The sequence below is a fragment of the Schistocerca cancellata genome, chromosome 2, assembly GCF_023864275.1.
Source record: "Schistocerca cancellata isolate TAMUIC-IGC-003103 chromosome 2, iqSchCanc2.1, whole genome shotgun sequence".
NCBI classification, from domain to species: Eukaryota; Metazoa; Arthropoda; class Insecta; order Orthoptera; family Acrididae; genus Schistocerca; species Schistocerca cancellata.
In genome coordinates, this window is record NC_064627.1 from 303708572 (window position 1) to 303852750 (window position 144179).

General features: G+C 39.3%; 2 protein-coding genes across 2 annotated transcripts in view; one reads left to right on the top strand and one right to left on the bottom strand.

The window, feature by feature from the left end:
- The first annotated feature begins 313 nt into the window (after nt 1-313).
- LOC126161684 (replication factor C subunit 4) lies at nt 314-61714 on the top strand. Its single transcript, XM_049917697.1, has 8 exons — nt 314-645; nt 9388-9564; nt 20852-20950; nt 33476-33672; nt 34570-34766; nt 45402-45515; nt 61297-61380; nt 61520-61714. The coding sequence occupies exons 1-8, from the start codon at nt 527-529 to the stop codon at nt 61607-61609; spliced, it is 1077 nt and encodes a 358-aa protein (XP_049773654.1). The 5' UTR covers nt 314-526; the 3' UTR covers nt 61610-61714.
- Nucleotides 61715-102547: 40833 nt separating this feature from the next.
- Nucleotides 102548-144179, bottom strand: part of LOC126161685 (mediator of RNA polymerase II transcription subunit 12) — a 415184-nt gene continuing 373552 nt past the window's right edge. The window contains exons 37-40 of the mRNA XM_049917698.1: nt 141371-141474; nt 129260-129555; nt 117875-118045; nt 102548-105815 (exon numbers count right to left, since the gene is read on the bottom strand). Of these exons, the coding sequence (XP_049773655.1) occupies nt 105633-105815; nt 117875-118045; nt 129260-129555; nt 141371-141474 (754 nt within the window). The 3' untranslated portion in view covers nt 102548-105632. The remainder of the gene's footprint in view (nt 105816-117874; nt 118046-129259; nt 129556-141370; nt 141475-144179) is intronic.

Below are 144179 nucleotides of genomic sequence, written 5' to 3' on the forward strand. Positions count from 1 at the left end.
GACTCGTGTTTTGTTTGTGGCGCGTTTTTCAGTCGTTTCGAAGCTACTGCAGGTCCCGCTTTCGGCTATTTCACGTTTACACTTCATTGTTAATAGTAAGGTAAGCAAGTTGGATGTTTATCCACCACTTTGCGCGGAATCTAACTAGAAATGGGACGAGAAGCGTTGAAGCAGTGCAAAGACGAAAGGCGGATTTCTGTTACCGTAACTTCGCGTGCGCATTAAAGCTGGATTTTTTAGCTAGACTGTGGTAGCAATCTGGCAGCTGCTTAAACGAACCTATTGTGATATCTGTGACTTTTCAATCACTGTGATTTGTAACAGATACACGATTTCTTGCTCAGTGCTCACCTCTACGCCGCAGCATGTGTGTTGTTCATGTAACGCAAAGATGTCATTTATGTTTACAACTGCGAGTTGGCGGGAGTTTTCGGCTTTTGGTGTGTAGTAGATGCAGTGTTCGAATGTGGTTTAATTTATTGTTTTCGGATTTGGAAAGCCATTGTAATTAGCGTGAACACGAACTATGCAGTCGTTTTTAAAAACCGGGAAGTTGGGGCAGGCTGGATCTACGAGCAAGGATGCCAAACAGAGTTCTTCACAAATTGCGAAGAAGGCGGAACTTACACCTTGGGTTGAGAAGTAGTAAGTTTCTGTGGATATTGTAACTCAGTACTGTTGTTTTTTTAATACGATAAAACAGTCAACCTCGTAGAGATGTTTATTTACTGATGATTGGGCCCGACCACTGTTCTAATGATCAGACCACCTACTCCATGTGAGTCTGCTGAAGCTGGCGAGGAGCAGACCCCACTCTAGGAGGCATATAACCGCTGCATTGACATAACAACTGACTTCCCAATAGAAACAAGATAAAATGTTCCAAAAAATTTAATTTCTTCCTTATTTTCTTGTACATAACAGTTCTATAAAGTGATGCTCGAAAAATTGAAATACTGTATCTTGCCATGCAAACCATAAGTGTTCACCCTTGATATCAATAAAATGATTAGAAGAGACGTGTTTCCTGGATCACAAGCCTTTTTTAATATAAATGCTCGAAGTGTGACAGTTGACAAGTAAGGAACAGCAAATAATGTATAAATTTGTCTGGTTCCAGACAATATAGTTCTAATGCTCCTGAAAAATGTTTAGATGTTTTTCACATTATCATTATTGTACTGATTATTTTGAAAGAACTTCAGAAAAGACAGCATGTCCCTTTTTTTACAAAAGGAGAGTTGTTTAAGCATATACTATATCTGGGAGAACAGAAAGTCCTGTAGAAACAGAATATGTCTGTAATGTTATTTTTATTAGAAATTTGATTTTATGTGCTTACACCATTTTGTTAAATTAATGTAAACAAATACTTATGTGTTTGAATATTTCAGTGACTAAATATTGAGAGATTTGAAATATTTAAATCCGTAGTTTCTACATAACGCGAACTACAGATAAATATTAGTTCTGGTGTGCGAAAGTAGCATTTTATGTAAATTTCATGTTTGCATGTTCTGAGAGGCTGTTTTATTGAGCTGTTGTCTTGCAAAATAGTTTTTCTCTGTTTATACTGTGTTCAACATTTTATCAGGAAACCATTAAATATCACCCTGTTTTTTGGTTCGCACCTTGTAAACACTGTTTCTGTATTCTTGCCTTAAGTTTTGAATTATGGGTCATATCAAGTCAACCAGAGGTTGATCTGAACATACCTATTTTTTTTTTTTAAAGTATAAGTATAATGTGGACCAGGTCAATGAGGTAGCACATATTCCACAGTTGCTGTTATAATGGGGGGGATTACTACATGCATTTCACTTCAGGGTCGACCATTTGATATCTCTGCCTAAAACATAAGAAAGAACATTTTTTTTCTCTAAAGTGCTTGTTAAGATTTTTTTTTTTTTTTTTTTTTTTTTTTTGCCCCAGCAACTTCATCACAGTGAACGCGTATTTGATGTTTATGGGTGGATGAGAACCAATTTATTTTTAAGATTATATAAAGTTTTGAACTGGAATTTGTGTAAATTCCAGTTTATATGGCCCTAAAAAGAAATTCATTCTACATCACTACATCATGAAGCAATAAAGCCATCATTAGAACATGATCAGAGACAATTTGAAAATTGAAGAAACTGAAGCTTTCTCTCAGTTTGAAACTGTGTGCCAGACTGAGACTCAGTCAGGACCTTTGCTTTTTGCGGACAAGTGCTGTGGCAACTGAGCTTCCCAAGCACGACTCGTGGCCTGTCCTCATGGCTGTATGTCTACCAACACCTCATCTCCTACCTGCCAAACATCATGAAAGGTCTCTTGAGAAATTTGGATGACTAGTGCTCCAAGAAAACAATATTATGGGGATATTGTTTAGACACAGCCTGGTAGGTGTCAGTAATTATTGTTTTTAAAAAAATGCATAAAATTATTTATTTGTGATGCAATATGTTATGCAGTCCTCCACTGGGAAAATAGCCAGGCCACTTCACAGCCATTCGTGGTTTATTACAGAGTTACCAAAAATATCCAATATTTGCATAATCAGTAATTTTGTTAGGCATGCCATTGTTGCTGTGCATGTTTATTTGACAAGGTTGAGCGAGCACTTGAATACAGTTCAGGAAATCAACTACTTCTGTTATTTCATTGGGAGTTCTGCTACTGAGTACAAAAATTTCAAGAACTTCATCACCTTATGTAATCATGAAAATGATTTTGGAATTAAAGGTTGAATGGAACTTCTTGACAAGCCATGATAAGTCACTGTGTGATGGAATTGGTAAAACACCAAAATGACTTTGAGCTCATGCAGGTCTTTTGCGACCTGAGAAAAGCCTAATTTTGACCTGGTTTTACTTGTTCATGTTTTGTAATTAGAATGTGCATAGAATCAGCTTCTTCATTGAAAAGGCTAAAGTTGATACTGCAAGATTGATTCAAGAAGAAAGGTTTGAAAATGGCCAAATCATTTCGAGAACAAGAGATGGTTACCAGTTTGTATCAACTGATGAAAAATGAATTCATATTAACAAAGTTTCAAGTGATACAGTGTCTTTTATAGATAACATTGACCAGTCCATCACAACCTGCTTTGGAGAAAAGATTTTGAATTTCCAACCAGGACAATACATTTCCTGTATTTATGTCAGTAAGTGGTGAATTGGGAATATTTACCATGTATCATCTAAATAAATAGATGTACTTATAGACTTCATGTATCCCAAGGATCATGCACATTAATTCTGTTGGCCAAATAGGAAACGCTATTACTGGATTCCAGAGCAGTGTATTATCGCCATCATTCCTGCTCCATCCAGAACATTGACAGGGCACCAATACAAGTTGTGTGAGCAATCTTTATCCAGTACTGTAAAAAAAAAATTCAGGTTCAGTCAGAGCAGCTCGGGCTTGAGAACCTGGCAGGCACACAGTTATTCTTGGGAATCTGATTGGAAACTGTGTAACAGGCTTGGGAATCTGGTAGTACAACCCAGTTCAGGTGTGGAAACCTTTACAAAGAGACACCTCATGGCTATTCTTGCAAGGCTATCAGGCATGGTTCCTTAGCAAAGGGTTACCACTTTTTTTTTTAACCATTAGTAGCAGAGCTACTACAATTTTTTATAAATTTATAGGTGCTAAGCTACCATGGACCAATGCAAGTTTCCTCTTTATATGGCCTTAAAAATAAACTGAGTCATGCATCCATTTACATAAAATTCGCATTTACTGCACCATAGTTGCTTGCTTTTGAAACTAAAAATTATTCCTTAAGCAATCATACCAACAAACATCTAGGGGATAAAAATCTGCTCTTTTTAATGGAACTAGTTAAAAACCATTTTGAGATGTTTGACCCTGAACATTGGTCAAAAATGATGATTAAATTTAAGAAGCCCAATCTAGGTCCAAATATCGCTATAACTAAACAAGCATGAGGGTTCATATTTATCTTGTGGTGTATCACAACTTTTTCAGTGAAAAATAGTTGTTACATAAAAATGTTTCAGGCTGAACTTGGTACAAATGGTTGAAATTGGGGGGGGGGGGGGGGGGGAGGAGGACGCACCTGCGTAAGAATTTTTTTTCCTCTGTTTTCTTATTTTTTTTTCCACAATTTGAATAGCAGTTGTGGAAAATGTGGTGTCTCACTGGTTTTGTCCATGTTATATTGGAACTTTACACCAAAGGCTGAGTAAAACACCAGTTTGTAGCTGAATTGGAATTCATTAGATCCCTGTGTACACAACTATTGTAGAGAAATTCAACATTAAGAAGGGGACAGCAATCGGTTGCAATATCCTTCAGTTATTGGAGTGTTCTAAATTTTGATTATTACACAGTCATCAGTACTAAAAAAATACAAAGACAGATACAAAATATATCAAATAACACAGGTGCAAGAATCCATAAGTAAGCTCATAGCAACAATATACCAGTTGCCAACAGGTGACGTAACTCCCAACGTGTCAGAATAAAAACACCAATACATGAGGTGGGCATGCATGTGACTGACAGAGAACTGCAGCCTTTGTTTACATCAATGCAAATGCCATGAACATAAATCGTTAAGGGCCTTTGGCGCCCTCTGATGGAGTATACGTAGAATTTTGTTTTACATACGTTATTTTATAAAAAATATTTTGTCCCATATGGACTCTACATTAGAGGCATGAATATGATAGGGCATAACGTATATTTATTCAAAGATTTGACTGTATAGTTAATTTTGTTCAGAATACACTTTATTCCCCCCCATGAACCATGGACCTTGCGTTGGTGGGGAGGCTTGCGTGCCTCAGCGATACAGATAGCCGTACCGTAGGTACAACCACAACGGAGGGGTATCTGTTGAGAGGCCAGACAAACGTGTGGTTCCTGAAGAGGGGCAGCAGCCTTTTCAGTAGTTGCAAGGGCAACAGTCTGGATGATTGACTGATCTGGCCTTGTAACAATAACCAAAACGGCCTTGCTGTTGTGGTACTGTGAACGGCTGAAAGCAAGGGGAAACTACGGCTGTAATTTTTCCCGAGGGCATGCAGCTTTACTGTATGATTAAATGATGATGGCGTCCTCTTGAGTCAAATATTCCGGAGGTAAAATAGTCCCCCATTCGGATTTCCGGGCGGGGACTACTCAAGAGGATGTCGTTATCAGGAGAAAGAAAACTGGCGTTCTACGGATCGGAGTGTGGAATGTCAGATCCCTTAATCGGGCAGGTAGGTTAGAAAATTTAAAAAGGGAAATGGATAGGTTAAAGTTAGATATAGTGGGAATTAGTGAAGTTTGGTGGCAGGAGGAACAAGACTTCTGGTCAGGTGACTACAGGATCGTGTTATAAACACAAAATCAAATAGGGGTAATGCAGGAGTAGGTTTAATACTGAATAGGAAAATAGGAATGCGGGTAAGTTACTACAAACAGCATGGTGAACGCATTATTGTGGCCAAGATAGATACGAAGCCCACACCTATTACAGTAGTACAAGTTTATATGCCAACTAGCTCTGCAGATGACGAAGAAATTGAAGAAATGTATGATGAAATAAAAGAAATTATTCAGATAATGAAGGGAGACGAAAATTTAATAGTCATGGGTGACTGGAATTCGAGTGTAGGAAAAGGGAGAGAAGGAAACGTAGTAGGTGAATATGGATTGGGGGGAAGAAATGAAAGAGGAAGTCGCCTGGTAGAATTTTGCACAGAGCACAACTTAATCATAGCTAACACTTGGTTTAAGAATCGTGAAAGAAGGTTGTATACATGGAAGAACCCTGGAGATACTAAAAGGTATCAGATAGATTATATATAATGGTAAGACAGAGATTTAGGAAACAGATTTTAAATTGTAAGACATTTCCAGGTGCAGATGTGCACTCTGACCACAATCTATTGGTTATGACCTGTAGATTAAAACTGAAGGAACTGCAAAAAGGTGGGAATTTAAGGAGATGGGACCTGGATAAACTGAAAGAACCAGAGGTTGTACGGAGTTTCAGGGAGAGCATAAGGGAACAATTGACAGGAATGGGGGAAAGAAATACAGTAGAAGAAGAATGGGTAGCTTTGAGGGATGAAGTAGTGAAGGCAGCAGAGGATCAAGTAGGTAAAAAGACGAGGGCTAGTAGAAATCCTTGGGTAACAGAAGATATACTGAATTTAATTGATGAAAGGAGAAAATATAAAAATGCAGTAAATGAAGCAGGCAAAAAGGAATACAAACGTCTCAAAAATGAGATTGACAGGAAGTGCAAAATGGCTAAGCAGGGATGGCTAGAGCACAAATGTAAGGATGTAGAGGCTTATCTCACTAGGGGTAAGATAGATACTGCCTACAGGAAAATTAAAGAGGCCTTTGGAGATAAGGGAACCACTTGTATGAACATCAAGAGCTCAGATGGAATCCCAGTTCTAAGCAAGGAAGGGAAAGCAGAAAGGTGGAAGGAGTATATAGAGGGTCTATAAAAGGGCGATGTACTTGAGGACAATATTATGGAAATGGAAGAGGATGTAGATGAAGATGAAATGGGAGATACGATACTGCGTGAAGAGTTTGACAGAGCATTGAAAGAGCTGAGTCGAAACAAGGCCCCCGGAATAGACAACATTCCATTGGAACTACTGACGGCCTTGGGAGATCCAGTCCTGACTAAACTCTATCATCTGATGAGTAAGATGTATGAAACAGGCGAAATACCCTCAGACTTCAAGAAGAATATATAATAATTCCAATCCTAAAGAAAGCAGGTGTTGACAGATGTGAAAATTACTGAACAATCAGTTTAATAAGCCACAGCTGCAAATTCTTTAGAGACGAATGGAAAAACTAATAGAAGCCGATCTCGGGGAAGATCAGTTTGGATTCCGTAGAAATACTGGAACACGTGAGGCAATACTGACCTTACGACTTACCTTACAAGAAAGATTAAGGAAAGACAAAGGTACGTTTCTAGCATTTGTAGACTTAGAGAAAGCTTTTGACAATGTTGACTGGAATACTCTCTTTCAAATTCTAAAGGTGGCAGGGGTAAAATACAGGGAGCGGAAGGCTATTTACAATTTGTACAGAAACCAGATGGCAGTTATAGGAGTCGAGGAGCATGAAAGGGAAGCAGTGGTTGGGAAGGGGGTAAGACAGGGTTGTAGCCTCTCCCCGATGTTATTCAATCTGTATATTGAGCAAGCAGTAAAGGAAACAAAAGAAAAATTCGGAGTAGGTATTAAAATCCATGGAGAAGAAATAAAAACTTTGAGGTTCGCCGATGACATTGTAATTCTGTCAGAGACAGCAAAGGACTTGGAAGAGCAGTTGAATGGAATGGACAGTGTCTTGAAAGGAGGATATAAGATGAACATCAACAAAAGCAAAACAAGGATAATGGAATGTAGTCGAATTAAGTCGGGTGATGCTGAAGGAATTAGATTAGGAAATGAGACACTTAAAGTAGTAAAAGAATTTTGCTATTTGGGGAGCAAAATAACTGATGATGGTCGAAGTAGAGAGGATATAAAATGTAGACTGGCAATGGCAAGGAAAGCGTTTCTGAAGAAGAGAAATTTGTTAACATAGAGTATGGATTTAAGTGTCAGGAAGTCGTTTCTGAAAGTATTTGTATGGAATGTAGCCATGTATGGAAGTGAAACATGGACGATAAATAGTTTGGACAAGAAGAGAATAGAAGCTTTCGAAATGTGGTGCTACAGAAGAATGCTGAAGATTAGATGGGTAGATCACATAACTAATGAGGAAGTATTGAATAGGATTGGGGAGAAGAGAAGTTTGTGGCACAACTTGACCAGAAGAAGAGATCGGTTGGTAGGACATGTTCTGAGGCATCAAGGGATCACCAATTTAGTATTGGAGGGCAGCGTGGAGGGTAAAAATCGTAGAGGGAGACCAAGAGATGAATACACTAAGCAGATTCAGAAGGATGTAGGTTGCAGTAGGTACTGGGAGATGAAGAAGCTTGCACAGGATAGAGTAGCATGGAGAGCTGCATCAAACCAGTCTCAGGACTGAAGACAACAACAACAACAACACACTTTATTCGCAGCTAAGACCACAAGGGCGGCTTAAGACTTTTATGATGCTGCTTCATGTACCTTAATATTTTATATATGCCAGATTTTACTCACTATTTGTGTGCTTACCTTCTGTTACATAGCAAGTTAAGTATATTTTTTATGATGTGGTTGTAAATTGCGCACCCAGTATTTGTTTTGTTACACAATGATTCTTTGATTAGTACCCCACTGTATTGCAAGACCAGAGAGGACACCCCAAGTTCCATATGGCACAGCTTTATGTTATCTTATCTGACTGTATACATTCCTGAGTTTTAAATTGTGTGAAGCATCTTCACATATTTTAAAACTATTATTGTGTGAAATTTTGCGAATGGATTCTAATCCATTAATTTTAATATGAAATGCACCGCATATTTGTTGTAAACCAATTGAGAGCATGCTACATGTCATCCTGTCCTTGCTCACATGTAAAATGGCTGTTTGTTTTTATGGATCATATATTTTCTGTGAATTTGTAAACCCTATACATATACTTCTGTTAAGATCCGCTTACCAGCTATGGTTGTATTTAAAAAAAAAAATCAATATATACTCCAATAGAGGCTCTTGATGTATGTACATGTCGCTTGCGATGATGTAAGCAAAGGCCACAGTTCTATCAGTCCCATGCATGCCCACATCATGTATAAGTGTTTATACTCTGACACACTGGGATCTACATCCCCTGTTGCAACTAGTATGTTACTACCATGTACTTACTTGTGGATTCCTGTACCTTTGATACTTGATATATTTTGTATCTTGTTGATTCCACCTATCCTATTCTTTTTTTTTTAAAGCACTGATGATGACTGTGTAATATTTGAAGTCAAGATCTTTTCCAGTAAATGACTTATTTTGCAGCTGGTTGCTGTCCTTTTCTTAATACTGAAACCAATTTACATGTTTCTCACTGCAATAGTCAACTTATAAAGAGTTGTCAAACACGTCAATTTATTCATGATGATACGCCCATCGGCTGATTGGCTTCCGAGCTGATGGCCCTGTTGCAGAAAGTATAGCACATATTAAGTTAAAACTTTACAGAACTTCCTTTGAGATGTGCCTGCAGCTACAGTAATAGTTAACAAAGTCGGAGATGATTAGTGGAGACCATTGCTAAAACTGGCTGAATTGACATGGACTGACCCTTAGTGTAAATACACATGGTGCCTTTTTTTTTTTTTTTTTGCCTCAGCATACAAGAAGTGATTGGATGTCGTATCCACTTCCACATTTTTGAGTCATGTGAAAATCTATGAACCTATTGTAGACTTATTGTTTATTTTAGTGAAAAGTGTAAAGATTCTTCTTTCTGCAGCAGGCCAAGAACAGTGGATGATGTTGTAGAGCAAGGGGAAGTAGTTGCTGTGCTTAGAAAATGCATCAGTGGCTCAGATCTACCACATTTGCTTTTTTATGGACCTCCAGGTACTGGTAAGACAAGCACAATTCTTGCAGCAGCCAAACAACTTTTTGGAGACATTTACAGGGAAAGGTACTTATTAAAAGTACTTTTATTTTAGTCATCTGTTAGCAGTAAGTGTACTTCATAAAAATTAAAAGTATGATTCCATTGAGGCTGTAGATTTTTGTCAAAAATTAAGATTAGTTGCTCCATCACCACTATTAATTTTCACCTTGGAAGCCAATTTCAAGTGGCAACAAAAAGCTGTCAAATGTGTCAGAAAATAGGGCTCAACTGTATATCTAATACATTTATGCCCATAGGTCTGATAAGAAAGGGGTACTAGGGGAGACAACTGGGGTTATAACCCTGTGAAGACTGCAGTACTGCTGCCTGTGGTGAGGACATAATGCAAGGGGCCAGTCTGATACACTGTTCAAATATCTTTTTAAGTGTGCCTGTATTAAAAAGGAGCCTACCATATTCTCTTTTAGAAAGTATTAAAAAACATTAATACTAGGTATTTGATTATGGATCTAGTGTTTCCTTTGTTGGCAAGTCATTCACCCTTCCACAGTACTGAGTTTCTACGGTACTGCGAAACAAATAAAGATGAAAAAAGTCACTCTTTTTTTGCCACTGCATCTTCCCTATGCCTTATTTGAAATATTGTTGGTAGTGAGACATATCACTGGTATCTGGTAGCCGGAATTCATTGTCAGTCTTCCATCATGATCAACAATCATTAAAAAAATTTAAGTTTCCAGAACAAAATTTTCATTCTGCAGTGGAGTGTGCACTGATTTGAAACTTCCTGATGAATTAAAACTGTGTGTCAGACTGTGACTTGAACTCAGGACCTTCACCTTTTGTGGGCAAGTGCTCTACCAACTGAGCTACCCAAATGTGACTCATGATGCTTCCTCACAGCTTTAGTTCCACCAGTACCTCATCTCCTACTGTCTAAACTTCACAGAAGCTCTCCTCCCCATGAAGAAGGGTCCAGCACATAGTTTCAGTATGCCCTTGAACCTAAATTGTTTGTGATGTTACTCCACACACTCCTTGGATGATTGACAGAAGTGGGGAGGTTTTGGCTTGATACAGTAATGTGAGCACAAAAATTTTTATGGTGTTTGATAGAATTTCAAGAAGATGGTAGTATTCATGGATTAGCCGATGAGCAGATTATCAGCTCTTGTACCATTAGTCACGGGGTGTTTGAGGCAACACATCATTATGGCTGGAGGAAGTATTAAAGGATTTCATGTTAAGGTATGTTACGAATTTAGACCTGCTCACACATTGCAAGAGTTGATTAATGCGCACTGTACATGAGTGCAAGGTGAGCAAGAACTTAAGGCTGAGTATGTTTGGAGCATTGTGTTAAAAGAAAGAAGGGGAGTGGACAAATGATCAGCTAAGGCAACATCATAATTACAAGCTTTATAATAAATATCAGAAAGGACTTGAACAAGACCACCAACAGAATATTAAAGCCAGGAACCACTACTTAGGGCTGAGATGTAACTGGTGACATAGTAGAAATGATTGAGGCACTCAGATTACTTCGAATAACTGACCCAAAATACATGTAACTCCTGCAGAATGGTCTCAACAATATTCTGTGGCCACATCTTGGACACATCAAAGACCACAGCTCCAAATCGGTCAGTGTCACTCACACCAACACAGTCACACCCACTGTTGATGTGTTGGTCTGCTGGTCGCTGTTCAGTGCCTTTCTTGCCAAAGACTCCTCACAGGTTCATTGTTATCTGACCACATCAGGTGATGACAACAGTGCCCTCTATATCACACATTGACCATACGTGGCAGTGCTGCTAGGATATTCAAATTTAATATAATGGTGCCATGGAAATCAAAGCACAGTTGCCCTCGTCATGAGTTTATTATCATTGTGCAGAAGCCATCAAAGAATGCCATTTTATAGATCGAGGATAAAGTGTAATGTTCTTACATAAGATATGTTGGGTTATTTTATGTTTATTTAACAAGAAGAGAACGTTCCTCCAAGGACTATATATTCAGACTAGAACTGAGACTCTGTCTGCTGAATCCAGAAACAATGATCATGCATATTTTTAGGGTTGACCTGGCTTGGCTTGAGTCACTGCATTGTGTGATAAATACTAAAAAATTCATCACAAGCCACGGGAAAACTTTTTCATTACCAGTTTCAGCTTTTGTATTGAATCATCTTCAGATGTTTATTCTTTACACGTATTGACACTTCACTCCATGCAGTAATGTAAAATCTCAGGCATATGCATCATTGTAATGCCTTCCAGTTGAATTCTCTTGATGTTCATTAAATATAGCAACTAAAACTCTGATATTATGAAAATGATGGATTGCTACTCCTCTGTATGGTGAATCTATCATTATCATAATATTGTTATTCCATCCTAGATTTTCCATTGCTTGGAAAAGAATCTAAAAGTGATTCTGTTTAAGAATGGAAACATAATGAATCAAGATTTTCATCTGTATCTACGAGGGCGAGTCAAATGAAAACCTTAAATTTGTAATAACAAATTGAAATTTCGCGCCGTTATCCATCCTAGATTTTCCATTGCTTGGAAAAGAATCTAAAAGTGATTCTGTTTAAGAATGGAAACATAATGAATCAAGATTTTCATCTGTATCTACGAGGGCGAGTCAAATGAAAACCTTAAATTTGTAATAACAAATCGAAATTTCGCGCCGTTATCCTGAAAGTTGATAAGTAGGCTACAAATAGCCTGCGGAATGGCCTGTAGGTGGCAGCATAGTGCAGATGCACACATACCATCACAGTATCAGTATAAAGATGGCACCACTGAAATGAGAGAACGACGTGTTGATGCTTGTGAAGAACAGCATTCTGTTGTTCGGTTTTTGTGTAGTGAAGGTGTGAAACATATTGAAACTCATTGACGAATGAAGGTTCAGTACAGTGATGCATGTTTGTCATGGGAGCAAGTCTACGAATGGAGTAGGAAGTTCGCAAATGGTGTGACTTCAGTGGAAGATGCTCCTCGTCCAGGTCAGACACAACGAGTTGTGACTCCACAGAACATTGCTGCAGTTGAAGCCATAGTGAAGGAAAACCGCCAAGTGACACTGAATGACATTGCAGCATGTTTACAGATAAGTCATGTCAGCACACCGCATTGTGCATATTTGCTCCAGTTTCACAAATTGTCTGCAAGATGGGTGCTACGGCAGCCGATTCCTGAAATGAGAGAATGACGTGCTTTGAACGAGAAGGTGATGGCTTCCTTGCAAGAATCATTACTGGGGACAAAACCTGGGTTCACTTCCACCAATAGGAAATGAAGAGAGCGAGCAAGGAATGGTGCCGTTCCTCATCACCAAAACCAAAGAAGTTTTGAACAGAACCATCAGCAGAGGTTATCCCGACTCTTTTTTGGGACGAAAAAGGCATCATTTTGGAGCATTACATGCCTAGAGGGACCACTGCCACCAGTGCATCATACACAGATCTCCTAAAAAATCATCTGCAGCCTGCAATCAAATCAAAGCGACCTGGATTGCTGTCAACAGGTGTCCTTTTGCAACATAAGAATAAAAGGCCCCACACAGCCCGTACAACAGTTGCAACAATCACAGACCTGCCCCAAGTGATTTCCATATGTTTGGACCACTCAAATGCAATGGGAGGAAAGAAGTTATGTTCTGATGAAGAGGTAACGCCATGCGGTGCATGAGTGGTTGTGCAGACTACCAAAAGAACTTTTTTCTAAAGGAATTTATGCACTTTGAAAGTTCTGGAGGACTTGCATTGAGCATGGGGGAGATTATGTTGAAAAGTGATACAGCTTTGTACCGCTTCTGCACAATAAATAATATTTAAAAAAATATTTAAGATTTTCATTTGACTCTCCCTTGTACATCCGTACTCGGCAAATCACTGTGAAGTACATTACAAAGAGTACTTACTGTTGTTCCAGTTATTAGGGCTTCTTCCAGCTCTATTCATGTATGGAGCACAAGAAGAATGACTGTTTAACACTATTTCTTGAAGCTTTGTAAGTAGGATTTCATGGGTGCATCTGTCTTGACATGTCTGCCAATTCAGTTTCATCAGCATCTCCCTATCTAGTCCTATGCATGGTCAAGTATTCATAAATCTGAGCTACAATTCTTCTACATACTCCTCTCCAAAGCTGAATGTTTTGAATTCCTTATTGAGGGGCAACACTATTGTCTCTTTATCTGGTTTGCTGAATTTGTAAATCTTCTACATATTTTAGTTGCCATTTTTACTTTGGTAATCATTATTGGTACAACTGTTTCATGGTCACTAATACTAATTTCAATGTGGCCTTACTCAAAGAGGTCAGGTCTTTGGTATCAGATCCAGTATATTTCCATAATGAGTGGGCTTCTGGACAATCTGTTTAAGTTGGTTATCAAAGGAGGTAATCAGTAATTTTTCACAGGCCATCTTGTCCCACCTTCCACTTAAAAGACTGTATATTTTCAGATTGATTGTTGGATGATTTAAAGTCAGCTCCAATGATGACAGTGTGGTTTGAGAATTTATATACTAGTGAACTTAAGTTTTCTCTAAAGATTTTGGTTACGTCTGGTGGTGAGTCTGTTGGTTGATGGGAGAACCCTATTATAATTTTATGTACATCTGTGGTACTGGGTCTTGCCCAGGTAATTTCACATTCAATTTCAGTTTCCATCTTGGTGGATATGAGTTTCTTGTCTATTGCAACAAATACGCCTCTGTTTACCATTAGGCTATCGTTTTGATATCCACCTAAGATTTTCCCAAGTATCTCATTGTTATCAATTTTGGGTTTTAACTAGATTTCTGTACACAGTATAATATTAGGCTCTACAGGTTCTTCGGAGTGTTTCAAACTCTGGCACTAAGTTGTCAATGCTTTGATAGTTAAGCACTAGGATTTTAATACTCTCACCTGTAGGTGGCATTTCTATGGATATTAAACTGACACTTCCTGGTTCCCTATTGTTATCGTAATCAGGATGGGATGGCGAATGACCTTAAAAAACCTGTGGCCTAAGTTCAGGAAGTTGCAGACTACTACATCACACAATCTTTGAAGTCTCTGGTTCAATCCTCACACTCATCTCAGAACCAGGGGCCATGGTCAGTTTGGGGGGACAATGCTACAAACTGTGAACTTCATTGAAAGTGTTGGTGCAAGATTGCTCTTCTCAACCTTTTGTGCCAGCCGCTGGAATGATCCACTGATCCAAGTATGACCTCAGAACCAGAGGAGAAGCGTCATTTGTTCCTAAATGTTTCGTTAATGGATGCCACTGGTATAGAGTCTTCAACATATTGAATGAGACCGTCAGGCATACACACTGAGTGCATGTAGTGTTTCTTTGCATTCCTAGCTGACATTTCCCTAAAAGGTACCATATGCATCATATGATGATTAACAATCCCTACCATTCTGCATTTGCCGTCTCTTGCCCTCTTGCCTCCAACAGATGAAGTGTCACTGACTCAATTCTGAGTTCTTCCTAGTCCCTGTCTCCCCTGTATAGTGCACCTAACTGTACCACTGACATGCCACTCACAGTCAAGTGAATGAGTAATGACAGATCTTCTGATACTTCCTGTAGAGGAGGCAGGATCTGCAGGAGAGAATAGTATTTGAAGCACCTGGTATCTGGTACACGGCTCTCAGTAGTTCTCCTAACACATTCATTTGCGGCAGCTTTCAATTGTTTGACAGTGGAAGGGTAATATCCAGCTGCCTGCGAATGTCATCTAACTCATCCCGTGTTGGAGAACAGCATTCACATCAGGCTGCAATGTGGCTTGTGCAGTGGTTTACAAAACAATAAACAAATAACTTTAAAATAAACCTGCTGATTCTCTTTCAATTTCTGGATCTGTTAAGGTAAAAGAAGAACTGAAGAATTGGTAGGTAGAATGAGATTTTTGTTAAGGCAACAGAAAAACATGGGGGTAGAAGTTAATATCCTGAAATGTTTTTGAGGTTATAGGTATTAACAAACTCAAGAATATTGCTAACACTAGGATGACAGGACGACTCGAAATGAAGTGTCATATGTTTTTCTTGAATGACTTATCCAATTTTGTTACTTGGAACTTAATTTTTTTTCTCCTCTAATGATGAAGTATTAGAATTTACAAAATATTTATATTTTCACACACATTTCCTTCAAAATACCTAGAACAGTGGAAGGGGTCAGTTTGATGCCACTGTTATTTCTCTTCTGAACATATGTAAATAGTCCAACAACAAAGCAGCAACATACAGCAATCGTGCAGAATTGTTACTGCTTGCTGTTGCATCATACCACCCCATCTGCCATAGTTTATACTGTAGTGAAAGCGATCAGTTTTTGATAAAATAATTTAATTGGATAAATAATCTATGCACCAAGCAGTGGCAAAACACACACATAAAAGAAACAAGCTTTTGGACCTAGTGGCTGCTTCTACAGGCAGAAGGGTTGAAGGGGAAAGAAAAGGGGTGAAGGTAAAGAACTGGAGAGGTCTAGGAAAAGGGGTAGATTTTGGGAAAGTCGCCCAGAACTGTGGGTTAAGGGAGACGTATCAGACGGGATGAGAAGGAAAGACTACTTGTTGGGGACTGCATCAGTGGAGATTTGAAAACCTGAGAGCTTGAAGGTGGAAGACAGGGTAATATGCAAGACAGAGATTACTGATTAAACATCGTGCATGAGTTAATAAGAGTGAAATTCTAAGTGCATTGTATGTAACAGAGCTGGGAGGGTGATGCTGAAAAACAGATGGATAAGACAATGAAAGATGGAGAAAACTAAATGTGAGTGAAGAAAAGAGTAGTTATTGTGAAGAAATGCAGAGATGGAAAGAAATTAACATAAATTGTGGTCAGGTGGATGGTGACACCCAAGGACATCTTGTAGAGCTAGTTCCCATGTGCAGAGTTCTGATAGACTGATGTCTGGGGGAAGAATCCAGATGGCATGTGTGGTGAAACAGGTACCAAGGTCACACTTGTCATGTTGTAGAGCATGCTCTGCAACAGGATATTGTGTGTTGCCAGTATACACCCTTTGCCTATGCCCATTCATCCTAATTGATAATTTGGTGGTAGTCATTGCGATGTAAAAGGCTGAACAGTGTTTACATAAGGGCTGGTACATGATGTGTCGTTTCACAGGTGGCTCTCCCTTTTGCCAGTTACAGGGCTGGTGTAGGTGGTGGTAGGAGGGTGTATAGGGCAAGTCTTGCAGTGGGGATGGTCACAGGGGTAGGAGCCATGCGGTAGGGTGATGGGTGCAGAAGGAGCATAGGATATGACAAGAATATTGGGGAGATTGGGAGGGGCGACAAAAAGCTATTCTAGGTGTGGTGGGCAAAATCTCAGACAGAATGGATTTCATTTCAGGGCTTTATTGTAAAAATCATGGCTTTGTCAAAGTAGCTGATTAATACATTCCATACCAGGATAATACTGAGTGACCAGTGGTGTGCTCTGAAGTTGTCTTTGGCAGAACCAGGGTTAGATGTGATGGTCCGGGAAATATGCTTTTGAACTAGGCTGGTGGGGTAGTTACATACAGTGAAGGCGAGATGAGAATTGTGGTACACTGCTGTAATGAATCTGCATCGGAACAAATACATTTGCCTCTAATGCCAAGGCTGTATTGCAGGGAATGTTTGACATGGAAAGGATGGCAGCTGTCAAAATGTAAGTACTGTTGTTTGTTAGTAGGTTTAATGTGGACAGAAGTGTGTAACTGGCCATAAGTGAGAATGAGATCTACATCAAGGAAAGTAGCACAGGATTTGGAATAGGACCATGTGAAATTTAATTGGGAGAAGGTATTAAGAGATTTCAGAAATTTAGCAGTCAGCCTTACCATGAGTCCATATAGTAAAGATGTCGTCAGCCCCTGGTTTGGTTTAGATACATTGATGGCATCTTTACCATATGGACTCGTGGTGAGGCTGGCCTATTAAAATTCACATTCAGAATGCTCATTAACATGAATTATTTTCCAAAAAATGTCACATTACGAACTTTACCAAACTTTTCACATGTAACAAAGGCGTAAAACTTGAAGGCGGTTTATAGAATGTGTGTTGCAGCTGTTCTAAAACAGTTTTACTGCTGTGACCTCCTGTGCGTTAGTAATGCACAGTCAAATTTGTAGTTTACAACTAGTTTGATTCTGTAGTAACACAGCAGAAGAACTGGATGAAGTATATCATGATGAGTCGCGACAAAAGACACTTTTTTTGTGCTTTCTTGAGTTTTTCTGACTTGGGTGCACTTCCTATTCACCAGGATTTTTGATATTATGTTCCCCACAGAGTATCAGTAAAATAACAAAAAATATCAGGTTTAATTTGAGTACCTTCATAATACCTCACTGCTTCTTTGTCTTGTCATTATTTTTTAGGGCCTTATATACTCGCATTGCAAAAATCAAATCTAGTTTCAGGTAGTTTACAACATGGTCTTCCCAAAGAAAATCGTTGAAATGAGCTTGCAGAAAGTACTTTTTTTTTGTAAAAGTGGGCTGAAAATACCACTACTACAGGTATGTAGATGATACTAAAGATGACATCAGTGAGTTGAGCAAGTTATTCAACAACTCCCATGAAAACATAAAATTCACAGTTGTACACCAAACAGATGACAGTGCAGGTTTCTTAGACCTTAGCATTAGAATAAAGGATAACAGAAATTCATCGGAAGCCTACCACAAAACATACTACAATCCACAACTACTCTTGTCACCCCACAGCACACACAATGGCAGCATTCCAGTACAAGATCAATAGAGCTGTCCAACTACCACTCTCTGAAGACAAATGTGATCAAGAAATTAAAATAATAAAACAAACAACTATTGCAAATGGTTATAACAGCTCCATAGTAGACACCCTAAAACACTCAGTAATGGCAAAGCAATCAAAACACAAAAAGAGAAAAGCATCTTCCATACAATCCCCTTTCTAGGTAACATATCAGAGTGCCAATGTCTTCAAACGAACAGGCATAAGCATATCCTTTACTACAGACAACAAGATTGGACAGAAGTTACCCCACATCATCAGCACACAAAGCCTACTTCATCACACAGGTGTTTACAGAATTGAATGTTTGGACTGTGACTGCTTCTACATAGGCCAGACAGGCAGATCATTTGGAATTAGATTCAAAGAACACATGGCAGCACTAAAAAACAAAAATTACCACACATCAGCAATAGCCACCCACCTGCATGAAACAAAACACCATATTAACATCAAGTGTATCAGCATCTCACACATCAAACCAAAAGGCAAAAAACTAGGATATCATTGAAACACTCCAAATACACAAAAACCAAACAAAACAACCTGAATCCATCTTAAATGACAAAAATGACAATATTTACAATAGTATCATCTCTGTTTTCATCAACTGCTTACACCATTAAAATTACAATGCGTGCGCGCACACACACACACACACCTTAATATTTGCCAACAATATTTAGTAATGTTACCATAACAGCTGTCAAGTGTACAAGTTTGTAAAGTTCTCTCTCTCTCTCTCTCTCTCTCTCTCTCTCTCTCTCTCTCTCTCTCTCTCTCTCTCTCTCTCTCTCCCCCCCCCCCTCTCCCTCTCACATTCTTTTTCTATCCTTCTCCCTCTGATTCCAGCCTTTCATTTCTATCTGTGAATCATAACCAAAATTGTTATTTGTGTGTCATTTTACCACTGTAGACAATATGATTATAGTACTTAAAGTTTGTAACATTTCACCTGATTGTATAAACGAGTATCAAATGTAAGCTATTTTAACTTGTCAAAATCGGATTTATATACCACCTGAAGTATTTATTCCAACACATTTATTCGACATCTCAAAACAAATGCCTCCAAATCCTTTAAAATGTATTCTCTAGTAATGTTGTTATGTTGTAGATTCTTTGTACTTTGTGATAATGTTTTTTCTTCTGCTATACAATCCTTGTGCCAATAGTTTCCAGACGCCATATTTGTTTATGAAATATGGCAGTATACATGTGATGTGTTACGACAGTGAAAGGATCTTGTGACCACTGGATGTACTCTATTTCACTTATTTTATGTTTACCGTTAGAGATATGTTAAAAAAACTTTTTGTCAAAAGAAACCCAAAACCGTGTTCTGAAATAGTGTTTTGTTTCTCCACTAGACAGTGCCCCAAGTTCCTTCAAAATATCGTCGCGCGCGCGCGTACACACACACACACACACACACACACACACACACACACACACACACACACACACACACACACGTCGTACTAACAAATGTAAATTCACCTACCGATGGAAGTTTAAACCTTTGAAACATGTAGTAGAGATAAACAGTGACTGGTAACTTGTTGTTTCATCTAATGAAAATACCCATTTTTGACATTTTTACAAAACTCATCAGCTTTGCTCTTAATTTGTAAACCATTGGAAAACAATAGGAGAATTAAATTTTGTATTTTAAGACCTTGTGATGATAAGTTATTACAAGCAAAGTTTCAGGCTTATAACATACTTTCTTCATGGTTTTTCAAGCACTTGGTTCTTTGGCCGAATTTGCTTCACATTAGTTGTATGAAAATTGAAATAACAAGTACACTGTTGAAAGTGCACTATAGGGTCAAACTAATGACTATATTTCCACAAGCATTAAACTGTTGATAGTGAAACTCCAACAGTGGTTATTGGGAGCATCTGCCAGTGTTCACACAAAATTTCATTAAAATACATGGTGATCATGCAGGAACCTTTAGACACTTGGCGTGGAATGACCCATTTTCCTGTATACGTTAACAACTGTAAAAACAAATTGTACATCGTTTACTGAATGACCTTTGAATAGTTGTACTTAAATGACATACTCTGTAATAAAACAGAGCTTCTGTTGTCAAAATAGTGTCATAGCTTACTTACAGGTCTTTAAAAAAAATTAAGGACGACATGGAGTGCTTTATTATAAAAGTTAGAGAGCCTAACCTGAGGCCTGCCAAGGGTCTCCATGGGGCCACTGATGCACACAGACTCATTACACTCTGATAGGATATTTATGGCAACATGACAAAATTTTAAGACACATACTGGGTCCTGCTTACCTAGATAATGACAGCAGTAGTGTTTGGCAGCTTTCTGGTGCCCCTTAAATGTGACTTCAAGGGTGAAATTAGTAAGTTATTGTATACCAGTAAATTTGAAAACCACTTTGGAAGCATAGTTAAAACTGTTAAAAGTTCATAGTGACTACGGAACCTAATGTGAGGAATGTGATTTTTGGAAATTATTTTGTCATGCATGTTCAACACCATTTTCTGATATTTTTGTTCTGCATAGGATTCTGGAGCTGAATGCATCCGACGAACGAGGTATTCAAGTCATTAGAGATAAAGTGAAAACTTTTGCTCAACTAACAGCAAGTGGCACTCGTCCTGAGTAAGTACTGTCATTCAGATCTAGATAAGACATTTGGATACTGTAGTAGGAGTCAAATAAAAACAAGACAGGTGGAAAAATTAAGTGGACTTATTATTTCAAAAGTGATTGTCATAATTATTTTATGTTTATCCCACTGTGATGCAAGATGGTCAGTGCCTTTATAGAAAAATGTTTGTGTTTGCCTATGGAACCATGATTGTACTCGTGTGTGCACCTCTTCGTCCGAAGGAAATCTAAGGCCACAAATGTCTTGCTTCTGGGCTCCAAAATAATGAGAATTGCATGGGAAGAGATCAGGGCTGTATAGCGAATGTGTGACGGCATCCCAGCGAAACTTGGGCAGTGTAGTCGAAACGACCTTGGCTTTACACACTTCTGATATTAATTGCTTTTAAATATTTTATAGTAATATTGTGCGGAAATACAGTGTTCATGTTTTAACAGGCACGTTTTATGTGATTGGGTGCACCTGTTGCTAATGTTTGTGTGTAAAATTGAATCATCTTGAAGCTTCTCCATTTTAACGATAGTAGTGCTTTCAGTTTGTGTGAAAAGGTGCTGTATTCTTTTCTTAGTCTCTTACAGTGATGAGAATCTGTGTTCAAAAATACTTTTGTAATGTGTAATTATGAATTTTTACCTCATGAATCACTTGATATTGTACATGCTACTAAAAATGAGGCCACTAATGTACGCTTGTCAGGTGGTGCTCGATTTAGTTGTTGCTGTGATGGATTTGATTTGCTGGCTGGATTGACAGTTGAAACTTTTGAAGCATAGAGGGGAGCAGTTTCTTCAACACTCAAGGACTGTCCACTGTCTAACAAAGAAATACCAGACATTAGATGTTCCGTTTCAGGTTCTATTTTCAAATCAAAAAGTACATTATGGGTGCGCATTTCTGCTAGAAACTGGATACATGTGCTGCTAAAGTTTCTAATTTTTTTTTAGAAATATAGTCTCCATAGGAAATTCGTGTTCTGATTTTGTCAAAAACATTTAAATAATTTTTTTGTTTCTTATTTATCTTCAGCCTTCAAACTCTAACAAGAAATGATTGGATGTCAGATGAGATTTTTAAGTGATCTGGAATTTCCCAGGGCTGTTTGAGGCCTTTGTATAGTGAAAATTTGGTTCTGGAGTACTCATATAATGGTGGAAGCAGCCTTTTGAATTATAAGTATGATTTCAGTGTTCATTTATTTGCTCTCCATGACACAAATTATTTATGAATCAAATTGGTTAGTAAAAGAATTGAGACAACTTCGGCAGACCAAGATCTCCAGAATCACTCTTCTTTTTAAATGTGTATTTGTCAGAAGTACTAATGAAGCCTTTTTATTTTGTTCAGACCTACCTTTGTTATTTCTAACTTGTTTCTGTTTGTGAGGAACTGTAGACAGTCATTTCATTCTGTCCTTATAATCTGATGAATTAACCAGATTAAGGGGGGGGGGGATGCATGATAACTCTCTTCAAATTTCTTGTGTTCTTGCTAGATCATTTGGCCAAAGTGCTAACACAAAGGTAAATTTGAATATGTGTGAAAAACTGAATCTTTTAACAGTGAGAAATAGTAAATCGGAGCACCAAACAGAGAGAACTCGAGGCAGTTGCAGGTCTGTTGCATGTGTCTCCCCATCTGAGATTGGGAGACTCCTGCACCTATTAATGATGCTGTGTGTGCACTTGTCAGAAGTATGAGTAACTTTATACAGGTGCATGCGTCTTCTTGCCTCTTTGTGCAGTGACCATATGCACTTGGTCACCATGGAAAGTTGCTCAGGTATAAATGCACCTTAACAAAGAGGGAGAAACTCAGATGATATCCACTTGCAACATTAGTGGTGAAGCCCATCACATTTGTTTATAAACTTGAATCCGCTTGGAATCAAATTCGTGCATCCCATGTGACAGGTGAGCAAACTAACTCGGAACTATGCTGCTTGTTAATAAATCAACCTTACTCTTGTGTATTGAAGATGGTCTGAAAGCGTCAAAGTCGATTTTCTCAATATTTTTTGAGAGTTGCATCAAACTACTTGGAAAGATTGATATTTAAGTTTTGAACTTCACATACCATAAATATAAGAAATTACAAAAATCCAATTGGTATGTGATCTCCTTGTTACGAGTCATATGGAAGGGAATGTAAGATTAAAAATCAGTGGTGGGGAAAGTGAAAGGAACACCTAAATTTGTTGCAGGAGTTGTGGGAAACAGTGGTGTCTGTGATGAGAAATTTACAGACAAGATGGTACTGTGATAAATACAGGCTTACTGCTCTCATTATCATGAACCCTGTTGTGTAAATAACATTAGGGTAGAGCATGTTATAATTCTGCTGCCACCATCAATACCTCATGTAGGAACCATTAGACTAAGGTAGATTAGGGCGCATATAGAGGCATATAGATAGTCATTTTTTCCTAGCTCAATATGTAAAGGAATAGGACAGAAATTTGCCAAAATTGTATGAAGTACGCTCAGCAAGGTTCTTTACTGTGGCTTATAGGGTATTTTTTTTTTTTAGATGTAGAACTCTCACACTTCACAAAGGAAAGGTGTCATTGTGTATGAAGAAGGAAACTCTTTTTACCTAGCCCTTTGAGTCTGCTTGTTAACAATGCTGTACCATGTTACTTTTTTCTGACATTTGCTTTTTTTCTTGCAATTATTTCAGGAAATTAACAGATACTAGTATGTCATATTGTTGTGTATCAATTTTCTCCCTGTCTTTGCACTGTTTACAGTGCTGAAACTTAACAATCTTCTGTTCCTCCCACATAAGTAATCTGTTCTTAAGTAATCTGTCATTTTCTGTGTGCACTCCTCTCTGCATTTTTTTTAATCTGTGTTGATTTGTTATATACTTGCTGAAAGGGCCTGTAACTCCTACAGGGCTTATCCCTCACTTTACAGGGATTTTATCCCAGATGTATTTGGTAGGACGGAAATGAAATACATCCTGCAGGTCAAAACATAACTAGAGCTTCTGTGCTTATGTTGGACAGCTTCAAACTGCATTTGTCAAATGTTGTGAAGTCATACAGTTACTAAATGGGGGACAAACTTTCAAGCAATTTTATATGTGACTGTTAAGGGATCGTCACCAGCTTGATCATTGCTACAAACAGCATAACTTCATTGAGAGGACGTTATCGTGTAACTGACTCTGTATCAGTTTACTGTGTAAATGCAAAGGTGCACTCAACTGCAGCATTTTGTTATTGTTTGTTATGTTTCTCTGTATGATGGAAAGCAGGTCTTAAATCAAGGCTTCAGTTGATGAAAGTGTTCATGTTTCGCACTGCACCAATCTTCAATCCTTTGCAAGTTTTCCCGCATTTAGTTATAATTTTCTGGTACTGCAGCCTCCTTATAGGCAACAGCATCATCCATACAAATAACCTCATGGAGCTTTCAACACTTCATTTACTCTGTTTCATTGTTTTGCAGTTATGCAAAATTTACAGTTTTTTTATGTTTTTGATTGCTTTCAGCTTCATGTTCATCCCAAGAATTGAATATTTGCCTTTACTGCTCTAACAGCAGGTGTGCTGAGTGAAGAATACAGAAGACTTCTTTGTTTGTTCTTGACTTTATGATTTACTCCTCCTCCTCCTCCTCTTCTTCTTATCTTGCATCAAAATCTTGCCAATTACAGTTGATCCTTCAGACAGAATGAATGTGCACAATATACAGTTTCTGAATTTGATATGGATGAAACAATGTGTGTTCATTTTAATGGTATCCACCAAATTTTAAGTGAACCAGAACTATGGTTTAATGACACCAGCCTCAGTTTTAATCTGTCGGGCAGGCTCATGGGTCTCATGTGATCAAAGGCTCATTTGGTTACCATACTTGTGGGACTTAAGTAAGGGCACTTAAAGCTTTAGGCAGCTTAATGCATCTCAATAGAAAGGTCCAGACTGTAGGCAGTTCTAGTCTACAACAGTTTGTAAAGCATTTATCTGATCTCGTGTAGATCATGCTTGTACTGTTTGTTACTTATCTAGAACTACATATCAAAAGATGCTGGATGTAGTACACAATGAAAGAACAAGACTGGTAACGGGAACTAGCCTCTGTGCGGGAGCTAGTGAACCACCACTTTCTATCTGATGACGGCTCAAACTGTGCTACAACCTTTTAAAGCTATATAAACCAAAGGATCTCCAGCATTCACCACAAGTCATCTGGGTTGGCCTGACAAATATGCACATTTCCACTGCTGCCAAAAATGATTTATTGCATGATACTCCACTTCATAAATGGGCAGTGCCATTTTGGTTTGGCTGCTCCAGCAGGATACTGTATGCTGTGGTGAGTGGTTTTCAGAGTACCACGACTGCAGACATAGGCTTACAAACGTAGGATTACTTTTTCTTTTTTGAGGTGGTAATAAAAACTTCATAACTAAACCTTGTGGGCAACTGTTCCATTGTTTTCCCAGACAGTATCCTAAGATTTAGCAGCTACCGGTATAATTATGTTTTTTGATGCTGAGCTGTACATGATCCTGATGCTGAGCTGTACATGATCCTGATGACTTTCATCTGGTCATACTTGTAGAGTGCACTGCAAACCAGCCGGAGAATGTAACCAGCAGCAGAGAATATTGTCAAGAACATCCAAGATACCCTGCTTTCTCTGCAGAAGCAGAGAAAGAATTTGTCATTCTATTATATATCAGAGCATGCTGGAATTTGTGGAAATGAGCAGCCAAGCATGCCTGTGATGATAATTCAGTAACATCCTGCCTTATCCCTTGAGGTCAGATATGTCTCTGGATAGAATAATTGCTGTGGGCATGTGGGGAGAGTGGTCAGAAACAAGTGAAAATGAAGTTCATACACTGAAATTGACCACCCGACTGTGGCATACCTTAGTCCGATTTGTCAGACAACATGAGATCATTTTAGCTCATTTCATATAGAGCATTGCCCTTAAACTCACAGTTCCATCATGGATTGTGGCAGGGCCTTGAGAATATGATGCAGTGGAACCATTACAACAGTGTATTATATTTTAACTGAAAATTGATTGTATACGGATCAGAGAGCATTAAAAGGTTTGGCTGGAGAGATGCCCTCTGTTTTAAATGATGACTGGATGGGTGTAATGTGGATATTTAAAAAAAAATTGAGGGGTCAGAACACACCCTCAAATTGTTAAGGAGCAGATTTTAACATTTGAGTGTCTGGATACATTCTGTGCTTGAGTATGCTTGGTGACACACACACACACACACACACACACACACACACACACACACTTATACTTTGTTTTAATATAATTATTATTGTGCCATTTCATACCAACTGCAGACTGAATGAAACTTTGTACAAATGTCCTGTGCAAAACTTTACCTCAAGATGAATAAAATTAACGGTTTTATAATGCTTTCCATAGAGAGATGCAAAATGTTGGATGAACTCTGACAGTTATTACCAATTTTAGAAAGGCTTAATATTGAAACTAGTAGTAATACCAAGTGGTTATTTGGATAAGAAGCACAACTTTGAGTGCTCAGCACACTGTTAAAATTTGAAGACTAAGTCATTCACAATTTTTGCATCGTATGAGGTCAAAGTTGGGGAAAAAACTACTACAATTTTTAATAATTTTGTGACTAATTTTTGACATATTATATTGAGTGTCCATTAGTAGTGCCACAGATAAATTAATTATTATCAGTTCTAACAATCTGCAGCAGTTATTCATGAGTATTCTTGAAGGTATTTATGTGAAACAATGTCATAAAAATTTTTTTATCGTACTTGTGCATGATTTGATGTCATAGTGCTATATTATCTGTAATTTTGTGGCATTAGAAAGAGCAGGAGTGTTGTTTGTTTTGGAGACCCTCTAAGTTAGGTTAAATACGAGCTTGAAAATACTACAGTTGTACATTCATGAACCAATACTCTAACAATCACATTATGTATAAGAAACTTAATAATATTTGAGCAATAGTTAGAAATACGGCAATGCAAAGTCCTGGTAGAATGTAAATAATTTAAACTCTAACTTGAAAAAGGATTCATTAGAAAGCCTGCAAAGTTTTCAGTCTTGTTCATGTGCCAAGCAATGACTCAACATCTTTACTAATCGATTAGCTATTACACTTGCTCCTAAATTATTTATGTATAGTAGTTACATGCATTAACTGGACAATAGAGTAAAACTTATAGCAAAAGTTCTTGTAAAAAAAAAATGCTCAACACCCTACAGACATTTTCATTCCAGCTAAATTTGTTGCTCTCCTGGAAAGCCTTAACATTGCTTTTTAGATTATCAAAAAGGACTTTTGTCTTCTTATTGCTAGGCAGTGCCACCTAATGCTTACACTTCCTAGTCTTGTAGCATTCTGTTTGGAACTGTAAATTTGGTGACACATGGTATTCACCAACTTTTTGGGGTGAGTGTTAACATTTACAAATATCAGCACTTGAAGGTACTCAGTTTTTCTTCCACTCACTAAATAGGTCATCATAATCTGCGTAACATAGGCATTACTGATCATTAGAATTGTGCCATACAAATGTATCTGGCTTAAACCCACAAGAAACTGCAGTCTGAATACAAATTTCACTTTGCATGTGTGAAACTTTATGCTTTTATGAAACTTTTTGATCTTATTTCGAGGATGACATTTTAGAGGAGAATGACACAGATTTGGTAAGCTTGAACTGACAATTTATGCCGTTACGGTTTGTTCATCACCATGAGCATGAGGCCTTTTGGAAAGACAAGAGTGCAGCAAGTTTCTTGTGAACTCACTCTGACATAACCTGTACATTTGTGAGCTTTTTTAATTCAGCTGCTCTTTATAAAACAAGAACCCATTTTAATAAATGGTTTGTTTTTGCAAAAGGCTTATAGCATTACTTTTGAATGAAATGAAACAAGTAAAACAAGGCTTTACGCTAGAAGCAGGTCATTTAATCTATTTGTAGGTTATAACCTGAGTGTAATTTTGGTAGTCTTTGTTGATAAAGGTGGAATTCATTTAGGGGTGCCAGTCGTTTTTTACAACTACTGCAACAGGACTAATGATCCTCTGAATTGACCAAAGAGACAATTAAACAAGCTAGGAAGTCAGCAACATCTGGATCGTTTGTCATTCACAGTATAAAATTAGACCTCTTGTGCTACGACATCTCAAAGCTGCTTACTAAATGAAACAAGAGGGTATCTTTTTTGCAGGCATTGTGCCATTGGACTCAAAAATTACCAATTTCTTGGTTATAATTCGAAAATGAGAGCATGCTACCACTCACTTTCAGATGATCTGTACAAATATACTTTAAGAGCTGGATTCTTCCATACTTGTCATTTTCCCGACCCACACTCAACATGTGATATGATTTAATCATCAGTGGCAACCAACATAACAAACAGGCTGAATAAAAAACAAAAATACAGTACACTTTAACATGTTAGTCAGTGATTGTCTGTTAATAGTTATTGGGGATATGTCTTATAAATATTTTACAAATTGTCTATAGGATAGTGGTAGCATGTTTTCCTTTTTTTAATTATTTCTATTGTTGTATTAATTTCCTGGTTATGATTAAATATTGATAAAAAGTAAAAATATTAATAAATAAACAAAATTACACCACGTAAAGATACAAAAATCTATATAATGCTAAATATAACAATAGTCTGTGAATGATTGATAGTGGTACTTTCCAGCTCATTTTTTTAAATTTTTCTAGAGGATCTAGAAAACAAACAAAAGCTACTACAATACAAAAGCACCTGATCTTTCTAATGGAATAAAAAAAATGTGAGGTGATACCATTTAGCAATATCAAAATGACATCAAAGTATGCCAAAATTGGTTTCAAAATATTTTGCTGGCATGTTTACATACTAATAACTCCTTGAATACTCACAAATAACTGTTGTAATTCACTAGCGCTGATAACAAGTAACTTCTCTGCAGAACTGCTATGGGGCATTCAATATGTTGGAGTCACAAAATAGGTGAAAAATTGTAGCAATAGATTTTTCTGGAACTCAGACCTCCTGTAGTATGAATATAATGAGCATCATAACCTTGAAATTTTAGCAGTATGAGGGACACAAAAAGTTTTGCATCTATTCCAGATATTTAAAGAATATAATTTCCTGCACTTAGTTGTAGAAGTTTTTATTGTGCAAAACATTTACAGCCAAAAGCTGTAAATGATGTCCTTTGAACAATTCATACAGGCTGCAGACCTGTATTACAAGAAGTTATTTCAAATATCTCACCGACATTACTGCAGCTTTAATTGCGTCAAAACTGTTCAGGGCTCACAAGACGTTTCTTAGCTCCCTACTGAAGGTCTCCTAAAACCATTAACTTTTTGTGTCAAGAGCATAAAGTTTACACAGCTTAGTTTTATTCTGTATGAAACAGCTGTGAAAATTTCATTTAAACTGGACGGCTTCTGGTGGGGATGATTCCCAAAATTGTTTATTTTGACGTGTAATAACCGTGTTTTAAATTATTTAACTAGTAATCATGTATATGTTGTAGCCTCACTGGTCCAGTATAATTTTTAACTTCTGACAAAATTGAATGGGGCAGTGTTGGCTTTGGTGGGGTATTGGCTCTCTTTGGATGTCTGTCCAGGAGAGACGGCCCTTCACTGCCTCCCATAAATAGATATTACCACGCTTTGTCAAAAAATTACTAATTTATTTCCGTGGTACACTTCCGCAGTAACATGGCTTTTAAGGAAAGATTTACTTGGGCTGTTTGTAAAAGAATTAATGTTCAGCAAGAATGCTGCCCTAAAACTAGCTTTATTATTATCATCAACCTTTTTCACAGTAAGCGAAGCATGCACATGTGCTTACTATTTATTTACATATTTGTTTTTTGCAAGTTGTGTACTTTTTCTTGTTGGCATTTATTTCTGCAACTGGGAAACTCACAATGTACTCTCATTTCTCTATTGTGTTCTTCTATGTAGGCAGAGGTCTTTAAAGTAAAACTGTTCCCACTTTCCAAACAACTTATTCACTTCTGTTTAGCATTTGCATTGATGTATGTGAATACGAGGTCCTCAGTTATACAAGGGTAGAGGTTTCATAATTTTAAGTTCAATGTCATAATCCATACATCATAAAATAGATGGGTTGAGATTGTACAGTCTTGGATCTGAAGCATGTTATTGGTGGGTAAAGATGCAAAAAAGTTCAAAAGTACAGTCTTTATCAAATCTGTTGTGAATTTTTTCATTTGATGCAGAAACTGTGGGCATAAGGTCCAAATGAGAGTGAACTAGTGTTTGGTATTTTAACATTGCGAGTTTCCCATGATTGATTTGGAGGAATATATGGTAGGTTAGTTGGGAGACACATTTAAAGAGCAAAGAGAGTGCCAGTAATCAAAAAAAGCCCATAATATGTTAAAGAAGAATATGTCATTCATGCATATTTAAAGAAGTCTTTTATACTGCTACAAGTAGTGTGTTAGCACATTCTGGGATTCATGTAAAGTTCGTCTTGAATTTGATCCTTGTTGTCTGTTCTGATTTATTAGAGCATTTCTTGTGAATACTGGCATGATTTCTTCAAAGCCTTGAATATTGAGGTCAGGGTGGCTTGAATGTTAATGACTTCTCTATAGGTCACAATTTGACAGAGTAGCAGATACAATGAACCAAGTGGTCGATTGTCTTAGAATCATAGAAGCAGTGAGAAAACTACTATGCATTTAATAATTAATATATCAGTTGATGGCATTGGCTTGCTGTGGTCAGCACCCAGTGGCACAAGCTGGTCCAGACAACAGCACTGATAGCAGCAAAGCCAGTTGATGGCACTGCTCTCAGCAGGATACTGGGCTTGTGTTGTAACTGGGTCCCCTGCAGCACACTGTCTTATGCTGCGTCAGTACAGCCAACCCACCCAAGCGGCAGCAAAGAGCAGAGATGCGCCATGCTCTGGAACTGATGATCCCGCCATAGGATGCAGTGACAGCAGTCTATGTATGCAAGTCTGCAGTAGCAGAGTGTGGGCTTGCAGGCAGGTGGCAGCAACTCACATGCAGGTGTGGCCCTGTATCTCTGAGTGAGATGCATAGCAAACCCAAGTGGCAGACTCTGCAACAGAGGCGCTCTGCATCGTGGTGTAGCTTGCTGTCCAGGTTTCGAGAGGGTGCGTTTCTGGAATGAGGTATCGAATATATTGCTTCCTCCTACTTATACCTCCCGAGGAGATCACGAATGTAAAATTAGAGAGATTCTAGCGCGCACGGAGGCTTTCCGGCAGTCGTTCTTCCCGCAAACCATACCCGACTGGAACAGGAAAGGGAGGTAATGACAGTGGCACGTAAAGTGCCCTCTGCCACATACCATTAGGTGGCTTGCGGAGTGTAAATGTAGATGTAGATGTAGAACCTGAAGGCGGGTGAAGTCAGCCAGCAGATGGCCTCCAGCTGGAAGGCACGAGTTCAGCTCCCAGCAGCATCAGGATTTGGTGCAGCCCAAAGATCCACAAGCAGCAGAAGCGGAGTCTGTTACCCGAAGGATGACTGACCCACATCATGTCTACAACTGCCACAGAGTAGCTGTCAGCTGGTTGTGGATGATGACAGAAACTGCATTGCTGGAATGAGTGATTTTTATGGTTTCACAACCCACTCCTGTTGTGACAAGGCACGATTTCTAATTACGTAGGCCCGAGAAGTGGCACAGAGCCAATGTCAACTGTGACGCAATCCTTCTCACCCTTGTGGTTACCTGGCCTTCATGCTATGCTGTACAAACAGTGTTCCAGTCCCAGCAACAGCAGTGGGGGTTGGTCATGTGTTAATCATTCTCGCTTTAGTGCCAGGCTGGAGCTTTGTCATTTTGTCCACTATACAGCCTCTTATGTCAGAATGGGACAGTTTTCTGTTTTGCTGGCCTAGGGGTTACAGATGCCGATTTAAAAGGCAGTGGCACAACTCCTTATTCAGGTGTTAAGCACAAACAAAAGAAGTAACTGTTTATTCTCATCAGCAGTTAGCTGTTCAAATAATGCTTTAACTTTTGGAGAATAGGATATGATTGCGTCTCATTTCATCCATTGTTCATGCACAAGAAGTTAGGGACAGTCAGTCAATGTTAATTTTCTGAGTGCAGTTGGGAATTACACTGAATCAATTCCGGTAAATATCAAGACATAATAATCTATAACTGTGGGAGAACCCAATAGCTACATTTTATTTATTTTATAATCCAACTCTGTGTATATATTTACAGCTGAATAAGACTCCTCAGTTATTTATAACATATGAAATCTACTCCATGTTTTCACATTGATTGCTGTCTTCACTGGGTAATTATTGTTGTACTTTGAAGTTGGAAATTACTCACTCACTGTCAGACCATTAATCCTTCAATTCTTTCATTTAGGCATGTGTTCAATAGCAAGTAAACTGCTGAAAGTCACTTGTAGAAGCTGTTGCTGCAAGTTCTTTGACATGGGAACATCACCAGCAAATTGACTTTTGTAAATTTTGTCAACCTTGAGAAGTATCTTTCGTAGGTGAGAGGAAACAGTTTGTTGCATCTTGCTACAATTACTTGCTGAAACTGCCAGTTGCTGGAAGTTCTTCTCACACTAAAACTTGCAAAAAATTTGTGCGTTCAATACCAGTATGAACATCTCAATATCAAAAAGTGAGAAATATATGTGGAGGAGGTAGTGACCAGTTTGGGCATCAAGCTGAGAGGGGCACGGCACCCAACTGCAAGATTTGTATATAGTGCGTATCACAATTAGTAGTGAAAATTGACAGGGTGCGTGGGAAAGAAGGGGAGGCGAATGACAAATGACAAGTTGCTTGTGTGGGAAAAATGTTCATGAGCCAGCCCTGCTAACATGAGCGCGCATGTGCCGATGCCTCCCCCTCACCCTCTCCTCCTCCCCCCCCCCCACCTCCCCACCCCCCCCCACCTCCCCACCCCCCCAACACACAATATTATGAATGTTTGATTGTAAATAGGGGAGTTGCTGTATAGATGGCACCTGAACTTGTTATAGCCGATCTCACAGGTGTAGTTCAGATTTATAGTTCATTAAATATTGGTGTTAATTTCGTTCTTTGAATATTTTGATTTTTGTGCGAGTTAAGATTTGTTGTAGTTGATAATTTATGACTGGACATGTTTTCATAGCATAATCTTACGGACATGCATCCTAAAGAGTGTAATTTCTTCCAACGTTTTGGCTGATAACCTTACAGCCATCTTCCGAGTTGAGTCACTGACAGAATTTAAGCCAATTGACACAGAGCTGTGGAGCAAAGGTGCACACATACATTTATTCCACAGCATTGTGTCAAGGGTTTTAAATTGTCAGTGACTCACCTCAAAGATGGCTGTAAGGTTATCAGCTGAAATATTGTAGGAAGAAATAACACTATCCTGGCTGCATGCCTGAAAGACGATGGAATATTCTATTCACTACAGAAATTTCAGTATCCTGTTTCAAGATATTTTGAAGATAACGTTCATTTCATTTCAGTGGTCGACCATGTCCTGCATTCAAAATCATCATTTTAGATGAGGCAGATTCAATGACAAGTGCAGCACAAGCAGCACTTCGCCGAACAATGGAGAAAGAAACTAGATCAACACGGTTTTGTCTTATCTGCAATTATGTTAGCCGTATTATTGAGCCACTTACGTCAAGATGCACAAAATTTAGATTTAAGCCACTAGGTAAGAAGTGCATATTGCATTTGGTTGCTTTTTAAAATGCGTAAAATTGTTAATAGCTTCTACATTTCAAATATTTCTGTATTAAATTAAATTATAGGTGGTTGTGCCATTTTATTGCTTGCAACAATGCACAGTGTGTCTGGACAAGAAATTTGCATTTTTGTGGTATAAATAATTATTTTATTATTAGAATAGTAGTATGTTCATAATAAACATTCCACAACAGAAAGTAAATTAAAACTCAGGACAGTGAATCACTCATCTGCCTTGCATACAAATATCAGCAACTGCACTAGCTTTCAAGCATTCCATTCTTCCAGCATCAGTTCAAAAACATACACTGATTGTTTCAATGGTTGCCTGGGCAGATGGATGATATGGGACTGTAAAAGATGATGGCAGCAGAGATGGGTTTAAAACAAAAACAAGATGTTGTTTCTGCAGTATGCACACACAGTTTGTGATAGTTACTTTTCTGCTGTTTATTGTCATGACTCATTCCTCAGTCTTCTCCTGCCGTCTGTGTTACCACAGGAGAGTGTGTAAGAGAGAAAGTGGATCAAAAATGGGAAATGTAGTTATTAAGAACTCATTAAGATTGCTGTATTCACAAAGAGTGGCTTCTTATGGAAATGGTTAGAATTTTTAGGTAATACAACACTAATTACAGTTTCCAATAACTAGAGAGAGGCAAAGATAGTTTGGAATTCTTGGTTTCAAAGATGCTGGTACTCAGATTATGGTTTTTACACTTGCCAACAACCACAGGATTAAGAATTTAAAATATTCATTTACATGTTGTGATTGGACTTTAGTATTATTGTCCTGTGTTTCAACAGCACTATTATATTATTTCCCAGTGTAATTAATGCATGTGAATGAATTATTGTGTTGCAGATCGGTCTATGATTCTGGAACGGTTACAATATATTTGCACAGAAGAGAAAGTGACATACAACAATGATGCTTTGGAATGTCTCGTGGATATGTCTGGCGGTGACATGCGCCGTGCAATTACATGCCTGCAATCATGTGTTAGATTAAGTGGGAAGGAAAGAACGGTCCACAAGAGTGATGTCCTAGAAGTCACAGGGGTATGGAAAATGTTAGTGATAAAAAGGTTGGCAGAGGAATAATAGGGCAATAATGTTCAGTATTTTTGAGCAATTTTGAGAAGGTTAGCAGAAGACAGCAATTATGTTAGACAAGACAGCATGGAATAAGTGTTATGTAAGTGCTCTGATGAGCTGGAAGAAAGTGCTAGATGCTTTGCTGTTGATAAAGAAATTTCCCAAACATACAAAATATTTTAATAATTAGATCATTCTGGGCTCTTCAAAGGGTGTACAATGACAGACTGGTGTATTTCATAGGTTTTCACATGTTTCTCCAGGATCAGCCAGGAACCAAAAAAGTAACTCTTCTAAATTGATTGATTTTACTTCATGTTTTGTGAAGTTACTTATGTTTATAGGTCACTTATGTTTATAGGTCATAATAACCTATTTCTTTGGGGCTTGGAAAAATGATGAATATTGGAGGGAAAACCAAGACTATTTATCATTAGAGTGTAGTCTGCAGCCACAGATTTTTGGGTAATTTGTTTTGTTTTTATTGCTGTTAGTATGCAAACTGGCCAAGTGTAATCCCTTAAATGACAAGTGTTTGTGCAGATACGGTGTGTCCACTGTATTGCTGATCAGGTATTCTTGCCCTCTGGATGTCTGACTAATGAATCAATTTTCTCAATTTTTGTAATAGAACTGTTCATTTTTTATGCTTTGCCCTGGTAACTATAAAGAAATTTGTGGTGGAAATCAAGTAAAGATTTATACTCAAGGCAGGAGTAAAATTCAAGTGAATCATTCTTTCAATGTTTACTATATTTTAATCTGTGGGTATTATTTTGTGAATATGATACATGTGTCTATTAAAATTAAAAATATGCACATTTCTCAGTCTGAGTAACATCTCATTGATAGTAAGCATTAACAGCATGTGCAATTACTACAATTCAGTAGTCCGTTCAGTAGACGTGACTTTGAGAGCTAACATATTGTGCATGATTTATGAACTTATCATTCATTAAGGTAAAACTTCCCTACACACAAGAGCTGTTTAAACATCATGGTACATGACATTTGAACTGAATTAGTAGTCAATCACTTATAGTGTGACTTTCAGCTTAACATGGATTCCAAACCACAGTGCAGCTTGGCATTTTTCGTGAGCTTAAACCTTTGCCAAAGGTGAAAGAAGTGCTGATGTTTGATAGCATCTGGGGATTGGATCCAGATATTTGGATTTATAGTCTCGCACTTAACCCACTAGGCACTGAGCTTCACTTTTTCATCCAATACCATGCACAAAACTTTCTTCGTATATGATCTTGAGGTAATGAATTGTACACTTCTCGTGTATCGAGAATAAGTGAACCTTACCAATATTATCACCCCCAGGATTTTTCTTTCCAGTATGTTTTTATAAAGTTGTTGTGTCAAATTAGATGCTCAGTTACTTTTGTTGGGTTAGGTAATTTTTTTTACTTTTTGTTAATTAGCTTACTAGCCTTCCATCCTCAAAGCAGACACACAAATTTCTAGTCACTCTTTCACCTAAACTCCAGCATTCTTTAAAAACTCACCATGGATATTGTTTGTTCCAGTCACTACGTTGTTGTTCATGGAGTTTAAAGCGATGTTGAATACTGACCTGGTAATTGGTGGTCCTATGAATTCATTTTCCATTTCTTCCATTGTGCTTGTGTAATGCAAGAACACCACACGACTTCTCTTAGAAGATAGGTTAAGGAAAGGAATACCTTTGATTGTGGGATTTGTAGGCTTAGATGAAGCTGTTGACTGGAACACTATCTTTGAAGTTCTGAAGGTAGGAGAGGTAAAATACAGCGTACAAAAGGATATTTACAACTTGTACTGAAACCAAACAGCAGTTATGAGGGTCGAAGGACATATGTAGTCTGTCGCCAAATTGTAGCTGTACCTTATCATTTTATGACTTTACTTCATCTTAAACCAGGTGTTGTTGACTGCTAGTCCATTCTTTTATGAAAGACTAAAATTTTTCCTCTTTCTTCATTTCTCTTTTCCCACACTTCCATTCCCAATACTTGCCCATGTTTACATTTATACCTGTGATCATCATTGTCTTTTATCCAGTTAGTTGTCTCCACATTTCCTCTTCAAAGCCCTACTCCTCTTCAGCTGAACATCCAACTTGTGGTGCATATACTTGCAGAATTTTCATATTCCTCTGTTTCACTTTCACTCTGACCAGCACCATCCTTTCTCTTATTGCCATCAGCTCCATTTTCAATCCTCCTCCTTCTAATTACAGCCACTCCACATCTCCCTTCTTCCTCATTCCCACTCCAGCACAGCCTGTATTCACTACTCCAATGTGCATGCCCACCTGTTGTCTGACAATCCTAGAATATCCTATCTGCTCCTGTTCACAAATTCCACCACCTTCACCTACCCTGTCAGTGCCCATCTGTTCGATGTATGAAATCTTAGTTGTTGAGAGTAGCTGACTCATCTTCCATTATATGCATTCTTTCCGAGGTTTGCTACATGCTTGTAAGCATGTATTTCATCCACTACTGGCTTGCTGGGCCTATTCTAATTGGATTTGCTATCAGAATTTTCTCTCTGGCATTTTTGGTCTGTGGGAGATATTTTATTTCCCTTCCGCTCTTCAACAGTCAGGAGCTGCTGATGAGTATTCCATGGTATGCCACCTAGAGATGTGCTCTCTAGGTTTAAGGGTCCCTTGAGAGTGTTGGAAACAAATACTGCCATGTGGAAAAACAGTGTTCACACAAATGTTTATTTTTATTCACGGTTACATTTATTTTAACAGAGGCTTAGAGGGATACATGGTGACATGAGAAAATGAAGACTTAAATTTTGCGGGCACATTAAAAGAATGGCACCCACTAGGTTGACAAAACAAATAGTATAATGCTATGAAAACAGAAGTAAGGTGAAAATGGAGCCAGTCAAATTGATCTCTGTGATTGAGGAGGATATTGAAGTAGATGGAATAACTCAGGTAGCCATTACACATAGAAAAACATTCAGACAAAAGATAGATGATTGGAAAGTTGTTCAGAGGGAAATTAGAAAACAGACTGGAACACTACGGTCTGATGACAGAAAGATACTTTGTTCTGAAAGGATGAAACAAATTTGGACACAAATGAAGGTCAACCATCAAAAGCAACATTGATTGTTTTTACCTCGCGTGGTCCTATTTGACCCATACGTTAATAATAATAATAATAATAATAATAATAATAATAATAATAATAATAATAATAAAAGAATAGGCCTCCGGTATGTTCTGCCAGTCGTAAAAGGCGACGAAAAGAACAAACCACTAATAGGGCTAACCTCCCTTTCAGTGTGATTACTTGGTTCAGGACAGAACTAAAGAAGCCTCGGACAAGCGCCGTTATGGTCGGGGACGACGCTTGAACCCTGTGCCCGCCCACAATGGTAACGACACTGCTAGCCAACTGGAAAATGATTTAAATCCAAATAGAGGTGTTTTGCAGGATATGCAACCACCCTAGAAGGAAAACAAAGACAGAGGATGAGATGGTCAGGTGAAGTTAATCGACACTTCATGTTCTGTTATTACCAAGCATTAAACCTAGGAACCAACACAACTGGATACAGATCACAAGTACACACAACATTTATTACCAGATACCTAGAATTAAAATTTTTAACAGAACGACGACCAGCTGATCAAAATACAGTAATGGATTCAAACACTCGGAGCAAACAAAGACCAACACACATCAATTAAACAATCAGAGGAAAACGAAATCTTAAGACAGCCACCAGAACAAGCACAAATAGAACATGAAGTGACACACATGTTAGATATAGAAGAGAAATTTCAGCTGACATATATAGAATACAAAGACACAAATACAGACATTAGACCATTCTTGAATAGACCGCCAAATAACCCACAAGTCGAAACAACAATAAAAACTATCAACACAATCATACACAACAAAATAAATGAAAACATAACTATGGAAGAGTTACAACTACTGGTTTATATAGGAGCACTCACTACACTAAATATACACACTAGGCAGAGATCAGAACCAACCAACACACAGAAGAAACCCACAAAACCAGCATGGCAACACAGGCTACAGATCAGAATAGAAAAACTGAGAAAAAGACATCGGACAGCTAACACAATGTATAAGAAATTAAATGTCAGAAAAAAAAACGAAAAAGGTTAGGTAAAATCTCACAACAAGTAGCGATAGAGCAATTAGATGAAAAGAAGCAGAAATTACAAGCATTGGTCAAACGACTTAGAAGATACAAAAAAAGTGAAAATAGAAGGAAACAAAACCAAACATTCAACACAAACCAAAAGAAATTTTACCAGACAATAGATAACACACACATTAAAATAGACAATCCACCAAGCATAACAGACATGGAACACTTCTGGAGCAACATATGGTCAAACCCGGTACAACATAACAGGCATGCACGGTGGATACAAGCAGAAACAGACACATACAAGATGATACCGCGGATGCCTGAAGTGATAATTTTGCAACATGAAGTCACCCAAGCAATTAATTCTACTCACAATTGGAAAGCCCCTGGAAAAGATAAAATACCAAATTTCTGGCTAAAGAAGTTCACCTCAACACATTCACATCTAACTAAATTATTTAACATATCTAATCTAAAAAGAAAGATGATGAGACTTACCAAACAAAAGCGCTGGCAGGTCGATAGACACACAAACATACACGCAAAATTCAAGCTTTCGCAACAAACAGTTGCTTCGTCAGGAAAGGGGGAAGGAGAGGGAAAGACGAAAGGATGTGGGTTTTAAGGGAGAGGGTAAGGATTCATTCCAATCCCGGGAGCGGAAAGACTTACCTTGGGGGAAAAAAGGACAGGTATACACTTGCACACACACACACATATCCCATTATTTAACAGTTACATTGCAGACCCATACACATTCCCTGATACACTTGCACATAGAATAACTTATCTGAAACCTAAAGATCAAGCAGACACAGCAAACCCAGCTAAATATCGCCCCATAACATGCCTACCAACAATATACAAAATATTAACTTCAGTCATTACACAGAAATTAATAACACATACAACACAGAACAAAATTATAAATGAAGAACAAAAAAGCTGTTGCAAAGGAGCACGAGGATGTAAAGAGCAACTGATAATAGATGCAGAGGTGACATATCAAGCAAAAACTAAACAAAGGTCGCTACACTACGCATACATTGATTACCAAAAAGCTTTTGATAGTGTACCCCACTCATGGTTACTACAGATATTGGAAATATACAAAGTAGATCCTAAATTGATACAGTTCCTAAACATAGTAAGGAAAAACTGGAAAACCACACTTAATATCCAAACAAATTCAGATAATATCACATCACAGCCAATATAGATGAAGCGTGGAATATACCAAGGAGACTCATTAAGTCCTTTCTGGTTCTGCCTTGCTCTGAACCCACTATCCAACATGCTAAATAATACAAATTATGGATACAATATTACTGGAACATACCCACACAAAATCACACATTTGCTATACATGGATGATCTAAAACTACTGGCAGCAACAAATCAACAACTCAACCAACTACTAAGGATAACAGAAGTATTCAGCAATAATAAAAATATGGCTTTTGGAACAGACAAATGTAAGAAAAATAGCATAGTCAAGGGAAAACACACTAAACAAAAAGATTACATATTGGATAACCACAGCGACTGCATAGAAGCGATGGAAAAAACAGTTGCCTATAAATATCTAGGATACAGACAAAAAATAGTAGTAGATAATACAAATATTAAAGAAGAACTAAAAGAAAAATATAGACAAATACTAACAAAAATACTGAAAACAGAATTGACAGCAAGAAACAAGACAAAAGCTATAAATACTTATGCTATACCAATATTGACCTACTCATTTGGAGTAGTGAAATGGAGTAACACAGACCTAGAAGCACTCAATACACTTACACGATCACAATGCCACAAATATAGAATACGTCACATACATTCAGCAACAGAAAGATTCACATTAAGCAGAAAGGAAGGAGGAAGGGAATTTATCGACATAAAAAACCTACATTATGGACAGGTGGACAATATAAGAAAATTCTTTCTAGAACGAGCAGAAACTAGCAAAATATACAAAGCAGTCACTCATATAAATATATCGGCTACACCACTGCAATTTCATAACCACTTCTACAACCCTCTAGATCACATAACATCAACAGATATGAAGAAAGTAAATTGTAAAAAGAAAACACTACATGGCAAGCACCCGTATCATCTAACACAGCATACATCGATCAAGACGCAGCCAACACATGGCTAAGAAAAGGCAATATATACAGTGAGACAGAAGGATTCATGATTGCAATACAGGATCAAACAATAAACACCAGATATTACAGCAAGCATATTATTAAACATCCCAATACCACAACAGATAAATGCAGACTTTGCAAACAACAAATAGAAATAGTAGATCACATCACAAGCGGATGTACAATACTAGCAAATACAGAATACCCCAGAAGACATGACAATGTAGCAAAAATAATACATCAACAGCTTGCCTTACAACATAAACTTATAAAACAGCACGTTCCCACATACAAGTATGCACCACAAAATGTACTGGAGAACGATGAATACAAATTATACTGGAACAGAACCATTATAACAGATAAAACAACACCACATAACAAACCTGACATCATACTCACCAATAAAAAGAAGAAATTAACACAACTAATCGAAATATCCATACCCAATACAACAAATATACAAAAGAAAACAGGATAAAAATTGAAAAATACATCCAACTGGCTGAGGAAGTCAAGGACATGTGGCATCAGGATAAAGTTGACATTATACCAATTATACTATTAACTACAGGAGTCATACTACACAATATCCACCAGTACATCACTGCAATACAGCTACATCCAAACTTATATATACAACTACAAAAATCCGTAATTATTGATACATGTTCAATCACCCGAAAGTTCCTAAGTGCAATATAACATATACCGTACAGTTAAAAGAAAGTCACGCTTGATCAAGGTCCACGTCACTTTCCGTTTTTGACCAGACATAATGTCTGAGAAAAGAAAGAAAGAAATAATAATAAGTATTTAACAAGCCTGACTGTGTGAACTGTGATATGCACTTATGGTCTTGTCATTCCATTCTTTTCCCAGAGTATAGTGTCCTTTTGACAATAAGGAGTGTTTGGTGAGCAGCTTCTGCAGATGTGTGTCACAAGAAATTAGATTACATTTTCTTTGTATTTTGATTATGTCATGGGAAAATACTGACAGTTCATCAAGTGTTCGAGAATTGTTATTTAATATTTTATTTGAAAATGAGAATGGAAACAGAAGATTTGTAGTAAGGGTTCAAAATAACCATGAAGTTAAGACAGAAAACCTCAACTGTAGAACATATACAGTGAGAGAAAAATACACATAACAAGCAACTGTATTTTACATAGAAAATTTACACTGACTTGCTGATGTATTTTACAATATATGCACTGCTGATCATTACAATTGCAACAACATGAAGATGGAACATAAAAATCATCACATTGCATGCAGTGTACTATATGCTTGAATATTCAAATGATTAGATTGTCATCCCTGCCTGATAAAGTAGATAGTAATGGCATCTACTTCTGTATATAAATTAAGATGCCACAGTGGATTTCTCATTCAGAAATCATATTTGAGTGTTTGTTGTATGCCAGAGGATTGTGTTATGCCATGTGCAAGAAGAAGAAGAAACATCTACTAGCATTTATCAGAATTAGACAGCAACAGGATTGTCGACTATTGAGACTGCAGTTCATTGTCCAGACGTATTGTTCACTCAGCCATGCAGTACCATACAGCCAATGTCACATGCCTTGTGTCAGAAAATAGGCTTGTTTGCAGCAAAACAGATATCAGCACAGACAATGAGATGACACCCGAAGCAAAGTGCACTGCTATCACAGGGACCACTGTTATGTCTTCCCTGGACATGGTAGCTGGGAGAACCACATTGACATTGGTGCTCCCAATGATAACACTAGATACAGGGGTGGCACCACATTTCTTTTTAAAATAGTCATACAGCACCATGATATCCATATTTGTCTGTGGATGTCCTGAGAAGAACAAACAATGTCAGACTGCAGTCATCATCATCTTACAGGCCCAGCACATTATGTAATAATGTGGGGTGCCATTCAGTATACAACATGATCACCTGTGGTTTGCTTAGCTGATAATTCGGACAGTAGCCACTTCGAGGCAGATGATTGTGTCCTGTCTTCGAGGTCTCTGTGACATTGTATTTCTACAAGAAAATGCAGGATCACATGTTGGCTGTTCTGTCCTGACCCACATCAATGCACTGTTGCTCTTTCCGGTACGCTTTCCAGATCTCTCACCTGTTGAAAGCATGTGATCATGGGTTTCCGAGAGACTTGGAGGTCACCGGTCAGCAGCCACTACGATTCTTGAACTCTTTCGAAGAGTTGAAACAGTTCATAGCAACATACCAGTATGTGTTATCCCAGCTCTGTTTGACTTAGCACCCAGCTTGGTTAGCTCCATTGTTGCCACCAGAGGTGGCACCACGGCATACATAATTTTGCACCCTTTATACCCCCAAATCATCTACAGATTGAATCATATATTATTTCTACTATGTTATACACAATGAGTAAAAATTTTGTTATTTACTACCCTTCCTAGTTTGCAGTTTTGATAGCTAGCGGCGTTCTTTTCATAATGGGTATGTAAATGTTAGGTATACCCAGTCACTATTATGCACCTATTATTTCTTTGCCAACCTGTTAATGTCTACTATAAAACCATTTTACTGGTGTGTGATGTATACAGTTGCTAAGTTGTTTAGTCATTTGTGTTTTAAATATGGCAGTTTATCATGTGGACTAAATCTGTGCAGCAAGTTGTCAACTCCTGTGTAAAACTGCCTGGAAGAGTTTACATTCTGGGGACTAGATGATGACAAACCATCCCACCCCCCTCTTCCAATGGTAATTAAGCTGCTTGAAGAAACAGTGTGGATATAGTTTCAGAACCATAGGAAAGAGGATAAAATGTAAAGCTAAAGATATTAGCCATAAGAAAGAGGATTTAGCACTCAACTTACCAGTCACATGCAAGGTGTTGTAAATGCCTTACATCTTTCAATAAAAAGGTGAATGAAACATTTCCAGTATGTAAAGTACCAGATGATAGAAAGAGTGAAGGTAACTATTTACAAAAAAAATTGAGCGAAGAGTTGCTGACATGCAGATAAACAAGGTAGAAATAGATGCCAACTTTTGTAAAAATGTTCACACACACACACACACACACACACACACACACACACACACACACACACACACACTCTGTCCATACATAAGGGAGAAAGGAGGCAACACATTTTAAACAAGGCTAAAGGGGAATGGTATGTTCTTGAAACTGAGAAACTGGCATGTCTGCTACACAGAGGATGAGTGTCTGATGCGCAGTTTTTGACTGGAATATTCCCACAGAACTATATGAAGGCGACTGAGGAACTGTGTCAAAGATATGTGTTTTTTTTTTTTTTCTCCAACAATTCATCCAGTTAACTATGTAATAACGTGAACATGAATGTGTACCAGTATAGGACTTCGTCGGACAAATTCACTTTTACTGAGGAAAGTTCTGTAATTCATGGAGATAGCATTGCTATATAGTAACTTAATGGGGTAAAGATGGCTTGAAGCTACTTACTGCATGTTTCTCAAATCAAGTGCACACAAGGCATCCCTTGTTGGCCATTTTCAACTAGTGAACAAGGTGATGGCAAAAATCTCAGTCATTAGTCAGCTGTCAATGTACAATATCAGACAAGAAGAAAATTTGTAGATAACCATTTTCATACAAAGAAAAGCTTTCCAGAAGCAGCACACTGACTGTTACCAGACAAATGTCATTCTAGTGCTTTCTCCTTGAGGAGCTCCCAGCACAGGTATCAGCCCTTAAGATGATGTGATGACATTTCTTGAAGAAGACATGAGCAATAATGATAAAACAGCATAGAATGTTTATATTAAAATGCACAATTCGACATGCCAAGGAACTTTTTAACATGTGTTGGATTAGCTCTTCATGTTGATTATCTGGGTTAAGTATAAGAATATATTCATGTCTCTGGTACAAAACAAAAGGCATTCCCAGCCTGCCATACCTACTTAAGTGGCAAAGGTTGTTGCCTTATCAGAAAGTATTTCTTAAAAACAAACACACACACACACACACACACACACACACACACACACACGCATATTCACTGCTGTAATAGCTTCATTGCTGCCGGTGGCTGGGGTCCTGTATGGAACTGTAAGCCCAAGTGCTATGGATAAAAGGGCATCTTTCATCAATGACATTACCATTTAATGTATTTTTAAAGTGACAACAGTAGTTAAGAAAGTTAAGTGTAATGCAGATCCCAGTGTAAATCGTTAAGAAATATGTCAGCTGATTGAATCAGAGGTTGTATCTTTACAGAACACGTCCATAGGTGATGAAGTGATTATTTATTGTATGTTCTATGGCATATGTGTAGGTGGTGCCAGAAAAACTTGTAAATGGGCTGATAGAAGTCTGCAGGAAGAATGATTTCAAACAGTGCAAAGTATTTGTGGATGACTATCTTAAGGATGCATATTCAGCAGCACAGGTAAGAACTTAGCTATTTAAATAGTGTGCATTCTGCAGTATAGTTTGATAACCATAAGATGTTTTAATGTTTTACAACTGAGTAAACCCTACCTGAGGTACTGAAATGTGGATAAGTTATCTATTAAGAAAGTGGTGTTCTTTTTTCTTTTTAGTAGCTTTTTATGAAGTTTGGTGCCATAGCTCACTTTAACTATTATTAAAAGTGTTGCTCAGTGTTTGCCTAGAAAGTGTGTAATATTTTATTGTTTTCAAGTTTCTGTAGAGAAAAATGTCCACGCAAGAAAATTGCATAAGGAGGAGTAGCCCACTGGCATTTGGACTTTTTAAATGTATGAAGCAGTAACACATTATTTAAAACTTTACACAGTAGGGGCAGAAATCCATTCCAGTACGATTATGCCATAGGTGGTAAATCATTGGAAGCGGTAACGACCGTAAAATACTTAGGAGTTACTATCCGGAGCGATCTGAAGTGGAATGATCACATAAAACAAATAGTGGGAAAAGCAGGCGCCAGGTTGAGATTCATAGGAAGAATTCTAAGAAAATGTGACTCATCGACGAAAGAAGTAGCTTACAAAACGCTTGTTCGTCCGATTCTTGAGTATTGCTCATCAGTATGGGACCCTTACCAGGTTGGATTAATAGAAGAGATAGACATGATCCAGCGAAAAGCAGCGCGATTCGTCATGGGGACATTTAGTCAGCGCGAGAGCGTTACGGAGATGCTGAACAAGCTCCAGTGGCGGACACTTCAAGAAAGGCGTTACGCAATACGGAGAGGTTTATTATCGAAATTACAAGAGAGCACATTCCGGGAAGAGATGGGCAACATATTACTACCGCCCACATATATCTCGCGTAATGATCACAACGAAAAGATCCGAGAAATTAGAGCAAATACGGAGACTTACAAGCAGTCGTTCTTCCCACGCACAATTCGTGAATGGAACAGGGAAGGGGGGATCAGATAGTGGTACAATAAGTACCCTCCGCCACACACCGTAAGGTGGCTCGCGGAGTATAGATGTAGATGTAGATGTAGATGTAAGGTAATACAGTGTATTTTCATGAATATGTTATTAACTTTTAAAAAGAAGAGATGCTGTAATTCATTCAGTAACATGACTTATACTGTCATTGTATGAGAAGAGACAGAAACATCTTATATTAATCTGTTTAGTGGCAGGCAGTGCAGTGTAATTGTCTTAAAAAGCATTGTAACACAGGATAGTGCAATGGACTCACTTTTGGGAGGAGGAGTTAAACACATCTATCTTATCATCCAAATTCAGATTTTCTGTGGTTTTCCAAATGTAATAAGTCACATCAGGATGGGTTCTGTACAAAGTACAAGGTCATCTCAAATGACACTGATGGTAGCAAGCATTAAAGCCTTACCTTTACATGATGTTTTTTGTAATAATGATCAAACAGAAAATGTTATTGTTTTGGAGCGTAATAGAATAACATTAAATACGGCAGTTTTAATGTTATATAAAATTAGGAAACAAGCAACTGGATAAATTAAACAAATACGACAGTCCTTCACTTAAGTTGTAACTCTTTAGACATCTTCCATGTTCAACAACTAGTTTTGGATTTTTAGCTATTGTTAGGTGTTTAACTATACAAAGAAGCATACTATATTGTTTCCATTTTTGTCATGACAATAGTGTGAATTTAATTTAACAGAAAAATAGTTACAAAGAAAAAGGCTCCATACATGTGAAAATGGCAATATATTCACAGGATGTGCTTCTGTTCATTTTAGTGTATAAACTGTGCTGTTCTTGATGGTTTGACACATAGCTGGTGCACGTAAGGTGGGAAAATGTCCAAAAATACAGGGTGTCCCACTCAAACCTCCATGATTTCAAAGACCCAGGAAAAAAACCACAGTAGATAAGACAATGAAAAATGCACCACATTGTAGAGCATCTCAAAGAATTTATTTATTTATCATCAATACACCTCTACATGTGAACCATTTGTCGCATGAATAATATAGAGTCTGTATTCTATTTCTTGCCAAGTTCTTTGTAACATTTTCTCTGTTAGTGTTGCAATCACATTAGTGATACGATGTCGCAACGTAGGAATATTGTCCACTTTGGTCGCATACACGCGGTCCTTCATGAATCCCCACATGAGAAAACAAGCGGCATAATGTCGGGTGCACATGGTGACCAGGCAATGGGTCCTCTGCGTCCGATCCAACGATTGGGAAATTTCCTACCCAGGAGCTTGCGAACAGCCGTTGACCAATGCAGTGGAGCCCCGTCTTGTTGAAAAATAATATTGGGTTGCAAGTCTTGTGTCTGAGGGTACACAAACTGCTCCAACATGTCCAGATACACTGACCCATTCACTGTTTGTTCTGCAAAGAAGAACGGTCCAACAATCATGTCTTGCATTAACCTGTACCAGACGTTTGGTTTAGGGCTATCATGAATATGTTCAGTGACAACATGTGGATTTTGCGAAACCCAAATCCGAACATTATGCCTGTTAACCCTTCCTGATAGATGAAAGGTTGGCTCCTCTAGAATAAACATCTTTCCAGGAAGCTGGCATCCATGTCAATACGCTGCAGCATATCCCAGCAAATTGTTGTCAGCATGGTTTGTCGTTCGGCATCAGCAGGCTCAAACATGGTAATTGGATGTGTCTATAGGCCCCCTGGCTCAGCAGCTGTTGTGGTAGAGCACCTGAAGGAAAATTTGAAAAATAGTTAGAGTAGCTTTCCCGACCATGTTATAGATCTGGGTGGAGATTTTAATTTACCAGATATAGACTGAGAGACTCAAACGTTTATAACGGGTGGCAGGGAAAAAGAATCCAGTGAAATTTTTTTAAGTGCATTATATGAAAACTACCTTGAGCAGTTAAGCAGAGAACCGACTCGTGGTGATAACATATTAGACCTTCTGGTGACAAAAAGAGACCTTCTGGTGACAAAAAGACCCGAACTATTTGAAACAGTTAATGCAGAACAGGGAATCAGCGATCATAAAGTGGTTACTGCATCGATGATTTCAGCCGTAAATAGAAATCTTAAAAAAGATAGGAAGATTTTTCTGTTTAGCAAAAGTGACAAAAAGCAGATTTCAGAGTACTTGACGGCTCAACACAAAAGTTTTGTCTCAAGTACAGATAGTGTTGAGGATCAGTGGACAGAGTTCAAAACCGTCGTACAATATGCATTAGATGAGTATGTGCCAAGCAAGATCGTAAGAGATGGAAAAGAGCCACCGTGGTACAACAACTGAGTTAGAAAACTGCTATGGAAGCAAAGGGAACTTCACAGCAAACATAAACATAGCCAAAGCCTTGCAGACAAACAAAAATTACAAGAAGCAAAATTTAGTGTGAGGATGGCTATGCGAGAGGCGTTCAATGAATTCGAAAGTAAAGTTCTGTGTACTGACTTGGCAGAAAATCCTAAGAAATTTTGGTCTTATGTCAAAGCGGTAGGTGGATCAAAACAAAATGTCCAGACATTGTGACCAAAATGGTACTGAAACAGAGGATGACAGACTAAAGGCCGAAATACTAAATGTCTTTTTCCAAAGCTGTTTCACAGAGGAAGACTGCACTGTAGTTCCTTCTCTAGATTGTCACACAGATGACAAAATGGTAGTGGCAATATCAAAATAGACGACAGAGGAATATAGAAACAATTAAAATCGCTCAAAAGAGGAAAGGCCGCTGGACCTGATGAGATACCAGTTCGATTTTACACAGAGTATGCGAAGGAACTTGCCCCCTTTCTTGCAGCAGTGTACCGTAGGTCTCTAGAAGAGCGTAGCATTCCAAAAGATTTGAAAATGGCACAGGTCATCTCCATTTTCTAGAAGGGATGTCGAACAGATGTGCAGAACTATAGACCTATATCTCTAACGTCGATCAGTTGTAGAATTTTGGAAATCATATTATGTTAGAGTATAATGACTTTTCTGGAGACTAGAAATCTACTCTGTAGGAATCAGCATGGGTTTCAGAACAGACTATCGTGTGAAACCCAGCTCGCGATATTCATCCACGAGACTCAGAGGGCCATAGACACGGGTTCCTAGGTGGATGCCGTGTTTCTTGACTTCCTCAAAGCATTTGATACTGTTTCCCACAGTTTAATGAACAAAGTAAGAGCACATGGACTATCAGACCAATTGTGTGATTGAATTGAAGAGTTCGTAGATAACAGGATGCAGCATGTCATTCTCAATGGAGAGAAGTCTTCCGAAGTAAGAGTGATTTCAGGTGTGCCGCAGGGGAGTGTCGTAGGACCGTTGCTATTCACAGTATATATAAATGACCTTGTGGATAACATCGGAAGTTCACTGAGGCTTTTTGTGGATGATGATGCTGTAGTATATCGAGAGGTTGTAACAATGGAAAATTGTACTGAAATGCAGGAGGATGTGCAACGAATTGACGCATGGTGCAGGGAATGGCAATTGAATCTCAGTGTAGACAAGTGTAATGTGCTGCGAATACATAGAAAGAAAGATCCTTTATCTTTTAGCTACAATATAGCAGGTTAGCAGCTGGAAGCAGTTAATTCCATAAATTATCTGGGAGTAGGCATTAGGTGGAAGAGGATATAGATGAATATGAAGTGGGAGATACGATACTGCGTGAAGAGTTTGACAGAGCACTGAAAGACCTGAGTCGAATAAGGCCCCGGGAGTAGACAACATTCCATTGGAACTACTGACGGCCTTGGGAGAGCCAGTCCTGACAAAACTCTACCATCTGGTGAGCAAGATGTATGAGACAGGCGAAATACCCTCAGACTTCAAGAAGAATATAATAATTCCAATTCCAAAGAAAGCAGGTGTTGACAGTTGTGAAAATTACCGAACTATCAGTTTAATAAGTCACAGCTGCAAAATACTAACGCGAATTCTTTACAGATGAAGGGAAAAACTGGTAGAAGCCGACCTCGGTGAAGATCAGTTTGGATTCCGCAGAAATGTTGGAACACGTGAGGCAATACTGACCCTACGAATTATCTTAGAAAATAGGTTAAGGAAAGGCAAACCTACATTTCTAGCATTTGTAGACTTGCTTTTGACAATGTTGACTGGAATACTCTCTTTCAAATTCTAAAGGTGGCAGGGGTAAAATACAGGGAGTGAAAGGCTATTTACAATTTGTACAGAAACCAGATGGCAGTTATAAGAGTCGAGGGGCATGAAAGGGAAGCAGTGGTTGGGAAGGGAGTGAGACAGGGTTGTAGCCTGTCCCCGATGTTATTCAATCTGTATTCTGAGCAAGCAGTAAAGGAAACAAAAGAAAAGGTTGGAGTTGGTATTAATATCCATGGAGAAGAAATAAAAACGTTGAGGTTTGCTGATGACATTGTAATTCTGTCAGAGACAGCAAAGGACTTGGAAGAGCAGTTGAACGGAATGGACAGGGTCTTGAAAGGAGGATATAAGATGGACATCAACGAAAGCAAAACGAGGATAATGGAATGTAGTTGAATTAAGTCGGGTGATGCTGAGGGAATTAGATTAGGAAATGAGACACTTAAAGTAGTAAAGGAGTTTTGCTATTTGGGGAGCAAAATAACTGATGATGGTCGAAGTAGAGAGGATATAAAATGTAGACTGGCAATGGCAAAGAAAGTGTTTCTGAAGAAGAGAAATTTGTTAACATTGAGTATAGATTTAAGTGTCAAGAAGTCGTTTCTGGAAGTATTTGTATGGAGTGAGCCATGTATGGAAGTGAAACATGGACGATAAATAGTTTAGACAAGAAGAGAATAGAAGCTTTCGAAATGTGGTGCTACAGAAGAATGCTGAAGATTAGATGGGTAGATCACATAACTAATGAGGAGGTATTGAATAGAATTGGGGAGAAGAGGAGTTTGTGGCACAACTTGACAAGAAGAAGGGACCAGTTGGTAGGACATGTTCTGAGGCATCAAGGGATCACCAATTTAGCATTGGAGGGCAACGTGGAGGGTAAAAATCGTAGAGGGTGACCAAGAGATGAATACACTAAGCTGATTCAGAAGGATGTAGGTTGCAGTAAGTACTGGGAGATGAAGAAGCTTGCACAGGATAGGTTAGCATGGAGAGCTGCATCAAACCAGTCTCAGGACTGAAGACCACAGCAACAAAAACAGCTAAACCCTTGATAATGCCTTAAAAAGCCAAAACTAGTTTTGGAACAAAGTAGTAGTCTATGTAAATGCATCCCCAATGGAAAAATTGTGCATTCTGTTAACAAATATATAGTTGTGTTGACCACTGCAGAGAAGAACTGGCTGAAAATGTGAACAATATAGGCAGAACTCAATGTGTTGACTATGAAACATAAATACAGCACTAAAATCTGTCACTCTTCCAGAGAATAAGTACATATTAGTTAGGTGAAGAATATGGAGTCAATATGCATGATGAAGTAGGGTAATAGAATAAGTTCCTCGTCCAGGCCCTTGGAGACCAAACAGATGTCAACAGACCACCATGTCATCCTCTGCCTTGCAGTGTCAGTCAGGTGCAGTATGGAGGGGCATGAGTCAGCACTCAACATGCCCAACTATTTTGCAGATATTTGAGCTACTACTTCTTAATCAAGTAATCATGAGGCTGAGTGCACTTCATACCAACCCAAGGAAAAATACTTGGTAGTACCAGGAATCGAATCCATGTCCTTCACATGACAGCATCTACACTGAACACTCAGCTATGGAGCTGGGCAAAGGGGGATAATAGCTGTGAAAAAGTAGGAGGTGATGTACCATGACTTAAAATGTTGACCAATCTGTCTTTGATGGTTTAATCTGCTCATTTTAGTTAGCACAAAACTGTGCTGACTGAGTCGTCTTGTATGGTTCCACCTTTACTATGCCTAGTGGGTGCATAATTACTTAACATAGCACCAGTTATTATGTAATCATCTAATGATACCTCAACAGAGCTAAGCCTAGCTGATTCTTTCCACCAAACATTTGTGTAGGTATTTGCTTTGTATACTTCGATCAAAATAACTGTGATTGACAGCGGAGCACTGTTGACCATGGAAGGGCGCGATGCTGATAGTTCATCATCACATGCACACTATATGGGTTTAGTGGCAACAGCAGTGTTGTTCCATACTTACTACCTCCTCATGCTGCCTTTTAATGTGCAATATTGAGTTTGCTTTACAGAATTGTGATATCCTTGTTGCTTAATGAACATACGTCTGTGTATAAAATGATACCTTATTCTTATTATTTGTGTACTGTATCTCAGCAAAACAATGGGAATCACAGTGTCTTTTAGAATAAGCAGAATGATTCATGTTTAGTTGATGTATTCATTATGAAATGGGTGCTGAAATAGCTCTGAATCATTCATTTACGTAAAATAACCAACAACATTAAAATGTTGTAAACTGTGTAAGTACTTACCAATCACAGGGGTACTTATGCAGGGGGGTACTCCTTAATACTAAATGAGATTTACTGTGGAAATGTGGTAGACATTTTTCAGTCCAAAATATGGAACACAAACACAAAAATAAAGCCAAATTATATCTACTATCTACTTGTTGTTGATTCAGAGTCACTTTCTTTCTCAACACTGTCGCTATCTTGTCTGTGGTCCATGGAAGTGTCACTGGAATTGCACAAAGATATAATTATATTTTTGATATCACTTTCTACCCTAATTCCAGTTTTCCATGCTTCCTTGACAACCATTTCTGTTGACATACAACATCACTCCACTTCCCTGACATTATTTATGGCACTGCTTCCTCTTAACAATTTTTAAATTTATGTCACAGTGAAGCTGTTATTTGTTGCCACATAATGCTTGATCTGTGCCCAAATCATTTCAATGGCATTGAAATGGCAGTCATATGGTGGAATCCTAAAAACCCTGTTGCCACGTTCTTCAGCCACCTCATCCAAAATATACCCCTTCTTTTTCATGTAAATTGCCCAGAACTTTCACCTGTGTGGAAATATTATTTATTCTCTTTTCCTCCTGCGCCCCTCCCCCACCCTACCCTGTCCAATAGTTGGATATTCTCTTCTGTCACATTATCCATATATGTGGCAACGTACAGCATCTTGTTGGGATGAGCCCAAGTTTGTTACTCGTGGTTCTGTTCTCTCTTTATCGATCATCCGTAGCTTAGATGAACCAGCCTCTTCCTCTTCTGTGCAATATTTTCCCTTACAAACTTCGATGACAGTGTTTTTATGTATCTAAAAAGCATCTGCAGTTCTATCAACTACCTTCGTTAGAAGCAGTAGAGTTGCACCATCCTCTCTATCCTTCTTAAAATATTCATGCACACAGACTCGCATGTCTGGCCATGCAAAACGTGAGCAGATCACTGTACTTTTCATTTATCAACTATACTTTTCTACTTATTTCTGCTGAAAGCTTCAGACATCAGTAGCACAAAATAAACTCACCACACACTGGAATAAACCACACCAAACAGATCACAACAGTCAAGGTTACAGCTGCAAGCATTGTCTGCGACTGAATAGGAGCTGTAGTAGAGAGAATTGACAACAATGAATGGAACAGAAGGTACTACCAAGTGCGTTATATGGCTGGCTGTTGATATGATAACAGCCCTGTAAACAACTAGACATCAATTATTTTCTTATTCTGATCCAGATATAGTATTTGTGAGGGTGAATTCTTGTGACTTGCATTCTTGTGACTTGTCCTCTGTATACAATAACCAATGCTTCCCTAAGAAGTCCATCAGAGATCACATACTTGGCACATCAATGTAATTGCTGCCATTCACCTGATACCACAGTAACCTTTTCACAGTTGTTCTCTATTCTCAGTTTACAACCACAGCAAAATTTGCTGTATTTACATCCAAAATTATGCTTGTAAGAATGATGCACTAAATATTGAAGTGTGCAGTTCATTACATTAAAATTTTGCCTTCTTTGTTTTGTGAATCAACATACTTCCTTGAAATGGTGTTTTACCCTTCTCAGATATTAACACCGCCAATACTTTTGTGTAGAGTTCAGACATTTTCTTCTTGACGTATAACAGTGGGGCGACTCAGCAAAACTGCAAGTTCATCTCTCACATGCCACAGAAAACAGCACGAAACTCTAAATAAGATATGCTTACATCATGGTGTATATAATATTTTGCATTAATTTTTTTTTGTGACGTATCTACTCTGATCCCACTAGTGCCCACTCTGTGTCACCCTAGTTGCACAATGTCGTTCTCATTCATCTGTGCTCCAGTTGCTTTAGTCTTGGCATGCAACATATTGTATATTTGATACTGGTTTCAGTTCCAGTTAGTGCTAGCAAATATCAGGGAATGTTCCACCTTATAATTATAGCACTATTTTTAACACTTTGCTCTTTGGACGTCAGCTACAATTGGCATTCATGTAATGGCAAATGCATCAAGTTGCTGCACTCAGGATAAGAATAATTGTTGTCAGAAACTGTCAAAAATTAATTGTTGAGGAAGCACACTGAAGGCAATAGTTGAAAAAGTGCTAATGGTATCAGGAATTGTGTTTTCACATATTCTTGGGTGGTTCTGTGAATTAGGGCACAGAGAAAGTGCATAGAACATTGTTGTTTTCAAATAGACTCCATCTGCTACATGGCACCACGTAATACCATAATTTGTAATGTTTGTTTTTGTTGAAAAATTATCTGTGACTGCCAGAAAGAGTCCCAAAGAACATTATATTACACACGTAAAACTCACAGTATACAATAGCAATATGAGAGGACTATTATGTTTGACACGGTGCTTTTTGCCACCCTCTCACACGAAATATATTGTTCATACAATTCTAACACCCCCTTTGAACATATATTTTGTGGTTTGCCTTCACAAGCTAAACCAAATAGCCCCACAATCTTTTCAAACTTCTCTTTGTCCAAGGGTATTGTCAGAAGGTCAGCCAACATGTCTCCTTTGCGCAAGTAGTCCACGATGATGCTATGTCGCTCTATGTGGTCCCGAATAAAATGGTGCCTTATATCAATATGTTTTGTCCTAGCACTAGTGACAACATTTCTAGTTAGATTAATGGCTCCTTTATTGTCTCAGAAGATCGTTATAGGTTCCACGATGAAATTGGGTTCTGTTTCACATATTAATGTTCTGAATCACAATGCTTCTTGTGTGGTGTAAGATAGCGCCATATACTTGGCCCCTACGGTACTCAATGCAACAGTTTTAATTTAAAGCAGCAGCCAGTAGTGGAGTGCCTATCTCCCAATTCACTCCCCCAGTCCACATCATATTCTTGCTTTGCATTACCTGCTCTATGGTATCTTAATTTGTGGTTTGAAGTTTCTCTTTGATATCGCAATATCCTTTTCACAGCTTTCCAGTGCTTTTCCTTTGGGTCTCTGCAATATCTGCTCACTGCGTTGGTGGCAAAAGCAGTGTCAGGTTATAACATTTGAGACAAATATAACAGACTCCCTACTGCTTCTAGATGTGGAACATTCTTATCACATTCCATCTGTCTCATTTGTGTTTAACTTCACTCTTACTTCCATTGGAGTAGTTATGGCTTTACAATCACTCATGCCAAATTTCTTTAAGATTTTTTCTGTATATGATGATTGATTTATGCTCAATTCTTGTCACTCTTCATCATTAGTGATCTGCATACCTAAATAACATTTAACTTCTCCCAAACCATGTACCTTAAACTTGATTTGCAGTTGTTTCTTAAAAACTCTCATTTGTCTTTAATTTTCAGTCAGGATAAAGAAGTCATCTACCAATATTGCCATTATTATTATCATCATCATCCCTTCTCTTCCCCTTTTACAATATATACTGGGATCTGCCTTAGATTGCTTCATAATCATATTTATTAGAGTTTTAAATTAATGATATGGTTATAATAGAAGGAAACATTCCACGAAGGAAAAATATATCTAAAAACAAAGATGATGTGACTTACCAAATGAAAGTGCTGGCAGGTCGACAGACACACAGACGAACACAAACATACACACAAAATTCAAGCTTTCGCAACAAACTGTTGCCTCATCAGGAAAGAGGGAAGGAGAGGGAAAGACGAAAGGATGTGGGTTTTAAGGGATAGGGTAAGGAGTCATTCCAGTCCCGGGAGCGGAAAGACTTACCTTAGGGGGAAAAAAGGACGGGTACACACTCGCACACACACACATATCCATCCATGTGGATATCCATCCATGTGGATGGATATGTGTGCGTGTGCGAGTGTGTACCCGTCCTTTTTTCCCCCTAAGGTAAGTCTTTCCGCTCCCGGGACTGGAATGACTCCTTACCCTCTCCCTTAAAACCCACATCCTTTCGTCTTTCCCTCTCCTTCCCTCTTTCCTGATGAGGCAACAGTTTGTTGCGAAAGCTTGAATTTTGTGTGTATGTTTGTGTTCGTCTGTGTGTCTGTCGCCCTGCCAGCACTTTCATTTGGTAAGTCACATCATCTTTGTTTTTAGATATATTTATTAGAGTTTTATGTAGACATAGATTCCAGCAATGTCCACTCTGTTTAAATCCATAAATACTTTTTTGCAAACACCAAATCTTTTCCCTTTCTGATCTGGTGGAATGACATATATCTCCTCCACATATTTTCCATTTAAATATGCTTTTTACACCCGTTTGATGAATTGTTAAATTTAGTTTTGCTGCCAAGGCTAAAAGATATCTAAGTGAGGCATACTTGACTACATGTGAAAAATTTTCTTTGTAATCTACCCCTTTTTTTGTGAATATCCTTTTATTACAAGTCGTGCTTCATATCTTGCTGATGAATTTTTGGGGCTCTTTAAAGTGAATACCCATCTTGCCTGTAAGGTTTCTTATCTGCTGGCGTATTTACACATTCAAAGGTTTTGTTCTGAGATAAAGATTCCAATTCCCTCTCCATTGCTTCTTTCCATTCTAGAGAGTTCAGGCTGCTCGTTGCTTCTTCTGATGTTGCTGGGTCATCATTGAAAGACTGGGCTGCATACATCTCAAAATCCAGATATTTTTTCAGTTTTGGTATGCAAGAAGAATGCCTTACATTGTTCTCTTCGTTTTGTTCGTCCTCAAACTCATTGTCATCATAAATAATCTCCATTTGCCTTTGACTGTCCTCTTCCTGTTCTTAGCTTTCTCTTCCTTCACATAGGGTTTCACTCTCGGAACTAAGTGCAGTTAACTTAGTAGTCTTGCCCTCTTCAGAGTTCATTCTATTTTCAAAGAATACTACATCTCTGCTTGTAACTATCCTTTTAGTCAATAGATCCATTAATCGATAGCTCTTTGAATTCTCACAATAAGTGTCTGCAATATGTGGCCTATCTATCATAATTATTGTTTACATATAAATCAGTTTTGTTATCTTTCTGATTTATTTTTTCTTCGTAACTTTTTACTATTATATTTCAGTTGGCCGTTATCATTTGTTGTGAGTGGGGAGTCACCCTGCCTCCATACAAAATTCCTAATACCATTTTTTCATCACGATTTTTAGAACTGATCAAGAGAAATGCACATACATTTGAACATTGGTATTGTCGTATTTAAATAACATGCATTATTAAAATTACTCAAATTATTATCTTTATTTACATGAAATTGCTCTCTTTCATTGCAGTTATTTTCCTTTGCAAAACCGACTCCAGAGGTCGCTAGCCACTAGGGTGACCAACATGTGATAACAAATAAATTTCAACTACACAAAAACATAATATGTTCTTGGAATGGGTAGCAATGGAGATATAAAGGAAACCACATACTTTGCATACTTTTATTCTGTTACGTCATACAGTACCACATTGTGGGGTAACTCCACAAACCAAGAGAAAGTCTTAGAGTGCAAAAGCATGTAATAAGACTCATTTATGTCGTAAATTCAAGAACAGCATGCCAAAACATATTCAAAGAATTGCATATGCTAACTATTGCTCCCCAGTATATATATTCCTCAATGAAGTTTGCTAAGTAATATGTCTCTTTCTTCCAACCAATAGCTCAATACACACTATCAGTACTAGGAATAAAAACATTCTGCATAGAGACTTGCATGTGTTATTTTACACCATTGCTGCTGATCGGTACAAGAACAGAGCATTCGTGGGTCGCCAGTACTGGTGGAGAAACAAGTAAGTATTTCTCGTCTTGTGACTCCTCTAGGTGCGTAGACTTTATCATTCTTTCTCTGCTCCTTGCATTCCTGTGAGCAAAACCGTCTTCTTTCCATAGAAGAACAAACAGAAAAATGACTATATGTCAACAGCAGTATCAAATACTACACAAAAAGTATAACAGTTATCGCTGACAATGTATACAGGTCAGTAATGGATCTAGGGTGATTAACAATAAATTGCTCTAATATGGAAGATCAGAGAAATATTGGAGAGTTCATCACTCCAGTATCTACCAGGCTGCTTCCAATCAATGCTAACCCATTGCCTGCTTCTGCCAGTAGGTGGCTTACGTTCTGTAATTGGCAGACTTTGCTTTGATTGACAATGTGATTCTTATCTGCTCATACGATAGTCAATTACTTTGTCAAAAGAACATATCCCTCAGAATCAGACTTGCGATCAGGACGTCTGGGGTTCATGTCCCCATATGTCATATAGATTTATGTTTCCCACAGTTTTCCTACAGGGTGTTTCAAAAATGACCGGTATATTTGAAACGGCAATAAAAACTAAACGAGCAGCGATAGACATACACCGTTTGTTGCAATATGCTTGGGACAACAGTACATTTTCAGGCGGACAAACTTTAGAAATTACAGTAGTTACAATTTTCAACAACAGATGGCGCTGCAAGTGATGTGAACGATATAGAAGACAACGCAGTCTGTGGGTGCGCCATTCTGTACGTCGTCTTTCTGCTGTAAGCGTGTGCTGTTCACAAAGTGCAAGTGTGCTGTAGACAACGTGGTTTATTCCTTAGAACAGAGGATTTTTCTGGTGTTGGAATTCCACCGCCTAGAACACAGTGTTGTTGCAACAAGACGAAGTTTTCAACGGAGGTTTAATGTAACCAAAGGACCGAAAAGCGATACAATAAAGGATCTGTTTGAAAAATTTCAACGGACTGGGAACGTGATGGATGAACGTGCTGGAAAGGTAGGGCGACCGCGTACGGCAACCACAGAGGGCAACGCGCAGCTAGTGCAGCAGGTGATCCAACAGCGGCCTCGGGTTTCCGTTCGCCGTGTTGCAGCTGCGGTCCAGATGACGCCAACGTCCACGTATCGTCTCATGCGTCAGAGTTTACACCTCTATCCATACAAAATTCAAACGTGGCAACCCCTCAGCGCCACTACCATTGCTGCACGAGAGACATTCGCTAACGATATAGTGCACAGGATTGATGACGGCGATATGCATGTGGGCAGCATTTGGTTTACTGACGAAGCTTATTTTTACCTGGACGGCTTCGTCAATAAACAGAACTGGCGCATATGGGGAACCGAAAAGCCCCATGTTGCAGTCCCATCGTCCCTGCATCCTCAAAAAGTACTGGTCTGGGCCGCCATTTCTTCCAAAGGAATCATTGGCCCATTTTTCAGATCCGAAACGATTACTGCATCACGCTATCTGGACATTCTTCGTGAATTTGTGGCGGTACAAACTGCCTTAGACGACACTGTGAACACCTCATGGTTTATGCAAGATGGTGCCCGGCCACATCGCACGGCCGACGTCTTTAATTTCCTGAATGAATATTTCGATGATCGTGTGATTGCTTTGGGCTATCCGATACATACAGGAGGCGGCGTGGATTGGCCTCCCTATTCGCCAGACATGAACCCCTGTGACTTCTTTCTGTGGGGACACTTGAAAGACCAGGTGTACCGCCAGAATCCAGAAACAATTGAACAGCTGAAGCAGTACATCTCATCTGCATGTGAAGCCATTCCGCCAGACACGTTGTCAAAGGTTTCGGGTAATTTCATTCAGAGACTACGCCATATTATTGCTACGCATGGTGGATATGTGGAAAATATCGTACTATAGTGTTTCCCAGACCGCAGCGCCATCTGTTGTGGAAAATTGTAACTACTGTAAATTTGAAAGTTTGTCTGCCTGAAAATGTACTGTTGTCCCAAGCATATTGCAACAAACGGTGTATTTCTATCGCTGCTCATTTAGTTTTTATTGCCGTTTCAAATATACCGGTCATTTTTGAAACACCCTGTATATTAAATAAGGCATGATTTGCAGGCTGTCATTCATCTAAAAAGGTCAGATGCTTTAATTTTATTTATGCTCTGTTTTAGCTTGATGCCATAAATGTACTTCAAACTTCTTTTATTTTCATTGTAAATTTCTAGCTTAAATTTTTTTCAGTTTTACTAATATGTTTTAATTGATGATGTATTAAATTTGAATTTACCCTAAAGAAGCCCCACCTTAGGGTCATAGTGTGATCGGAAATAACATGAACTCAGACCCCCCCCCCCACTGCTGCCCCCTCCCATGCCTCCCTTTAAAGATTGTTCAGTTTCAAGGTAAATGCTGTATCGAAGAGAAGTGTGCGTGTATATTTTTGAATAAAATGTGTAGTACATCCTGTAATCATGTTTGTTTGTATCCAAAGGTGGCATAATGTTGATTTTCAAACATAATGTGTACAATTACATAAAACACAATTTGTACAGGAAGTTTTGTGCTTTCAGTTGCCATTACTCTCTCTCTCTCTCTCTCTCTCTCTCTCTCTCTCTCTCTCTCTTTGCAGGAAGGCAGGGGTTCTATGCAAAATATTCACAGAATATCTAATTTATTTTCTTTTTTACCTTCATAGCTCCTCGAACAGCTGAATGAGGTGGTAATATCACATATGGAGATGACAGATAAACAAAAGGCTTTAACTTGTGATAAAATTGCTGTGAGTATCTCAAATAAAAAAATTATTATTATTATTATTATTATTTTTTTTTTTTTTTTTCCAAACAAATTAGATTTTTCGCTACTTGTATTTCATGCTGATTTACATTTGTTGATGGTAATGAACTTTTCCTTTATAGCTATGCACCTGGCGCTTGCAGGATGGAGCCAGTGAATATCTGCAACTGCTGGATCTTGGCTGTGCCCTCATAAATACTCTTCAAATGTGAACTGTTTTTGCTGTTATTAATTTTATTTACTAAAACTTGTTTAGGTACTTCAATGTGAAATTGTCTTATACAATAAATGCCATGTTTTTATCTTTTACTATAAAACGCCTTGATTATTTCATATTGCACTATGTGTTACTGCTGTGAATACAAGCCATAACTGTTTGTATTTGTTGCTGAATGCACAAATGTGCACAAGAGGGCTGTGAACTTGTGTTGCAATACATTAGTCATAACGCATTCATTTTCTGATTGTCAGGTAGCATTAACTGATGCTATGGACAGGAAGGAACACACACAGCTACTTTAGAGAGTAAGTGGTCACAGCAGCCTTTAATGATTACAGTTCTTCTTAAATTAGATAATATTATGTAACCTATTTGTTAAAAAATTAAAACCAACCATAAAAAACGAAACTAGTATATTATTTGATTTTTTCGGGTTTATTTCCATATTAGGACACTGTGAAGACTGTAATAAGGCAAACGTATCATTAAGGTAAGTAGGATAAAGTTCTTTATGGGTACTACTAGCTAGTCAAGCAACTCATTTATCAGTGTAGTGCTGGAAATTGGAGACAGTTCTGTACATATGTTCTCCACATGTCTAAGAGCCACAGTCAATATTTGCTACTACAGATAATGTAATTGTGAAATGTAAACAGTTTAACAAAAAATTAGAATCAACATTTACCTCACTTTAAAACAATGATTCCTGTAATTTGGTGTAGTGTATTCAGTCTTTGATACATTACCAGAGACACTTTATGTAACACAGGCTATCAGCAAAGCTAAACATTTTAAATTCATACTGACGTGCAGGCAAATCATTGTCACAAGTAGCACATTCAGTCTGTAGAATGGAACTAGATTTCTGTCTACATAATTCATCACAGCATTACTGGAACTGATGCACACAAAATTTCTGTAGTGTGCTTAGTTTCATTTTCTTAAGTCATCTGGTCAGAATTATTCCAGAATATAATGCAAATCATATGTAAGACTTTTTTTTAACTTCAAAACAAATTGCAGGAATGTTAACAATGTGTTAATTCTGACACTTCACACTGTCTGGCATTTGAATCAAAGACTACTGCTGACAACATATGTGGGAGGTGTGCTCTGATATCACTTTGTTTTTCAGAGATATGAAGAGTAATTATGACAAAAATTTTTGTATTTGGATTTTACTTCCTTAACCAAGCAAAAACAAGTGTACTCTTCTGGAGAATCCATGTGCTTACAATGTAAATGTTAGTAGGCTGAGCATTTCCAAAGCCAAAAATACTACCCATCTGACTCATCAAAGCTAACTGCAAGTGCAGTTGATAGTAAATGTCCGAACAGACTAAACTATGTTGGGAACTAAGACTTGAATCTGGACACACACTTGCTTTTTGTGGGAAATGGCTGTGGTGACAGATATCTAGACATACCGCACAGATTGCCAAACAGCTCCAATCATTCAATACCTCTCCTGTTTTCCTGTACCTCTAGATGTTCTTGTGCATACCTTACAGTGCTAGTAATGCTAGGAGGAACAATGTAAGGTGAGCTTTTAACAAAAATTAAGGACAAAAATCTCTTGAAATCATCTGCATTTAAAACACTATCCTTCATTTTTAGTTAAATCAGTATAAACAACACACAGAGATGTTAGAGAGAACAGCCAAAAGTTTCTCAAAAGAAAATTTAAAAATCTGTTTGGTCTGCCAGTTGCTAGTGAACCAATTCTCTCTTGCAAACGACATGTTGTCACTATGACACGGCATTTATTGGGACCAAGGGAGGGCGAATCAAATTTCATTTGGTTTTTTTAAACAAAAATGGGTCATGGTACAATGTAGTAATATATACATGATCCAGTCACATTAACGTGACCACCACCTATGTTCAACGTCAACGTGCAATAACCACTCGCAGATGACAGGTGGTAGCACTAGCAGTGAAGGATATAAAGTGTGTCTGGGGTGTAATCGTCGTATTGTGGAAACAAAGTGATTTGTCTGATGTCCAAAAGAGCATGATCATTGGCTTTCAGACCGAGGGTGGAAACATTTCCGAAATGGCCAAGTTTGTGAACTGTTTATGTGCTGCTGTGGTTAAAGTATACCACACATGGTGAAATGGCAATTTCCAAAACCAGCACCAAGGCAACTGTGGTGCATCACAGGCCATAGCCAACTAGGATTAATGACAGCTGTGAAGGTATGTATAGGTAAATAGACATGCAACTGTTGAGCAATTGACTGCCCAGGTGAGCAAAGAGGGTACATACAGTGTCTCCACAACAAACATGTGCCCCTGGCCACCAAACTTGCCAGATTTAAACCTAATCAAGACTCTGTGAGACCACCTCAACCGAGCTGTTCAAACCATGTATCCTCAACCAAGAAATCTAGCACAGCCAGCCACAGCACTGGAATCAGCATGGCCCCATATCCCTGTTGGCACTTTCTAGAATCTCTTTGACTCTCTTCCTGCACATGTTGCAGCATTCCGAATTGCAAAAGGTGGTTATTCAGGCTTTTGACAGGTGGTCACATTAATTTGATTATGTATTGTAATAATATTGATAATAACAAAAATAAACAATAATATATTTGTCTGATGTGGCTTCAGGTCAATAATGGTGTTTACAGTGATGGCGACAAAGCCAATGAGGCCTAATGGTAGTGTAGCCATGGGATAACAACACTGTGTGGAGTGATGGAGGATTGGCGCCAAGCTGCTGAGTGGGGGTGTGGGGTGGCAGTGCCGTGGCCAGTCTTTGAGTGTAACTGGCCGCAGGGCTGTAACACTTAAAGAAGTGGGCACTTTAGAGGGGATCAGGAGGCAAATTTCAGAGGAGGAGGGAGCTGACCAGTTAGACAAGAGCTTTTCTTTATATTTAACAATGAAAATTAAAGTTAATGAAACATGAAAAGTTGATGGTTCAATTTCTAAGCTCCTATAGAAGAATGATCTAATTGGCCATCAGACCAGGTGGTTTAATAGTACAATAATCCCATCTACAGTTGATGTAAGTCTGTAGCATGTTTGCCCGGAAATACACCATATTTAACCTCATCGTAGTATCTCATCCCAGTTACATATCACAGTATCAATTAAAAGAATATACTGTTATTACAGAATCAGTCTTTTACCATTAACACATCAGGATCAAAGTACAGTAAAAAAAAAGAAGAAAAAAAAACATTACTGTGAATTATTGTTCCCAAATACACAATGGAAGCAATACCGATGTACCAGCACCTGAATTCTATGGCCTAACATTATTTGGAGGGGCATCCCTTCATGACAGTCCTCCCTCTGGCTAGTGTTACACATTTAAGTGTGGTAGTTGCCCAGAGGTTGCTGTTCGGGGATGACAGGTTTTGGCAATCGTAGTCATTTACAATATCCCCTTTTTATAAATGGTCCATACAGCCAGTAGTAAGTCGGCTAGAGTGAGAGGAACAGATACAGTGCTTGATACGATCACTATTTATGCATTCATTCATATACCTTTCCGCAATGGATTCAGTGGCATAATCAACTGTAATTTGTCACTGTTTGTGGGCTAAAAGCTTATGGATTGACTGAAGTAGGAGGTCATTTGAATGATTAGGTAGCATAGGTCAGCTGTCAGGCTGTGGCAGGACAACAGGTAAATGCAATAGAAAAGACTACACAGGCATTTTACACATAATTTAAATGAGCTGATAATCTAGCAGAAGGCCCTCCAGTATCTCCACCATATGATGGGTAGCAACTGTCCTTTTCATAGTACAGAAGTACAGGTTGTGCAGGGAAGGTTGCGTAGTACAGTGTATATTCTACCGTTAATGCCTTTCCCTCTTTGCAGCCTTCTTTCTTGCAGTGATGCTATGCCCAAAACCCCGCGCGGTAGTCATTCCGTTGTGGGAGGGGCGGTCAAGTATCTGGACATTGCTAGCCACCCTGACCATTCAGGGGTTGCACTGTTGGTGATTGAGCTGGAAACTCCCCACACATGCCAAGGAGTATTTGCCTGTCATGGCTGGGGCAGGGACTACGGGCAATAGTTTATTAGCCAGGTAAACATTGCTGTGGCTAGATGATACCCATGGGGAGAACACCTGTTCAGAGTGGGTGATTCCATGGCAGAAGATTCACACATGAAGTGAATTAAACTTTTTCACTGGTGGCTGAACAGCCCCAGCAGTCTCTTCCGAAGCTAAGACATATTCCAATGCAGAGAGAGATGTTCCTTTCCCTGGACAGAGACAAGGTGAGAAATCCTCCCCACAATACTGGGGTTTTTCTAGACTGGATGGGTATTCCTTATTGAGTACAAAGCAATTGTTCTTCGTTGAACACCTAGAGGACAGATTTGCTGAAATGGCATCAATTTCAAAACTGAAAAGTGACTCAGTTCTGCTTAAAATGGCCTCCCCTGCTCAATCATGGGCACTGCACACCTATCACAAACTGGATTACATTCCTGTCACTGTAACTCCCCCATAAAAGCCTGAGGGTAAAAGCCTAGGGTATCATTTTCGACCGAGATCTTGTTTTACAGACTGATGATAAGTTGTGTGCTAATTTGGAGTGATAAGGTGTGCATTTTGTCTGCCGTGTCCAGTGGGGACCAAAAGATAACAGAGTGGATTCTAGAACTTTCATGTTGGCCATTGAAGGTGACTCGTTGCTCGAGAATGTCAAGATGATGATGTATTGCTGTGATATCAAGCTGTATATTCATCCTCCCTTATGGTGCTAAAAATGTATGTGATTTGGGCATAAGTCTTTGCTTTGCAACACCAGCCCCATCTGTAGGGATTTTTGCTGTCAGTTGCACACACACTCCTTATGCTCCACCACCCCCACCCTCCCATTTGTGTCCACTGTGGGAAGCACCATTCTTGCTGTTCACCAGACTGCACTGTTTTAAAAAGAGGAAAGAAAATCCATGAATACAAGACCCATGACTGCCTCACATATCAAGAGGCCAAGGTGAAATATGATCACCTACATCCTACATGTATGATGATGACATATGCAACTGCTATGATGACATCATCATCTGTAGTGACTGTACCATTGCCCTCTGTGTCTTCTACATGTGACCCTAAGGGGCTGCTCGACTACATCTGCTCCCCTGATGGTTGGAGGTTCTCCTCCTACTGCTTCCCCCCTCACACATTTGGGAGTGTTGATTCACTATCCACCAGGGATGTCAGTCTGGAGGAGCAATGCTCTCCTTCAGCAGTTCTTATCAGGAGTAGTCCCACAAGACACTCCCTTCCCAGAACTCGGCTGACCTGCAACTGGAGTCAGCCAGTGGCTGAAGGAGCCACAGACTGCAGGTCAAAAGACTTTGTGTTCCTCGTCCGTCTCAGAATCTAGTGAAAAAAAGCCCTTGTGGAAGTCTCAATGGTCTAACAACAAAAAGGACTAGAAGTAGTCATCTGAAAAGACTGTGACTGTTGTGGCTTCCATGCTGCCAGACACCATATTTCACCTGTATATGCGAGGCAGCATTCCTGATGGCCCCAGAATCCCCACACATACCCTGATTAGGAACAAATGTGTGTAGATGGTGACTTGCAATGAGTGGCAGCAGGTGGCCCTGAGGCATGACCTACCTCCTTGGTCCCTTCACACCCCCGCAGGGTAGTGATAGCCTGATCCCCCAATGGAACTGTTTGCGGTTTTCTCCACCATTTGGCTTTTCTGTGTTTCTCGTTTTTTTGCATCGCCCTCCAGGAAATGTGTTTCCCAGCAATGCGGACCCCGTCCTTACGCAACCATTGAGGCTGTTTTAAGAATTGCACTGACTGTGAAAGAGTGTCGGATGGTATTTGCACGTACATTCAAGACTGTATCTACAGCAAATACATGCTTTGGAGGCTGTGGCAGTTCATATGAAGACATCTCTTGAATTTATCATCTGTAACGTGTATCTCACTTCCGACAATGGAGTATCTCAAACATGCCAAGGCAGTTTGCTGAGCACTATGCTTGAGCCTCTGTGTCAGAGAATTACACCCCCCCCCCCCCCCCAGCCTTTTGCACCCTCAAACGACGGATGGCAGGAAAAGTCCTCTCATTCACTGAAGGCCACAGTGAACCCTATAACACTCCATTTACTGAGTGGGAGCTCCTCAGCATCCTTGCACGTTGCCCCGACACAGCTCCTGGGCCAGATCGGATCCACAGTCAGATGATTAAACATCTCTTGTCCAATGACAAGTGACATCTCCTCATCGTCTTCAACCAGATCTGGTGCGATGGCATCTTTCCACTGCAATGGCGGGAGATCACCATCATTCCAGTGCTCAAACCTGGTAAACACCTGTTTGATATGGATAGCTATTGGCCCAGCAGCCTCACCAAAATTCTTTGTAAGCTGCGAGAACCGTATGGTGAGTCGGCGGCTGTGTTGGCTCCTGGAGTCATATGCCTACTGGCCAATGCCAGGGCGGTTACTACCAGGGTCGCTCTACCACTGATAATCTAGTGTCCGTCGAGTCTGCCATCCGCACAGCCTTTTGCAGACGCCAAAACTTAGTTGCCATCGTTTTTTATGTACAAAAAGCTTATGACACAATGAGGTCTCCGTGGCTCGCTCCCTATTTTTATCCAAAATTTCCTTTCGCTCCGTACTTTCCGTGTCCATGTTGGTGCCTCCCATAGTTTCTCACATATGCAGGAGAATGGGGTCCCGCAGGGCTCCGTATTGAGTGTATCTCTATTTTTAGTTGCCATTAACAGTCTAGGAGCAGCTGTAGGACCGTCTGTCTCACCTTCTCTGTATGCAGATGACTTCTGCATTTCCTGCTGCTCCTCCAGCACTGGTGTTGCTGAGCTACACTTACAGGGAGCCGTCCACAAGGTGCAGTCATGGGCTCTGGCCCATGTCTTCCAGTTTTTAGCCACGAAGTCGTATGTCATGCACTTCTGTCGGCGTCGTATGATTCGTCCGGAACCAGAACTTTACCTTGATGACGATTCCTCACAGTAGTGGAGCCATATCGATTTTTAGGACTGATTTTTGACGCTTGATTGACTTGGCTTCCTCACTTTTGTCAGCTGAAGTGGAAGTGCTGGCAGCACCTCAAGGCCCTCTGCTGCCTGAGCAACACCACCTGGGGTGCAGATCGCTCTACACTGTTGCAGCTCTACAGAGCCCTTGTTCGATCCCACCTTGACTATGGGAGTATAGTTGATGGTTCAGCGGCACCCTCAGTGTTGTGGTTGCTCGACCCAGTGCATCACTGTGGTGTTTGACTAGCGACAGGAGCTTTCAGGATGAGTCCAGTGACCAGTGTACTGGTGGAGGCTGGAGTCCCTCCATTGCAGATCAGGCGTGCACAACTGCTCGCCAATTACTTTGCACACATTCATAGTTCTTCTGGGCATCCAAATTACCGTCTGCTTTTTCCAATCATGGCAGTTCATCTCCCACATTGGCATCTCAGATCAGGGCCTACAATTGCGGTTCACATCCGATCCCTTCTATATGAACTGGAGTCCTTCCCTTTACCACCTCTACTCAAGTTCCATTCGCATACTCCTCCATGGTGTAATCCTAGGCTGCAGCTTTGTCTGGACCTTTTGCATGGCCCTAAGGACTGAGTTACTCCGGTGGCTGTCTGCTGTCATTTCCTCTCGATTGTTAGTACACCGACAGGTCCTTGCTAGATGGCTGCAATGTTTTAACTGCAGAGCTGGTAGCTATATCTTGTGCTCTTGAGCACATCTGCTCATGCCCTGGCGAGTTGTTTCTTCTTTGTACTGACTCCTTGAGCAGCCTCCAAGCTATCGACCAGTGCTACACTCGCCATCCTTTGGTAGCGACAATCTAGGAGTCCATCTGTGCCCTGGAACGGTCCAGTCATTCAGTGGTGTTTGTCTGGACCCCAGGACATGTGGGCATCCCATGCAATGAACTTGCTGACAGGCTGGCTGAACAGACTACATGGAAACTAGTTATGGTGATTGGCATTCCTGTAACTGACCTGTGTTCATTATTACGCCGCAAGGTTTTTCGGCTTTGGGAGATGGAATGGCATAACAGTATGCACAACAACCTGTGTGCCATTAAGGAGACTGCGAGCCTCTTGCAGGGACTCTGTGGTTCTCTGCTGGCCCTGCATTGGCCATGCTTGGGCCAGCTACGGCTATCTCTTGCGCCGTGAATACCCACCTCAGTGTCGGTCTGGCACCCGATTGACAGTGGCCCATATTGTGTCGCGCTGTGCTACTTTGACTACCCTGCGACGAAATCTTCGATTACCGGCTTGTTGCTGTTAATTTTGGCTGACAACGCCTCATCGGCTGATTTAGTTTTACATTTTATACGTGAGGGTGGGTTTTATCATTCTACCTCATTATCAGCGCATGTCCTTTGTCCCTCTGTGTCCTCCACCCTAGTGCTTTTAGGCTGGAGGTTTTAATGTATTGCAGAATGGCTGGCATCTCCTCTTTATTCTCGTGGTCAGCCAGCCATGGTAATCTGCTTTCTTGTTTTAACCTCTTCTACCTGTTTCTTGCACTCTTTGTGGTTTTCTTGTCCTCTTATGTTCCTTGTAGTTTTTGTTGACCTTCTGTCAATCATTTGATTTTTCCTTTCTCCCAGTTTTGTGTTGTAAGTCTCGTTTGTTTTATTCTCCCTCTCGTGGAATTGTTTTAATCGGAACAAGGGACAGATGACCTAGCAGTTTGGTCCCTTCCCCCCTCTTTAAACCAACCAACCAACCAACCTCCACTGTTTTCTCAGCTCTCCCTAGCATTACGGTATATTGATAATTTTTACTTATGGACCGTCTGACAGCAACTGAATAAAACACAATTTTAGTGCCATACGCGTTTCACCTTTATTTTGTGCTAGGCATCATCAGTGGCAGGATGCATGGACAATTTCTTACATGTTATGCTCCTGTTGCATTTTTGGTGTTGTTCTTCTTCTTCCCACATTCCACAGCACTGTGAACTGAACGTTTGTTTCAATGCAATGTTTTGGCTTCTGAACAAAAACCAAAACATTGCATTGAAACAAGCGTTCAGTTCATAGTGCTGTGGAATGTGGGAAGAAAATTGCAAATTGGCATTCATAAGAAGAAGAAGAGGAAGAAGAAGAACAACAACAACAACACCAAAAATGCAACAGGAGCGTAATATGTAAGAAATTGTCCACGCATCCTGCCACTGATGATGCCTTGCAGAGAATAAAGGCGAAACGCGTATGGCGCTAAAATTGTGTTTTATTCAGTTGCTGTCAGACGGTCCATAAGTAAAAATTATCAATATACCGTAATATTACCCACAACTGAGGAAGACAGGACTACAAAAGTTGAAGATGTCTCCTTAGCATTCCTAATACTGGGTGACTTCAATGCCAGCAACTCTTAGTGCATTTGAACTATGACCACTGGCCATAGTAAAGCTGTTGAAAACTTGTTTGCAGAGCTTGAGCTTTAATACTGGTGTTCCCACACACTTCACTGTGGCATATGGGTCTTATTCGGTCATTGATCTTTCTACTCATAGTCCAGTTCTTCTCCTGTCCTCTGGAGAGTCCATTATGACATGTGCGACAGTGATCATTTTCTGTTCTTTTTGACCCTGTGTCGGCATTACTCACCTGGGCGTCCAACTAGATGGGCTCTCTTCAAAGCTGATTGGGATGCTTTCACTACTGCCACTATGATTTCACTACTGCCACTGCCCTTCACACCCTGCCACATGAAGTTATCAGTGCTGTTTTCAGAGCACAACTGCAGCCATTCAGTCGGCAGATAATTTGGCAACCTTCTCTTCCTTGGGATCCCCCTACCCCATCAGAAGACAGTACCTTGGTGGACACCTGAAATTGTAAAGGCCATGAGAGATCATAAGGCAGGCTCTCTAATGCCATGAGTGACATCCCACAAGGAGCATTTCATTGCCTTTGAATGGCTCTGTGCCCAGGTCTGCCACCTCATAAAACTACAGAAACAAGAATGCAGAGAATGGTATGCTGCTACCATTTGACAATGTACCCCTCCTTTGTAGACTTGAGTGAGGATTCAACACCTCTATGGACACCAGTAACCTGCAGGTGTACCTGGTAGCTCTTTGAGTAGTGATTTCTACACTGACCCAGACACTCTTGCCAAACATTTTGCTTTTTATTGTATTCAAGCCACTGTATCTGAGAATTATCAGCCTGCATTATATGTCCTCAAACAGCGGGAAGAGCAACTCCCTTTACTATTTACTACATGTCACCTGGAACCTTATAATGCTTCATTCAGTGAGTGGGAATTTCTCAATGCCCTAGACCTTTGCCCCAACAAGGTTCCAAGGCCAGACTACATCCACAGTGAAATGCTCAAACACTTGCCAATGAACTGCAAATGTCACATCCTTGCCATTCTCAACCATGTCTGGAGTGAGAATAAGTTCCCATCACAGTAGCAAGAAGGTGTGGTTGTCCCAATATGGAAATTGAGTAAACACCTCCTTGAGGTGAACAGCTATTGCCCAGATTAGCATCATTCTCTGCAGGTTGCTTGAATGTATGATGAGCATTGGCTGCGTGGGTACCTTGAATCTTGGGGTCTTTTGGCTCTGTCCCAAGGCAGCTTTCACCAAGGCTGTTCTACTGCTGACAATTTGGTCTGCCTGGAGTATGCTGTCTGATCAACTTTTGCCCAGTGTCAACATCTTATCGATGTCTTTTTCAAGTTACAAAAGAGTAGTGACACCACATGGCATTACCCTCCATGATCGGGGTCTCCAGGGCCAATTCCCGATTTTTGTCTGGAGCTTTTTGTCTCACCATACTCTCCGGGTTCCAGTTGATGCATTCCATGGTACTCTCCATATACAAGAGCATGCCCCTCCCTCCCATCTCTTTATTGAGTGTGCCCCTTTTTCTAGCATCTATCAATGGTCTAGCTGCAGCTGTGTGGTCTACAGTGTCACCCGCCCTACAGGCTGATGACCTTTGCATATACTATTGCTCCTCAAATGTGGGTGTTACTGATCGCTGACTGCAGGGGGCCATGAGAAAGGCACCGTCCTGGCCTCTCACCCTCCATGGCTTCTGGTTTTCTGAAGCCAAAACATTTCATGCACTTCTTTTGCCGTCATACTGGCCGTTCCCAGTGCACTTCTGTTGCCGTCATACTGGCCGTCCCCAACCAGAACTCTTATCTCGATGAGCAAATGCTCAATGTGGTGGAGTCCTATCGTTTTTTGGGATTGGTCTTGAATGCCCGACTGACATGGCTTGCGTATTTTGACATCATAATACTCTTTGCTGTCTCAGTAACACCAGCTGGGGTGCAGACTCCTCTACACTTTTATGGCTCTACAAAGCTCTGATCCTGTTGTGTCTTGATTGTGGGAACATGGGGTATGGTTCAGCATCACCTTCAACACTGTGTATGCTGAATCCAATACACCATTGTGGGGCCCACCTTGCAACAAGTGTCTTTTGGACCAGCCCTGTTAATCGCCTACTCATGGAGGCTGGCATCCTCCATTACAGATCGGGCCCTAACAGCTGCTGTTCAACTATGCAATACAAATTTACTTCTCTCTTGAACATCTGAACCACTATGTCCATTTTCCTGGCAGGGATATCTATCTCCCCTAACAGAGGCCAAGGTCTGGAGTTACGATTGCAATTTGTATACAGAGTCTCTACTCTGAAATCTATCTTTCCTCACTGTCACTTGTCATGTAGAAATCGTGTGCATCCCCACAGTGTGTACCCTGTCCTCGGATCTGCCTCGACCTCTTCTTTGGACTGAATGATTCAAAAGACCCTAAGTTTTTTGCCATCTTTTTCTGGATGTCCTATACATATTTATGGGCTCAGACGCGGTATACATTGATGGCTCTATAGTTGATGGATGACCCAGTTTTACCTACACACATGCAAGATGCAGTGAACTACACTTCCTGCTGATTGGATGCAGTGTATTCACTACAGAATTGGTGGCCATTGCTCAGGACCTTATCCATCTTCGTTCTTGCACTAGTGAGTTGTCATTCATTGGCAATGACTCCTTTAGAGGTTGTCAGTCTGTCAACCAGTGCTACGCTCGACAGCCATTGGTCGTGACTATTCAGAATCTTCTGCATGACCTCCACCTCTTTGGACCTTTGGTCGACACTGCACCGGCAATTGTTGGAGGCGTGGAATGCGGATTAGCAAGCCCTGGTTTCTCCAAATAAACTGTGAGCCATAAAGGAGAACACAACCATATGGCAACCTTTCCTTCATGCTACTGTCCTCTGTGCTTCGCATTGGCCTTACTTGGCTGATCCACTGCCGCACTGTCTGATGTGAGGATCCTCCCCACTCTGTCAATGTGGCGCCTATCTCATGGTGGCTCAGATCCTACTGGACTACCCTAATTTGACTACCTTATGGCAAAATCTTAAACTTCCTGACAGGCTACCTCTGATGCTAGGAGATGACGCCAAAGTGGCAGATTATGTTTTATATTTTACCTGTGAAAGTGGTGTGTAATCCTGTCTGTGACATAGGAGCATGACATAGGGCACGTTAGCCTCATCAGCCACTTGAGGGATTGGAGGGCTGCCCCATTGCCTGCTCTGACACTAGAGGCACATGGTTGCCCTTCCTCAGTGGTATGGCCTGGTTCCTGCCCTTCTCACCTTTTTAATTCTTCTTCTTTTACATCCGTCAGTAGTTGACAGACTCGTCATCGTTGTTCCTGAGATTTTATTTTGTCTGTGTAGCTAGTTTTCTTATGGTAATGGATGGTACGGAAGCACTGGTTGGATGCAGAAGGTGTTTGATTGCATAACGTGCCCCGGGGGCCTCCACCTGCATTCTGGACATGGCAACTCTCCCACTTTCACCCTTTTATCTCTATCCTACTTTTGTACCCTTCCTCTATGGGAACTATTTCCAGCTTGACATACAAAGGATTAGGGGACCAATGACCTTGTAGTTTGGTCCATTATTCCCATCAATCGATCCAACAGAAGGTACAATCAAGTTGCAGCTGGGACTGTTAATTAAGAGTCCACTGTTAGTTAAAGTAACGGTAGCTCCGAGACACAAAAACGTGGCCATAACAGGGGAGCGCCACCACAGTGGGCTGTGGTACATTGTACAAGCTATTATTGATGCAGTGTACAATAAGATATTATCGACTGTCATGAACAGTGGAATGTGCACTGATACAATGATGCAAGAGTAAGTGGGTGTCCTTGTTTTTGCAAGGAAAAGGTCAATTTGACAATCGGTGACACCATTGTGTAAGGTTACAGTGAGGCACATGTAATTATTTACATGAATATAAAATTAAAATGCAATGTGTTTGCATAACAGAATGAGCTTGGCGATCTTTGCTGGCAGTCGGGATTTCCTTCATCTGCCAAGCAGTACGTTTCCACACGGCAGTCCAAGCTACAATAATGCTATGGAGACTGTAACTCTCTCTCTCTCTCTCTCTCCTCTCTCTCTCTCTCTCTCTCTCTCTCTCTCTCTCTCTCTCTCTCTCTCACACACACACACACACACACAAACTAACAAAGTGATCAGCAAAAAGATCTGTGCATTTAAGGTGCCAAGTTCAGTAACGTAATGTTAGCGTAACCTATTGTTGCAACCCGATGAGGGATATACAGTAGATTGTTCACCTGCTCGAACATTATACCTGTAATTAAATGATGATTTTGGAAGGGTGGAGCCCAAAGAAGAATGAAAACAGAGTAGACAGAATAGACCTCATCTCCATTGACTGGTGACAATATGCAAAGGCAATACAGCTCAGGCAGTTGAATCAAGTAAGGCCAGTTTTGGGTATGTTGGTAGTGTCACTGCTGTGAACTGACTAGTTGGAAATGTACTAACATACAGTGTTAAAACACCAAAAGAAACTCTCAGGACTGGATTACATTTAAAACAGTAAAAAGGTGTATTCTCCTAGAAGACATCTGGCAGTAAATGAAGATGTTAGTGCTTATCTGTAGTGTTTTGTGGGGAGCAAGTAAAGATGGTTCAATGATGGTAAGTTTGTTAGGTCTCGAACTTGAGTACTTGATCAATTGATCAAGGATCAGACACCATTTGTAATATATGAAAGGAATTTAAGGCAGCATAGAGGAGGAGGAGGGGGCACTTTCATACTGAATAGGTGACAGTTGGGTTAACTCGATAGGTCAGGACAACTGGTCTTTGCTTGTAAATTGTAGTGGAAGTTGCTTCCTGTGTCTTCTGCCAGATGGCCCAAGAAACTAGTCAGATCAAACACCTTAAGCTATTAGAAACAGGTGAAAAGCAGCAAGCATTGTTTTGAGTGGCTTTGTTTGTTTCCAGAGGTCAGAAGTTTTATTCCTGTCCATTTTCCTTAATGTTTATTTGTTATTTCAAGAAGAGCATTAGAGAAGCCAAATAAACAACAAATAATTTATGTGTTTACTATTTACAGTAGACTGTTCTGGTTTGTATTAACTCCAGTTAAACAACTGTTTTAGCGAGTTAGAAAGAAAAAATGCGTGGTTAGGTTAACTGGGAACCAAGGCAGTTAGGTTATGTGGGCCGGTCCAGTTAACACCAATGTAGTTTTTTACTTTTGTAATTTACAGATCATTTTAATTTCAAAAGATTTTACATCATACAAGTTGTGATAAAGTGTATTTTAGACGTATTTTAGTTGTGTTATAAGTGTTTACTTTCAGATGCGACATGTCAAACGTGAACGACCAGGCAAAGAAAAGACTAAAGTGCTTATCATTGACAATCATGAAAGTCACATGTCAATAAGGGCAATAACATTTATCAAAGAAAATGGCATAGTTTTATTAAGGATAGTACCTCACTGGAGCCATAAACATGACCTTTGGATGTTGCCATTTATGGGTCTTCCAAGTCCTATTTTGTACAACAAAGCTTGTGACAGGTGAGTACTAAATCATCCTGGTCAGACACTTCATAGCTCTGGTGTAGCAGGTTTAGTGGGTGAAGCATTTCCATGTGCTTTCACTCCTAGTATCAGCAAAGATTTCAAAGCTACAGGAATAATGCCTTTCAATGAAGAAACATTTGGTGAAACAGATTTTCTGTGTTTAGTATGTGACAGACCAGCCTTTTGAGCCATCTGAGAATGAAAAAGTTGTTTCAGAATGTACTAATGTCCCTACTACAGTTCCTCCATATTATCCAGAATCTTCTTTCTAGAGAGCTAGTTCCTTCAACTTATGGTACCTCTGCTGGTAAATCTCATTCTTTCTTGTCCTCATGAACAAGAACTCTAAGCAGAATTTTTTGTACCTCCTTAAGCCTTGCTTCTACTCCCACAGTGTGGTTCCAGAAAAAGGAATAGTCGTGGCCAAAGAAAGGAAAATCTCGTATTCTTACAAATTCACCTGTGATGGCATGCCTGGGAGAAGAAGCCTCTGTCAGACTTTCAAAGAAAAATAAAAACAAGAAACATACTCCACAAAAAACCAAATTCATTGTCAGATGAAAGTACTCACTTGGTATTAGAAGAATCAGACTGTTCTTGGAATGAAGACTTTAAAGAAAAAAAGGATTTTTCAGAAATTAAGCCGGGGTTTCATAATAGTTAAAGTGCATGGAGTAAAAAGAGACTCAGGTTGCAAATTCATAGCTGTTGTGAAGAAATCTCTTCATTCTGGCATTCGAGTGACTTTCTATAAGTGGCACATACCTTCCTCATCCACATAAGGATTCATGTCAAAGAAGAAGACGATTTATTTCAATGTTGATTTGTATGAATAGAGCCTTCGCTAAGACTGCTCTTACTTAAAATTCCAGTCAGTTTTATTTGATACATCGACAACTAAATTTTGTTGCACTGCACCTTTACAATGTTTTGAAGTTAAAATCTAATTTATTCAATGCATTTCCACTGATTTTACTAGCTAGACCAGTTAATCTTACTAGCTCAGAGCAGTTAATCTTGCCGGTTAGGTTAAGTGACCTCTTTGCAAATGAATTAATTAATTCAGATTTAACAAAAGCTGGAAGTAATACAGAATCCTAGAACACTTCATTGTAAAATAAACATGTAACACATACATCCCATAAAATTTAATGAATTGTAAAAAAATTTGCTGAGTTAACCTAACTCTCTCCTATGCTTACAACTATGGAACAGTTAACACTGAACAGGGGTAGCAGTTGTAACAGGATACGTGGGGTCTGATCAGTCCTTGGGCCCAAATGACTGGTCAGCAAAATTTGTGATAAAACAGAGAAATTTAGAAATTCCACACTTAAGCACGATGTCCACATAGCCTTACAGGGCTTATATTTATCTAGAGCTTGCGAAATTCACACAGTCCTACAAGCAAGCACACCTCAGGCACACATGACTGCAACCTGCAAGAAATAGCAGTCTTGTGTGCATGAGGTGTGTTTGCACTTTCTTTTCTCAAGAAAGCTTTGGCCAAAAGCTAAGTGTGTAGCAGTCTTTTTGTTGCGCCTGTCTACAACTCAATGTGTCATCTTCATGCTGTGTAGTAATCTATCCTGTGCCTAATATTGTTGAACTTTAAACCTTCTGTATCTACACTTTCTCTTCCAAAAACCCTTGTATACAAAGCAGGTTGACAGATATTTTTAAACTGATGTTGCTCTGACAAGATCAAGACAAGAAGTTTTCTTTACACCAGCCAGTTCAACAGCCATTTGTCACGATGTCCGTTGTAGCCATGATCTTTTCTCTTTTTCTTCTTGTCTTCTAAACACCTTCATACCATGACCCCAAGAAACAAGCGGCCCTGCACAGCAGGTGGAGACGCTCACTCATCGCCCCGCCTTTTAGGTGTGATGGGTTCGAGATGTTTTCCCATCTGCTCATGTCATAATACTCTGGCATGTCCCAACACTTACTTACTGCTGAGTGTCACAAACATTTGTCATCACAGAAGCCTGGAAGTGGAACGTCATTTCATAAAAATGTCATGTCACACTTCAGTACTATTAACAGTACAAGGCATATTCAACCAGAGAAAACCATAACTGACTTGTATTTGTCTTTTATTTTAATCAGTATTTCAAAATTTGATCAAAGTATGATGTCCATTAAAATAACCATTGTACCAAGTACTGTATTAGAATTAAATTCTTGGATTTTTTCTCAAAGTTTGTTTAAAGGTTCAATTGTTGGGTGCTATATGATATACTTGCGACACGGGGACCATCAACTGATTACGATACACCTGTTGACACGCTTCAAATACAGCTACATCCAAGTCCCTTCCCATTTACACATACAAAATTTTGCAAACATTGTGCCATCATTTCTGATGGGAATGCAACTGATAATGACACTGACAAAATTTGAGCAAAAAAGGGAACTATAATATTGAGATTCATTAGTAAATTGATAGTGATTAGTGAATTGATATCAGCATTTTTAGCAGAATGCTGGGACTAGCCTCTCCCCACCTGTAAATAGGCTGCATGCAAAGTACGTACCAAAGTGACCGGTCTTGTTAAGAACATGTTCCTCTGCCAAACATGCCTGTCACAGGGGTATCGAGACTGGTCGAAATCCAATAGACAGTGTTGCTACTTACTGAGCCTTTGGATTTCCTTGTCACCTAATATAGTTGACAACTTTGTCAGTCACTATTCAATGCTCTAATAAAACATTTATATGGTTAGTACAGAATGAACCATTGACAAAACAGGTTTAACTAAATTCCTGTTTCTCTATCTCCTTCATTAGAGAGATCAGCAGGGTTACCAACCTAAGAAGGCAACACTAATTTTTACTACTGATAGCACGAACTGGTTTACAAAACTGAGTATTATATAGTATAAGTGAAAAGCACAAGTGATTTTCATGTCCGTATGTGGAAAATCGGATGGTGACAAAGTGAAACAGTTAAGATAACAACACAGGTGGCTGGGGCAGAGCACACCTATGTCTTCAGAAAAGTAATCCCCTAATGGGAAACTGCAATTATTTATTCCCATAGTCACACTGTAGGGTTACTTTTCCAAATCAATTACAGGTAAAGTTCAAAAGTTTCCAACAACGCCTGTTTTATGTAAACATGGGTCAGATAGTGGATTAATGTTCAGGAACCCACATAGCTATATTGTGCAAAAATTTCATTCCAGATCCAGCAGACCGTGTACTTGAGTGAGAGGTGACGCTTAGCGACGTGCAAGCTTATCTAATGCTCTCCGATTAGCCGAGGCTGGTAAGAGCATGCCTCCCCAATATGGCCAATGGGTTGGCTGTGTGTGGTGCTCTGTTAACAGATATCATCACGGCCGTCCATGTTTTAGTTCACCGTAACTATTCTTATTTACCATTCTCTAACAACTTGCAAGTTTCCCTTCAGTGATTTATCACTATTTTACAAAAAACTGCAGTCTTCAGCACAGATCATAAAGACAAAGACTTATCTTTGTCGCGTGTACTTTCATTTATGCACAGAAACAAATACTGCACAGCAATTAGGATTATACACGAGACAACCTTGCTGTTGTTAAAGTAATGCTGTGTAAGTTGTTCAATGTCTGCTGAGGATCATCATGGATGCTATCTAGCATGTACTAAAGAAAATCCTGCATATGTGTCAACAGCTGTGTTTCATGAGTATCACAAAAACATACCATATGTGATGTCCCTGACTTCATTCTCCTGTTTTGGAGATCTATGATTTTCACTGCACATAGCCAAAAGTAAGTGTACAGAAAATTCAAAGAGTACAGTGTAAAATCCCTTTATGAGTGCAATATAAATCTGGTCAGTGAACCTTGTATTACTACTATGTCTCTCATCCTTATGAGTGTAACTGAACTCCTAGAACTGTGTAAAACCATCACATTGTGTTTTTGTGGCATCAGCAACACACCCAAATTTTCTATAGACCACTTACTAACAAACAATGTAGGAAAAGATAAACTGTTACTTACATGTAAAGATAACATGATAAGTTGCAGACAGGCAAGCCACAACCTTCCCAGAAGAAGAGAAACACACACCATTCATCCACACAAGCAATGCATACAACTGCCAACTCTGGCAGCTGTGTGCGTGAGGTGTGCTTGCTTGTGTGAGTGAATGGTGTGTGTTTCTCTTTTTCTGATGAAGGCTGTGGCCAAAAGCTTTGTGCGAGTGATTTTTAATTGTGCCTGTCTGCAACTTTACATGTCATCTTTACGGTAAGTAGCAACCTAGCTTTTCCTACATTGTAGACATTTACATCATAAGTATTCACTTCACCATCACACATTAGACATCAAAACCAAGGGACGAGTCTCAACTCTTGTCACTTTGCTAACCCCTATAACTTATAGTACAGCATGACACAACACATTTACAAAACAGTTCATAAAACTCTTTATCCTACGAGACTATTCTTTTTGTAGGAAAAAGGCAGGAAACTGATGGTAGCAACTGAGCTCGCTGAAAAACTTGTGACTATATCACTTTCTTTATGATACAGGAGCACAACAGAATCACTAAAGCCACAGAAAAATCATTCACAATAAAACCAAAGAAGCAGGTTACACCACCAAATCAAATCACATCACCTTGTAACACAGTCAGAACACTAACCATGACACACACAAAGCAATAGGTAGCAAAACTTACATGGGGATAAGGTGTATTTTCAGTCTCTTGACCTCAATGCCTGTGGACAACTGGATCTCAAAGCATATTTTGATATGCAGGAGACAGTTAAATTGTCTTTTTCCTGTATTTTCCTTACAACAGAATCTTTATCTCGAGACAGTCCCACAACTGCAGCAGGAGATGGTGGAGCTTGTCAATGATATCACTTTAATCTATCAAAATGGACAACTATAGTGTGGCCAGACAGTTGAATTTCCACATTGACAGGAAATGTTAAGTGTACGAGTGGATAAGGCCCTCAATGCAATGGTGAGAATTTCTTTGTTGCTCCTCTTGTTAATGGCTGGATTACGAAGCAAAACTAAATAACCCAGTTTGTAAAGGAGAAGTATAGTTCCTTTATTACTTCATTGGACTTTCTTGGTCATGGCCCTGGCATTGTTTTGTTGCACTTTTTTCCAAATGGTTTCAAGGCATGTGCCACTCCTTTGACCTCTGTAAGTTTTATACCAAGTGGCAGCTTATAAAGTTTGAATGGAGAGTTCATTGGTTGCCTGTTTACCACCTCATACAGTGTGTACTCAGTTGATTTGTGGATATGACTGTTATATGTAGAAACCACATAAGGAATACACTGGTCAGCCAGAACACTGTGACGATATAAATCCGTCCAGGCGATAGCAGTGTCGCCTGGTGAGGAATGACTGTCAGCCAGACCAACACACAATGCGTGTAGTACCAGTGAGCATGCTGTCTGTGCGTACAATGAGGAAGGCACACGATTTATCTGAGTTTGACCAAGGGCCATGGTTTGGAGGCTCAGCACAAGCATTTTGGAAACTGCATAGCTGGCTGGGTGTTTGAGGAGTGCTGTGGTGAGTGTCATCACATGGCGAAACCAAGGTGAGACCACATCCAGACATTGTGGAGTTGGGTCCCCATCCATCATTACAGATGTTGGGCCTCATAGGCTGGGCAGACTGGTAATACAGGACAGGCGATGAACTGTGGTGGAACTAACAACCGACTTTAATGATGGGCAGAATACAAGTGTCTCTGAACACACATGCACTGAACACTCCTATCAATTGGCCTCCACAGTCAATGACCCATGCCTGTGCCAGAGTTAACACCACAACGTCGGCAACTATGGTTGAAATGGACATGTGACCAGTGGCACGGGATGGTGGGGCAGTGGCAGAGTGGTAAATGAATCAGGATACCTTCTTCATCATGCCGATGAGAGGGTGCCATTCCGTTGTCTCCCAGGGGAACAGCTCCTTGACACCTGTACTGCGGTATGGAGACAAGCAAGTGGCAGCTCTATTATGCTCCAAGAAACATTTACGTTGGCATCCATGGGTCCAGTGGAGCTCATGCAAGTGTACACTGGTTGCAGACCATGAACGTTCTTCACAACGGTCATGTTTCCCGACAGCAATCGCATTTTTCAACAAAATAATGTGCCCTGTCACAAGGCCAGGAGTGTGATGGAGTGGTTCGAGGAACACAGTGTCGAGTGCCAGTTGATTTGCTGATCCCCCAACTCACCAGATCTGAATTTAGTCAAACACATCTAGGAAGTGATTGGACTTGGTATCAGAGCTCATTGCCCCCTCCCTGGAATTTATGGGAATTAGGCGACTTGTGTGCAGATGTGATGCAAACTCCCTCCAGTGACCTACCAAGGCCTCATCACTTCCATGCCATGATGCTTTGCCACTGTTACCCATGCCAAAGGTTATTAGATGTTGTGCCTGAATAGTGTATACCCATCCCAGTCAGTATTAGTATTATTAACATACTAATAACATACTAAGACAGCATTCAAACTGTAGTTTGATGGATATGTTTTTGACAGCCATTTGCTTTAGGATGAAAGGGGTTGTTCTCCATTTCTTCACTCGCAACAGTTTGCACACCTGTACAAACAAGGCAAACATGAAATCAGCCCCTGACAGCTAAAAACAGCATAAGGCCTTCTGAATGGCAAGACTAACTGATTAATGAAGGCATGAGCTACTGTTTATGCACCCATGTCTACAAGTGGTACCAAGATTAAATAACTAAAAAATGGTCATTGATAGATGGAATATACTTACTTTCTTGTGCATTTTGCAGAAACAGTCCTACAATATCTAATGCAACAATCTGAAACAGTTTTGAAGCCTCTGGAAGTGTTTGCAAAGGGATCCGTGTTCTTGGGGGTTATGCACTCTGTGCACAATGCATGTAGTCCCTTATATATTTCTCAACATCACTCTGTCTGTTTTTCCACCAAAAATGGCATAGCTATTATAGCATTTGTGGTTCTTTGTCCACTATGTCATGCTTATAAACTGTCATGACACTCTGCTATTACACATTATTGCAATTCTTTAGGAATTACTATTGTGTTCCCAATAGGAGTCTTTTGGTATAAAATGCCACCCCCTGTAATAAATCTAGAAGGGAAGCATGTTGATGACACTCTATGTCTCTTTGCTGTGTCTCTTGCAAGTTTTCTACTGACACATCATTTGAGTGAAATATCCTGTTTTTCTAACAAAGTGCATCCGCATTTTTGTGTAACCCACCCAGTTTTTTATGCAAATCATAATTATATTCTGACAGTTTTAATGCCCATCTGGTTAAGTGACTACGGGGTCTTTCAAACTTAGCATTGACAAAAGAGCAGCATGGTCAATAATCTCAGTGAATTGTCTCCCATTCAAATAACATTTGAAATAGTTCACTCCAAATACAAGCACCATTAACTCTTCCTCTGTAATGCATGTCTCCTTGATTAAGTTGGTCACCATTTCTTGCCATTATATTCTTGTCTAAAGAGAGCTCTGACAGCACGATCTGAGTCAGTTGAAAGGATAAAAGGCTTTGTAAAATCTATATATATTAACAGTGAAGAATTTTTAAGGATAAACCAGCCATAAAAATCATGAAGGCATGCCAATACTTGGTTCCGATTTCTATGTTTCGGAAAGACTATCTCTTCTCACAGTTAAATGTAAAAATAAACAGTATACCTTTGTTAATTGTCATGCTACAATCAATGTTGACAACAAGAAAAATCCAAGTAAAGTAGAAGCATTCTGGGAACTTCTAGAAGAAGAAATATCAAAAATTCCAAAATCAAATGTTATACTAATGTGGGATTTTAATGCACAAATAGGGAGGGAAAAATTGTTTCGGAAAATAGTAATATATTATCCAGTTCATAAAGGAACAAACAAAAATGGCACAAGACTAATCAGTCTTTGTAGAATGTTTCAGTTGAAGGTAATGTCAACTTTCTTCAAAAAAATTACCAAAAAAGGCAAAAACATGGATCTCTGTGAATCCAATGCTAGGGGAGTTCCAGTTAGATCACTTGGCTATTTCTAAATGCAATTTTAAAGAAATCATGAATGTAAAAGTAGCAAGAAACAAGAAATTTGATTCTGATCATTACCTGACTAAGAATAAACTGAAACTTCTCTCCAATAAAAACCAAAAGAGACAGAAAAAATAATTAAATATAATAGAGACAGGCTCAGCATCACCAAAGAGGTAAACCAAAATTTTCAGGAAGAAATTAAAGGAACTAAATCAGGGAAATGGGAAGAAATATCGAAAGAAATCAACAGGGCAGCAAAAAATGTATTTGGAACAACAAAAATGAAGGCAAAAGTTGGTGGAATGAAATCCGTGAAGAAGCAGTTACAGAAAGAACAAAACAGTGGGATAAATTAAAATGTTCTGGGTAGCCTAAACACCTTAATGCATTTAGAATGCAAAGGAAAGAAACAGCAAGAATAATAAAGAGCGCTAAAAGATATTTTGAAAAATCACTTCTTCTTGACATACAAAACAACTTCGTAAAATATAACTCCCGGAATTTAAAGTAGGCCTAAGCAAAAGCCAGAATTGTGAAATACTAAGAAAGTACTTTGAAAAATTATTGGAACTGTGAAGAACCAAACTGTAAGCTAGAATTTCCAGATCTCCATGAAAATACAGGAGCAGATCCACCACCTACAGCTGAAGAAATTAAAAAAGCAATAAGTACCCTGAAAAACAACAAAGCCAGTGGAGAAGACTCAATTACAGTTAACGTATTAAATGGTCTCAACCAAAAATTATAACTAACCTTTAGCTCATGTTTGAAGAAATATGGGAAACTGAAAAGATACCAGAAGACTGGAGAGTGGCTCTCATCCATCCCTTGCACAAGAAAGGTGATAAGCAAAAAGTAAATAACTACAGAGGTATATCTTTGTTGCCAGTGGGTTATAAAATATTTTCTACAATACTACTAAACAAGGTAGAAGCAACACTTGATAGCCAATTGGTAGAGTATGAGAGTGGATTTAGAAAGGGTAGATCTTGCGCAGAACAGATTTTCAACCTAAAGTCCATAATTCGTCACAGACTTACAAACTCCAAAGATATAGTTGTAACATTTATAGATTTTAAAAAAAGGCATTTGACTCAGTTGATAGGGAAAAACTAGATAAACTGATCAGAGAATTTGGCATCAAATCTAAATTAGCAAACTTAATTTGTGAAACGCTCACAGAAACCAAATCAAAAGTAAAGTTTCAGGGTGAAATATTTAAGGCATTCAACATAAAAACAGATGTAAGGCAAGGGGATGGCCTGTCTCCACTCTGCTATAACTGTGTACTAGAGAAAATAGTAAGAGAATGGAAACATAAACTAAAAGAAGAGAAGCTATCACCAATCACAGTGGGAACTAAAAACAAAGGTATTGAAATTCACTGTTTAGCATTTGCAGATGATTTTGCCATTCTTTCTGAAAACCTAACAAATGCTGGTATACAAATCAATCTCTTAGAAGAAATAGCTAATAAAGCAGGTTTAAGAATATCTGTAGAAAAAACAAAATTTATGACAAATATAAAAAATCCTCCGGATTCCCTAGCAACAGATATTGACTAGATAAAGAGGATAAATAAATTGAAATATTTGGGAGAAAGAGTACATAAAATGGAGAGAGCTTATGGAATAACTAGGAATGTCTTCAACAAAAGGTGTCTGTCTAAAAATTTGAAGACACAGCACTACAATGCAGTAGTAAAACCAGAATGTCTTTATGCAAGTGAATGTTTAGTACTGAACTACAAATTACACAACTTGAAGTCCTAGAAAGAAAAATCATTCGAAAAATACTTGGACCACCAAAAAATACATAGGTATGGAAATTAAGAAGCAATGAAGAAGTTTATAGCAACATAGAAAACATGAATGAAACACTACGAAAGAGGCGACTGCTATTTTTTCGACACTTATACAGAATGAACACAACAGGTTAACCAAACAGATTTTTAAATATCTTTGGTACAAGAAGTCAACAATAGCTTGGATTCAAGAAGTTAGGAAAGATTTGGAAAGAAACAACATAAGTGAAAAAGATGCAAAGGAAAGAGGGAGTTTCAAGAGGAAAGTGTTAAAAATGGAAGGACTCCAAGGCAAGAGGGAGAAGAAGACAGGGTCAAAATGGTCCGAGGAGAGAAAAAGGATACATAGTGAATAGATGAAACAATATTGGAGGAAAAAGAAAGAACAACAAAGAAGGAAGCATTGAAATTGGCGTGTGGTCCTTAGATGACCCAAACAAAGAAAGAAGAAGAACAGTGAAGAATTTGTCAAAACATCCTAGATTTGCCTCATAGATCACTCACAACTCTTCTGTCTACTCAAAAACTGCACCCCTTTTCAGCAACTTAGTCAGTGGTTTAGCTGGCTTGGCATAGTCCTTCAAAAATCAATGGCTATAATGTGTGTGTCGGAGAAGTTTTGCAATTCTTTAACATTAGTGAGTAGTGGGAAACTCTGCTTCTGCTAAATGCTTCTGGGAGTCTGGCTTCATTCCGGATGAGATAATGATATGATATGTCCCAGGTACTGAACCTGTGACTCTTCAAAAGAACACTGCTCTGTCTTAAAACTTAAATGTGCACCTTTCAATGGCAGCTCATGCAAAATTTTACCAATGTACTATATAGCCTTTTGATCTGCAAGGGTGGTAATTGTAACTAAACTGAATATATTAATTTTGCGTGTATGAATTGAACTGTTTAAATATATTTAAGTTTATAATTAATAATTTAACATTGCAAAGAATAAAAAAAAGAAAATGGTGGTACCAGTAGGAATCAAGCCTAAGCCTAAATTGCCAGTCAGTGTGCTTGACCACTCCCCCCGTCCCCCTCCTTTCTTTTACAGGGCCATGCTAATCTTCTCTGTATCATTTCAATTTTAGTACATGATGTACTGCCGAAGTGAGTACAACTTGTACACTAAATGTTCCTCAAAAATCCCTCATATTCTACACTTACACTTTCAAAGAAAAATACTGACCAGGTACTGAGAGGAACAAAGCACTCGTAGCAGCAGAAGGATGATGTCATGTCAGAGCATGGCAGTTGAAATCAGTCAGCTTCATTCCTTTTATGAGTTGATCATAGTGTGGCTAACTATCATTTCAACATTCGACATTGGTTTCTAGTTATCATGGAGAGTGTGCTACAAAACATATTTTCTCCTATTTTATTTGCATACCAACATGTATTCGAAGAGCTCACATTTGAAGGGAAATTGCATAATTTCAGTGTGATATTTACAGTGTGCTGTACCACATGATAACTGAATGCCACAAGCACCTTGTAACCTTGAAAATAAGTTTCTCAGCCTTTCTACATGTTCCTCAATAGTCTGGAAGAACACAATAATGTAATCTAGATGAACTAAACAATAGTAGGCTTCAATGCTTGCAGCAACTTGAAATGTGACAGATGTGTTTAGAAGACCAAAAGGCATGCATAAAAACTCTTACAACCCCTCACAAAAGTGGTTTTTGTCCAGTCTTGGAGAGCAATTGGAATCTTATGGTAGCCAGAAACCATATCTCTCCAATGTTTTGGTGATTTGTTTGGCCTGAAGGCTGTATTATCCCTGCATCTAACTGTTGTGTGATAGTATTTTTCACAACAGATTGTATTAGATTAGGAATTTAGTATGGTTTCTGCACTACTGGCCTAGCATCTTCAGTCAGAATTTTGTGGTGCAAAAGGTCAGTTCCTGGCAAATATTGCCGTTTCTTGAACAACCAAGCAAATTCCTCTAAAACAGGTTATAACAGATTTCGTTCTGACTGGGATAAGTGCACTAACTTCTCATACATCTGATTCCTAGGCAGTGGCAAAACTGAACACATTTTTATCACTGGTAACCGCTTCTTTCTTCTACTTCCCAATCACACAAGTACTGTTCCACAGGGTATCTCTATTTCTCTCTGCCCAAAATTCAATGCATACTGGAACACACAATTTACTCACTACCGCTTCCACTTTGCTTATACTTCTCTTTACATGTATTTGTAACCTATTGAGAAAGTCATTTTAGCTAAACAAATCAACAAAAGAGACAGATCCTATCTGTTTTCAGGTTTTCCAGAGAACTTTTCCCAAGCAATCACTGATTGGAACAGGGGTGGTAGTTTTTAACGCCTGAGTTTTTGGTTGTGTGGAAACCTGGAAAACAGGCTTTCTTTTGCAAGTTCCTCATGATTGCGAGGCATGACTGCTGCCAAAAAAAGTGAGTTGCCTCACTGAATTGAACAGTTTGTGTCCTATAATCTATCACATCCTGATAATGATGTAAGAAATCATCCTTAGGGTGACAACAAAATACCTTCTGCACTTCCTCACATGTTAAAACTGTAACTCCTACCTTCTATTTGCAACTTCACATGACACATCCCTGCCAACTCTATCACTTCCTCACCCAGCCCACTAACGCGGCAACATAGCAACTACAACGCCTGCTTGTCTCAGTGAGAGACAAACAAACCACTAGTTTGTGCATCTGTATCAATTAAAACTTTTGGTAGTCTTTCCATGAAATTTTCCTTCTAATACAATGTTTGCCATCTCATTTACAGCACTATAATGGACAGGGTTCATCATTTTTACTGGAGGTGGAATTGGGTAGCAGGGCCTGTCCCCCCCCCCCCCCCCCCCCCCACCTGCCATTTCCTTTTGAGGTTGCTCATTTTGTGGAGGGTTCCTCTGTGAATTATACTGCCCTGGTGTCTAATGGCAACTATTGCCAATGTGCCTTACTTCACAACAAATAAGGACAATGTGGTACCTGGCACCAACTGTTGGTTGCCCTGGTTTTCTATAACACCTACAGCTTGTGTCATTTGTGAAAACATGTGGTTTAGTATTGCATGATGGAATGGAAACAAATCTTCCAGCCTCCTTGCATAATAAGGCTAGTCTTACCACTTCGTGTAAAAAGTCTGGTGAAGCCGCTTTAACCTCACCACCTGTTTGTCAGTTTATACCAATTACAAACACATCAGCCGTTTGACCTTCAGCGTCCTCTAATAGTACATTGTTTCACGTTGCATCTGGTCCCAACACATATGTGCGAAATGAAACTGTCCATATCTGGTTGGCGAAAGCCTCGAAGTCCTCACCCAGTTTTAGCTGTAGCGTCGATAGACAGTCCCTGTAATAGCTAACGCCTCTCTTAGGTACAGAAAGGTGGCTAAAGCCTGAAATAAGTTCTGCAGAAATTTTTACGAAGTCTCAGACGGTGTTCAGGAAAGATAGATTTGGCAGAATTGATGGTGGAGTGTTTGTGTCTGTCAGTAGTGGTTTATCTTGTAGTGAAGTCGAAGTAGATACTCCGTGCGAATTGGTATGGGTGGAGGTTATACTTAACAGCCCAACTAAGTTAATAATTGGCTCCTTCTACCAACCCCCAGTAGTTGCGGAACAGTTCAGAGAAAATTTGAGTCTCGTAACAAATAAATACCCCACTCATACGGCTATAGTTGGTGGGGACTTCAACCTTCCCTCGATATGTTGGCAAAAATACTTGTTCAAAACCGGTGGTAGGCAGAAAACATCTTCCGAGATTGTCCTAAATGCTTGCTCCGAAAATTATTTCGAGCAGTTAGTCCACGAACCCACGTGAATTGTAAATGGTTGTGAAAACACACTTGACCTCTTAGCCACAAACAATCCAGAGCTGATAGAGAGCATCATGACTGATACAGGGATTAGTGATCACAAGGTCGTTGTAGCTAGGCTCAATACTGTTTCTTCCAAATCCACCAGAAACAAACGCAAAATAATTTTATTTAAAAAAGCGGATAAAGTGTCACTAGAAGCCTTCCTAAGAGACAATCTCCATTCCTTCTGAACTGACTATGCAAATGTAGATGAGATGTGGCTCAAATTCAAAGATATAGTAGCAACAGCAATTGAGAGATTCATACCTCTTAAACTGGTAAGAGAGGGAACTGATCCCCCATGGTACACAAAACAGGTCCGAACTCTGTTGCAGAGGCAACGGAAAAAGCATGCGAAGTTCAGAAGAACACGTAATCCCGAAGATTGGTTAAAATTTACAGACGCGCGAAATTTGGCATGGACTTCAATGCGAGATGCCTTTAATAGGTTCCACAACGAAACATTGTCTCGAAATTTGGTAGAAAATCTGAAGAAATTCTGGTCATATGGTAAGTACACAAGTGGCAAGACGCAGTCAATACCTTCGCTGCGCAGTGCCGATGGTACTGTTACCGACGACTGTGCCGCTAAAGCGGAGTTATTGAACGCAGTTTTCCGAAATTCCTTCACCAGGGAAGACGAATGGAATATTCCAGAATTTGAAACACGAACAGCTGCTAGCATGAGTTTCTTAGAAGTAGATACCTTAGGGGTTGCGAAGCAACTCAAATCGCTTGATACGGGCAAGTCTTCAGGTCCAGATTGTATACTGATTAGGTTCCTTTCAGATTACGCTGACACAATAGCTCCCTACTTAGCACTCATATACAACCGCTCGCTGACCGATAGATCTGTACCTACAGATTGGAAAATTGCGCAGGTCGCACCAGTGTTTAAGACGTGTAGTAGGAGTAATCCATCTAACTACAGACCTATATCATTGACGTCGGTTTGCAGTAGGGTTTTGGAGCATATACTGTATTCAAACATTATGAATCACCTCGAAGGGAATGATCTATTGATACGTAATCAGCATGGTTTCAGAAAACATCGTTCTTGTGCAACGCAGCTAGCTCTTTATTCGCATGAAGTAATGGCCGCTATCGACCGGGGATCTCAAGTTGATTCCGTATTTCTAGATTTCCGGAAAGCTTTTGACACCGTTCCTCACAAGACTTCTAATCAAGCTGCGGGCCTATGGAGTATCGTCTCAGTTGTGCGACTGGATTTGTGATTTCCTGTCAGGAAGGCCGCAGTTCGTAGTAATAGACGGCAAATCATCGAGTAAAACTGAAGTGATATCAGGTGTTCCCCAGGGAAGCGTCCTGGGACCTCTGCTGTTCCTGATCTATATAAATGACCTGGGTGACAATCTGAGCAGTTCTCTTAGGTTGTTCGCAGATGATGCTGTAATTTACTGTCTAGTAAGGTCATCCGAAGACCAGTATCAGTTGCAAAGCGATTTAGAAAAGATTGCTGTATGGTGTGGCAGGTGGCAGTTGACGCTAAATAACGAAAAGTGTGAGGTGATCCACATGAGTTCCAAAAGAAATCCGTTGGAATTCGATTACTTGATAAATAGTACAATTCTCAAGGCTGTCAATTCAACTAATTACCTGGGTGTTAAAATTACGAACAACTTCAGTTGGAAAGACCACATAGATAATATTGTGGGGAAGGCGAGCCAAAGGTTGCGTTTCATTGGCAGACACTTAGAAGATGCAACAACTCCACTAAAGAGACAGCTTACACTACACTCGTTCGTCCTCTGTTAGAATATTGCTGCACGGTGTGGGATCCTTACCAGGTGGGATTGATGGAGGACATCGAAAGGGTGCAAAAAAGGGCAGCTCGTTTTGTATTATCACATAGTAGGGGAGAGAGTGTGGCAGATATGATACGCGAATTGGTATGGACGTCATTACAGCAAAGATGTTTTTCGTCACGGCGAGATCTATTTACGAAATTTCAGTCACCAACTTTCTCTTCCAAATGCGAAAATATTTTGTTGAGCCCAACCTACATAGGTAGGAATGATCATAAAAATAAAATAAGAGAAATCAGAGCTCGAACAGAAAGGTTTAGGTGTTCTTTTTTCCCGTGCACTGTTCGGGAGTGGAATGGTAGAGAGATAGTATGATTGCGGTTCGACAAACCCTCTGCCAAGCACTTAAATGTGAATTGCAGAGTAGTCATGAAGATGTAGATGAGTAGCACTCTGCTAACCCTCCCACTAGAACTTCGAACTTTTCTGGGTGTCTCAAGGTGTCTAGAGATTCAACGTATGTACATGCATCTCCTGACAGCTCCAACCTTACTATATTTAATAACAATGCCTTTAGCCAGAAACAGGTACATCGTACATCTTGGACACTTTACAAGAAGATAGTTACATATAAGTTTTTCTTCCCTGAGAAAGAGGGAATAAGTGTTACAGCAAGAAAACTACATAGTGAAGAGAGAGGTCCCAGCACTAACTGCAGATTCCTTAGGGATTTCTGCAGTAGTCTGATTAGAGACCTCACTGCCTCAGATTGTGAGGCCTACTAATCTTTTCATTTAAAGTGGCAACGTGATTTGCATTACCATGTTTGGCAATAGGTTATTGCCTTTCTTGTTGCTGAGAACACAATTAAGGCATGGTTCCAAATCAGGGAAAGTTAATTAATTAATGATCACTAGCAATGACTTTGCAGAGGAAGTTGATATCCAAACAGAAAATAAAACAATTTTCAAAGAATGATCATGGTGAGGCAATGGCAGAGGACAAAGTGCACAGAGCTAGTGAGACACTTACAGTAATTTCGAGATGTGGAAACAGTGGTGGCAGTTATGGTGATGGTACAATGCGTGTCGGCAGCAGCAGCACTGGGTCAGCGGGTGTTGCAACACCCAGGACCCTCATCGAACAACTGTTACGTGACCTGGCGAAGGCTCCTGTTGTTTATGACCGCGGATCATGCTGCGCTGTACCACGCAGTGCTGCAGCATGGTGTGTGTTGTGGACAACATACTGGCAGCGACTGATGGCTCTAAAGAATCTGCTAGTGTAGCATGAAAGGGCCATGTGCTGCCGAATGCATCTCAGCATCGGTGGTGCTGCAATCAAAAGTGCCTGTTCTTGCAGTGTGGTGCATATATATGCATTAAACGCAAACAAATAAAAGGCAAAGACATCACAGTGAAGTCAGGTTCTAACTTGACACACTGACTATAGCAGCCAAGTATAACTATGGGTTAATCATCAGATTTTCACTGTGGTTTCCATTTTGTGACCAATTGTTCCTTAATTTTCAAATAGGCCTTGTATACTGACCATATGTAACAGAGGATACTGGGAGCAATACAAACTGCCAAAACCAGCTGTGCCCATGCAGTGGCTGTCACATGATTATCATACTTAAAGGCATTTTCAAACATGTTACTATCCCAGAATGACTCTCCTTGACTGCTAAGCATTATGGATTCAAGTGTTCATATGCATTAGCTAACTTTCATTGGATATGTTGGTCCTTTTACATATTCTGTACTACGGAAAGTGTATTAGCTGTCATTCATCAATAATGGAAATATTATGCAGAGCATTACACTGTACTTGCTCAAAGACCAAATAAAGAATTCTTCATGGGAAAATTGGGATTTAACAGCTGATATTAATTTTTAAAAATGTTAATGTGTTAAAGTGATTAGTTAATTGAAAGAAATATACAAATAAACAGCCAATTTATACTATTTCCTCCATTTATTCTTTCCCATTATAACTGTTCTATGACAGAACTATGAAACTGTAGGATGTAATGAATCTTACTAACTTTATTATACTAAAGCCCCATTCCCTTTGTTTGAAGGAGTGTTGCAATCTCCCATAACCTGTGAGTCTAGAAGTAGTCTCTTTTGAGCACAGTACTCTATCACTGTGCTTAGGAGATACCAGCCTAGCCACTGCTGGCTTACACATCTCAGTAGTACAGTGTGTTATGGTGATGCAAGAAACCATTTGTTAGCAATGTGTGGACGAATGGAATGGACCCATTTTCTGAAGTATTTTGAGACTCTCTTTAATAGCATTGGTTTAGTGTACCGGATGGCCTGGAGGTAACCACTTTTTGTGCACAGTACATATGGAGTCAAAGAAACATACAAGCAGGCACTTCCTCATTAACTTCGACACATGATTTCTTTGGTCTCGGCGAATCTTTCAAACACTTTAGTGTATGTTTCATTTTCGGACAATACTGGAAAGCAGCTTTCATCACCTGTGACAACTCGGTTCAGTAGTTCTGCATTGATCTTTTCATTAGTGTGTGGGATTTTTGGGAACCACTTTGGTACTAAGTTTCCCCATTCCCAGATTTTCATACAAAATCAAGTGAACAATTTCCTGATTAATGGTCAGTTCATTTGCAATCATTTTCACAGTTAATCTTTGATCAGCTCACCCTCACTGTATTGTCATCTCTTCATGCCGTTGATGACCACCAACTGTGGTGTTCATCTTCAACACTGTTTCTGCCTTCAGCAAACATTAGTGCCAAGGAAATACTTGTGACCTTGATAAAACCTCATTTTCAACAGCCTTCTGGAATTTCCCATATATTACTATAACTTTCTCACAGAAGTTCACTCTTCAAGCTGCTAGTCCTGACTGAAACATTGTAGGTGCACGCCACTTGTGGTTTTGGCGTAGAAAGAAAAGTCACACTTTTCCTGATGATACCAGTCATCTGTTTAGCATTCTGAGTATTATTTGTGGCATATCTTGATATCATTTTGGTTGGAGAAGCACTGTCTTGATGGTGTACAGTTGCAGTGGATTGGGCTAGGTGTGCACAAATAGTGGCCTGCAGGCCAGATGCAGCCCGCCAATGATTTTTGCGTGGCCTGCCTAGACAGTCAGAATTTTTATGTAACAATTTATAACTTTTCTAAAACGCTAAATTAACTAAGGCATGCAGTCATTTTAAAAGGTGGGGCCCTTGAGCGAAACTATTGTCCACCCTGGCTTAGTCCATTCTGATCTTGAATGAAATGAGTGTTGCTACCGAAATGAAATTCTGTACTTAGCATGCATTCTTCGCAAACGCTATGATCTGTGACCTAAGAATGTTGATTTTTGTTTGTTTATTGTGTTTGTCAGACAAGTTTTGTGCAAGCACACCCATACAAAAACAAGAGTTTAGAAGCATTAGTTTACTAGGATCTGTTTTGCTGTTTATGTTTTGACTTTTTGGTATGAACACAGAGACATATATTCAAATAAGTGTAAGATAATTTTTAGGGTAGAAGATGCTGCTGCATAACTTACATGATAAGTTTTCTTAATTTTTTTCTGTCAAAAGATTTGAATATAATTTTGTGGGTATGTCACAGTGCTTGGTGCTACTAGTGACACAATTCACTGTGTTTGTTGAGTAACAAGTGGGGTTGAGAGGGTATGAACCTCTACGAATGACCACAAACTGTTAGAAAGGCAGATGCAACCATGCATGTGCTTTTTGTTGTGATGTTAGGAGCGGGTGCGGCCAGACTAGTGTGTTTTGACCATTGAGACAGCATGGAGGCCACATTGGGCTGAACTCAGAGCCCTTTGAGTCTCAGTCATTGGCAGACATGCTGAGTACGAGTATTACCAAGTCCACAGAATGGCTAGCAGGTGAACACATGCTCTGGCAGTGTGGTTGGGAAAACCTGGATGTCTGGCTGTTGGTGAGAAACATGGAAAGGTTAATTACCATGAATGGAATGACCAGCATAAATATTAAATAAAACTAAATTCAATAAATATTGTACCTGACAAGTTACTGATAGGCCAGCAACATGGATATAAAGACAAAATTAAGATGCACGTGTGAATAAAACACACCCTTAATTGCTAAAGCAGTTCTGAAGTTATTTAGTATTAAATGTTTTGCATCTAAAATGATCTTAGGAAATTAATATCTCAACAATCCTTATGCAATTTTCACAAACGAAGTGTCTACAGACAGGTCTCATTGAGCACTGTTGAGATTGTAGTAGATTTTTTGTAAACATTACTATTTGAAATTAAAGTCATGTACATTCTGCATATAAAAACATGAATTTTCACTCAAATAATAAATAAAACATTGAAAGTGGCAGCAGCTTTATGTAGTAAACATAGATAGGGGTGTATGAATGTACTTCATTTTAATTTTTTATATTTATTTGCAACAAAACAGCATGAAGTAATGTTTACCTTGACAAAATAGATTTATGTTGAGGTATTATTTCTGAACAAACTATTTAAGTGAGGGAAAATCCAAGCTCAGCAATAGACAGCTGAGGAAACTTGCATACAAACTGTTGTATGATACATGTGGATAATGTTTAATTTATAGTTTTAAGCATGCTGTGGAAGTCGTAAGTGTGTACACTTGACTCACATCACAGAGAGGGCTCAAATAGGTGCAGCCATTTTGCGAGTGGCACTTTGCTTGGATTTGTGGAGCAGTCAGCTTGCAGATATAGCAGAGGCAGTACATCTGAGGAGCAGCAGGTCATGTCTCTAGTGTGTTAAATTTTTCTAAGTGTTGAATCTTGGACTTCTAATATTTGCACCTGATGCTAGTGAATACTCTGAAATATTTTCAACTTGTGGTCTTTGAATGTTTCACATTAGTCTTAATTCTAAAACTTTACTATGGATGTTTGTGAGTGATCTGCACTTTGAATGTAACTAGTTCACAACTGTAATCTTTTAAACTTGCACTAAACAGACTTTGATGTAATTTCCCAGATTTTTCTGGAAGTTTGTGTGATACATAATGTGGGATATGGCTCTACTTTGGTTTAAGCTCTCATGTAGACATTCATTAATAAACAAATATTAACACATGATAAGTGTTACAGTGAACTGAATAAACTAAGTTTTGCTGAATCCTAAAAACAATGTGAGTAATGAACACCACAAACTCTTGCCTGCATGTATTAGAACTTTGTTACTATTTTTCTAGTTGTATGTTGTTGTTGTTGTTGTTGTTGTGGTCTTCAGTCCTGAGACTGGTTTGATGCAGCTCTCCATGCTACTCTATCCTGTGCAAGCTTCTTCATCTTCCAGTACCTACTACAACCTCAATCCTTTTGAATCTGCTTCATGTATTCATCTCTAGGTCTCCCTCTATGATTTTTTCCCTCCACGCTGCCCTCCAATACTAAATTGGTGATCCCTTGATGCCTCAGAACATGTCCTACCAATCGATCCCTTCTTCTAGTCAAGCTGTGCCACAAACTCCTCTTCTCCCCAATTCTATTCAATACCTCATCACTAGTTATGTGAGCTACCCATCAAATCTTCAGCATTCTTCTGTAGCACCACATTTTAAAAGCTTCTATTCTCTTCTTGTCCAAACCATTTATCGTCCATGTTTAACTTCCATACATGGCTACACTCCATACAAATACTTTCAGGAACGACTTCCTGACACTTAGATCTATACTCAATGTTATCAAATGTCTCTTCTTCAGAAACACTTTCCTTGCCATTGCCAGCCTACATTTTATGTCCTCTCTACTTCGACCCATCATCAGTTAGTTTGCTCCCCAAATACCTAACTCCTTTACTACTTTAAGTGTCTCATTTCGTAATCTAATTCCCTCAGCATGACCCGACTTAAATTCGACTATATCCCATTATCCTCGTTTTGCTTTTGTTGATGTTCATGTTATATCCTCCTTTCAAGACACTGTCCATTCTGTTCAACTGCTCTTCCAAGTCCATTGCTGTCTATGACAGAATTACAATGTATCGGTGAATCTCAAAGTTTTTATTTCTTCTCCATGGATTTTAATACCTACTCCAAATTTTTCTGTTGTTTCCTTTACTGCTTGCTCAATATACAGATTGAATAACATCGGGGAGAGGCTACAACCCTGTCTCACTCCCTTCCCAACCACTGCTTCCCTTTCATGTTCCTCGACTCTTGTAACTGGCATCTGGTTTCTGTACAAATTGTAAATAGCCTTTCGCTCCTTGTATTTTATCCCTGACACCTTCAGAATTTGAAAGAGAGTATTCCAGTCAACATTGTCAAAAGCTTTCTCTGCAAGTCTACAAATGCTAGAAACATAGGTTTGCCTTTCCTTAATCTATTTTCTAAGATAAGTCGTAGGGTCAGTATTGCCTCACGTGTTCCAACATTTCTACGGAATCCACTGATCTTCCCCGAGGTTGGCTTCTACCAGTTTTTCCATTCGTCTGTCAAGAATTTGTGTTAGTATTTTGCAGCTGTGCCTTATTAAACTGATAGTTGGGTCATTTTCACATCTGTCAACACCTGCTTTCTTTGGGATTGGAATTATTATAATCTTCTTGAGGTCTGAGGGTATTTTGCCTGTCTCATGCATCTTACTCACCAGATGGTAGAGTTTTGTCAGGACTGGCTCTCCCAAGGCTGTCAGTAATTCTAATGGAATGTTGTCTACTCCCGGGGCCTTGTTTCGACTTAGGTTTTTCAGTGCTCTGCCAAACTCTTCTCGCAGTATCATATCTGCCATTTCATCTTCATCTACATCCTCTTGCATTCCAATAATATTGTCCTCAAGTACATTGCCCTTGTATAGACCCTCTATATACTCCTTCCACCTTTCTGCTTTCCCTTCTTTGCTTGAGGGCGCTCTTGATATTCATACAAGTGGTTCTTTTTTCTCCAAGTCTCTTTAATTTTCCTGTAGGTAGTATCTATCTTACCCCTAGTGAGATAAGCCTCTACATCTTTACATTTTTCCTCTAGCCATCCCTGCTTAGCCATTTTGCACTTCCTGTTGTCTCATTTACTGAATTTTTATATTTTCTCCTTTCATCAATTAAACTCAATATTTCTTCTGTTACCCAAGGATTTCTACTAGCCCTTGTCTTTTTACCTACTTGATCCTCTGCTACCTTCACTACTTCATCCCTCAAAGCTACCCATTCTTCTTCTACTGTATTTCTTTCCCCCATTCCTGTCAATTGTTCCATTATGCTCTCCCTGAAATTCTATACAACCTCTGGTTCAGTCAGTTTATCCAGGTCCCATCTACTTCCTTTTTGCAGTTTCTTCAGTTTTAATCTACAGTTCATAACCAATAGATTGTGGCCAGAGTCCGTATCTACCCCTGGAAATGTCTTACATTTTAAAACCTGGTTCCTAAATCTCTGTCTTACCATTATATAATCTATCTGAAACCTTCTACTATTTCCAGGCTTCTTCCATGAATACAACCTTCTTTCATGATTCTTGAACCAAGTGTTAGCTATGATTAAGTTATGCTCTTTGCAAAATTCTACCAGGCGGTTTCCTCTTTCATTTCTTACCCCCAATACATATTCACCTACTACGTTTCCTTCCCTACCTTTTCCTACTATCAAATTCCAGTCACTTATGACTATTAAATTTTTGTCTCCCTTCACTATCTGAATAATTTCTTTTACCTCATCATATATTTCTTCAATTTCTTCGACATTTGCAGAACTAGTTGGCATATAAACTTGTACTACTGTAGTAGGCGTGGGCTTCGTGTCTATCTTGGCCACAATAATGCATTCACTATGTTGTTTGTAGTAGCTTATCCGCACTCCTATTTTTTTATTCATTATTAAACCTACTCCTGCATTACCCCTACTTGATTTTGTATTTATAATCCTGTATTCACCTGACCAAAAGTCTTGTTCCTCCTGCCACCGAAAATCACTGATTCCCACTATATCTAACTTTTCTTAAGGGTAATGAAAAAATGCATTGGTTGGCCCCAAGAATTTAGCACAGCCAACTCTTAGAAATACAACCACACATTTGGAGGCCCTATAAACAATTGCTCTATTATTTATAATTGATAATTCGTGGAGGTGCATGTGGAGACTCATTAGCTAATTTCACAATGGAAGCAATAAAGAAAATCATTTTAGGGAACCATTTGCTTGCATCTATTTTATATACATGATGCAGAAACGAGCAGCAGCGCACAAAATTTCACAAATATTTGAGTGAGACAGTACTGCTTCTTGTCACAAATACACAAAGCAACATTCCAAGATGTAAACAGTTCAGTCACATTAAATGTGATGACCACCTATGTTAAACATCAACTTGTGATAACCACTCACAAATGACAGGAGGCAGCACTAGCAGTGGAGGGTATACAAAGTACATTGGGGTCACAGGAAACAGTTCAGCTATCATCATAATTCGGAAACAGAGCAATTTATCTGGCATCCAAAAGGGAATGTCCATTGGTCTTATGGGCCAAGGACGGAACCATTTCCAAAAGGGCTATGTTTGTAAACTGTTAGCACACCACCGTGGTTCAAGTATACAGTGCACGGCAAAAGGCCACTATCCAAAACCGGCACAGAGGCAACTGTGATGCACCACAGGCCACAGACGACAGGGGTGAATGACAGCTGCGGAGATGAATATGGCAAATACACTTGGAACTGTTTAGCAACTAACTGCCCAGATGAACCAAGTGGCTACCAACAGTGTCTCCTCAATGACAATGCAGTGAATGTTGCTGCATATGGGCCTCCGTAGCAGGGGCCTGGATCACATACCCATGCTGATCAGTGACACAGGCTGGAATTTGCGTGCCAGTACCACAACTGGATGTTCAGTGAGTGGCAACAGACGGCCTTTTCAAATGAATCACATTTTATGCTCCATTGGACAGGTGGCTATTGGCTTGTATGGCATTGCAACAATTGTCATAAGGATTTAGGCTGGAGGAGGGAGAATTATGGTCTGGGTAATGTTTTTGTGGCATTTCCTGGATGATCTTGTCATTCTGAAAAGCTCACTGGGTCAACACAAGTCCGCATTTATCCTTGGAGATCATGCCCACTATCTACATGCAGTTCGTTTTTTCCTCGGCAGAAGGTATCTACCAGCAGATAATGAAACGTGCCATACAGCTCGCAGCATATGTGCGTGGTTTGAAGAGCATCAGGGTGAGTTCCCCATACTTCCCTGGCCATCAAACCCCATGGGTCTAAACCCAATTGTGGATCTGTGGGGTCACCTCGGTCAGGTTGTTTGCGCCATGGACCCTCAACTGAGAAACCTAGTACAGCTGGCCATGGTACTGGAGTTGACATGTCTCCAAATCCCTGTCCGTACCTTCCAGGATCTCAGTGACTCCCTCCTTGCACATCTGCACTGCAAAAGGTGGTTATTCAGGTTTTGACAGGCGGTCACATTAACATGACTGGACTGTGTAGTAGGAAGAAAGAAGGAAGATTAAGGTTTAACATCTCGTCAACATCAAGGTCATTAGAGATGGGCAAGAAGCTCAAACTGTTTCAAGGTTAGGAAAGAAAATTGGCTGTGCCCTTTCAGAGGAGTCCAATGTGCTAACCCCCCCCCCCCCCCCATCCCCACCCCGCCATCACTTTGCTTGGTGATATAGGAGAATGCCCTCAACCATCACACTATGTGTTTTAACCATCATGTAAGTCTCAAATGAAATAAGTGATCTATTGGCAACTGGCACAGCATGGATAAGATCATAGAAGCCACTGAAGTGTTTGATGTGGCAAGCGGCTTCCTGTGGGAAAAAATTCCCAAATAGCCTGCAGTTTCAATATAAAGTAAACCAGACACTTCACAGTATTCTTGGCGTGTCAATTTTTCCATGACTTTCTCCATCATTTCTATGAGCTTTCAGTAGGCCAGAAAATATAATGTTCCAAACAGCCTACTCAGATCTCCTGACAATGATGACAAGTGAAGTCAGTGAAAGCTTGAGACTGAATACAAGTCTGACACCACAATAACTCCATGAAACCTTTATTTAAGAATGTACCTACAAAAAAATATGTAGCAAATGACATTCACAAAATTCAGGCATTCAAACCTTGTAACTTGGTCAGCCACTGTCTGACACTGGCAAGACATAGTGATCTGTGCACATTTAACTCCTGGTAGAAAGTGACACACAATATTCAATTGCCTTGACATACACCTATGGAAGAGTTCTGAGGGCACTCACTGTGGTTACATGCTTCAAATTACCTGTCACAAGCTATTTTGAATGCAAAGGCTACGGTCTATTTTGGGGTTTGTCTAGAAAGGAGAGTTTCAATCCCAAAGGAAGACCAGTCTTCCTTTGCTTACATATGATCAACTAACAAGTACAGTTTGTGTGTCATTCTGTTTCAATAACAAATTTTAAATATGAGTAAATGGAGATAAATAAGCAGAATGTATTGAGAAGCAATTTTTTTTTGTAGTAACCTTTCTACCAGTAATTACACAAACACACACACACCTCAAAATTGGAACAAAAAAGAGAAAAATATTTTTATTGGCAGTAATATGTTAAAAGGTCTGACATGTTGTACAATGAACAGTTTAATGGTTTTCTTTCACTGAACTTTATTAATTGACATTGAGATCTGTTGCATCAAAAGGTCTTCTTAAATTTCATTAGTTATTTGCACTTTTCCCCATTATAAGAGAATAATCATAGGAACTGCTGTGATTTGATACATAGCTTGCTCAAAAGCAAGTTACCTATTTTAGAAAAATCTCGTGAAACAAAGTTACCTGCTGTATTACTTATAGCACACTCTGTACATTAACTGCTCAGTTGCTGGCTTGGCTCAGTGTATGAACTTGGCTTCCTTGATAGCTATGCAGCTTTAGAACAACTGGTTAGAAAAAATTAAATATTCTGTGACCTTAACAACATACTGAATTTGTTACAAATTGATCCCTTGATAAATGTATGTGGAAAATAAATATTTACTTAAATACAAGAAACTCTCAGTATATTGACACTGTATATTAGTTTCTCTTTTTCCCCATGTAGACTCTGATCTTATTATATGACTACTAACACATAAATGACGTAACTACACAAATGTCATCAAATGAAGCCATACAGCTAACCCTTGCAATGGAGAATTGAAACATGCAAATGATTCAATGCAAATTTTGGAGAATAATCTACAACAGCAGTTTCATGTTATGCTTTAAAGACAGAAGTACAGTTCAAAAAGCTCAAATGAAATTTAAAGATTTTTTAAAAGAAAGAATTGTATTGCTAATACAGACTGCAATAATGACACAGTTTTATTGAAAACTGTGTGTACTTAACTGCTAGAAATATGTCACATTGATAAATACATGTCTGAGCTTCAAAATGACTTTACAACAAGTCAACAAAAATAATCCATTTTTGAAAATATAATTCAATAGATAAAAAATCTACTAACCAAGTGGCGGCAAGAGAAAATGCACACAAAAGTTAAGGGAATATGCAAGCTTTCAGAGCAAGTGGCACCATCTTCTGGCAGAAGGGTTGAAGACGGATGGAGGACAAAACCTACTGAGATTAGGAAATGGGGAGAGATTGAAAAGTCATCCAGAATGCTGGGTCAGGAGAGGGTTACCAGATGGGATGAGAAGGCTGATGATAAAGAGGCAGAGGCTGACAGCCAATCAGCTGTTGGTTTAGCAGCTTTTATATCAGAGAGACCATTTGATAGAATTATTGATAAAACAAAGCATTTGTCAACAAAGCCTTTGAAATGCTCTTGTTTTAATATGGAGGAGCTACAGTTGTGGACTGGACCAACACACTCGAAACTGCCAGGAAGCAAAATGCTTTTATTTCAAAGATGAATGACTGAAAAGGGAAGAAGTAGTAATCAGTCTTTCCCTCGTCATGTCAGGTAAGTCTGCCCTGACGTGGGGTTCTGAGTGACTTTTCTGGAACTTTCCTCATTTCCTAAACCTCCCCAGTCCGTTTCCTTGATCCATATTTCTTCCCTTTCAACCCTTCTGCCAGACGACGGAGCCACTGAGTCCGAAAGCTTGCACATTTCCTTAACTTTCATATGTATTGTCTCCTACTGCTGCTTGGTGAGTAGATTTTTTAACTCTCCAGTTATATTTACAACAAGTCAGCATTGTTAAAACAGAAACTTGCATGCACACCCACACACATATTTAAACTTATTGATGTGGCAAATGGAATGACTGACTGGTTTAATCAAGACTGGGAACTGCAAGTTTATATGAGAATAAATTTTAGCAGTGGCCTTTCCATTCTACTAACACATGTCTAAGATGTGTCAGAATGGCTATTTGCTTTTAAATAAATAGTAGAGAGGATAGTTGAAAAATTAACACAACAGGATCTATCCTGACAAGCACTATTTCATTCACATTATTGCAAAATGTGAGAAAATTAACTCTTACAATTCAATTAATGTTAGAGATGACCAGTATGAACAGAAATAAGATACACAAATGAACTATTCATCCATTTAACAATTACCATATTGCATAATTTGGCCTATCTAGCTGGATAAGTTCTTTTATCCATGTAGTGCCCCTGTCCTAACTACTAATAGCTCCCCACACCTAATGTGGTGCATGTAAAACAATAAAACAAAATACTACTTTTTTTAAAAACAAAATACTACTTTTTTTTAAAAAAATTATCACATTGTAACGACTTTGTTCTTAGTTTAATAACAATTATTTTGAGTTTTAAGATAATCAAGATTGAAAAGTTAGGTCTCATATGTGTTAGCTGTTTCCACTACCACATAAAAGGATGATGTACATTGCTTTACCCACTGATTACTGAAGTTTTCAGTTTTGAGTCCATACTTACAACATCTGCTGATACAGACTGAGTGGAAAAGTATATTACAATCATAACAATAAGCCACTATTGGAAGAATTTCCTTACTACAGGTTCCACTTCCCAAGTGTCCTGACTGGGGCACTACATCTTCCACACAAGTAGTAGTTCTCCATCCCTAAATGTTTCAAGAGGCCTTACCTGCTTAAATCAGGTAGCAAGGGAAAAATTTTCATATATACAAAAATATGCTCCTCTAAATTATTTCTGTCACCAGAACATGTTTTCTCAAAATGACCTGAGTTTACCCAAATGTGAATCTAGTACTGTGTTCTCAAACTACAATACAGTGTCACTTGAGTGTACAGTTGCAATTTGCAATAGTGATACTTTAAATGGAAGACAGTACTGACGTTTCTAAAATGAAGTAAATTCTTCATAGAGGACAAATTTCCAAAGTAAAGACCTAGTGAATCTTTTCTTACAACAAAGTTAAATATGAAGCATGATGTTACCTCCTGCCATCAGAATGCTGTTTGCTTAATATAAATCAGAAGCAATAACTGTTTATATTGTTGAAGTAAATCGTTCACTGTCAAGAAATATAAATAAAATAAAATACCATGATCTTCACAATGTAAACAATGTCAGTACATAAACAGACATAATTCCTGCAAACATTTAAAATCCATCAACAAGTTTCTTTATCTACAATTTTCTTGATTCCCACTTCACGTCAGAGTCATGAACACGTAATGGTAAAATGATCCTTCATTCCTGCACCATTCTTCATACACTTCTCCAGTAGTATGGCATATAAAACAATAAAATATGTTATGTATGTAGTTCAATAAGGTGGGGGTTGATGGGAATACTGATTAGTAGCACCCTGTGCTAATTGCCGTTGCAAATGTGCCACAAGTGCTGGTGTATGGCCTTGCTGAGCCTGCTGCTGCCCAGATGCTGCCACTTGCTGCTGCTGCTGTTGCTGCATCTGCTGCATCATCTGCTGCCGCATCCGCTGGTTAGCCTGTAGATATGCGCAAATGAAGAGAGTGATAACATATATTAATTGAAAAGAAGAAGTTGGATCCAATATCATAAAATATAAATAAGTAAATCAATTTGAATCAAAAACACAATAAATGTGTAACGTACTTAGTTTAAAAGCAATAGCTCTTAAGTACATAGGTAACAAAGGAAAATGCGGTAAATTAAATGATCATACGATACAACTGGATACACAGAGTTTCAAAGCACGATTTTAAATTTATTTTAACGAAAATACGGCAGAATGTAAAACGAATCACAATACTTTGCTGTTCACTTGTAAGTTTGAAAGGTCCTTTGCAAAATAAATGGTCTGAAGAATTATTTTAATGGAAAACATTATAGAATATCTGAGAAATGACTAAAATGATAAATTTTTAAAATTCTGGATAGGAGACCCAAAGTTTCAGCCAAATGATTTTGATATTAGGAAAGGTTTGGTGAAGTCTTATTTAAATCACCTGATATAAAATTTTTTTGATGTCATAAGGATTGATCAACTGAGAATACCTTTTACACCTTCTCTCAACAATTATTACAAGGACAAAATAAGGAAAGGGGGCATTGTGGTATTTTTTGTGGCGTATTCAGGGCATATACTGTGTAAATAACAGATTTTGTTTAAGAAATTGTTGTTACGGAAGTAATGCTTCAATGAATATCTTACTCAATTCATATTTAATAAAATCTGTTCAGGATGTCATGGAAATAATACAACTCACAGAGGTATAAGAGAGTTTTCTAGGGCAGAGCAGGATGATCAGTGTTCTACAGCATTCAATCTGCAGTCTACTACAGATGATCTCCAACACAATTATTAACATGTATTTTTTTAATGGATGTCAACTGTATTACAACCAATACTAACAGATGTACAGTTATATAAAAATGGTTAATAATGTATTAAAATAATTACTGTGTGGTTTTCTACAAAGGGCTCATCAGCAGTAATAATAATAATAATAATAATAATAATAATAATAATTGTTATTATTATTATTATTATTATTACTGCTGATGAGCCCTTTGTAGAAAACCACATAGTAATTATTTTTAATAATTGTTATTATTATTATTATTACTGCTGATGAGCCCTTTGTAGAAAACCACATAGTAATTATTTTTAATACATTATTAACCATTTTTATATAACTGTACATATGTTAGTATTGGTAGTAATACAGTTGTCATCCATTAAAAAAATACAAGTTAATAATTGTGTTGGAGAATAATAATAATAATAATAATAAAAATAATAATAATAATAATAATAATAATAATAATTGTTGTTTCCCGTGTGGAGTTAATAGTCTCCCATCGGGCGCCTCCCCACGTAGCGGATAGGGGAATGCTCTCCAGATATGGAGGGTACTGGGGAAATACACTCCTGGAAATTGAAATAAGAACACCGTGAATTCATTGTCCCAGGAAGGGGAAACTTTATTGACACATTCCTGGGGTCAGATACATCACATGATCACACTGACAGAACCACAGGCACATAGACATAGGCAACAGAGCATGCACAATGTCGGCACTAGTACAGTGTATATCCACCTTTTGCAGCAATGCAGGCTGCTATTCTCCCATGGAGACGATCGTAGAGATGCTGGATGTAGTCCTGTGGAACGGCTTGCCATGCCATTTCCACCTGGCGCCTCAGTTGGACCAGCGTTCGTGCTGGACGTGCAGACCGCGTGAGACGACGCTTCATCCAGTCCCAAACATGCTCAATGGAGGACAGATCCCGAGATCTTGCTGGCCAGGGTAGTTGACTTACACCTTCTAGAGCACGTTGGGTGGCACGGGGTACATCTACATCTACATCTACATTTATACTCCGCAAGCCACCCAACGGTGTGTGGCGGAGGGCACTTTACGTGCCACTGTCATTATCTCCCTTTCCTGTTCCAGTCGCGTATGGTTCGCGGGAAGAACGACTGTCTGAAAGCCTCTGTGCGCGCTCTAATCTCTCTAATTTTACATTCGTGATCTCCTCGGGAGGTATAAGTAGGGGGAAGCAATATATTCGATACCTCATCCAGAAACGCACCCTCTCGAAACCTGGCGAGCAAGCTACACCGCGATGCAGAGCGCCTCTCTTGCAGAGTCTGCCACTTGAGTTTGTTAAACATCTCCGTAACGCTATCACGGTTACCAAATAACCCTGTGACGAAACGCGCCGCTCTTCTTTGGATCTTCTCTATCTCCTCCGTCAACCCGATCTGGTATGGATCCCACACTGATGAGCAATACTCAAGTATAGGTCGAACGAGTGTTTTGTAAGCCACCTCCTTTGTTGATGGACTACATTTTCTAAGGACTCTCCCAATGAATCTCAACCTGGTACCCGCCTTACCAACAATTAATTTTATATGATCATTCCACTTCAAATCGTTCCGCACGCATACTCCCAGATATTTTACAGAAGTAACTGCTACCAGTGTTTGTTCCGCTATCATATAATCATACAATAAAGGATCCTTCTTTCTATGTATTCGCAATACATTACATTTGTCTATGTTAAGGGTCAGTTGCCACTCCCTGCACCAAGTGCCTATCCGCTGCAGATCTTCCTGCATTTCGCTACAATTTTCTAATGCTGCAACTTCTCTGTATACTACAGCATCATCCGCGAAAAGCCGCATGGAACTTCCGACACTATCTACTAGGTCATTTATATATATTGTGAAAAGCAATGGTCCCATAACACTCCCCTGTGGCACGCCAGAGGTTACTTTAACGTCTGTAGATGTCTCTCCATTGAGAACAACATGCGGACGTGCATTGTCCTGTTGGAACAGCAAGTTCCCTTGCCGGTCTAGGAATGGTAGAACGATGGGTTCGATGACGGTTTGGATGTACCGTGCACTATTCAGTGTCCCCTCGACGATCACCAGTGGTGTACGGCCAGTGTAGGAGATCGCTCCCCACACCATGATGCCGGGTGTTGGCCCTGTGTGCCTTGGTCGTATGCAGTCCTGATTGTGGCGCTCACCTGCACGGCGCCAAACACGCATACGACCATCATTGGCACCAAGGCAGAAGCGACTCTCATCGCTGAAGACGACACGTCTCCATTCGACCCTCCATTCACGCCTGTCGCGACACCACTGGAGGCGGGCTGCACGATGTTGGGGCGTGAGCGGAAGACGGCCTAACGGTGTGCGGGACCGTAGCCCAGCTTCATGGAGACAGTTGCGAATGGTCCTCGCCGATACCCCAGGAGCAACAGTGTCCCTAATTTGCTGGGAAGTGGCGGTGCGGTCCCCTACGGCACTGCGTAGGATCCTACGGTCTTGGCGTGCATCTGTGCGTCGCTGCGGTCCGGTCCCAGGTCGACGGGCACGTGCACCTTCTGCCGACCACTGGCAACAACATCGATGTACTGTGGAGACCTCACGCCCCACGTGTTGAGCAATTCGGCGGTACGTCCACCCGGCTTCCCGCATGCCCGCTATACGCCCTCGCTCAAAGTCCGTCAACTGCACATACGGTTCACGTCCACGCTGTCGCGGCATGCTACCAGTGTTAAAGACTGCGATGGAGCTCCATATGCCACGGCAAACTGGCTGACACTGACGGCGGCGGTGCACAAATGCTGCGCAGCTAGCGCCATTCGACGGCCAACACTGCGGTTCCTGGTGTGTCCGCTGTGCCGTGCGTGTGATCATTGCTTGTACAGCCCTCTCGCAGTGTCCGGAGCAAGTATGGTGGGTCTGACACACCGGTGTCAATGTGTTCTTTTTTCCATTTCCAGGAGTGTAAAATACCCGGGGCGGACCAAAACTATCAATCGAAATCCACTAACGTCTGCCTGGTATCCAGCGGTTAAGGGTCAGCGTCTGTTCGCCTAGATGGTGCGGCTGCAGCAACTTTCTTGATCTCAACGATCAAGTCGTATTCTTCGTGATCTTTCCTTGGAAGGACCACCACCAAGTTAGTTTTCAACTTGAAAACCAAACATGATGATAACACGAGGAATGGATCCACTACCCCGGGCACCAGTCGCAAAGCTGGCTTTACATGGTCATCGGATTCCGGGGGAGCAGGAGCATCATGTTACGCCTAAGGTTGAGAACCAGACGACGTCCAAATTATTATACACAAAATAAAGACACTTCATCGGTACACTTGATACTAATACTCTTTTCAACCTGGGCAAGATCAAACAACTTACAGACGTGCTGCAAAAATTCCACATCAAAATCCTTGCAATCCAGGAAATACGATTTACGGACGAAAACCATTTTGATACAGACAACTACAGGATCTACAAAGGAAAACCAGCAGTTAAAACTAATGAGAAAGGACTCAAACAGTTTGGCACAGCATTTGTAGTCCACAAATCTATCAGCGAGTGTGTCATTGACTTCCAGTCTGCCTCAGAACGTATATCAACGCTCTCCGTCAAATCGGCCAACAAAGCTTATACCTTGATCAACGCACACACACCCACAAATAACTATAACAAGAAGAACCACCAGAAAGTGGATGACTTCTGGAATGACCTTGAAGAGACGACAAACAAAATTGCCAAACACCATGTAATAATCTTGTTAGGTGACTTTAACGTACAATTAGGTAAAGGGAAAAAATACAGGAAAATCACCGGAATCCATACAGCTCACAAGAGAACTAATAAGAATGGGAAAAGATTGATAAGCTTTTGTGAAAATTTCGGCCTCGTAATTATGTCAACATAATTCAAAAAACCCAACAAGAAACTGTATACTTGGAAGTCACCCACCACAATGTTGGGTGAATTCCAGATAGACCATGTGGCCATCTCCAAGAGTAACACAGCAGAAATTCTGAATGTGAAAACGAGAAGAGGATTTTTTTGACTCAGACCACCATCTTCTACAGATAAAGACCAGATTACAGCCCAATAGAAAAAAGCCAAAACTAAACAAAGTACTGAGACCAGACCCCGAATACATAAAACTCAACAAGGAAAACATCTTACAGGAAATTAGTCAGACAAACACCACAAACTGGACAGAACTTGTGGACGTCCTCAAATCCACGATGAAATTCGGTCAACCCCTGAGAAGGAGAAAACACAGGTGGTGGAATATAACATGTGACCAAGCAATAGAAGAAAGGACCAATGCCTGGGAAAACTTCAATAGTCAAAAAACATCAGAAAAATGGCAACAATTTCTAGTAATCCAAAAACAAACATCGAAAACTATTCGGAGGGAAAAAATAAATTATGACAAACGGTGACTAGATGAGATAGCACAAGACTTTAAGAAGAACAACACCAGGAATTTTTATAAGACGTTTAAAGAACATATTGGAGGATACCAACCACCCAATCTTTGCTTCAAGAAACCAGATGGTTCACTAGAAACTAACACAGAGAATAACTGCCAAATTCTCACAGACTATTTCAACAAACTTCTCAACTGTGAAAGACCTACAGAGGATATTCACTACGAGATGTCTACACCAAATCCTGGCGCTAAACCACCAACCATCAACGAAATAGTAGAAATTATCAAGACACTGAAAAACAGTAGAGCCCCAGTAAAAGATGGAATTATTGCAGAACTATGGATACTAAATGATGAAAGATTAACAGGAAAAATTCACAAAATCATATTAAACATTTGGGAAACAGAACAGATCCCGTCTGAATGGAAATGCGCACTCATCCACCCACTCCACAAAAAAGGGGACAAAACTGAACCAAATAATTACAGGGGTATCTCACTCGTACCGGCCACATATAAAATCCTATTAAAAGTTCTCATGAACAGATTAGAAGAACAAGCTGACCCACAAATAGGAGAATACCAGGCTGGTTTTCGCAAGGGACGATCATGCATAGAGCAGATCTGGAATCTGAAAATGATTCTCCAGATGAGAAACACCTGAAACACAGTGGTTACTTTTGTAGATTTTCAAAAGGCCTACGACTCAATAGACAGTGTAGCGCTCTGCAAGACGGTGGAAGAATTCAGCATTGACAGAAAGACAAGAGCAATCATTCGGGAAACATTAACTGACACAGTCTCCAAGGTTAAATTTATGGGGGATATCTCGGAACCATTTGAAATACAAACTGGAGTGCAACAGGGTGACGGACTTTCACCATTACTCTTTAATATCATTCTTGAAAAAATTATCAGGACATGGGAAAAAGAAGTCAAAGGAATCCAAATTGGCATTAGAAAAGATAATAGATTCAATGTGAAGTGTTTAGCTTTTGCAGATGACCTTGCAATCCTCACAAATAATAGAAAAGAAGCCACTAACGCCATAGAGAAGTTACACGAAATTGCACAAAGAACTGGCCTGCAAATCTCATATGAGAAAACCCAGTATATAGAAAGAGTGCCACAAGACAAATTGCCTGTTGTGACAACCCATGGGAAAATCGTACGAGTACCACATTTTAAGTACCTGGGAGAAATCATCCAGCCATCAGGGACCAACCTAAAGGCCAATGAGGAAAGAATAAAAAAAACTACAGAAAGCATATAAACTCATGTGGAACTATTATAACAAAAAGTCCATATTCATAAATGCAAAATTGAGGCACTACAACACTGTCGTACTTCCGGAGGCACTGTATGCATCTGAAACAACAGAAATAGGTGGGCAAACTAAAATCAAAGAAACAGAGAAACAAGAAAGGAAAATTCTCAGGAAAATTTTTGGCCTGATACAAGAACAAGGAATCTGGAAGAAGAGACCAACATCAGAATTATATAAATACAGAGACAAGATTACGGATACAATAAGGAAAAGAAGAATGCAGTTCTACGGACATATCCACAGGATGAATGAAAACAAAATTTCAAAGCGAATTCTTAAAGTCATCAACTCAGGCAGGGGAAAAACAAAATGGATAAAAGAAGTTGAAGAGGACCTCAGTCAAGCACACATAACAGTAAACGATGCAGAAAATAGAACTGAATTCAGGAACATCATCAAAAAACATAAATTTGACACCACAACACAGAAGAGACCAGGATGCAAATGGACAGCGGAGCGAAAGAAACAACATAGTGAACACATGAAGAAAATTTGAGCTCAGAAAAAACAAGGAATTCAAGTTCAAATGCTCTCTTAAATGGGAATAATCGATAATAATAATAATAATAATAATAATAATAATAATAATAATCGTTATTTATTTATTTATTTATTTACACGTCAAGTTCCATAGGACCAAATTGAGGAGCAAATCTCTCAGGTCATGTAATGTGTCAGTACATGAAATTACAACCTAAACGTAATAACAGATGAAAATAAAATGTTTATGAACCTAAAAAAGAAGTCAAGCCATAAGTTTAAGTAAACACAATCAACAATACAACGAAAATCAGCTTAATTTTTCAAGGAAATCCTCGATGGAATAGAAGGGATGACCCATGAGAAAACTCTTCAGTTTTGATTTGAAAGCATGTGGATTACTGCTAAGATATTTGAATTCTAGCGGTAGCTTATTGAAAATGGATGCAGCAGTATACTGCACACCTTTCTGCACAAGAGTTAAGTAAGTCCGATCCAAATGCAGGTTAGATTTCTGCTGAGTATTAACTGAGTGAAAGCTGCTTATTCTTTGGAATAAGCTAATATTGTTCACAAGAAATGACAGTATAAGGGGTTGACAAGGGGTTCGTGAACTTGTGTCACTCATTGCCCGAATCACCCACTTCTGAGCCAAAAATATCCTTTTAGAAAGGGAATATATACCACCATACGACATAAGCAAATGAAAATAAGCAAAGTAGACTAATTCTCATGTCGAACACTCACTTACTTCAGATACCACTCGAGTAGTGAAAATGCCAGCATTACGTCTTTGAACAAAATCCTGAATGTGGGCTTTCCGCAACAGTTTACTATCTATCTGAACACCTAGAAATTTGAACTGTTCTGTCTCACTAATCATATGCCCATTCTGTGAAATTAAAATGTCAGGTTTTGGTAAACTGCGTGTTAGAAACTGTAAAAATTGAGTCTTAATGTTATATTGTTATTACTATAATAAAAACAATAATCATAGTGTAGGTGGTAATAAGTAGAGCAGCATCCTTAAAGTTTTTTGGTGTATGGATGGATGAGGATTGAAATTTTTAAAAAATGTGGCTTTCTAAACAACTATTTTCAACAACTTATCCACTCTTATCACAATGACTGCCTGAAAAAATACCAATAAGTTAATATATTTTATATTCACCTGAACATCTCAAATAATTCATTCTTAACACCTGAACATTTCTACATTGCATCTAAAGCGCATCTCAAAATTTAAGAAAACAAACCAAATGTTACATGCTGCTTCTCCCATCTCTTTTTTTTGGTCAGTATATGAGTCTCTTCAAAATGCAATTCTATTTTAATGGAAATTATCTTTTTATTGGTGAGAAATTTTGATACGCAAGACTTAGTAACTTCATTTTTTTTCCCTTTCAACCTGTATATTTTGCACGAAAATCAGTCCTTTCTCTTACACTTTTCACACAGTAAAACTGGGAACAGAAATCAATGAAACACTGAAACTAGGAAGTATCTGTGAAATACAGTGACGACGACTTGCAGAGGGGCACAGGTTAGTTTTGACATTTTGTTACTTCATCAATAAACTCAATCTTTTTGCTTCTCTTGTATTGCATACAAGGACAAGTTGAAAAGTTCTCAGCCTGTCACTGTGATAGCACCAACAGCACAGAAATTTTGCATCTGTTATGTTGGTACATGTTGAATAACAAAACAGGTAATGTATAAAATAGTTTTAGAAAATAGTTTTGGTTGTAAAGCTTGACATCAGGCATGTAGTGTGTATTTCATGGAAATGACTAAATTAGAACACTGAGTTACCATTTCCTTATTTTGGACAATTAATTGCCATCAGAAATTCATCTCAAGTTAGTGAAGATACATACATACAAGGATGCATCTCATTTTTCAACAATTAAGATATGGTTTATTGAAATCAATCATGCTGTACTTCTCTTGAACAAGATACACATGAAGGATGTTCTAATATTGCACACAGATATGAAAGTACTGTCAAATTACACAGTATGGTATTGTATGATCAGTGATTAAAAGGTACATGAAATAGATGCTGCCAAAGACATATCAGAAGAAAGAGTACAGTACATTTTACATGAAGACATAAGTTTCAAAAATCTTTGTGCAAATTGGGTGCTGGAGTTCTTGAATTATGAGCTATAGCAAATGTGGAAACAAATTTCTCAATAATGTTTGGACTCCTTTAAATAGATTCCAACTACATTTTTGCACCTATCTGTTACAGACACTGGCACAGCACTTAATGCCAAAAATAAAACAATAACCAAAGAAATGGGTGGAAGATGGTGGCACTACAGCAAAAGGGGCAAATATAATTTCATGTGCCAGAAAGGTTGTAGTTGTTGTTTCCTGGAAAACAAAAGGGATTATTCTAATAAGTTTATTCGCAAAGGAAGGAAAAAAAACAACAAATGATTACCTAATGGATGACAAACACCATGAGAAGAGATCTGGACTGGTGAAGACAAAATAAGAGGAAACAATCTGCCATAGAGACAACACACCTGCCTGCAAATGTGAAAAATGGGAAACTCAAACAATGGAAAGTCCAAAATGGAATGTGATAATATTACGAAAAGGGTAGTTGCTACTCACAATATAGCGGAGATGCTGAGTTGCAGATAGGCATAACAAATAAACCACCAGCTGGTAAGCTTTTGGTCACACGGCCTTCATCAGAAACAGACAATGTACACACACACACACACACACACACACACACAAAAGACCACAGTTTCTGGCTGCTAAGACCAGACTGAAGGATTTGAAGTACCTACTGTGGGGAAGTTCATATTATTCACCAGATGTGACATCCCCTATCTCACATACATTCTCACTTCTAAAGAAATTTATTGTTGGAAAATATTTTGAGTCCAATTAAGATGTTATGGCAACTGTAGATGACTTTTTATTTATTTATTTTTCATAAGGATTACACTTGAGGGGTTGAATTAAGTCAAAAGAAAAGTATTTAACATATTTCATTGTCCTGAATGGGAAATATATTGAAAAGCAGATGTATTTTTTACTTAAAAACAGTAGTTTAATGAAATGCTAACAATCTGCTACCTTTCTTAGTATATGGACTGAATGAAGTGGTCATATTTAAACAAGCCATGTTACACAAACAACCATCTGATTCATAAGGAACAGAGATTTAAATATTTTCAATGTTACTAGTTCAATGTAAACAACTCTGTCCCACCCCTCCCCCTTCCCCTTCCCCTCTCAAAGAGAAAGAGAAAGAGAAAGAGAAAGAGAGAGAGAGAGAGAGAGAGAGAGAGAGAGAGATTGTTGCATGTGTTTCCTATTATGTTGTAATGCATTAGGTAATGAGAAGAATGACCATAATAACTGCTGGATCTTGGGGGAATTAATTTGGCATGCAACCAATGCTCTTATTATTATTATTATTCTCCTCCTCCCCCTCCTCCATCTTTTTCTTCTCCTGTTTAGTATGGGATCTATTTTTTTGTGATTTGGCAAATGTTTTGTTATTATTTAATTTTATGTTCGCATACCCTTCCTGATGCTACTGATGTCAAGGGAGAACAGTAAAACAGTAACATGCATTATCTGTCTGTGAATCAAGAACACTTTGTTCTGTTTGCTATCATATTTTAACTGTTTGTGTGTCATATCCTCTGATGTAGAATTTGGAGACCAGCCCAGCCTTGGCCTACAAAAGTGTGGGAAACCACCAAGACATCACACACTTAGGCCAGTCAGTTTACGAGCCGCCAGTTGTTAATCATACCATCCACCAATTAAACATTAATGCCATCCACATCATATACTGTGTGACTCATTACTCTATGAAACCTTATCCAACTGCTCCACTGACAAATTAAAATATTGTTCACACTCTCCAAGCAAATGTCACACATTTATTCTTGTAATAAGTGCCTTCTGACCAGCAGCTAAAAACCAAATGTTCTCTGATATCCAAACTCATGTATTACTGATGGGTCATTCTATCTCTGACATCAGTAACTGAGATGTAACAAGAGCCTCTGCAATAAGTGAAATGCATGTCAGACAATTGGTTTACAGCTTTGGCAGCCAGTGACAATGGTAGCTATGTGGATGTGAGTTGTGGTTGTGTGGATGTGTCTGGAGTTTTCTACTTCTGGAAATGAAATTTGTCCGAAAACTGAATATCTGTAACATTCTTTTTATTGTGCCTGTGTGTGACTTAATGGGTCCTCTATGTGGTGAGTAGCAATCTATCCTTTTCACATAGTTGTTAATTAGTTTATACAGTGTGTTTTAGGTTTCAGCAATTCCTATATGTTTATTTCTTTGACATACAAGAAAGATGATAAGATTAATGGTTCCTTAATGTCTCCATCCTGCAATAATGTCAGTAGCAGTGGACTTGGACTCGTTTATCTCCTATGTAATCTTTCTCATGGAATGATCAAACCTACGGCTTCGGCAGTAATTAACTTATGTGAATGTGTGGTGTCTGTCCTTGTGGACATGTTCAAAAGAACAGACACAATGCAAAATCTGCAGCCATGATGCCTTCATTTACATAATAAGTAATTACCTTCTCATAGTTGGTGTTGACAGTGAATAACATTTATGGTGGACATCACAGTCCCCTTTGACTGTAAAATTATTTATTTAAAAAATCCATTATTGCAATTTCACCCATGTGGCCATTATCAAGTACATTACTGTACAATTTTTCAATACTCCATTTGATAATGGCCACATGGCCAAAATTGCAATAGTGCATTTTATAAATAAATAATTCTACAGTTAAAGGTGATCATGATATACTTTAAAAATTCCACAGTAATATGTCATTTAAACTGACCCACTCTGAAAGAAAACACATGTGAAATGTTGATGCAATGCACAACTCCCTGACACCCATGGAATTTTTCCAGTAGTTTGTCCAGACAGTTTTGGCTGCATGGTGCATAGTTATTTAAAAGCACAAATATAAGCAACATGATGTGCATGCCTTACCACTTGCTGCTGGAACTGTTGAGTCTGTTGCTGTGAAGGATGTGGTTGTCCTGGTCCCTGGGCTGCACCAGGGCCACCTGGGGTCCGGCCATATGGAGGAGCTGGTTGTCCCTGTGCTTGGGCCTGCTGTGCCATTGGGCCACCCATAGTTGTCATTGTCACGTTTGGAGCCTGTAAGAACGAATAACAATAATTTCTTTTTTTAAATCCATAGCTGTCAAAAAATATAAGGGCCTGATTCTTCATCAATACGAAAAAATAAAACAAGTTAAAGTGTTACTAACCACACAGAGGAGCATATAGACACAAAAAAAGAATGCTGGAAATATTAGTCTGGCTTTAGTGCCTGGTGACATTGGCCCTGAAAGTGAGAGCTGCTTGTGTGTGTGTGTGTGTGTGTGTGTGTGTGTTCGTTCTACTTCTGAAGAAGGACTTCAAAAGCTGAAATATTTCTTGCATTCTTTTTCATTGTCCCTTTCTTTGACACAAAGCCACCCACATTTGGTGAGCAGCAATCTCTCCTTTTCAAACTGTTGTCATTCCATCTTGGACTTTCTATTATTTAAATTATCAGATGAAATGAATTATGATAAACTTCAATATTATGACAAGTATAGATTGCTACTCGCTATATAGCACAGGTGTTGAGTTGCAGACAGGTACAACAGAAAGACTACTAAACAAGAAAACTTTCAGCTAGAAGCCTTCATTAGAATTAGACAACACACACACACACACACACACACACACACACACACACATATTCATGCAAACACAGATCACACACACATTATGTGTGTGAGCTGCATTTGCCTGAATATGTGTGTGTATGTTGTTTAATTCAGGAGAGATCCTTCTCGCTGAAACTTATATGTTTGGTAGTCTTTTTGTGGCTCCTGTTGCTACTCATCTCCGCTATATGGTGAGTAGCAATGTATCCTTTTCACAATATCGTCATTCTTCCATCCTGAATTATCTGAAAGATTGGCTGTTAAAGAAAAGTCATTTTTAAAGATGCTCATTGTTGCTCAAGACCACCTTTCTTCACGGTATGTAATTATCTGTCTTCATTGATATTTGGTTTTCATACTGTCCATACTGCAAGTTCCTTTCCCACTGAGGGATGTGGTTCAGTGGTTAAAGCATTGCACTCATATTCACGAGTTTGTTAGTTGACACCGTTTTTATTTTTCACATTTAAACTTTTTTCGTTTGCTTATGGACCCCACGTCACCTTTTCTCCCTACTTCTCTAAATATCCCTCACTGCACTACTCTCTTCATTCTTCCCTTTCAAAAAAGATGCGCACTGTTTCTGACTAAACTGATCTCCATTTATCTTTGAGCTATGAATTCTCCACAATTTTCTTTTCCATAATTTCATACTGCTTAGGCCATGTCACTCTGCACCAGCCCAGAAATATGTGCCCTCCTCTCACCTCAGAAAAAAATATTTGATGATTATTTAAAATTTCTTTTGACTTTTCTTGTATCATTTTTACCCTCCCTCTTTCTGATGCAAGCTACTCAGAAGTCACTATATTATGCCAATCATGATGAAGAACTTTTGAAACAATTCATAATGGGTGATGAATCATGGATTTATGAATCTGCAGTATTGCTCTCACAAAAAATCCTTTTTTAGCTACACTGCATAAAGATTGAAAAGAAACACTGAAGAACAAAACATATTTCCTCAAAAACAATATCATAGTCAAGAGTGAGTTGCATAGTGACCTACGCATTTTAGAACCCATACCTCCTTTCTGTGATATCTGCTGGTTAATTATACCAGATTTCCATATGGCCAGGCACTCAGAAAAGTGGCTGAACCTTCCCTACTTTGCAGCAGAGGAATGGACTTAACCTGCTGTCTACAGCTGCAATGGGTACTCCTCAGGAGTCACTTGATTAAGCCAACAACGATGAACTTTTGAAGCATTTCATAACAGGTGATAAAATATGGATTTATGAATCTGGAGCTTGTTACCATGGACTCAGGGAATCTGATTGGATGAGCAGTTTTCACATCTGATCACATGTGATAAGCTCTGATACCATATGTATTGTTTAATGTTGAGTACAGTGCATTCATCAGGTAGGTGAATACTAAGACCATAGTCAGTTGACCTGATCTATCTCCAAATTATAGTAATTACTTAAAATATCATAAAATTTTATCTTAAACACTGAGCGTGATATGCAGAAAAAAATCTACACTCCAGAAAATCTAAAGTGACCCTGTATCTTATCAATAAGGAACTTTGATATTTGCCAGCCCATTTGGTCAGATGGTTCTTTACTAGAGTCCCAAATGGGCTTGGGTGATCTGCAGATATGCTAGATGCCAGTAGAGGTTTAACAGTAGCTCCCTTGCCCTTTGCATACAGGTTACATATGGAGCTAGTTCAATAAGGCTCAATAAGAAATCTGATGTCTTCGTCATTCAACTGATCCTAGCATTTTAAGGTACGGAGATCACACTGACTGCAATTTAACACAGCTATAAGCTTCAAGGGGTATGTGATTTGGTGCAGTAAATGAAGCATGAAAATAAGCGTGTTTGTGCAGAGTTAATAGTAATGTGTAACATCTTACAACTGGAGGCAGACAATGATACACACACAGAATAACCAGCAAAAGCCAAAGCATCTAAAGAATGGAAGGTAACACAAATCAAAGAAAAACAGTGTTGCTTCTTTAAGATAACATTAATGCTGTACCATTAACAGCCTCCCTCTTTTGTTAATTATCAGTGTTACAACAGCAAATTCTTAGCTCTAAGTAAGTCCTAACAAGGTTCTAAATTTTTCAAATTTTATTTTTACCTTGGGGCTTTGTTAGAACATCAGCTTGTTGGCCATTTGTGTTAATGTGCTTTAAAATAATTTTCTTAGTAAAAACTTTCTCTCTCACAAATAAAATTTTCACATCTATAAGCTTTAGTTTATGACAGAATTGTGGGTTCTTGCAATGGCTTATTACTGGCTCTTCATAAAGTACAACAGCTCTTTGACTGCCAGAAAGACTATGATACAAATTACTGAGCCAAAGGCTTCACTAGTTACCATGCTTAAGGCTACAAATTCAGATTCTGTTGATGACAGAGACACTGTGGGTTGCTTATTAGATGCCCATGAAACACTACAACCCAAAACTTTAGAAAGATAGCCACTTGTGGACTTCCTGTCTACTCTGTCACCAGCCCAATCAGAGTCTACATAACCAATAATAGGATCAGTACACTTTTCTTCCCTAGCATATGACAGACTCAGTTTTAGGGTTCCCTTAATGTAATGCAAGACACGTTTCAAAACATTCCATAAAACCAGGCTTGCACATGATTGGTACCTGCTTAGAACACATATAACTACACAAGTATCTGGTTTGGAGCCTAGTACCTGCTTAGAACACATAACTACACAAGTATCTGGTGTGGAGCCTAACACAGCATAAATCAGTGACCCTATTAATTTTCTACACCTTATTCTCAATGTCTTCATCTTCAGGTTTTTCTCTTTTTAATAAACTGTGATCAAAATTTTCCTCCATGGGGTTTAAACACAATTACATTCAAACGTATCAAAAGCTTTCACCACTTTTTCAAGATATGTATTTTGGCAAATAGTAATAGTACATTCCCTTAAATTGTGAACAATATTCAGTCCCAAACAGTTCCTAATCATACCCAAATCTTTCATTTTAAAGTTATCACTGAACAACAGCTTTAAACTGTCAATTTCACTCTGGGAAGTTGAAGCTATCAGCTGATCATCAATGTAGACAAGTATGTATGCTTTATAGTGATTTTCTGTTTTAACATCCAAGTAATACTCAAAACCAGTTCTTACAAATCCTACGCCAATTATTACTGTGTGAAATTTAAACATTCCAATTTTTGGGTGAGTCCTTTAAATCATATAGGGCCTTTTTAAGTTCACAAACTTTAACATTCTTTTTTACTGCAACATCCAGTAGGTAGATTAACAAAAAAGTCTCCAACTATCTCTCTACCGACAAATGCATTACAAACATCCAGCTGATAGATGAGAAAGTTATTCTCATTACAAAAAAACCAGAAAAGGCCTCACTGAAGTTAGTTTCGTACTGGAAGCTTCGATGGAAACCTTTTGCTACAAGATGAGCTTTATAAGAAACAACATTACCTTTTTCATCCCTTTTTTGCCTAAAAACCCACTTTGTGTCAATAACATCACACTCATTTGGCTTATGTACATCATTCCACATGTTGTTTTCTTCCAGGGCTTGCAGCTCTCTTGTTATGGCATCTTTCCAATTTTTAGCTTCACTACAAGACACTGCTTCAGCATAGGCACTGGGGTCTTTACTATTCACTGCTGTCAACAGGCCCAGCTCATAATCCTCCAAGTAATCATGTGTTGAATTTTCCTCCTGGGTATGTCTTCTTGTCATCAAAAACTGCATCTTCTTCTGCATCCTCAAAAGACATGTCTCTGTCTTCACTGATTTCTTGTTCTTCTACGGTCCAATTTGCATTTTGTTCCACCACTCCAGTCCTCATTTCTTCTTTCTGTTTCTCTGAATCTGAAGTTTTATCTATGTTCTCTTCATCACAACAAATAGTATCTGTTTCTTTTACATGAAGATCAGTTTTCTTCTCCCTTCGGGTACTGCTGGTGCCAAGAAAACTACATCTCGACGCACCTCAGTCCTCTTTGTGGAAGGTATAAATATTCTGTACCATTCACATCATTATCATAACCCATAAACATACTATCTTGTTTTTGGGGTCTAGTTTCAGACTCTTTTCTTTTGATACAAGGACAGGCACACAAGTTCCAAATATTTTCAAATATGCTACGGGTAATTCTCTGCCATTAAAAGTTTCAAAAGGAATTTTACCTTCTACAGGACTTGGACCAGTTCAATTTAGTACATAAGCCACTGTGTTGACTGCTTCAGCACAGAAATGTTTGGATATTCCTAAAATCACTGAATGAGCAGCTTCAACCAAGGTGCAAATTTCCCTTTCGGCTCTACCGTTTTGCTATGGTATGCACACAACACTTCTTAGATGGATTATGCCATTCTCACTCAAAAATCTACCTAAGTCAGTATTCATAAACTCCACTCCACTGTCACTCAGTTTTTGCAGTGAAAGACCTAATCAAATCTTTAACTTCATTCTTCTGTTTCATTAAGAATACTTTGTGATAACCAGAATAGTCATCCTTCAAAAGCAAAAAATATCTTGCTCCTCCATGCAAATGCATCTTCATGGGTCTACGGATATCTGCATGAACCAGCATGGCATTAGCTCTTGATGAACTGACAGAGAAGGGCAAGCGATGTTATTTACCTGCCAAACATTCTTCACAGGTGAAAAACTTGTCAATGAAGCTCACTCCTTCATGTGACATAAACTCTTTCCCATGCATAATGCTCTGATCACAAAATTTTGGTTGTCGTTTTGAAACCATTATTCGTTGGTCACTTCCATTTCCAGGAAAGATATTTGAAAACACAGCATATCAGGAACAGTGGAGTGACATGCAAGCTCTTGAATTTTGTAACTTTACCAGCAATAAATACATTTATGGAACCTTACTATGAGGAAACACAAAAATCGGTGTCACTGCAGATGAATGGCAATCAAACAACTACACAATTATTGAATCTCTTTTCAGAATCATACCTGTGAAAGTATAAACACACGTACATATCAAAAGAAAGATTTATTACTGGTGTATACACACTGATGGAAAAAAAATCACAACACCAAAAAATAATTAATGTTCTACATTAATGAAACATCAGAAACACTTTTGTCTAGGTAACATATTTAAGTGATTAAGATTGCCAGATGTTGGTGCCAGGTGTCAGTTTGTGGGATAGAGTTCCTTACCTGTTGCACTTGGTTGTTCAAGACAAGGACAGTCAATGCTATCTGGGGATGATGCTGGAGTCGTCATCTGACAATGTCCCTTATGTGCACGAGTGGAGGCAGATCTGGTAATTGAGCAGGCCAAGGCGACATGTCAACACTCTGCAGAGCATTTTGGGTTACAACAGCAGTACGTGGGTGAGTATTATCCTGTTGGAAAAGCCCCCTCGAATGCTGGTCATGAATGGTGGCACAACAGGTTGAATCACCAGACTGGTGACAAATTTGCAGTCAGGGTGCAGGGATAACCACAAGAGTGCTCCTGCTGTCATACAAATCACATCCCACACCATAATTTCAGGTGTAGGTCCAGTGTACCTAGCGCATAGACAGGTTGGTTGGAGGACCTCCTCCTAACCAACACAGCTATAACTGGCACTGAACTTACAATAGAACACACGATAGACCTCCACCCTGCCCTCCAACAAGCTCTCGCTTGACATCACAAACAATAGTGATTTGAGGTCAGTTTTATGCATGGTACAGGGCGTCTAGCTTGAAGCTATTCTTGAAGTAACCGATTTGTAACAGTTCATTGTGTCACTGTCATGCCAACTGCTGCTCAAACTGTGGCAGCAGATGCAGTACAATATGCTGTAGCCACACACCAAACACAGTGGTCTTCACTCTCGGTAGTGCCACGTGGCTGTCCAGAGCCCAGTCCTCTTGCGGCCATACATTATCACGACCACCACTGCCAGCAATCATGTACAGTGGCTATATTACTGCCAAGTCTTTCTGCAATATCACAAAAGGAACATTCAGTTTCTCATAGCCCTATTACACGACCTTGTTCAAACTCAATAAGGAGTTGATAATGGTGTCTTTGTCACCTTAAAGGCACTGTTGACTAACATCACTCACCATGTCCAGTCACAAAGGTAACTAACACTGATGACTGTTACAGTGTGTATTTAAAAAACAGACATGATATGCATCTTCACAGTGGTGCTAATAGTGTCACTCTTAATTGACTCGCATGAAATTTAAACAGAAACCATCTTTCAGGTGTAGAAACACGTCTGCCAAATTTCATTTATGCCACGCAACTCCTTCTTGGTGCTGCAATTTTTTCCATTAGTTATTTATGCCACATTCAATGCACACAGTCCAAGAAACACAAAGACAAGTACAGCAATATAAACCATTTCAGGGGACCACACCCCGCCTTCTAACCCATGTTAATTTAGGCAAGTATATGACCCATTTCTGAAAAAAACTATTTGATGCAGGACCTTAAAATTTTTACTGTATGTTACATGGTGCTAACAGAGTCAATTGTACAAAAAACTACTTTAATCATTTTATAGTTTTTAAGAAATACTTTTTTTAAATTTATTAACAAAAAATATAAAGTTTTTTCTGCAGAAAATATTTTTTTTTTTGTGAACTTCCTAATGGGGGAATATTAATGAATGTAGTACCAGAGGTGGCTTTTTATGTTATGCAGAGTCTCTGAAAATTTCATTCATTTATCTATGATAGTTTCTGATATAATGGGGCATATGTACTGAAAATTTTAGTCTGCGGGAAAATTGACTTTAAAGAAAAAACTTTTGAAATTTGTTACTTACAGTTAATTAAAAGTGTCTTGCTGCATATGATGGTCCTTCTTTGGCCTCTAGCAGGTCTTCCAGATTCTTTTTCACCTTCCTGGATGTTTGTCTTGCTTTCTTGGCCATATTAGATGCAGACCTGCCTGCATCGGTTATCCTCATATTATCACAATGTTGCAGCCCAGTAATCATATTTTCACCAGGATTAATTCCCAACTTTTCCAGTACCCAACACTTTCCAATATTACCACAATTGAATGTAATAACAGCATCATGAACTCTTAGTTTCATTGTAAGCATGCCTACAAATACAGTTTTAGGAAGGCAGTTCCAAATTATGTAGTTGAAACATTCATTTGGGTTCTGTGTCTCCCTATGGAGACATTTCCTTAGAAGGTCAGGATGAGCCAAGTGTCTGAAAATAGGTTAATTGCTGTAATAACAGCAGAAGGAAGAGAATGCTGATGAGAGTAAGATTCTCCAGTTGCCTAAGCCCTATTGTATTTGCACCACGAATTTTCTTCTGATGGACACAATCCATGACATGGCTTATCATCAGTAGAGGACTTATGGAAGAAAATGGCTCAAACATCTCTCTTCGTTGCCTCCAGATTGTCTTTATTTCTCCTAATTGCCTGCCCATAGTATACCTGCAAGTTTTCTATTTCAGTTTTAGTTAACTGACCCTGTGCAGTCAACAATTTTCCATCATCTATTTTTTTTCCTCTCATATCAGCCTTGTTCCCAAACGTTTTTGAACATGGCCTACACATTCTATTCTGCTAATAATGGCATCTCCATGTGGCTTAGAGTTCACCACTTTGTTGTATGCCTTACTGTCACCATCGCCAAAATATTTGGTGTACCATGTGCTTCCTGTTTCTACAGAGCAATGAAATATTTGTTGTACTCCATGAACTTCCATACCACCACTTGTTCCTCTAAAATTAGCCACACAGCTGTGTTCTTTATGTTCGTTGACTTTACAACATTTGCAATATTTAGACATTATCTCCACATCTAACACTTTACCGGTGTCTACACTCGTGGCAGTCGCTACTCCAGTCAAAGAAGTATGTCCTCTTTTCCGCCAACTTCCATCAAGTGCAACTGCAATATCTGAACATACATCATTTTCTTCCACTGCTTCCCTAGCAGCCAGTTTCATGCTTTCCTCACTGACCTCACATACAGCTTTCTCTAATAGTGCAGTCAGTTTTTCACATTTATTTGGTGGTTGATGTAAGTTCATCACTGAACAAAGTGTTCTCCCTGCAGCCATGCCCTTGCCAATGGATCGTAAGGCATGAACTAATCTAGTATTGATTTCATAAGGGCCACTTGCATCTGGTTTTGAAGAACCCATAAATGAAATCACAGCTGAGCATTTAGTGCAAATTAAATCCAAAGCAATTGCTAGGCCTCTTCTCCCACTGGCACTCTCACAAATTTTCACACTCTGTGCCTCACCACTCTGTCTACATTGCACAAATTTAGAAATTACATCTGATAATATTCTCAAATTTATAATAATGTTACTGCACCCCTTGTCACTTACAGTAAATTCATTGTAACTCTATTGAAATGGTGAAAACTTTTTTGATGATGCACTTGTTGAATAATTACAATTAGAAACATCATTGCCAGGTGACATAACATCTTGTACAGAAAGCTTTCTAAACTTGTTTTCTCTAAATTTTCGTTTCTTGAAAATGGCTTTACATTTCATTATCTTCAATAAACACAACAAAACACATGTAAACAAGCACTGCAAATGTAAGCATAACAACTACTCGCAATCACACACGAACAAAACTGACCGTGTATTTGAAAGCGTGTTGCTTACAAACAGCAGAAACAAAAGAATACCGACTGTTGCATTCCAAAGATAGCCAACACACTCGGGAGTAAAAAAGAAAATCCCTAACGTGCAATGTAGGCGATATAAAGATCTAAAATATATGCAGAAAATTGGGTATGGCACATAAACATACTTGGTAGGAAAATGCTAAAACAATTTTTTTTTCAGCAAAATCCTTTTCAGAGTACTTAAATAAAACCTTAATCTATTGAAATATGATGAAAACTGAAAATCGATTTTTTTCGACCTGAACCACAGTGTGACCCCTCAACTGTATGATGAAAATTATAAAAGTTACAATGTATCTAATCAGACAGGCAATAGCCAATAAAATTAAGGTCACAGCTGCTAAACTCATGAAGCTAAAGAACAATGAAATACCTTAAATTGAAGATCTCAACAAGATTTACTATGTATTGCAGAATCAAATCAAATGGTAGTATGGTTTGAACATGTGATTCGGAATTATACTATAAGCCTCAAACACTCCACTTACACAGCAGAGACAATAATACACATACCAGGCAACCATATGATTTACATACTCCCAGTTTGTACATTCAAAAGCTTCTCTGTACAAATAGAGAGAGAGAGAGTATAAAAGCATTCTTGTCCAGAAGACCTAGGTCAGTCATTCACATGCAGTCATAGGCAACGGAACTATATGACTTTTGTTTCATGATCTGGAATCTAATTCTGGGTCATGGCATGCTGCACTGCTATGGTGGTAGACTATTCCACGTAGCGGGACTTAAGAGACAGAATGTTGATCAGCTGACGCAGTTTAAGCACTATCTCGTATTATTGTTTTGAATGAGGTGGTGTGCTTTATAAAGTTATGTGCTGATTCCACATTCTGGATCTTTGATATTTATTAATTTGGGGCAAGGGTCAACTAGTAAATGTCTGGATATATTCGGTACCAGGTGCAAAGAAGCCCTTCATTCATCAATGTTAATATTTCGCTAAGTACACCACTGACTGAATTTTACTTACTGCATTCCAATGCTTTTATTAAATAGTACTGAACATTTCTATGAAATCACAACTAGACATCATGGTGCAATTGCACACAATTGCTGGACAGTAATTTGCTGAGTCTATGAACCAAATCCCCTTTCCCAATTCCTGACATAAAATAAAAAGCTAAATAACATTTTTATCAGTGGTGTAAACTCACAGCACTAAGCTGGTGGTGTTCTTTTTCTGAGGGAACTTGTCTGCAGACTGATTCCCAACTCTGCATCCATAATAGCACTTTGTGATAAAAGGATCCCAGTAGCTAGAGGAGGAGACAACAGGAGGCCCTTTATAATGAAACAAAACATGATTACTGAGTAATGTCATACACCTGGGGAGATACAAAAGGACCTCTTAAGATGATATATGCACGGAAACGAATCTTGTATAGCCACCTCCAACAGTGCCAAACTGCTTAGAGGGGAGCTCCCTGCTTCTCTGTTATTGCAGAGCAGCATTGCTCATTCCAGCACGAGACAGGCTTTCTTCTACAATGTTCCAAAGTTTTCAGTGTTGATGGCTCGGCAACCTAGTGGAGTAAACTTTCAACAGGTTCTGCACAAGCTTTATGACTGTATTGCTATTCAAATGCAACCAGTTGGTTGTGAACAGTCCCAATTTCCTTACTCAGGATACATTTGGGCAGTCTGCTTTCAGGTTATGCTCTTTCAGGAAGGCTGCCAGATTGGCAAGTGATTTCTAAAGAGTATGTCCTCCATCACTTTCCATCAAACAGTATTTGTGAGGGAATGAGAGTGGAAGGTGGTACCAACTGTGCATGTGAGCATATCTGTATGTATGTGTTCATGCAAGCACTTAAGTGTGTATTAAAAGTAGAAAGAAGATCAGTCAAGGCTCAGAATCTGATGAGTTTGTACAACCTTTAATAAGTGTGCTTATGCACCACAAATGATTCATCTGCAAGAGAATTTTCGCTTATTGTCATTTTGGTGTATTCTTCTCAACCTGGAATTTTCATCACTACTGTAAAGCCAGTATATATGATTTTCATATGATGCATACCTGCAGATAAGGAGGGCGTGCATTTGGTTGCCCAAGAGCTCTCTGTTGTTGTGCAGCGAGGGCACCCTGTGGACCAGTCATGTAATCGGCAGCAGTGCGCTGCCCAGCCATCATAGACTGTGGAGGTTGTTGCTGGGCTTGTTGGGGCTGTTGTGGTTGCTGCTGCTGCTGTGTTACAAAGCCTCCACCCTGGAATCCTGCCATCATTCCTTGTGGCTGCTGGCCCATCAACTGCTGCTGAGTCACCATTTGAGGAGCACCTTGTCCAGCATAGCCACCATATCCTTGATTCATGCCTGTAATCAGAAGTATGACAGTTTACAAGTACGTTCATTAGGGTTGGTAGGGAAGTGTAGGAAAAAAATCAACAAAGCTCTTCTGCTAAATATCATATTGTCACCAGTTCACATAAGTTCTGACACGTGACAAGAAATCTGTCTGGTAAGTGGCTGCCATGACTCAGCTGCAATACCAAGTGGCAATGCACCACTTTTAAACAACTGTACCAACTGTAAATCAGGTGAAGTGATAAATGGGAATCATCTTGTTGAATATTCAGCATATAATACAGCTTTGGATTTTCATGTTGACTCTGAAAAACTATAGAACTGCCTCTTACTCATGTATATTTCAAAGCAAATGAACACAATGAGAGCAGCTGCTTTAGCAGATAGTGGTAGGGAGGGGGTAGGGAAGGACAAATGTGGAGAGGAAGGGGTAATGATATTACCCACTCCCCCTCCTCCTCTTCCTCCCTCCCCCTTTCCCACCCCTCTCCCTTTATCTCCTCCCTACCTACCTCTCTCATCTCCATATTCCTCTCCTTTCTTCCCCTCCCGTCCCCCCTCTCCCACTCTCTACCTCTGATATGCTCTCTAACTCAGATATGCTCCATACACTCAATTCCTTCTGTCTTGTTATGCAACCACCGAATCATCTGTTGAAAGACCTGCCTCAGACTATCCTGCTGCCTCCTTCTTGCGTCGCGTGCCCTTCCCTACACCTTCTCACCTCCATCTGCCCAAGTAACTGCAATTGATAATCGACAGTCAGTCTCACCAAAGCCATGGTTGTGTGCGTTTAGGTGTCTGTGGGGTTGTGTGTCCGTGTGAAAGTGTGTACTTCCACTAGTAAAAGAGCAATAGCTTAAAAGTCAGTATAAATACTGTTCACTGTTGTGAGTTTCTGTGTGCCACCCATCAGTCAGCTATAGTGAGGGGTTGTCTTTCGTTTATTTTATGTAGTAAGTAAATTTATCACTTACTTCTATCAATGGAATGAGTAAAGATAATCACTCATAACATAATTGATGCACTGATTAGTGGACAGATTTAAAAACAATATTTGGTACTTAGCTTTATGGAAATGTCCTCCTTTAGAGCTATAAAACAGGATTTTTCCTAAATCTAAGGGCCAAATCTGGTTTCGGAACCTGTTTACTACTCAACACATCAACTATACACTGAGTCGTTATCCATAATCCTGTTGATTGTATTCCACCTGGGATGTTGCAGTACGGCATCAGTATCATGTACTTCTTTGTAGTGTACACCGGTCAAATAATTCTGATATTTTATTAGAATAAATCTGATTCATGGAAGTGAACATTATGTTAAAATGGTGGTGTGTTCACACAGATGCTAGGATAACATCTCAAGCTTAGCACAGTACTGATGGTGAAAATGAGGTTATGAGATACTGTCACTCAATGTCAGAATATAGTAGCAGCATTAAGGAACTAGCTATAATAGTAGAGTTTATTGATGACCAAAGAAAAATTAATAATGATTGTTTCTGAAAAAGTTATATGGTAAATTTTCACACAGCTGAAATGTGTCGACAAGACAAAAACTTTTACTAGCTTGTGAAAATACACACACATAAACACATCAAAGTGTCAAACAACGTAAAAAGAACAGTATTTTTCTCTTTTAACATAGCTAAATTTTCTCCATTAAAAATGATATATGGAGTAATCAAAAAGTTTCCATTCAAAGGCCGTACATTCCAGAATTGATATTCCAATCAGATAAAATTGCTTTAAGAATTAAGGTAATCATCCAACTAAGGCGCTGTGTCCCACTATGTGAAGAGGTCCATTACTGCCTGCTGTGTATCCCAGTGTGACTGGAATCGTCAACCCTTCAAGGTCTTTGTTAAGGAACTGAATGTGTGATAATCACATAGAGAGAGATCAGGACTACAGGGTGGGTGCTCAAGTGTCTCCCACTTAAGTTGGCATAACTTCTGAGTGACAACATTTGTGATATGGGGATTTGTGTGATCATAAACCAGCAGCACAGAACTTGGTGCACCTTCCACAATGGTGGTTTCCGACAGACATGCAGCCCCATACAAATTTTTTCTTCTCTAATGAATGGCTACTGGTGTTTGTCCTTCGGCAACTAAGATTTTTTTCTTTATTTATTTCATTTCATGTTCCATAGATCCATGTAGCGAGTGAACCGCAAGGATATGGAACGTGTCAGATTCTACATAGTTCAATTATAACTTGTATAAATACAATAGAAAGATATAATGTAAATAAAAATAAACTAAACAATAGCAGAACCAATTATCAGAAAATTGTTTTTCACATGTTAAGGATGAGTAATATATTTATGATATGGAATGTGTCAGATTGTACACAGCTGAAATATATCTTACATAAATAAAAAGATACAATGTAAATCCCCACCCATGAACCATGGACCTTGCGGTTGGTGGGGAGGCTTGCGTGCCTCAACGATACAGATAGCCGTACCGTAGGTGCAACCACAACGGAGGGGTATCTATTGAGAGGCCAGACAAAAGTGTGGTTCCTGAAGAGGGGCAGCAGCCTTTTCAGTAGTTGCAGGGGCAACAGTCTGGATGATTGACTGATCTGGCCTTGTAACATTAGCCAAAACAGCCTTGCTGTTGTGGTACTGTGAACGGCTGAAAGCAAGGGGAAACTACAGCCGTAATTTTTCCCGAGGGCATGCAGCTTTACTGTATGGTTAAATGATAATGGCGTCCTCTTGGGTAAAATATTCCGGAGGTAAAATAGTCCCCCATTTGGATCTCTGGGCGGGGACTATTCAGGAGGACGTCGTTATCAGGAGAAAGAAAACTGGCATTCTACGGATCGGAGCGTGGAATGTCAGATCCCTTAATCGGGCAGGTAGGTTAGAAAATTTAAAAAGGGAAATGGATAGGTTAAAGTTAGATATAGTGAGAATTAGTGAAGTTTGGTGGCAGGAGGAACAAGACTTCTGGTCAGGTGAATACAGGGTTATAAATACAAAATCAAATAGGGGTAACACAGGAGTAGGTTTATTAATGAATACAAAAATAGGAGTGCGGGTAAGCTACTACAAACAGCATAGTGAATGTATTATAGTGGCCAAGATAGACACGAAGCCCATGCCTACTACAGTAGTACAAGTTTATATGCCAACTAGCTCTGCAGATGACGAAGAAATTGAAGAAATGTATGATGAGATAAAAGAAATTATTCAGGTAGTGAAGGGAGACGAAAATTTAATAGTCATGGGTGACTGGAGTTCAAGTGTAGGAAAAGGGAGAGAAGGAAACGTAGTAGGTGTATATGTATTGGGGGGAAGAAATGAAAGAGGAAGCTGCCTGGTAGAATTTTGCAAAGAGCATAACTTAATCATAGCTAACACTTGGTTTAAGAATCGTGAAAGAAGGTTGTATACATGAAAGAACCCTGGAGATACTAAAAGGTATCAGATAGATTATATAATGGTAAGGCAGAGATTTAGGAACCAGGTTTTAAATTGTAAGACATTTCCAGGGGCAGATGTGGACTCTGACCACAATCTATTGGTAATGACATGTAGATTAAAACTGAAGAAACTGCAAAAAGGTGGGAATTTAAGGAGATGGGACCTGGATAAACTGAAAGAACCAGAGGTTGTACAGAGTTTCAGTGAGAGCATAAGGGAACAATTGACAGGAATGGGGGAAAGAAATACAGTAGAAGAAGAATGGGTAGCTTTGAGGGATGAAGTAGTGAAGGCAGCAGAGGATCAAGTAGGTAAAAAGACGTGGGCTAGTAGAAATCCTTGGGTAACAGAAGAAATATTGAATTTAATTGATGAAAGGAGAAGATACAAAAATGCAGTAAATGAAGCAGGCAAAAAGGAATACAAACGTCTCAAAAATGAGATCGACAGGAAGTGCAAAATGGCTAAGCAGGCATGGCTAGAGGACAAATGTAAGGATGTAGAGGCTTATCTCACTAGGGGTAAGATACACTCCTGGAAATTGCAATAAGAACACCGTGAATTCATTGTCCCAGGAAGGGGAAACTTTATTGACACATTCCTGGGGTCAGATACATCACATGATCACACTGACAGAACCACAGGCACATAGACACAGGCAACAGAGCATGCACAATGTCGGCACTAGTACAGTGTATATCCACCTTTTGCAGCAATGCAGGCTGCTATTCTCCCATGGAGACGATCGTAGAGATGCTGGATGTAGTCCTGTGGAACGGCTTGCCATGCCATTTCCACCTGGCGCCTCAGTTGGACCGGCGTTCGTGCTGGATGTGCAGACCGCGTGAGACGACGCTTCATCCAGTCCCAAACATGCTCAATGGGGGACAGATCCAGAGATCTTGCTGGCCAGGGTAGTTGACTTACACCTTCTAGAGCACGTTGGGTGGCACGGGATCCATGCAGACGTGCATTGTCCTGTTGGAACAGCAAGTTCCCTTGCCGGTCTAGGAATGGTAGAACGAGGGGTTCGATGACGGTTTGGATGTACCGTGCACTATTCAGTGTCCCCTCGATGATCACCAGTGGTGTACGGCCAGTGTAGGAGATCGCTCCCCACACCATGATGCCGGGTGTTGGCCCTGTGTGCCTCGGTCGTATGCAGTCCTGATTGTGGCACTCACCTGCATGGCGCCAAACACGCATACGACCATCATTGGCACCAAGGCAGAAGCGACTCTCATCGCTGCAGACGACACATCTCCATTCGTCCCTCCATTCACGCCTGTCGCGACACCACTGGAGGCGGGCTGCACGATGTTGGGGCGTGAGCGGAAGACGGCCTAACGGTGTGCGGGACCGTAGCCCAGCTTCATGGAGACGGTTGCGAATGGTCCTCGCCGATACCCCAGGAGCAACAGTGTCCCTAATTTGCTGGGAAGTGGCGGTGCGGTCCCCTACAGCACTGCGTAGGATCCTACGGTCTTGGCGTGCATCCGTGCGTCGCTGCGGTCCGGTCCCAGGTCGACGGGCACGTGCACCTTCCGCCGACCACTGGCGACAACATCGATGTCCTGTGGAGACCTCACGCCCCACGTGTTGAGCAATTCGGCGGTACGTCCACCCGGCCTCCCGCATGCCCACTATACGCCCTCGCTCAAAGTCCGTCAACTGCACATACGGTTCACGTCCACGCTGTCGCGGCATGCTACCAGTGTTAAAGACTGCGATGGAGCTCCGTATGCCACGGCAAACTGGCTGACACTGACGGCGGCGGTGCACAAATGCTGCGCAGCTAGCGCCATTCGACGGCCAACACCGCGGTTCCTGGTGTGTCCGCTGTGCCGTGCGTGTGATCATTGCTTGTGCAGCCCTCTCGCAGTGTCCGGAGCAAGTATGGTGGGTCTGACACACCGGTGTCAGTGTGTTCTTTTTTCCATTTCCAGGAGTGTAGATACAGCCTACAGGAAAATTAAAGAGACCTTTGGAGAAAAGTGAGCCACTTGTATGAACATAAAGAGCTCAGATGGAAACCCAGTTCTAAGCAAAGAGGGGAAAGCAGAAAGGTGGGAGGAGTATATAGATGGTCTATACAAGGGCGATGTATTGAGGACAATATTATGGAAATGGAAGAGGATGTAGATGAAGATGAAATGGGAGATATGATACTGCGTAAAGAGTTTGACAGAGCACTGAAAGTGCCTGAGTCGAAACAAGGCCCCGGGAGTAGACAACATTCCATTAGAACTACTGACAGCCTTGTGAGAGCCAGTCCTGACAAAAGTCTACCATCTGGTGAGCAAGATGTACGAGACAGGTGAAATACCCTCAGACTTCAAGAAGAATATAATAATTCCAGTTCCAAAGAAAGCAGGTGTTGACAGATGTGAAAATTACCGAACTATTAGTTTAATAAGTCACAGCTGCAAAATACTAACGCGAATTATTTACAGATGAATGGAAAAACTGGTAGAAGCCAACCTCGGGGAAGATCAGTGGATTCCGTAGAAATGTTGGAACACATGAGGCAATACTGACCTTACGACTTATCTTAGAAGGAAGATTAAGGAAAGGCAAACCTATGTTTCTAGCATTTGTAGACTTAGAGAAAGCTTTTGACAATGTTGACTGGAGTACCCTCTTTCAAATTCTAAAGGTGGCAGGGGTAAAATACAGGGAGCAAAAGGCTATTTACAATTTGTACAGAAACCAGATGGCAGTTATAAGAGTCGAGGGGCATGAAAGGGAAGCAGTGGTTGGGAAGGGAGTGAGACAGGGTTGTAGCCTCTCCCCGATGTTATTCAATCTGTATACTGAGCAAGCAGTAAAGAAAACAAAAGAAAAATTTGGAGTAGGTATTAAAATCCATGGAGAAGAAATAAAAACTTTGAGGCTCGCCAATGACATTGTAATTCTGTCAGAGACAGCAAAGGACTTGGAAGAGCAGTTGAACGGAATGGACAGTGTCTTGAAAGGAGGATATAACATGAACATCAACAAAAGCAAATCGAGGATATTGGAATGTAGTCGAATTAAGTCGGGTGATGCTGAGGGAATTAGATTACGAAATGAGACACTTAAAGTAGTAAAGGAGTTAGGTATTTGGGGAGCAAACTAACTGATGATGGGTCAAAGTAGAGAGGACATAAAATGTAGGCTGGCAATGGCAAGGAAAGCGTTTCTGAAGAAGAGAAATTTGTTAACATCGAGTATAGATTTAAGTGTCAGGAAGTCGTTTCTGAAAGTATTTGTATGGAGTGTAGCCATGTATGGAAGTGAAACATGGACAATAAATAGTTTGGACAAGAAGAGAATAGAAGCTTTTGAAATGTGGTGCTACAGAAGAATGTTGAAGATTAGGTGGGTAGATCACGTAACTAATGAGGAGGTATTGAATAGGACTGGGGAGAAGAGAAGTTTGTGGCACAACTTGACTAGAAGAAGGGATCGGTTGGTAGGACATGTCCTGAGGCATCAAGGGATCACAAATTTAGCATTGGAGGGCAGTGTGGAGGGTAAAAATCGTAGAGGGAGACGAAGAGATGAATACACTAAGCAGATTCAGAAGGATATAGGTTGCAGTAGGTACTGGGAGATGAAGGAGCTTGCACGGGATAGATTAGCATGGAGAGTTGCATCAAACCAGTCTCAGGACTGAAGACCACAACAACAACAACAATGTAAATAAGATATCAGCTAAACAACAGCACATTCAATTAACAGAACATTTTTGTTTCACATGTTAAGGATGTGTAATATATACAGAAGTTAAGATAAACTAAATATTCCAAAGGAAATACAGGAATACCAATGAATAACTGTCATGTACCTATGATAGTACTCAAAATAAAATTAATTATACTAAGTTTACAACACTTACAAATTTATTGATTATATACATTTTCTTTCACATATTCATCAACTGTATAAAAAGATTTCTCTATCATTTACTCCTTAAGAGTTTGTTTGAATGCTGGCAATCTTTTGTGAAGGCATTTGATGTGTGGTGGGAGAGCATTAAACAGCTTAATGCTGGAGTAATAAGCTCCTTTTTGAACCGTAGTGAGGCTTTTCAGTTCAATGTGCAGACTATTATTGGTTCTTGTGTTATAGTCATGAAATTGGCTGTTATCTTTGTCAATAGAAGGGTTTTTACAAACGAAAGTCAACAAGGAAAAGATATATTATGAGGAGGTGGTAAGGATCAAAAATTTTCTTTGCGAGGGGTTAGTTCTCCCAGAATATAATAGCACATGACATTAATGAATGAAAATAGCTGAAGTACGAAGCCTTAATGTTGTCTACTTCAGCCACTGAAGCAATAATCCATAGTGCAAATATTGCTGAGTTAAGTGTTTTATAAAGATGAAGGATGTGTGCTGACCAGTTACATTTGCTGTCTATATACGCACCCAGGAATTTTGTAACCTCAGCTTTTTGTATTTCTTGACCTCTACACTTAATGTTAATTTCTTCCAGATTTCTTTGTGGAGTATGGAATCTCATATAAAGGATTTTATCTGTGTTGAGTGAGAGACCATTTGAAGAAAACCAGTTTACAATATCATTGAAAACTTTATTCGTAGTTTGTTCAAGATTGTTGTCTGTAAAATCAGCATTTATAATTGTAGTGTCATCTGCAAAAAGAGTAAATTTACTCTTTGTATCAGAACAAAGTGGGAGATCATTAATGAAGATGAGAAATAGCAGTGGACCCAAAACAGAGCCTTGTGGCACACCACAACTTACTGAGCCCCACTCAGATGAGGCAGGTTCTCTGGATGAGCCATTCAGCATTACAGTCTGCTTTTGGTCCTTTAGGTATGATTGGAGCCACAAACCAACCGTACCACCCAAACCATAATATTCTGCCTTTTTCAAAAGGATTAGATGGTTTACATAATCAAAGGCTTTTGAGAGGTCACAAAAAATACCTCCTGGAGACATTTTTTGTTCATGGCTTCCAGAATTTGATTGGTGAAACAGGATACTACTGGTTCTGTAGAAAGACCAGCATGAAATCCAAATTGACTCTCATTTAGGATATTGTGAAAACTAGGAAGATTGACAACGAACCTGCACATGAGTTTTTCAAGAATTTTTGAAAAAATGGTTAAGAGGGAGATTGGGTGATAGTTTGTAACATTGTTTTTCTCACCTTTTCTAAAGAGTGGTATCACTACAGCTAGTTTTAGCCATTCAGGGACTATTCCTTCTTGCAGAGATGTATTGAAATGTTGCATAAGACTGGACTTATATATTTATAGCAATATTTCACTATTTTACAGGAAATATTGTCCATACCTCAGACTTTTTATTTTTTAATGAAGTAATAATTCTTTCAATCTCTTTTACTGTAACATGAGGTAAGGATAATTGTGGGGGTCTATTACTGATAGCTTTCTGTAGAAGAGTCAATGACTCGTCCCCAGAGCCTTTACAGCCTGTCTTCTCTGCTGCTGACAAAGATTGCCTGTTGAAGATTTCTGTAACTATTTTAGGTTTCTTTACAATATTGGTACCTGTTCCCCGTTTTTCTGTCAGTTTCCCGCTTTGTTACATTCCAAATTGTTTTTATTTTGTTGTCAGACTTATCAATTTCAGACTTAATGCACATATTTTTTTACTTATTTATTACCTTCTTTAGGATGCTACAGTAAAGTTTGTAGTGGTGACATTGCTTTGGATCATTACAAGTTCTGAGGGAAGTATTATAGCATCCTCATTGCTCTGCAGGATGTTTTTATTCCTGCAGTGATCCATGACTTATTGACAGTGCTTACATGACTGTTTCTAATTATTTTTTGGGGGGAAATGTGGCTTCAAAGATAGCCATAAATTCATTCAGAAATCTATTATGCTTTTTGTTCACATCTGTTTCATTGAAAACTGGACTCCAGTCTCTCTCTTGCAGGCTGGTGTTGAAAATTTGGAGGGTTTCACCATTTATTATCCTTAAAGATTTCCAATAATTTTCAGAACTGTTGCACAGATTGATGTCAGTGAGAGTAAGCAATTGATCTGCATGATCAGAAAAGCCAAGAATTGGATGTACACTGATATTGTTGACTCTTGACTTATCTATAAATACACTACTGGCCATTAAAATTGCTACACCATGAAGATGACGTGCTACAGACACGAAATTTAACCAACAGGAAGACGATGCTGTGATAATCAAATGATTAGCTTTTCAGAGCATTCACACAAGGTTGGCGCCAGTAGTGACACCTACAACGTGCTGACATGAGGAAAGTTTCCAACCGATTTATCATACACAAACAGCAGCTAAACTGCGTTGCCTGGTGAAACGTTGTTGTGATGCCTCGTGTAAGGAGGAGAAATGCGTACCATCATGTTTCCGACTTTGTTAAAGGTCAGATTGTAGCCTATTGCGATTGTGGTTTACCATAGCACGACATTGCTGCTCGCGTTAGTCAAGATCCAATGACTGTTAGCAGAATATGGAATCGTTGGGTTAAGGAGGGTAATACGGAATGCCGTGCTGGATCCCAATGGCCTCATATCACTAGCAGTCGAGATGACAGGCATCTTATCCGCATGTCTGTAACGGATCGTGCAGCCACATCTCGATCCCTGAGTCAACAGATGGGGACGTTTGCAAGACAACAACCATCCGCACGAACAGTTTGACAACGTTTGCAGCAGCATGGACTATCAGCTCAGAAACCATGGCTACGCTGCATCACAGACAGGAGCGTCTGCGATGGTGTACTCAACGACAAACCTGGGTGCACGAATGGCAAAATGTCATTTTTTCGGATGAATCCAGGTTCTGTTCACAGCATCATGATGGTTGCATCCGTGTTTGGTGACATCGCGGTGAACGCACATTGGTAGCGTGTATTCATCATCGCCATAGTGGCATATCACCCGGCGTGATGGTATGGGGTGCCATTGGTTACACGTCTCGGTCACCTCTTGTTCATATTGACAGCACTTTGAACAGTGGACGTTATACATTTCAGATGTATTATGACCCGTGCCCCTACCCTTCATTCGATCCCTGCGCAACCCAACATTTCAGCAGGATAATGGACAACTGCATGTTGCAGGTCCTGTACGGATCTTCTCGACACAGAAAATGTTCGACTGCTGCCCTGGCCAGCACATTCTCCAGATCTCTCACCAATTGAAAACGTCTGGTCAATGGTGGCCGAGCAACTGGCAGAGGGTACTTTGTGTATCACTGTCACTCCTCCCCTTTCTCATTTTTGTGCAGGAAGAATGATCGTTGGTAGGACTCCATGTGAGCTAGAGTCTCTCTAATTTTACATTCATGGTCCCTTTGCGAGACCTACATAGAATGAAGCAATATATTGGTTGACTCTTATAGACATGTATGCAATCAAAATTTTAACAGCAAACCACACGGTGATGCAAGACATCTCTCTGATAGCGTCTGCCAATGGAGTTGGCTGAGCATCTACACAATGCTTTCTTTTTATGTCCAACACATGACCCACACTCTCAACTGAACTGACTAATTGTTTATTCACACAATTCTTATTATTTCAACAAACAATTTAAATGTACCTGGAGAGTCTTCTGGATTAAACACCAAATAAATAAACACTTTTTCTGTAATTCATAGATGGCATAAAAGGCCATCCTTGCTACTGCCAAGAATGAAGTCACTTAGTGGGAAGAAAAGTTAAATTCTGAAATGCTATTAGTCCACTCATCTTTAATACTAAGTTCTTTTATGCGTATGGGTGATGTAAAAAATTTCCTCACTAAAATCCCCAGAATGCTGTCCTGGACCAGACCCACCTAGCTGGTAGGGTACAGTCCCTAGTAGCACATTGTCTTGGTCAAAAAAGTGGCAGTGAACAGTGGACTGGACGATGATAGCTACAGTGGCAGCAGCTCTGGTCATGATAATCAGTTCCAGGCAGGTGATGTCACTGCCTTCTGCTGCTTCAGCGAGAGCTTAAATCCTTGCTTCGGGGAGGATTACTTCATTTTGACTGGCTGCAGAGCTGGGCTGTGGAAGCAGAACATAGTTCTAATCTGTGCACACAGATTCTAGCTGCACGCGACGATTGTGGAGTCAGCGTGACTACCGGAATCGCCCTCTACTGGTCTCCCTGCTGACTTCTTTGTCCACAGCACTTTCGCACTTACTAAACTAACCTTTGATAAAATGCACTGCTCTTCTTTGAATCTTCACTACTTCCTGTATTAGTCCTATCCGGTAACGGTCCTACACTTTCAAGCAATACTCAAGTTTTGGTCAAACCATGGTCTTGTATGCTACCTTCTTTCTTCCAATGAATCTATGTTTCCTTTTTAACAGAAAATCAATTTGTCTCACTTTCTTATGTTCGTTACTACACATTTGAAGTCACTGAATTACCTTGTTGGATACCACTGTACAGTGGCCCCTGCTGCTGTGGGAACATTCCCTGTTGTGGAGGTGGCTGCAAACCCGGTCCCCCATGCTGGGCTCTCAGTTGCTGCCTTTGAAAGAAAGACCCACCAATTAAATTTTGGTTATATTAAACAAATATTTAAGTCACAAATTGCATTTTTTTTCTATTAACTCCAAATGGTATACAATGAGAAATGGAATGTGAGAATAAAGCAAAAGGGAAAATGGAATAAGATATATCAGTAGGTGCCTATTAACAGAAGAATGACTACTTATCTGCTCAAAGGATTTTGAACACTAGTTTAAGAATTCATCTACCTTTTTAAAAAAGAAAGTATTCCACAGATGCTAATTACTGACTGCATTTATCTGGCATGCTGGTTCCTAACAAGACAGTATAAAGCTTATTTCAGTTTCTATAGTAATGTGTCACATCACCAACAACTTTAATCTTGGCACACTTCAATGCACTTTTAACCAAAACGAACACAGACTCATTTATTTTATGATTCCTTGTCCTAAGAACCAAAGACATTGTAGACATATAGTAAGATGAACCACGATCTCTGTTATACACTTCACATATCTGAAATGTACGATAAGTAATAACTTCTTGGCTGTTAAAAGTCTCTAACCCTGATACTCTCTCCACTTTACCACCATAAACTAGAGCCACAGTAACCCAACCATTACCATGGGCACTAGCATCAGTATTAGTAAGTGTAAAATTCAGTACGCATCCACAGAACACTGAAGGACAATGAAGAATAACTTGCGCACCTACTCCACTCTTTGTAGTAATAGATATATTATCAATAGCTTTATACACACGTGCGATGCTAAGTAATACTAGTAACGTTGCGCTAGAACGCCCAATGGGCAATGCAAAGTACCTAGAATGCCGCACATAGTACACTAGCATATCGATGATATATATTATAGCAACCGGCAGCAAATGAATGTTTATACATATATAGTTTTGATTATACTGCAGCTCCCCCTATTGTCATGGTTCCCCTCTGAGATGTCAGTGGCTGTTGGTGAATCTGTATCTGGGTGACTTGGGATGGGTCATTTACCATGACCCAATAGGTTTCTTTTTTGCTGTCGTGTAATATTTCTTGGAACACAACCAATTAATGATAGTAACAGTTACTCAAAACATATTAAACCCCTCTTTTAAGACTCCTAAAAACTCCAGAAGATTGAATGAACAATGGTGTCATGGAAATTATACCAAATGTCTCTCTACCTTATTTTTTATATGCTTAGCATTTTAGAGTTTAAATTTGACTATCGTTTAGATATTTTGTAAAAAGGTAACAATTAGTGGAAGTCAAATGAAACCAAGACAGATGGAAAAATAGTAAGTAAACTGTTCATTATTTCAAAAGTAATCACCATAAATGTTAATACGTTTATCTCACAATGAGACAAGATGCTCAATGCCTTCTTAAAAAAATATTTGCAGAACCATGACTGTATCCAGGCATGCACCTTTTCATCCAAAGCAAATCGACAGCCACACATGTCTTCCTTCAGGGCTCCAGAAATATGGAAATCACATGTGGAGACACTGCGACTATGTGAAGGATATGCGAGGGCTTCCCAGCAAAACTTTTGCAGTGTACTGGAAACAACCTTGGCAACATGGGTGGACCCACTAGGTTGTTGCTGCCTGATGTGAGTATATTCGTTATTGGTCTGCTGGTATACAAAGGGCAATGAAAATACTTGTTGTATGACACTGTTATAAGTGTAGTTATCTATTCTGTGTGTCTTTAAATAATGGAAAAGTCTACCGGTACTGTAAACTAAAGTCACATCATATTCTCTAGATGTTTATAAGATTTTTTGATGTATAGTGTTTCTAAAAAAAAAAAAAAGAAAAGGAACTATGACACAATACAGGGTATCCTCAAGGACGAATAGTCGATATTCAGGGATATGACAGGATCATACATTTTGAAACAGAAGATTTCATATGGACATATTCTCTATTCTGAATGGTTTCCAAGATAGAGTACATTTAATATATATTTGTTTCTGGTCTAGTGGCTTGCACATATGTGTCTTACATGAACTGCTGGATTGGTCTTGGTAGTACAATTAACTGCCCACCAATATCGCCAGACCTTACACCAGTTTTGTTTATGGGGTTGGATGAAATCTGCGGTGTACAAACAAAAGGTAAATAACACAAGATGAAATGCTGATCACATCAAGGACACTGCCGCCCTCATTAGGGAATGTGCAGCGGTACTCAGATAAGCAACAGAAGTTCTTCCAAGAGTGCATAAATGCAGTGAAGCTGATATTGAGATATCTAAACATTCCTTGTGAACTGTACAACAGCTGTAATGTGATAATGTATATGATAATGCTCAGAGGTGAACGTGTTAAAGATATGTGCTTTCCAATTGATACATTGTAAAATGCATATTATAATGTTTACTATATGTTGTACATGTGTAAATCTGACACTGTACTGAATACTACAGAAAATAAATAACAATGTACATTAAATGAGTTCAATCTCAAAAACCATTTGGAACAGGGCATATGTCCATATGAAGCTTTTTACTTCTAATGATTGTTCTTGTCAGATCCCTGAATACTGACTATTCCGCATATGACACCTTGTATATGACTGTTCCTTAACATATGGCAGCAATTCACTTTATACCATCTTAAATGCATATAATATTAAACACAAAACACTTCTTAATGTTAAGCAAAATTATATTTAATTAGTCACAAACCAGCTATCAGTTTCTTACCCCATCTTCAGGTG

Excerpts from the sequence above, each read along its gene's own strand:
- LOC126161684 (XM_049917697.1), top strand. The coding sequence starts at position 527 with ATGCAGTCGTTTTTAAAAACCGGGAAGTTGGGGCAGGCTGGATCTACG. Across the intron at positions 33,673-34,569 it reads ATTTAGATTTAAGCCACTAG|ATCGGTCTATGATTCTGGAA; the intron begins GTAAGAAGTGCA and ends ATTGTGTTGCAG. Across the intron at positions 61,381-61,519 it reads TAACTTGTGATAAAATTGCT|CTATGCACCTGGCGCTTGCA; the intron begins GTGAGTATCTCA and ends TTTCCTTTATAG.